This window comes from Globicephala melas, chromosome 3 (genome assembly GCF_963455315.2).
Source record: "Globicephala melas chromosome 3, mGloMel1.2, whole genome shotgun sequence".
Taxonomy (NCBI): Eukaryota; Metazoa; Chordata; class Mammalia; order Artiodactyla; family Delphinidae; genus Globicephala; species Globicephala melas.
Genome location: NC_083316.1, coordinates 159,227,717 through 159,366,221, shown reverse-complemented (window position 1 = coordinate 159,366,221; position 138,505 = coordinate 159,227,717). Strand labels below are relative to the sequence as shown.

The following is a 138,505-nucleotide window of genomic DNA, read 5'->3' as shown; positions in this document are numbered from 1 at the left end:
GACCTCAGGCAATTGCTCTACCCACGACCTCCTGCCTCAGTTTCCTCATCTGTAAGTCAAGGGCCATGGCAACCTTGGCCTCATCACATGTTGAAAGATTTGATGGGAAATTAACTGCTTGTGAAGGGAACAGCATAAGGCACAGAGTAGACACTTGGGACATGAGAGAGGGTCATTATGGTTAATGTCATCATTTCATGATGGACCATGGTCCCATCTCCTCCTTGATAGCCTTCAGGGAGTCTGAAATGCCCCTCCCCTACTCCCTCCCATGGCTTCCCACCACCTCCCAGATCCTCCTGTGAGCTGAGCTCTTTCCTGCCTCTGGACCTTTGCACAGGCTGTCTCTACTTTTCCACTCTCACCCGCAGAGACTCATCCAGAGGTTCACAGTGGGGGTGGGTAGATAGAAGTGGCCTAGGAGCCTGGACCAGACTCACCTGGTCTGGGGCAGAGATACGCCCTGCCAGGAGAGGGTCACAGTCAAGGTAGAACGTGAACATGATGATGCCACAGAAAGCAGCACTGGACACGATCAGGAACAGGCCCAGTTGGTTGACGAGCACGGCCCTGGGGGGAGAGGTGGTCTCAGAAGGGGAGGGGAGCAGCACGTCCCCGAAGTATATCCACTTTGCCCCTCCCAAATACTCACAGCTTGGCCTGTTTCTCCGTGCGACAGGCCATGTAGCGCTGCACCTGTGCTTGGTTCACACCATACATTGAAAGCCATACCAATGTGCCACCGACAACAAAAGTCCAGAATGTGTAGCGGCTCCTTGGGTCCAGGTCAAAGCTGGATGAGGGCAGGGACAGTCAGCCATGTGGGGATGCCACACTGACTTCACCCTCCCAAAGTGCCCCAGATAGTCATTCTGCACCTTATGGGCCTTAAAGGGATATTTGGGGTAGGTTCTGAAGTGTGACTAGGAGTTTGAATCATCCACGTATGCATTCAGAAAACATTTTGTCTATGTTCAGCTGGGAGCTCAGAGAGCCTGCAGTCCCCAGTCTGGGCTAGGGGGTGGGGTGGTGCAGAAGTCTGGGCCAGATGGAGGGATGGGGGCTGTGGGAGTACAGAGAGGGGGAGCCAGGGTTCTGTCCGTGGGGAGTCTCGGGAGGGGAGCAAGGAGGGCTTCCTGGAGCAGGAGGCGTTGGCTGGCTTCTCTCAGGGCAGACAGATGTCAGCTCCATCGTTTGGCAGTATCCCCCTTTATGTTTTCACTTACTCCATCAGGTTGATCCTGGAGTGGTTCTTGGCAAGCTCAAGTACTTGCCCAGGTCCACCCACGAGCATAGTTCCGCGAGCCAGGACAACCCAGAAACCACTCAGCATCACTAAGACCTGAAACACGTCGGTCCAGATCACAGCCTTCATGCCGCCCTGCAAGATGTGACAGAGAGGGAGACAGGGTGTCAGACGGGAATCTGTCTGGGGCCTACAGGACAGGGCAGAGGTAGGAGGGAGAAGGAGTCAGGTGGCGGACCTGGCTGGGGCCAACCTGGCCTGGCCTCCAGCAGTGGCTGGGACCAATACCCCTCTCTGCCTCGGTTTCCTTATCTGTAAAATGGGGGTAATAACAGTACCTTCCTCAGGGTATCATTGTGAGGACTAAATTAGTTACTATAAGAAAAATATTTGGAAGAGCATCGGGCACATACGAGTGTTCAGTGAGTGATGGCTGCCACCTTTATTATCATTATTAGTACTACTGTTATTATTAGCTGTTGTTTTTACCCATCCAGCCTTCATGTTTTTGGCATGTTCTCCATGTTTTTGTCTCGGCAGCCCCTGGATTTTCCTTTGGAGAAGCCCCTTCCCCCACCCAGGTCACTTGGGTGAAGCTAACCCTGCTCCCAGCTCCAGGAATAGCCAATCAGAACATCCTAGCTACCCGAACATCTGTGAATGGCTCATCCTTCACAGAATACCAGAGCCAGCCAAACAGAGCCCTTCGGGGACTTCAGCCAGCCCATTCTGAAATTGGAACTCACTTGCTGCTGGAAGGAAGCCAAAAGGGATGGAAGCCTGGAGCTAATGAGGTCCCTAGAGATGGGAGAGGGACCCAGAGGACTCTGTTGTAGCCCCTGGATCCACCCATGCCTGAAGCTAGATTGTCCTTGGACTTTCAGCAATAAACCTTTCAAATCACCTTTCATAATAAAGATGAGGAAGTAGGCCCAGTTGGGACACAGGCTTCCTCCGGAGGAAGGGAAGGTAGGGAGTGGATGGGCCTGCCCACAGTATCTCCCACTCAGTGGACATGGAGCCCCACGTCGGGTGGGGGTAGGGGGACATTCACCACAGTAGTGTAGAAGGTGCAGATGACTCCGGTAGACAGGAGCGATGCCCAGATGTCCAGCCCTGTCACTGCAAGGAGACCCTCCCATTAGGCCGCTGTGCAGGGTGTAAACTTGGCCTCCACTCTCTTGGGCCCTCTTCTCTCCAGGAGGATACTTCCCTGCCAAGTCTCTCCTAGGGCTGCCCCTTCCTTCCCCTGGTCCAGTCTCTAAGCTTTTGTCCCCTCCTCGTCACCCTCCCCCGCGTCAAACCTTGGTTCAGGATGAGCGCGGGGGCGTAGATCACGATTCCGGTGTACAGCATCTGCAGGTAGAGGGCAGGGGCAGGTGAGTAGGGGCGGGGGGATTGGGGGGCTCCTGGGTTAAGAAGGCATTAGGAGATAGGGGGAGAAGGGTGGTTGGGGTACGTGACTGGGGGCAGATGGGCAGGGCCATGTAGGGTCGCGGCGGGCTCGGGTAGCGCGTATGCGAGAGGCCTGTGGGCCAAAGTTGTATTATAGATGAAGCCTCTTGGGGGCGGGGTCAGAAGGATTGTGGGCGGGGCCTAGGCAAGGCTTTGCGGGGTGGGGGCGGGACCCACGGGGCGGGGTCGTGAGGGAAGCAATAGGGCTCTGGGCGGGACCGACCAAGATTTGACCCGAGCTGGAACCTGGGGGCGAGGGCGGGGCCGAGGCCACTCACTGTAGCTACCAGGTACTGCAGGGTCCCGCAGAGCCGCACAGCGCGGCTGAAGCGCAGCTCCAGATACTGCAAGGAGGAGCCGAGGGCTCATGGTCACTTGGACTGGCCTTACCCAGGGGTCCGACGCGTCTGGGGTCCTTCACTCGCCCTCTTGGCTTCTGCCCGCCCTCGGGAGGGCAACTGCGCTCTCCTCACTCTTGCCCACGGGGGTCCCGCCCAGAGCACACACTCCGACCTACCTGCACACACCTGCGCACACGCGCCATCCCCGCGCCTGTCCACATGGCGCGTGCCCAGGAGGACTGAGCCATCGAGTGTGTACACATCAGCCCCACCCACTCCCATTCATGTCTGATCGTCCCCCGGGGCTGCCGCCTCTCTGAGTCAACTTTGGCAAGATACAGACAGTGCCTGTAGCAGGCTGCCTACCGTACACTGGTCAAGATTTTAATCACTTTGCTCACTGCCCTGGAGCGAGGTCCTGTAATTAGCCCAGTTTGACGTTTGGGAAACCCGAGCAGATAGGCAATCCCTTGCCGAAGGTAGGAGGAGGCGGGGATGTCGGATTTCGAATCCTGAGCCCGCCGCCCGGCGAGCACTCGGGTGTACGCAAGCCCAGGCATGTGGGTTGCAAGTGTGTGCCTGTGCGCACGTGAGTGCGCTCCTGGCCGAGCCTGGCCACGCCCTGACCGGGTTTCCACCAAAGGGAATCCGGACGCCGGCTCGTCTACCTCCTTCCTGCCCCTGGCCCCAGTGCCTGGGGCTTCTTCCCAGAGCCCTCGCCACCTGTCCGCCCGGGGGCCCCCACATTAAAGCACTAAGGAGCCCGCCTGCGGCCCCCTGCGGCCCCCTGCACAGCAGTTCAAATCCTCAGGATCTCCCCCGCCGCGACCCTGCGTTCCCAGCCAGGCAGGTCCTGACGCTGCCGGGCCTCTGCCTGGTACCTGGTAGGTGCTGGTGAGGCCCAGGCGGTAGAAGACCGGCAGGAAGAGCAGGGCAGTGAGCAGAGAGTTGAGCAGCTGTCCCAGGCACATCCAGAGGAACTTGAGGCCGTAGCGGTAGGCCTCGGCCGGCACGCCCAGCACCTGTACCGCCGACATGAAGCTGGCGGCCAGCGAGAGGCCAACGGGCAAGGCAGTCAGGCGCCGGCCCCCGGTGAAGAAATCCTCGGCGCTGCGCTGCCCGCCCCGGGCTAGCCCGACCCATAGCCCGATGCCGGTGGACACCAGCAGCATGAGAGCGAAGACCCCGTAGTCCCAGGCTCCGAACGTGGCCCGCGCCCCTGCCTCGACGGCGGCCATGAGGTGTGGGTGAGGGGACCAGGCGTGTCCTCCGCCCTTCCAGCCACCCCGCGTGTCTCGGGTCAGGGAAGTTGGCAGTGGCAGAGGAGGCAGGACTGCGCAGAGGTGGGAGGATGCTCGGCCTCGGCAGCTGCACGGCAAGCCTGTCCCCTTTGGTCCCCCGCGGGCCGGGGCTCCCTGGGCAAGGAATCTGTGGCTCCTTGCTGCGGTCGCCTGTCTCCCTGTTCCTCCTCTTCGTCTTCGTGTCTGTCTCCACCGTCTGTCTGTCCGTCCACCTGGCCTCCCACTCGGTCCGATTGCCCGGTGCAGCTGTGCGTCCACCACCCAGACGTCCGTCCGTCTCCCTGGGAGCTGTGCTCAGCGCTGACTGCAGGAGGTCTCGGTGGGGCTCAAAGGGGCAGCTCGCGGTGGCGGGCTGTGGATTTATTGGGCTCCCGGGTCAGCAAAACTCCGCCCCCAGACGTGGGGGCGGGCAGGACCCGCACCCTTTCCTCCCTGGATTCGATCGGATAAGCCGGGACAGGACACGTAGGTGGCTGCTGGGGGGAGTGGGGTGGCGGAGCTGGGGAGGCTCCCAAATGCCCCCCGCTTGCTTCGTGTGGCACTTTCCGCTGACCATAAGCTGTTAATGCCTCCCTTTGACAGGTGGGGAAACTGAGGTTCTGAGATGGCATGTCACTCACCCAAGGCCACACAGCCTGGAGCAGTGGCTGCACCATTCAAATCCCCACTGTGCTTTTTGCACCTTGAGCTACGGGGAGCTCACTCACCCACAGGAGTGGGGTTTACTTTCAAGGTTGCAGGGTCCCATAAGGAAAGTTTGCTCTGCTTGAAACACCGCCCCCAACTGGCACCGTGACCCACTCCCTTTCTCTAGAACCAAACCCCACTCTCAGGCTAAGTTGAGTGGGAGGCATTCAAGTCCTGAATGCATACATATTTGAGGAAGCCTTTGCTTCTCTCTGGGCCTCAGTTTCCCCAACTGTAAATGGGGGTAAAATAGCCCTTGCCTCAGAGGAGTAAATTGAACCTGCATAACAAAAGCCTGGCACAGAGTAAGTACCTCATTCATTCATTTCTTTGTCCATTCATTGGTTCCTTCACCAAACATGCACTGAGTGTCTACGCTGTGCCAGACATTAAGTGTATAATGGAGGTCACGGGGGACGGATTGTCTGTGGCCATGAACCTGAATAAATGGAGACAGGACTACCTGGGGAAGTAGTGTCTGTCATGTCCCTATCGCACAAATGAGGAGACCAGAGGTACAGGGGAAGGGGAAGTCCCTTGTCTAGGGTCATGTCATCAAGAAACTCAGACACTGTCATCTGGAGGCTCTGACCTCTGGGTTCATGTCCTAGTTCGACCTCCAAAAGCTGGGTTCCCTCCTCCATAAGCGAGAGGGATCTAAGAATTTGCCCGGTTTCATGCTAGCGCACTGGAACCCTCCCCAGCCTCTGCCGCCCCCTGGTGGCCTCTTCTGGCCTACACACGTCACCCAAGCTGGGTCCAGCGTCCCCCAGGCATCCTCATGTTTCGCCCAGGACCGTCTTCTCACTCTCTCCGCGCAAGGGTGCAGAGCCAGCCTGCTCTTCCCTGCATCTGCTGCCTGCTGGTGTGCACCTTTCACCTGTGCCAGGAGGATGGGGAGGACACCGAATTCCTCCTCCTTCTACTCCCCCGCTGCATCCTCCTGGAAAACCTGGTGGGGAAGGGGAAATCCAGGATTCCCACAGGGCCAAGCAAGCGAATGCAAATATATGCAAATTGATGCAAACTCAGGCAAAACCTGTCGTATCTCCCCAGGGAGGTTCTAGGAACAGGACACTGGGGACACAACAGGATCCAGGTGGACCCACCCCGCTCACGGCCTCATGGCTCTGACCAAGCCAGCAGATGAATACCCATTTCAGAAGCTAATAGATGACAAGAGTGAAGCAAGGTCAAAGATGGAGACAGCCTGGGGGGCCACTTAATGTGAGGTCTCAGGGAGGGGCCCTGCAGGCAGAGAATGAGCCAGGCTTCGAGAGAGCTGGGGGGAGGGCCCTGAGGTGGGAAGGAGCAGGACAGGGAGGGACGCAGTGGACCTTGAGCCTTGGCGAGGGTTCTGGGTTTTATTCTGAGGGCGCTGGTCAGTGGGGGCGGACCGCCATTAAAGAGTCTGGAGCAAATGAGGGACCTAACAAGAGTTCTAGGTTCTGAAAAGCCCACCATGTCCAAGGCGGCGATTGAGGGGTGGGGAGAAATGGGTGGGTTCAGGACATGTTCTGGACTTCCTGCACGGGAGGCCCAGAGTTGGAGGCCCTACAGGGGGCGTGGTAGAGGAGAAAGTATGGAGGAGGGCAGGGATTAGGGAGGGGAAGCAGTCACACCTTCCCCGACTGTGTGATTCCTCATGGAATGGGAGGAGGGCAGGCAGGACCCCAGGACCCCCTGTCGATGGGGGGAGAGGAGCAGGGCGATCCCTGAAGGCCCAGCAGCAGCAGTCTAAGCAAAAGGGGCAGGAATGTCGGGGTGCTGGGTGCGTGTCTGCTGCCCCCACTCCTGCCTGCTGCCTGGGTTCCAGCGTTCCCACGTCTCCCTGGTGACAGGGCAAGGGGCGGAGACGAGAGGTCACGAGCTACTCTAGCCCTAGCTTGACCTGCTGGGTATCTGTCCTTGAACATCTAACCCTGCGCTCAGTAAAAGCAAACCTTTATTACCACTGGTGGCTGTCATGGTCATTGTCATTGTGAGATTCTCTGATTCCAAGTCCTAAGGATTCTGATCCTACGATTCTCAGAGTCTCTGGGTGTCAGGATCTACTACAGGTCTCCTGCCACCCCCCCCCACCCTCACCGTCTTGCCCTGGCACCTGCCCTTGGTCCTGACACAGGAGTGAGGTGCAGGGTGGGTCAGGGATGGGCGGCTCTTCCCCAGGGCTCCCAGCTCTGACCAGTCTGTGACAGCCAGCACCTTGACAAGCCCTGGGAGTGTCTCAGCACCTGAGGAGTGAGGGGTCCACCAGGCCTCTCGGGTTCCAGATTCTTGCCCATCCTTGGGCTGGCCGGGTGAGTCCGGGCAAGGACCTGTTCCTGGGCCCCAGCTGACCACTGAGAGGAGTCAGTGATCCAAGTGGCCAGTCCTGCCTCACAGACCACACATGGATGGGCCCACTTCCTCCTAGCTCTGGGCCTTTGCGCTGGTTGGTCCTGGCATCTCAACTCCCACTGGAGATTGAGGGTTCAGCTCAGCGGTCCTCACCTCCAGCCAGCTTTGGAAAGCCTACCAAGTGTTTACTTCTCATGTTCTAGTCATGCAGACCCAGGGTAAAAACAGCTGCTGGAGTACCAGCCTTTGTGCCTATATTCTAGCCAGATGGTAGTTCCTGGAAATGGCACACCTCACTACTGCTAGTGTCACATGCCCATCCCTAGGTTAAAAGGAGGCTGCGAAACTTCTGGGTACCATCTAGATATGGAGATTCCTCTTACTGAGGAAGGAGAGAAGGAATATTTAGGAATTTCTGCCAGAAAGCACAGGGTTAATGAAATCAACTAGGGAAACATAAAGAAAAACTTGGCCTGGCCCCCCAAAATACACCTTAAACATCAGAAAGTACCCTGAGGAAAAAAGTATTTGCAATATATGTAGATTTTTTTCAGGCTTTTGCCCCACATACCTGAGCTTTTTTTTCGGGGGGTGGGGTGGGTGCACACCACATGGCTTGCAGCATCTTAGCTCCGCGACCAGGGATTGAACCCGGGTCCCAGAGGTGAAAGTGCGGAGTCCTAACCACCTGACTGCCAGGGAATAACGATGCCAGAGCTTTTAAAAAGTGGTTCAACTTCGTAAGATTTTTTTCTTTCATATAAACGACTTTTGTATCAGGGCAGAAGGCTTTCGCATAAGGAAAAGCAAATTCAAATCCTAAGATGTGGTTTTTTTCAGCCACCGGCTTGCTAACCCAAGTTGTGGGCAAGGCTGGAGGAAAACATGACCCCTTCTTATTAAGTGCTGTTGAGAATGAACTGGTACATCCGTGGAAGACATTTTGGCAGAGTTAACATCAAAAATTTGACCCAGCATTGCCAGACCCAGGACTTTACCCCACGTGGTGCAGATACAGGTCATCACCACTCTTCTCAGACTTACTTAACTCCTCCTGGTGACGCAGTGACACACATGGTCCCTGCCCTCTCAGACTCAGTCTGGTGGGGGACAGAAACCCAATGGTTTACAGTCTTCAGTGAGGCAGTGATGATCTGTGGAGAGTAGTCTAGGCACAGCGCTCAGCAAGTGCAAAGGCCCGGGAGGTGGGAAAGAAGCACCGGTGTCGGAACAGGAAAAGCAGCCAGCAAGGACCCAGGGCCTGTCTTTCCCATGAGAATGGCTGGCTGTGCCTGAGCCCTGCCTCGGGCACCTCTCCAAGAACAGGTGGGGTCTGAAGTGAGCTGGTTTTCTGGAAACCACCCAGGATCATCCTGCCAACTAGCCCCACCGCCACAGGTGGGGAAGGGGAGACTGTGCCCCTATCCAGGACCACCCTCCAGGACTGGTTGCTCTCCCCGCCCCCTCAACTACCCCTCTGTGCCTCAGCTTCTTCCCAATCGACGGCTCTCTGGAACACAAGGCAGGTCCTCGTTGACCTGTGTATCCACCACCTGCAGAGTAGTGACTCCCTAAGGCCTGTCAACTGAGCAGATCGGGTCAGTGTCCAGACCTTCTGAAGAGGACACTCAAGGTTCAAAGGGCCAGGGTTGCCCAGGGTGACACACCAAGGACAGATGTTCCCAACATCTGAGCGCTTAGCTGTGCCTCAGCCTCCTGGCTGAGGAGCTCAGGCCAGGGTGGGATTAGCTTCATGCCTGGAATTCCAGGAGACAGATGCCCACTGTGAAACCTTGACCTCCTTGGGCAGGATTAGGACAGCTTCATTCAAGGGGCCTCCAGCTGGCGAAGGGGAAACAAGCTAGCACAGCAGGCTCATGACCCTCTTGGACGCCCCCTTGTGCCTGCTGTGAGGATCCTGACCAGGGTTGTAGGCTGGGTGGGGAAGGCCACACACAGAATGAAACCAACCCCATCAACCTGATCTCCCCCAGGGTGCAGCTGTCATCTCACCACCACAGAAATGGGGGGCGGCGGGGGGAGGCACAGAGCTGAGAACTGTGTCTAACAAGGCAGGTAAGAAAGATCTGGGGGCCAAACCTGTGGCCATACAGCATACCCCGAAGCTCACAGCACAGAGCTGCCTGCTGGCACCGAGAGCTGAGGGGGGCAGGGGCTGGCCATTCCTAGAGCTCCCCTTCTGGAGAACCCAATGTCAGGGTCCTACTCGAGGAGAGGACTCCTCCCAGAGCACTCACAGCTTGGCTGCACCCTTTTGAGTTCTGCAGGGTGTGCAAAGAAAACAACTGTATCTGAGCGCCCGGTTTTCCCAGCGAGTTTTATTTGGGCAGACCTGGGGACAGGGAGGTCCTGCATCTAAAAGAAGGTGTTGGGCCTCTTGGTGGTGAAGCGTGGCTTGTGCTGGCGACGGAGGACCCGGTGGGGCAGTGGGAATTTGATCTTGGAGTCCTGTAATAAGAAAAGGCAGGCAAGGGGGTTGTGGGGAGGCTCTTAACCTTGTCTCCCAGGGACCACTGAGGTGTGGCCACCCCCACTGGGCTCCTGCGTCAAACCCGGTGCTTTACTGCATCTCCCAAGTCTGGAGGAGCTGCCTGCCCAGCAGGGCCCCGAGGGCACTCACGTGGAACTGCTTGACTGCTGGCCGGCGGCACTTGCTGGCTGCGATCTCCTCTACCTTCATGATCTGGATCGAGTGGGCCCGGGCACGGTGCCGGGCGCCCATGTCTCGGTCTACAAGGATCAGGAATGGGGGCACTTGGGGAACAAGTGGCCACAGCACCTGGTCCCAGCAGGTACTGGCTACCGAGTGTGTAGAACCTCCAAATTCACTTTGAGGGGCATGGCTGCAGGCCCCCAAAGGCGACAAGATCCACTTGCTGTTAGCACCTCTGTTTAAACTGCTGTTACAAGAAACAGCAGTTCTTGGGTTTAGGTGCTTGGTCTCTGGTCCTGGTAGGTGACCCACCCTGGGAGCACCTGGGTCTGCGAATGGCAGGTCCCAACACTGGACAGGGGCTGGATTAGGTTCTGAGCGGCAGTTGCCTCTACACAAGGGGCTGACCTCAAACCTCAAGGAGGTTCCAGATGCAGTTGGTGGTGGGCGACTGAACCAGCTCAGGAACGACTCGAGTACCCTCCCTCCAATCTCCTAAGTCCCCTTGCTGCCAAGGTTCCAGAAAAAGGTGTGCTTGGGGCATCCTCTCCACTCCTCCTGCCCCCAAAGCAACACCTCCTGTGCCTCCCGTCACCATCCCTGGGACTCCCACCTGCCCCCAAGGAAGCTCTTGCGTTTGTCCTGCCTCAGTCTGGCAGGAAGGATGCCAGACTGAGCCGCAAGTGCCTGCCCTGTGAGCCTAAAGGAGGGACCCGGTGGCTTACAGCACTGGGTGACAGCGCCGGCTGTGGTCAGGTCCCGGTACTCCCGGTACATGTTGTGGGTGCCACTGCGGGAGTCATAGCGCAGCCAGATGCCGAAGTTCTTCACCCGCAGGGGAGATTTTTCGAACACCTGCCAAACAGAGGAGACCAGCTGAGGCGAGAGCAGCAAGTGAGCTTCAATCAGACCCCCTCCATCCCCGAACCTCTGCTCCCGCCCCGCCCTGCCGCTCCAAAGGACAGCCCAGCCCCCAGGCCTCTCTTGCCTGTTTCCCAGTCCCTGCACCTTCAGACATCTGAGGGGAAACGTGCTGTGCAAGGGGAGTTCCCATGGCAACAGCACGGGTGCAGAGCAGTCCAGGCTGAGATGCTTCCCCCATGGGGACCAACACAGCTCTAGACCACCCCTCAACACAACTCTCCTGGGACCATCTGGCCAAAAACCATCTGCTGCCCAACGCAGCCTCACAGTGCAGAGTCCAGCATCTCCCCCACCCCTTTCCAGATGAGGCCCAGCCTCAACCAAGGGGTCCCAGCAGGCCTTCCCTGGGCCTTGGGCTTTCTCATTAGGAAAAGGGCACCGAGCCACCTATTCCATCCCAACCTAGGGCCTGAAGAGCACAAGGGAACAGGCCAGAGTTTGTAAAGTCTGCTAACTCTGTGGGGTGACAGATGCCCCATGGGAGGATGTAAATCCTCTCCGGATCCCACCCAGCCTCAAACACCCCATACCTGTCCACAGTAGACAATTTCCCCTAAAGACTTCTTCATCTTCTTCAGCTGAGATACAAAGTACCAGAAGCGGGACTTGGCAACAACATGGTTAGGCGCAAAGATCCGCATGCGATAGAGGGGTGGCGTGCGGCACTTGGGGGTCGGCAGGCAGCGCCCCACCACCTTGTATTCTCGAAGCTGAAAGAGAAACGGGGGTGAGGTGGGGCCGGCACCCAAAGCCCAGAGGTAACTGTGGAGACTCACTCTGCTCCCCTTCCCAAGCCCGTTGACAACTGGATCAGGGGACGGAGAAGGGCAAGTCCCACCCCAGGGCCTCCGTGCGAAATCTGGCTGACTGTGGGTCATGCCACTGTCTGAACCTTCCACATAAAAGGGAGTGAGAGTGGGGAGGATTAACCAAGGTGCCTGTGTGCCCTTGGCCCTGGCTCAGGAAAGCTGGGTGAGCGTCGCAACCGCTCCCTTCCTCTCCCTTTCTATGGGCTGGCCTGGAACAGTCAAGCTGTCTCCTTCCTCCAGAGCATCTCGGCAGCTCACAATTAACTTGCCAAGATCCTCTTTCATTCCAGACCCCAGAGACAGTAACCAGCCTGGGATCTCACAGCCAACTCCAGGCAGAACCAGGACAAGAATCCAGTTCCCTGACCAGCTCTGGGCTCCCTGCTCTGCTGTCATGACTTGCAGCTGCCTCAGTTTTCCCAGCTGCTGTCCAAGGGGTTTGGACTCCCAAGTGTAAGCTCCCTGTTTACACAGATGCAAAAGGTGAAGATGGCTGCCAGGTCCAAATCCTGTGCTATACTAGAAAGGAACCATCTCCATAAGATGACCCGTCACCATTTTACTAATATCAATAGAAAATAACTCCAAACCTCACAAACTCGGTTCCTATTTCTGTCAACCTGACTCATCGGCCTCGCGGACCACCCATTCAGGAAGGGATACCGATGCGGTCGGTCCCTTTTCCAGTGTGGAAACTGGGGCTGGAAAGCTGAAAATGACCCACCCATACTGTTTCTCCCCAGGGCCTACTCTTCCATCTCTGTGCTATTAACACTCTCTGATTTTGCCCAGTACTCTCCACAGCGATAAGGCTCGCACTCTCCATGTCAGCTCGAACTTATAATAAATTTCTTCTATTTCTCTCACAGCCATGCCAGGAGAAACAGAATTCTATTGCCCTCCCCCCCACCCCGCCCTCCCACCACCCTGTCCACTTTGCTGACGAGGAAACTGAGGCTCGGAAGCTCGATGAGGTCCCGCGGCGCGTGTTTCCACGCCGTGCAACTTGTCCCTTCCCCTGGAAAGGAGACTCGGCCTCCCCGATCCCCGAGCCGGCCAGGGCCATGCGCCGGCCTCCCCACGCGGCTCCCGCAGTGGCCGCCATGTTGGCTGCAACTGGGGACGGCGGCGCGCGGGACCTAGCCGGAACAAGCACTTCCCGCGTGCCCCATGCCTCCTCCCGTGGCCCACGATTCGGTCCGCTTCGCGTTTCCCAACTCCCTGCCCCACCGCGATTGTCTTACCGTGCCCGAGGCCTTCATTGCGCCCTATACACGCTCGCCGCCACCCTCGAAAAGGAAGTGACCGGCCTCGCGCAGCCGCTCATCTCGACTTCGTGGACGGAAGTCCCCCCCATTCGATGCCGCGAACCCATTGGCTCGTCGGCCCCGCGCTCAATAAGATCTGCTTCTTCATTGGCTCCAGATCCACCAAACTCTCTCAGCCCGGCCTCCGTTTGCGGCGAGACTACAACTCCCAAGACCGGGGGAGATTAGCACTCCTGTTCAAACGCGACGTAAGGGAGCGTCGGCGCGCGCGCATGCCGGGCGTTGTAGATACGCCGGGAGGTCTCGGTGGCCAGTTCCGGGTTCCACTTATCGGGGAGCCTTATGTAGGTAGAAGCGGACCTAGGGTGGTCCAGGGGCTATGATGAGGTCGCGGCGCTTCTTCCCACTCCGGGTCTCTTTTCTCCCGGAGGTGTGTTAACGGAGTTCTCGAGTTCTCTTCTGTTAAATGGGAATAATACTGGTGTTTTTCCTCCTAGAAATGTTACAATAATGAGATAAAATAGGGCTTCTCTGGTGGCGCAGTGTTTAAGAATCCACCTGCCAATGCAGGAGACACGGGTTCAAGCCCTGGTCCGGGAAGATCCCACATGCCGCGGAGCATCTAAGCCCGTGCACCACAACTACTGAGCCTGCGCTCTAGAGCCTGCGAGCCACGACTACTGAACCCGCGTGCCACAACTACTGAAGCCCGTGTACCTAGAGCCCGTGCTCCGCAACAAGAGACGCCACCGCAATTAGAAGGCTGCGCACCTCAATGAAGAGTAGCCCCTGCTCGCCACAACTAGAGAAAGCCCGCGCGCAGCAATGAAGATCCAACACAACCAAAAATAAACTAAAAAAAAAAAAAAAGAAAAATTAGATAAACTAAAAAAAAAGTAAAACGCCAGGGACAGAGCGATTAACAATCGCTAACGTTCATTAAGAGATGGAGTGGTAGTTATTATTATTATGGAGGGGTGTCTGATTTGTGTTTCATAGTAGCAGATATTCAAACCCCATCTGCTTGCTTCCAGTACAGATCCTGGGGCAGCGGGGGACGGGGGGGTGGGGCGGGGCGGGGGGAGGCGCTAGAACTGATCAAGGTGCAGCCCCACCTTTGAGGGGCTCCTGGCTTAGCAATTTGTTGGGGCAAAAAGAGGCTCTCCTGGAGGGGAAACGGAGAATGGAAAAGGAAAGAACTCACCATGTCAGGCTGTGAAGAAAAGCAAAGAGGAAAGAGGGTAAATTGGAGGGTTTATTTTAGGAGGGAGGGCTCTTGGAGGAGGTGACAAATGAGCCCAATTAGAATTTTTTTTTATTAAGTAAAAAATTAATAATGGCTTAATTAAGATATAGTTCACATGCCATACAATTCACACATTTAAATTGTACAATTCAATGGTTTTTTAAATTGCATTTACAGATATATATGTGTGTATGTATATATATATATACATATACACATATGGATACATATGGATACATATGGATATATATATATATATATACACACGCACACAGTTGTGCAACATCACCGTAAAATTTAGAACATTTCCATAATCCCCCAAAGAAGCCCCTTACCCTTAGCAGTCACTTTCCATTCTCTCCCCCTTCCCCAGCCCAGGGGTACTAAGAATCTACTTTCTATCTCTATGGATTTCCCTATTCTAGACATTTTACATAATTGGAATCATACAAAGTGAGATCTTTTGTGATTGGCTTCTTTCACTTAGCATATATTTTCAAGGTTCATTCACATTATACCATGGATCAGTACTTCATTTCTTTTTATGGCTGAATAATATTCTATTGTGTAGATATATTTTGTTCATCCATTCTTCAGTTGATGGACATTTTCGTGGTTTCCACTTTTTGGCTATTGTAAATAATGACAGTTGCGTGCAAATCTTTGTGTCAATGTATGTTTTAATTTCTCTTAGGTATTGCTAGAGGTGGAATTGCTGGGTCACATGGTAATTCTATGTTTAACTGCCAGAGTATTTTATAAAATTCCTGCATCATTTTACATTCCCATCAGTAATGTGTGAGGGCTCCAAGTTCACTTCCTCACTGACGCTTTTAATTATTTGTCTTTTATTATAACCATCCTAGTGGGTGTGAAGTGGTATCTCATTGTATTTTTTATTTGCTTTTCCCTGATGACTAATGATATTGGGCATCTTTTCCTGTGCTTATTGGCCATATGTATATCTTCTTCGGAGAAATGTCTATTCAAATTCTTTGCCCATTTTTAAATTGAGTGGTTTTTTAAAAAAATAATTGAGTTTTAAGTGTTGTTCATATATTCTAGAGATTCATAGTTTCTTATCAGATATATGATTTGCAAATTTTTTTTCATTCTGTGGGTTAACGTTTCACTGTCTTGATGGAGTCCTTTGAAGCACAAAAGTTTTTAATTTTGAAGTCCAACTTATCTATTTTTTCTTTTGCTGCTTGTGCTTGTGATGTTATGTCTAAGAAACTACTGCCTAATACAGAGTTATGTTTATTTCTATGTTTTCTTCTAATACTTTTATAATTTTAGCTCTTATATTTAGGCTTTTGATCCATTTTGAGTTAATTTTATGTGTGATATGAAACAACGGTCCAACTTCATTCTTTCACATGTGGATATTCAGTTGTTCCAGCACCATTTGTTGAAAAGATTATTCTTTCCCCTTTGAATTGTCTTGTCAAAGATAAATGTGTTTATTTCTGGATTCTTAATTTTATTCCATTGATCTATATATCCACCTTTATGCCGGTACCACATTGTTTTGATTGCTGTAGCTTTGTAGTAAGTTTTGAACTGGGAAGTGTGAATTCTACAGTTTTGATCTTGTTTTTCAAGATCAAAAAAGCTATTTGGGGTCCCTTAGATTTTCATATGAAGTTTAGGATTAACTTATCAATTTCTGCAAAGAAGCCAGCTGGGATTTTGACAGGGATTGTTTTGAATCTGTAGATCAATTGGGGGAGTGTTGTCACCTTAACAATAGTACATCTGCCATTTTACTTTTTGTTTTTCTATGTGTCCTACGTCTTTTTTGTCTTTCCTCTATTCTTCCTTTACTGCTTTCCTTCTTTTTTTCCCCAGTTTTATTGAGATATAGTTGACACATAACACTGTATTAGTTTCAGGTGTACAGTATAAGGATTTGATATACGTATATATTGTGAAATGATCACTACAATAAGTTTCGTTAACACATCCATTACCTGACATAGTTACAGTTTTTTTCCCTTGTGTTGAGAACTTTTAAGATCTATTCTCTCAGCAAATTTCAAATATACAATACAGTATTGTTAACTATAGTCATCATGCTGTACGTTACATCCCCAGAACTTATTTATCTTGTCACTGGAAGTTTGTACCTTTTGACTCCCTTCACCCATCTCCCCTACCCCACCCCCACCTCTGGCAACCACCAATCTATTCTGTTTCTATGAGTTCATTTTTTTTAGATTCCACATATAAATGGAACCTATGTGTGGTATCTACACGTAAGTGGGGATCATACAGTATTTGTTTTTCTCTGTGTGACTTATTTCACTAAGCATAATACCCTCAAGGTCCATCCATGTTGTTGGAAATAGCAGGATTTCCTTCTTTTCAATGGCTAATAGTCCCTTGTATACATATTCCACATTTTGTTTATACAGTCATCTGTTGATGAACACATAGGTTGCTTCCATGTCCTAGCTATTGTAAATAATGCTGCAATGAAATGGGAGTGCAAATATCTTTTTGAGTGAGTGTTATTGTTTTCCGTCAGTTAAATATACAGAGGTGGAATTGCTGGATCATATGGTAGTTCTAATTTTAATTTTTTTTAGGAACCTCCATACTGTTTTCCATAGTGACTTCATCAATTTACATTTCTACCAACAGTGCAAGAGGGTTCCTTTTTCTCCATATTCTCACCTCCAATTGTTATCTCTTGTCTTCTTTTTTTTGGGGGGGCGCACAGCAGGCATGTGCTATCTTAGTTCCCTGACCATGGATCGAACCCACACCCCCTGCAGTGGAAGCACGGAGTTTTAACCGCTAGACTGCCAGAGAAGTCCCACTCTTGTCTTTTTGATGCTAGCCATTTTAACAGGTGTGAAGTGGTATTTCACTTTTTTTAAATAATTAATTAATTAATTTGGCTGCGTTGGGTCTTCGTTGCTAAGCGTGGGCTTTCTCTAGTTGCGGTGAGCGGGGGCTACTCTTCGTTGAGGTGAGTGGGCTTCTCATTGTGGTGGCTTCTCTTGTTGCAGAGCACGGGCTCTAGGTGCGTGGGCTTCAGTAGTTGTGGCACACGGGCTCAGTAGTTGTGGCTTGCGGGCTCTAGAGCGCAGGCTCAGTAGTTGTGGCGCACAGGCTTAGTTGCTCCACGCATGTGGGATCTTCCAGGACCTGAGCTCGAACCCGTGTCCCCTGCATTGGCAGGTGGATTCTTAACCACTGTGCCACCAGGGAAGCTCTAGCTTGCCTCTTTATTGGCTTTTGAGCAGCGAGCAGCCAGACTGCAATTTCAGTAACATTACTACCTGGTGTCATTTCCTGACTTCAATACAGCTTTGTTCCTCTCATCTCCTTTGCGCTATTACTGACAAATATATTACATTTCTACATGTTATAGGCCCACAAATAAAATTAATATATATTTTTATACACCCGCTTTTTAAAATCAGATGAGAGAAAAGGAGAAGAAATATGCCTGTATGCTGTGTTTTATAATTACAGAATTACCTTTATCTGTGCTCTTTAATTTTTTTGTATATATTCCAATTAATGCTTTCCCCCCCCCCGCATTTTGGGGTCTTTCTGTGCTGAAGAAGTCGTGAGCCCAACATGGGAAGGAGATTAGTTAGTCCATGTCTTCCAGGTGGATACTTAGGTTGTGAAAACTGGGAAACTTGGCCGGAGAACATGATGGAGGAAGGGCGGTCAGGGCATCAGTCCTACACCCTCCTGGCTCTGGCCCCTTGCTTGGGCCGTCCGACAGGCGAGAGGCGACTCCACCCGAACAGCGCTGCCGCAAGTGTCCACCAGGTGGCAGCAGAGCCTTTGCCCGTCTTTGCCGGGTCGCGGCCCATAGCCGGGGACATCTGTGTGGAATAGGCACAGGTTCGAATCCCACCCAATATGTCCTGGCACATCACTGCTCTGGGCCTCAGTTTCCCTATCCGTAAGGTGAGGTTAATAATAGTCCCGAGCTCTTAGGATTGTTAGGAGTTTTAAATGGCATATAATTGTTTGGACTGGGGTGGCAGGGGCTCTGCCTTTGCTGGCTGTGCCCTTCCCACTGTGCCTGAACTCTAGGCCTCGGTTTCCCCAGGCTGTGGGGAGGGAACAGGCGGTGGAAAGAGGTCCTGGAGCCTGAGGCACAAATCAAGTCCTGGGAGGGCAGGAGAGGGTCCAGAGAAAGGGAAGTAAGAAGGACAGGGGAGGAGAAGGGAAAGGGGAGGAGGATGAAGTAGAGAGGGAGGGTCACAGGCAGAGCCCTGGTCTTGGGACCTGGCGCTTCTATCTCCAAAGCCTGGGTCAGGGTGACCCCTGCAGCTAGGAGGAGGAACGAACGTGTGGGGTGTGTGTGTGTGTTCTGCCTAAAAAGCTTTTTTTTGGGGGGGGGGCATTTTGGTCCTGCCTGGCAAGTTTTGCCATGGTCTCCGCCGCGCCCCGACCCACCCTTTTGCGCCTGCGCACCCCTCCCGGCTCCCCCACCTCGCGCCACGCAGGAACCCGAGCCGGATAAGCTGGTGCTGGACCGAGGATCTCAAGCCAGGCGTCCCTCTGTTTCTGTCATCACCATTCAATTAGGTGCAGCCAGGTTCCTGGTTCGAGAGGCGGCCCCTGAGCACCTGGGAGCAGTTTGTTAATCCAGGCTTCTGGGGTGCACCGCGGCTTGCATCACCAAGTAGCCCCTCCTATCTTGACGGTCACCTTCGGAGCTCCCCTATCTTGCCCACCCACTTCTCCATCTCGGCTACTGGCACCTCCATCCTTCCAGAGCCCGGCTGGCAGGAGTTCTGCTCCTTTCTTTTTGTCCCCAAAACGTCCCCAAGCCATCCACTCCCTTGTACCCCAGGTGCCACCCCATCCTGGCCCTAGCCTCCTGCCCCCTCCTCTCCTGTCCCCAATTGTCCCTGCTCCCAACTTCCTAAGGCTCCTCCGCCAAATTCATTCATTCATTCATTCATTCATTCACCAGTGCTTACTGTGTATCGGGAGCTGGGACACAGCCCTGACAAGGTTAACCAAAAACTCCAGCCCTGGGGGAGCTGACACACTAATGGGGGAAATGGACAAAAACAAGATAAATAAGAAAAATGCATGCCACAGCAGAGCATGGTGTGTGCTAGGGAGAAAAATTAAGTGAGGAAGGTGCTCTATGTGGGCTCCGTGCAGCTAACACCCCCAACCCACGCCCAGGGACCAAACCCGCATTTCTCTTTCTCAGCCTAATTTGGGGTGGGGGAGTCCTAGGGCGTTGTGAGGTGGGGAAGCAAAGCAAGCTGGAGGCTCCACTTCCCCCAGCTTCAATTTTCCCATCTGTAAATGGGAATCACAGTGCACACCTCTGAGGTTGTTTTGAGGATTAAAGGAATTATTATGTGTCAAAAGCCTCAGTGGGGGGCTTCCCTAGTGGCACAGTGGTTAAGAATCTGCTTGCCAATGCAGGGGACGTGGGTTCAATCCCTGGTCCGGGAAGATCCCACATGCTTGGAGCAAGTGAGCCTGTGCACCACAACTACTGAAGCACGCGCGCCTAGAGCCCGTGCTCCGCAACAAGAGAAGCCACCACAATGAGAAGCCCGCGCACCATGGGAACAAGTTGTTTATGTTTCCCTGCAAAGAGAGTCTTCACCAATACGAGGAAATCTTCATTGTCTCTTCTCTTTCTATACAAACTGAAGCTTCCTGCCCAGACTTCCTGCACCTTGCTTTTTCCCTCACAGAATATCTGGGAGGTCTTCCCACACTGTCAGCATTGGGGCTACCTTATTCTTTTGCATATCTGCATAATATTTCATGCTGAGAATGGCCATTCTCTATTCAGTGAATCCCCTGTGGCTGGACATCTAGGTTGTTTCCAACTGATTGCTGTTATAAGAGTGCTTTGATGAATAAATAACACTGCATAGGTATCATTCCTGGAAGGCTTATTTGCTAGAAGGAGAATTGCTGGGTTTCAGGGCGATTTCTTCAGCTTCGTCTGGTCCCTTCCATTGGGCTGGGTCATTTCCATTTTTTTTTTTTGGCTGTGCTACACGGCTTGTAGGATCTTAGTTCCCCAACCAGGGATCAAACCCACAGCAGTGGAAACGAGGAGTCCTAACCACTGGACCACCAGGGAATTCCCTCATTTCCACTCTTGACAGAGCAAACGAGAATTTGTTCCTGCAGACCCTCAAGAATACACCAAGTTCTCACACTTTTCATCTGTGATGGTCTGACAGGTGGGAAACGGCCCCTTGGTATTCCTTCCTCCCTACCACCCATCTTTTCGGCTTGACTGAAGTATAATTGGAGTCCACAAAATTGCATTTATTTAAAATGCACACTTTACATAGTTTTGACAAGTGTGTAAATCTATGAAATCATGACTTCGATCAAGATCATGAACACCGGGCTTCCCAGGTGGTGCAGTGGTTGAGAATCGGCCTGCCAATGCAGGGGACACGGGTTCGAGCCCTGGTCCAGGAAGATCCCACATGTGCGGAGCAACTAAGCCCGTGTACCACAACTACTGAGCCTGTGCTCTAGAGCCTGCAAGCCACAACTACTGAACCCACGTGCCACAACTACTGAAGCCCGCGCGCCTAGAGCCCGTGCTCCACAACGAGAAGCCACTGCAATGAGAAGCCCGCACCCTGCAACGAAGAGTAGCCCCCGCTCGCTGCAACTAGAGAAAGCCCGCATGCAGCAACGAAGACCCAACAACGAAGACCCAATGCAGCCAAAATAAATTTATTAAAAAAAAAAAATCATGAACGCCATCCCCCACAGTGTCCTGCACCCCTTTGCTGTGCTTTTTCTCCACTTTCATCCCCAGGCAACCCTGATCTACTTTCTGTCACTGAGATGAGTTTGCACAGTCCAAAATTTTATATGGAAGCTTCGTGCTTGTCTTCTCTCACACAGCATCACGATTCAGAGATTGTTCCATGTCATTGTTTGTATCAATAGTTCATTCCCTTTTTTCGCTGTGTTGTATTGCACTGGATGGCTGGACCACAGCTTGTTCATTCACTCACCTGCTGATGAACTTTTAGGTTGTTTTCCGTTTAAGACCATTACAAATAAAGCTTCGATGAATGGTGGAATACAAGGCCTTGCACGGACATCCATTTTATTTTCTCTAAATACCTAGGAGTGGAATGACTGGGTCAGAGTGTAATTCTATGTTCAGCTTTAAGAAACCGCCAAACTCTTTTCCACAGTGGCTGCATCATTTTGCGTTCCCACCAGCAATGCATTGTCAACACTTGTTATTGTCTGTCTTTTAAAATTTTTCCCATTCTAGTGGGTGTGAGGTGGTATCTTCATGTGGTTTTGATTTGCGTTTCCCTGATGGCTAGCAATGTTGAGCATCTTTTCATGTGCTTGTTGGCCATTCATACGTCCTCTTTGGTGAAGTGTCTGTTCAAATCTGTTGCCCAATTTCTTATTGAGTTGTTTGTCTTTTATTATTGAGTTGTTAGAGTTATTGATATATTCTGGATACAGGTATTTTGTTTATTTAATATATGCATTGCAAATATTTTCTCCTGATCTATGTCTTGCCTTTCTGTTTTCTCAGTGGTGTCTTTTAAAAAGATTTTTTTTTCTTTTTAAGATTTTTTTTTGATGTGGACCATTTTTAAAGTCTTTATTAAATTTGTTACAATATTGCTTCTGTTTTATGTTTTGGTGTTTTGGCCATGAGGCATGTGGGATCTTAGCTCCCTGACCAGGGATTGAACCCACACCCCCTGCATTGGAAGGCGAAGTCTTAACCACTGGACCACCAGGGAAGTCCCTCTGTGTGTCTTTTGAAGAGCAAAATTATGAATTCTAACTTATCAATGTTTTCTAGCTGAGACAACTTTGCCTACCACAGTTTGCAAAAATTTTTCTTCTGTGTTTTTTTCTAGATGTCTTATACCTTTAGGTTATACATTCAGGTCTGTGATCCATTTTGAGTTAATTTTATGTATGGTGTGAGGTAAGCGTTGATGTTAATTGTTTCCCATATGATGTCTAGTTGTTCCAGTACTGTTTGTTGAAAAAACTTTCCTTTCCTCCATTTAGTTGCCTTAGTATCTGTGTCAACAATCAACTGGTTATATTTATATGAGTCCATTAGTGTAATCTATTCTGTTTTATTGATCTACCTCTCTATCTTTTCACCAATACCAAATTGTCTTGATTACTCTAGCTCTATAATAAGCCTAGAAGTCAGGTAGAATAAGTCCTCTGATTTTATCTTCTTCTTAAAAGTCACCTTGGCCCTTTGCAATTCTATATGAATTTTAAAGTCAGTGCCAGTTTCTATAAAAAAAAAATTCTGCTGAATTTAGATTGGAATTACATTGACTCTGTAGACCATTTTGGGGACAACAGATGTTTTAGTAACATTGAGTCTTCCAACCCATGAACACGGTATTTCTTTCCATTTATTTATGTATTCATGAATTTCTCTCAGCAATATCTGTAGCTTTTAGTATAACAATCTTAGACTTCTTTTGTTAGATTTATTCCTAGGTATTTTATCTTTTTGGTGTTGCTGCAAATGGCATTTAAGATTGTTTTCATTTTCAGTTGTTTCCTGCTAGTATATAAAAATTCAACTGAACTTTACACATTAATTTTTTAACTTGTGAACTTGCTAAATTCATTTATTAGTTCTAGTAGTTGTCATAGATTCCCTTGGATTTTTATATAAACAATCATATCATCTGCAAACAGGGACAAATTTACCTCCTCCTTTCCAACCTTTAAACCTTTTATTTATTTTTCTTGCCTCATTGCAATGGTTATGACCTCCAGAACAATGTTGAATAGAAGAGGTGAGAATGGGCATCCTTGTCTTTTTCCCAATCTCAGGAGGACACAATTCAGTCTTTTACATTAAGTATAATATTACCTGTAGATTTTTTTGGTAGGTATTCCTTACCAGATTGAGGAAGTTCCCATTTGCACGTGGTTTGCTAAGACTTTTTATCATGAATAGGTGTTGAATTTTATCATTTCCTGCATCCATTAAAATAATCATATGGTTTCACTATACAGTTGACCCTTGAACAACTTGGGGGGTGAGGGGTGCTGACCCCATGCATTCAAAAATCCATGCATAACTTTATATTCAGCCCTCCCTATCTGAGGGCCCACTGATTTAACCAACTGCAGAATGTGTAGTACTGTAGTACATATTTATTGAAAAAAATTTGTGTATCAGTGGACCCTCACAGTGCAACCCCATGTTATTCAAGGGTCAATCCTGCTTTTAATTTGCATTTCTCTTATTATGAGTGAGGCTGAGCATCTTTTTCTGGGTTTAACAGCCATTTGTATTTCATTTTCTGTGATTTCTGGATTCATATCCTGCTAAGTCATTGGCATTTTCTTATTGTCTTCTAGGAGTTGCTTATATTATGAAGATATTTTATCCATGACATGAGCTTACCTTTGTTTCCAGTTCCATTTGTTTATCCTTTGTATTTATGGCTTTTTGCCTCGAGAAAATTTGGGATATTTGCATCACTGAAGTTTCCAAGTTATTCTTTTTTTTAAATTTTATTTATTTATTTTTGGCTGTGTTGGGTCTTCGTTTCTGTGCGAGGGCTTTCTCTAGTTGCGGCAAGCGGGGTCCACTCTTCATCGCAGTGTGCGGGCCTCTCACTATCGCGGCCTCTTTTGTTGCAGAGCACAGGCTCCAGACGCGCAGGCTCAGTAGTTGTGGCCCACGGGCCTAGTTGCTCCGCGGCATGTGGGATCTTCCCAGACCAGGGCTCGAACCCGTGTCCTCTGCATTGGCAGGCAGATTCTCAACCACTGCGCCACCAGGGAAGCCCTCCAGTTTATTCTTGGGCAAATTCTGGGCTCTGCTTCCTGGAATCTCCTCATGGAGACGTCACATGCTCCTATCTGGGACTGGTGGTGCCACCTTTGTCCTGACTCTGTTCCCCTCCTGCTCATTCTCAACATACCACAGTGACCATAGAGTTGTCAGGGGCCTAGAGACTCACTGTTCTTCCTGGAGGGCAGGAACCTCCCTCTCAGGGCCAGGGATGGGAGTACACGTTTGCATTCTTCTCTGCTGAAGCCACCCAGGAAACGAAAGAAAAATACTATGGCTAAGCTCCCATGTAGCACTTCCTGCCACAAGCCTGCTCTGGCTCCCACTGTGCTGAGGACACACCTCATACCTCTTCCCTCCACCCACAAGGCCCCACTGATGCCTCCAAACGTCTCAGCACACCTTTTCCCTGCCACCCTGTCCTTCTCAGGAACACTGTGACCTTGCCCAGCTTCTCAGCCTTTGCCTGGGCTGTTCCTCTGCCAGAACTCCCCACGCCTCCAGATCACTCTCTGGTTAATTCTACTTGTCCTTGGATTTCAGTATCAAAGTCACTTCCTCCACGCATCCCTCCCAGACTCAGCGTTTCTCCTAGCAGCCTGGCACCGAGGGCCACTGAAACACTGATTCGATAATAGTTTATTTATTGTCATCTCCCCCACTAGACTGTTGGCTCCACCAGGCAGAGACTGGGTCTGCTCCCTCCCCTGCTGTGTCCCCAATGCCCTGCACACAGGAAGTGCCCAAGAAATGTCTGTGGGTGACTGAATTAAAGTCAACAAAATCGTACCAAAGCCATTTTTGTGCCAGGGCTTGTGACGGGATTACAGAGATGCAAGTGTCCTCTTAAATCTATCCCCAAAGCTCTACCTTCTGGGGTGTGTATCCTACTAAGGACACTGGCCTGGGTCTGACCTGGACACTGCCCCACTCCTCCACTCATGACAGCCTCAGGGGTGTTAAAAAGCATCCATCAGACTCCGCTGTGATCTGACCCCAGCTGACTGCCCGCCATCCCCCTCCCTCCTCACTGCACCCAGCCATGCCCTTGGGGCCATAAACAGCTTTTATTTTATGTTTATAAACAGCTTTTATGTTTATAAAACATAAAACAGCTTTTATGTTTATGTTTATAAACAGCTTTCATGTTTATAAAACCTCATCAACAGAGGACTCACTCCCACCTCTGGGCCTTTGCGCTTGTCGTGTTCTCTGCCAGGAGCCCTCTTCATCCCGCTTCAGATTCCTGCTTGATCCATCCTGGCCTCTACACAGAGCCTCCGACCCCTGCACCGGAGCCCCAGCCTGTGCCTGTCCTGTCACCTTGGTTTTCTTTGTTATCCATAATGATTAATTGCCTCCCTGCCAGACCAGATAGTGAAGTGAGCCTGAGGGCAGGTCCGGGTCTGTCTGGTTTTCACAGTTTCTAGGGCTGGGCTTAGGGCACAGAGCACAATAGTGGGCTATTATCCCTCCCAGGGTCTCATGGGAGAAATACCGTGAAGGAGAACTTGACTTTTGTCTGGGGCAACTTCCCTGCCTCCTTCCTGGACAGATCCAGCCCAGTTCCCTTCCTTAGGTGCGAAATTAGTTAATCTAGGTGCCCAACCTACACATGACACAGATGGGTAAACTGAGGCTGGAGAAGCGGAGGGTGTTGTCAGGGCCCCACAGAGAGTGAGTCCTGGAGCCTGCTGAGGTCCCCCTGTGTGACCTGGGCCCTTCTCTGTGCTGTCACCCCTTCCCTTAGGTCTGGGGTCTCCAGCAGCCTGTCTGAGCAGGACTGCTGCTGCAGAGGCTTCCGGAACTTTCTGCCCCTCCCCGCACCCCCCCAACCCGTCGCCCACATGACCATGACTTTCGGTAAGTGACAGCAGCTCAGGAAGCTGAGGGGCCCACACAGGAAGGAGCGAGTGGGACTTTCCTCCCGCTGTTGCTCGCCTCTGCCGTCCCGTAGCTGGCCCAGAGGTCCTCACCTCCAGGTAAGAGCTGGTGGTGTCACAGGGCTCTGGTCGGGGATGGGCGTGGGAGGAGACTGTGTGGATGGTCGCAGCTGGGGACAAAGGCAAGTTTGCCTTTCAGGCCTCTGAGGACAGCTGCCAGATGTGAGCTGGGACAGCTGGGTGTGTGGCCTCTGGCAAAGCGCTCCCCTCTCTGGGCCTCAGTTTCGTTCTGCATAGGAGGCCTCGAATTCCCAGCTTCCTGGACCTGAAAGAATCATTACGCATGCGCCCAGGGCTCCCGGTCCCTGAGGGGACAGTTCGATGCCCCTAAAATCCCAGGTCCCAGGCCAGAACACTGGGGGACCAGCCAACCTTCCCGGCATGCGGGACTTTTGGTGTTAAAACAGGGGCATTTTTCTGGGCTCCAGACAGACTTTCTTTTTTTACTTTCGATATTTTAAAAATCATGTTTTTGTTTTTTTTTATATAAATTTATTTATTTATTTTTGGTTGCGTTGGGTCTTCATTGCTGTGAGGAGGCTTTTCTGTGGTTGTGGCGAGTGGGGGCTACTCTTCGTTGCTGTGCGTGGGCTTCTCCTTGCGGTGGCTTCTCTCACTGTGGGGCACAGGCTCTAGGCGCGTGGGCTTCAGTAGTTGTGGCATGTGGACTCAGCAGTTGTGGCTCACGGGCTCAGCAGTTGCGTCTTGCGGGCCCAGTTGCTCCGCGACATGTGGGATCCTCCTGGACCAGGGCTCGAACCCGTGTCCCCTGCATTGGCAGGTGGATTCCTAACCACTGTGCCACCAGGGAAGCCCTAAAAATCATGTTTCTTTAAGATTTATTTTAAACACAAGACACACTGTGTGATTCCATTTACATAAAGGTGCAAATTTGGGCAAGATCAGGACGACTGTTAGAAATAAGACTGTGGGCACCTCTGTGGGGAGTGACAAGATGGGGTGGTGGCGGGGAGGGTCAGAGCTCACGGGACGGGAACGTTCCAATTCCTGGTCTGGGAGCTGGTGACAATGGACTGTCCCTTGGGGAAAGTTCTCTCTCCCCCACGCCCTGCCTCCCTGATGGTAACCCCTTAACCACTGTGCTAAGGGACCTTCCTGTCTGGTTCATCTGGCATTTGTCAAGGGCTTGCTGGGCATGTCACCAAGGATTTGTGCCACTTAGCGTGGATTAAACGTGTTGACAGCTCAGGCTGGGTTCAGCAAGCTACCTCACTGAAGCAGGTGGGAATCAGCACATTTCACAGCCGAGAAAGCTGCGTCCCAGCAGTGGAAGCCCTGCTGGGGTCATGAAACCAGAATACGGTGGGGCTGGGATTTGAACCCAGAGCCTGGGGTTTTTACCTATCCCCAGTCCCAGGCTTATATTCTGGGTGTGTTAAACTCTAATTAATGCTATCAGCCCCCGTCCTGCTATTATTTTGGAACATAGTTTTTATCCAACATTCTCTTTTTGTATCTTCTTCATTTGGGTCAATTTACGTGGATCTTCTCTGTCTCCCCCCTTTTCCTCATTGGGTTTGAAACCCTACTCCTCCCTCTACCCAGCCAGGGGTCCTGAGCTCTGGGTCCCCCAGGGCGACAGAGATCTGGAAGTTGGCTGGTGTAGAACGCCTGAGAATAAGATGGACGGTTTCCTCCTGGGCCTATCCCAGGGAGGGCTTCCTACTATGGGGACCTAATGGTGGGAGTGATGAAAGGAACTGAGTTGTAGGGAGCAGGGGAGACAGACACAGAGATCTCTGTTGACTGAGTCATCAGTCTGGATCTGCCCCCAAGGCATGCACCACACCAGCTGCAAAAGCTTCTAGCCCCAGCCTCAGAAGTGCTTGAATCCTCCAGCTTCACAGGGAGGGATGGCCACTTCTATCCCCACCCATGTGCACAGGCCAGTATCTATCTGCTTTCCGGTTTGCAAATCCCTATATCTGTGATTGATTGGTCATGACTGTCTGGAGGAGGGTTGGAGAAGTGGTATGTGTGGAGGCTGGAGTTCGACTAGAGATGTCTGTCCTGGGCACCAAGAGTCTGGAGTGTGAGTTCACACAAAGTTGTGTGAACGTCTTGCAGCCTCCCAGCACAGCCCTCACCTGGGGGGTTATGGCTCCTCACCCACCTTGCACACTCAGCTCCCCCTCTCTGTCTCTGTCCATCTCTGAGTTTCTTTCTGTCCCTGTCTCCTCCCTCTTTCTCCGGCTTCATCCCTACCTCATCCATCAGCATCTCTGCCCCCACCCCCACCCCAGAAGCTTTGTAGCCTTGTCCCCTGATCACAGCTGAGGGGCTGCCTCTTTTTGTGTCCAGGCAGGCTGCACTCATGGCACCTCCAAGTGAGGAGACGCCCCTGATCCCTCAGCGCTCCTGCAGCCTCTCCTCTTCAGAGGCTGGTGCCCTGCACGTGCTGCTGCCCCCGCGGGGCCCTGGACCCCCACAGTGCCTATCCTTCTCCTTTGGGGACCACTCAGCTGAAGAGCTATGTGTTTGGGCTGCTAAGGCCAGTGGTGAGTGGGTCCCTAGAATGTTTGGCCAGAGGGAGGGGTAGGACTGTGCGGAACACAGATTGGGAGCTGGAAGAACTGCCAAGTGGAGTCAGCATTGGAGCTGGGGTTAGAGGGATGAGTAGGGGTGTGGTAAGGGAGGAGGGTGCACAGGAAATGGCATGGCAAAGACTCAGAGGCGTGATGGTATACTAGGGGAAACAGCTAGTCATCCCTCGAGGTAAACTGTACATGGAAAGAGATGCTCTGGGTAGAGGGGCAGGGAGCCCTGAGAAGCAGATTGAGCACATGGCTTCTCTCCTAAGGGCAATGGGGAGCCCTAGAATGGGTGCGAGCAGGGGTGGGACATGGTGTCAGAGCTGAAGGTGAGAAAAAGCCTGTGGGGCTGCATGGGGATAACATGGCAGCCCTGCAGGGGACAGATGGGGAGACTTGGAGGGAACTGATGGGGGCGTCCCCTCAGGCATCCTGCCCGTGTACCACTCCCTCTTTGCTCTGGCCTTGGAGGACCTGTCCTGTTGGTTCCCCCCGAGCCACATCTTCTCCGTGGAGGACGCGGGCACCCAGGTCCTTGTCTACAGGCTCCGGTAGGAAGTATCCCCTGCCCCCACCCCCGCCACAGGTATGGGTTAAATGATACCGAGAGGGCATGCCTTTGGCTGAGGGCTTTGGAAATGGGAGTTTAAAACAACAGTGACCCCTCAATCATCATCTCCACGTACCTCCTGGTGGATGCCCCAGGGAGGGCATGATCACTGCTTATTTCACAGGTGAGGAAACTAATGCCAGAGAGGGTGGGTCACTTGTCCAAGGTCACACAGCAAGTCAGTGGCATAACCTGGGCTCTTTGAGGTCCTGGCACAGTCCCTCCATCGTATCCCCACTCCAGCGTTCTCCCCTCTCGCACAGCTTTTACTTCCCCAACTGGTTTGGGCTAGAGAAGGTCCACCGCTTTGGGCTACGAAAGGACGTAGCCAGTGCCATCCTTGACCTGCCAGTCCTGGAGCACCTCTTTGCCCAGGTAGGGGTCTGCCTGGGGCTCAGCCCAGGGGTGGGGTCCCTGGGGCAAAATCAGGGCTTGTGGTTGGGCAGCCTCGGCTGACCCTCCCTGTGGCAGTCCAGGGGTGGAGGTCAGCCCAGGTGTGGGGGTCTACAGAACAGCATCAGGGCTCATGGTTGGGCTGTGACTGGCCTGCAGCACCGCAATGACCTGGTCAGCGGCCGCCTCCCGATGGGCCTCAGCCTCAAGGAGCAGGGTGAGTGTCTCAGCTTGGCTGTGCTGGACCTGGCCCAGATGGCCCTCGAGCAGGGTCAGCGGCCCGAGGAGCTGCTGAAGACCATCAGGTGAGGGCTTCCAGGCTGTGGCGCCCAGCCTCTACCTGGGAGTGAGCCAGCATGGCTCCACCAGAGCACTGCCAGAGTCCAGGCCCACCTTGGGGCTGCCCACCTACAAGCCACCAGTGTGTTCATGTGACCCAGCCCACACCCCTCCTTTCAACACAGTCCCGCTGAGACTCCATTGTCGGGCTTCAGGCAGCTAAAAGGACTATGTGTGTCCCTGTCTGTCTTATGGGCCCCAATGGCCCTTCCTATAGAGGCCCTACGCCCATGCCTGTCCCTGAGTGTGTCTCTGTGCCCCCCTAGTGAGGCGACACTCCAGCCCCTCAACTAAAGTCTGGGTTGATGTACGTCCCTGCCCTCCCTGCGGAGGCCCCTCTCCACATTGAGGGTCCCACTCCCCCCGCTCGCAGCTACAAGGTCTGCCTGCCCCCGGGCCTGCGCGACCTGATCCAGGGCCTGAACTTCGTGACGCGGAGGCGTATCCGAAGGACAGTGCGCCGGGCCTTGCGCCGCTTGGCCGCCTGCCAGGCTGATAAGCACTCGCTCATGGCCAAGTACATCATGGATCTCGAGCGGCTGGACCCAGACAGGGCCACCGAGACCTTCCGCGTGGCCCTCCCCGGAGCTGCTGGTGGTCAGGATGCGCCGGGGCAGCTCCGCGTGGCTGGCGGCAGTGGCATCGCCTGGAGCCCGGGAGAACACGAGGTGCGAGGTCGGGTGGGTTGGGGCTCTGGGCAGGGCCAACGGCGGGGGCGGGGCCAAGGGGCGGGGCAAGGAAGTGGGCGGGGCTTGAGGGGCGGGGCCGAAGAGAGGAGGGACTGTGAGAGGGCTTGTGGGGGAGGGCACCCTGCTGAGTGAGGTGTAGGGCTGAGCGAGGAGGCGGGAATGAAATGGGCGGGGCGTAGAAGGAGGGGCTAGTTGGGTGGGCGGGGTTCAGAGTGGGGCTAACTGCAAGTTGAGGGAAGAGGCAGGACTGAGGGTGGGTGGGGCTCCCGACTGTACTAAGAGACACCGCGAGATAAAGTGGAGCTAAGTGAGGGAGGGCCTCGGGGTGAGGTGGGCTGGGGGACCTGCCGAGAGAAGGAGGCGGGGTTTGGCAGTGGTGGGGTGGGAGAGGGATGTGACTGGGTGAGGCTGAGAGAGGCGGGTCTCATGAGTATGGGTTGTATGGTTGGTGGGGTCCAGGCTTCCAAAAGGGACTGGGGGCTCGGAGTGGGAGGGATCCCCAGCTTCAGTCCTCCCCCTTCTTCCCAGGTCCTCCAGCCCTTCTGCGACTTTCCAGAAATCGTGGATATCAGCATCAAGCAGGCCCCACGCTTTGGCCCCGCCGGGGAGCACCGCCTGGTCACCATCACCAGGACAGACAACCAGATCCTGGTGGGTGCTGGACCCCGTTCCCCTCCTGCCTTACCCGAGGGCAGGGATGCGGGACTGTCACCCTCGGGCCGCAGCGTGCGCTGACGCGGATCCTCACAGGAGGCCGAGTTCCCGGGGCTGCCCGCAGCGTTGTCCTTCGTGGCGCTCGTGGATGGCTACTTCCGGCTGACCACTGACTCCGGGCACTACTTCTGCAAGGAGGTGGCGCCGCCGCGGCTGCTGGAGCAGGTGGCTGAGCAGTGCCATGGCCCCATCACGTAAGGACCCGCCCCCATGTGGCCAGACTCACCGGGACCGAATCTCGGTCACTCCCCTTCTTGGAGCCTCTGTGTCCTCGCCTTTCAGGAGCCCTGGACAAGGGATCAAGTGCTTGAACAGCGCCAGGTGCATAGTTGGCGCTGAACGAGTCTGGGGTCTCCTTTCTGCTGCCAGGGCAGCCGCTTCCCTCCTCGAGGCCCCAGAGCCATTTTCTGGGGATGCTCGCAGTGCCCGGCTTCACCTGCAGCCTCCTCTTTAATCCCTGAGGCAGAAGCCCAACTTCTGGCTCAATTTATAAATCGGAGGGAGTGAGGGAATGTTGCCTGGTGACCTTCCCAGGGCTTCAGAGAAACCAGAATTAGAACTCAGGTTTAGTTTGGTTTCTGTGCCTCTATCTCTCTGTTTCTCTCCATCTTCGAATCTCAGTTCCCTCCCACCTTTCCCCACAGCTTGGATTTTGCCATCAACAAACTCAAGACTGGGGGTTCACTTCCCGGCTCCTACGTTCTCCGCCGCAGTCCCCAGGATTTCGACAGCTACCTCCTAACTGTCTGTGTCCCGGTCAGTCTACCATAGGGGCCAGGAGGGCAAGGAGGGCTTCCTGGAGGAGATGATATTTGAGCTGAGAACTGAAAGATGAGTCAGCATTACTTCCTGAAGAAGGGGAGGGAAAAGGCATTCCCAGTGGAGGGAACAGCATAGGCAAAGGTTTGGAGATTTGAGGGGGAGGGTGCCGCCCACTCCCACTCAGGGACCACTCCTCTTTGCAGACCCCCCTGGGCCCTGATTACAAGGGCTGCCTCATCCGGTGCGACCCCACAGGAACCTTCTCCCTGGCTGGCCTTGGCCAGCCCCACAGCAGTCTTCGAGAGCTCCTGGCAGCCTATTGGGGTGGTGGGTTGCACGTGGATGGGGTTGAGCTGAACCTCACCTTCTGCTGCACCCCCAGACCCAAAGGTGAGCCTGCTTTCTCCCCTGAGCTGAGTGATCAGTCTGGGTCCCTGCCTTTCTGTGTCTGTTCCAGCTCTTGTATGGCAAGTGGCAGAGACTGCAGATCAAGGTAGTTTAGGAGGGAAAAAACGGTGATTCGGGACTCGTGGGATAGAGGGTGCTTTCAGGCATGGTTAGATCCGGGCACAGCTGGATCTGAGTGATGTCACTAGCACTTAGCCTCTGTCCATCTCTTGCCTCTTCCTCTGGGTGAATTTTGCTCTCAGACAAACCCCTTCGATGGGACAGCTTTGAGGTGTGAGTTCTCCAGAGTCTCCCAGAATCCCTAGCAGGACTGAGACCAGGCTGCCCACAGCATCACCTGCTCATTTGCACCCACTGCAGGGTTCCTTCCATCTCTGTCTCACTCTCCCACCCCTCACTGGGACTTCCTGGAGTCTCCTTTCAAATAAATTATGTGCCCTCGAGTCCTCCTCTTAGTATTGGCTTCTGAAGAAGACCCCACACTGAGACAGGGAGTGAGCAAACCTTTGAGGACCTTTCACCTCTGACCTCTGGTTTTCTTCCTCCATCCACTCCCCATAGAAAAGTCCAATCTGATTGTGGTCCGGAGAGATTGCAACCCACCCACATCATCCCCTGTTCAGCCCCAATCCCAATGCCAGCTGAGTCAGATGACATTTCACAAGATCCCTGCTGACAGCCTGGAGTGGGTAAGGGGCCCCAGGAAATGGGGGGGATGCCTCAGTTGAGATCCAGAGAGACCAGATCTACATCCATCTCTTCTGTGTGGCCTCAGGCATGTGATGTAACCTCCCTATGCCTCTGTTTCATCATCTGTAAAATGAGTCCTGTGCCTTGCTTGGACCAGGGCTAGGGGACTGGATCCATGGGAGCCCCCTTACTGGCCTCTCATGTTGCCCCCTCACTCTCCAGCATGAGAACCTGGGTCACGGGTCCTTTACCAAGATTTACCGGGGCTGTCGCCATGAGGTTGTGGATGGGGAGGCCCGAGAGACAGAGGTGCTGCTCAAAGTGATGGATGCCAAGCACAAGAACTGCATGGAGGTGAGCAGGGTGGGACCAGGCCTCCTGGGTCAGGGCCTGGGTGGAGAGAGAGTCATGGATTCAGAGAAATTTGAAACACACAGCGTCTTAAAACAACAGAAATGTAGCCACAGCATCTCCATGAAATATAGAAGGGTCGGGGAAGTTAGATGCAAACAGAAAGAGTACACCAGGCAGAGGGAATAGCCAGTGCAAAGGTCCTGAGGCAGGGCCAAGCCTGGCATGTTTAAGGAACAGCAAGGAGGCCAGTGGGTCAGAGAGAAACGAGCAAAGTAGAAGAGAGGAATGATGCGGATGGAGGCATCAGCAGGGGCTGGGCAACACAGAGGAAGGTTTGAGCCCTTCTCAAACCCCAGATCTCCCACTTGTGTGAGAGATTCAAGGTAGAATACAGTGGGGACTTCCTGCCTCCATCAGAAAATCATGATACAGAGTGCTGTGTGCACTAATGGCGGACTCCAGGGCCAAAGGATGCTGGCGGCCAGGTCTCCTAAGCAGGTGTGAGAGCAGCAAGTTTGGGGTCCTTGGTCTGACCCTGAAGCGGAAGAAACCCATGCATCTTCTCTCCCTTCTTTCCTCCCCAGTCATTCCTGGAAGCAGCGTCCTTGATGAGCCAAGTGTCGTACCAGCATCTCGTGTTGCTCCATGGCGTGTGCATGGCTGGAGACAGTGAGAGACATTCCCCGCCCCACCCCTGCCCTGCCTCATTGAGCCCATCTACAGCAGCAATAGCCGTACACATCCAGAGCCTGCCCTGGCTGGGGCTCCGTTCCACCAGGGTCTATCACCCTCCCCCTCAAATCTCCAAGCCTATACCCATCTCCCTGAATCATCACTCCTTGGGCAAGCAACTCCAGGCTCCCACCAATACCAGCCCCCCAAAATTATCTCAAATCAGGCAGACCTGGGTTCCAATCTCACTCTGTTGCAGCTTTCCAAGGTCCACGCTACCTCTCCAAGCCTCGGTTCCATCAGTTCAGCTCATCAGCTATTTATTGGGAGCCCAGTCTGTGCCAGGAGCTGGGCGCCTAGCGTAGAACACGATAAGCTGATCAGGATGATAAATGATTTTGTGTGATGGGGGCAGCGCAGGTCATTGTGGGTGATCAGAGGCTGCTAACCCAGCTTGGAGGTCAAGCAATGATTCTGGGTAGGCAAGGATAAGTCCTAAGCTGGAAAGGCAAGGATAAATAGGCATTAGGGAAGTGAAGGAAGAGGGATATTCCAGGCAGAAACACAGAACATGCAAAGGGCTGGAAGTGAGTCATGGAGAGAGCTTGGCACCTTCCAGGCATTTCAGACAAATGGTTCTGAGATGGGAAATGGGGAGGAAGAGAGGTGAGTAGGGTAAGGATGGAGGAATAGGGGAGGGAGAAGTCAGAGCTGAGAGTTCAAGGGACCCTTGAAGGTGGAGCTGGGGCACAGCCTGTTGAACACAAGTGCAGTCCTACCTCCCAACCGTGCCCCTCCCTACTGCCACCAGGCATAATGGTGCAGGAATTTGTATACCTGGGAGCGCTGGACACATATCTGCGCAAGTGTGGCCAGCTGGTGCCGGCCAGCTGGAAACTACAGGTGATCAAACAGCTGGCTTATGCCCTCAACTATCTGGTGAGTGCTCCCCTGCTGCTCCACCCTCCATTCACAGAGTGTACGGGGCTTTGAGAGTGGGCTCTGTCGTGTGGACAGGAGTTTGGCAAGGGTGCAAGGGGAGGGCATTTTAGACTGAGGGAACAGCATATAAACAGGTTCAGAGGTGTAAGAGCAGAAGGGAACAGCTTGTAATTCATGGAAATTGAGGAGAGTAGTGAGCAATGAGGCTGGCCAGGGCAGGGGGCTTTCCAGAAGAAAGAACATTAGAGTTGGGACCTTGAAGATTAAGTAGAAGTTCATTAAGAGGAGAAAGGAAGGAGGGCATGTCAGGCTGAGGGAACAGCCTGGGCAAAGGCTGCAGCTTGGAAGGTGTGTTGTCTGTCCTGGGGTGCACCAGGCAGGTTGCCTGGCAGGAGAACAGGGTGGAGATGTGGGAGAGAGAAGCTCATGGGAAGAATGAACAAGAGCTGGATCTCAAAGGGCCTTGAGTGCGGGGCTGAGGACCTTTGACTTTATCCTGAAGGGAGTGGGGAGCCATGGGATGGGGGAGCAGTGTTTGAGAAGAGGGTGGGACATGGGGGGTGGACTGCCAATAGTCTAGGGAACATGCTGAAGTACGGCATGAGCAGTACCAGGTGGGCTTTGAAGGATGTGCAGGAGTTCGCCAGCCAGAATATTCATTCATCATTCTTGGCATTTTCCTATGCTTGGTCCACTTAGGAAGACAAAGGTCTCCCTCACGGCAATGTCTCAGCCCGGAAGGTGCTCCTGGCTCGGGAGGGGGCTGACGGGAACCTGCCTTTCATCAAGCTGAGTGACCCCGGTGTCAGCCCCACTGTGCTAAGCCTGGAGAGTGAGTGCTGAGGGGTAGAGGAGGGAGGGGCCTAGTGAGGCAAGGAAGCAGATCTCTGATCCCATCCTTGCCCCTCCACCAGTGCTCACTGACAGGATCCCCTGGGTGGCCCCTGAGTGTCTCCAGGAGGCCCGAACACTTGGCTTGGAAGCTGACAAGTGGGGATTTGGTGCCACAGTCTGGGAGGTGTTCAGCGGTGTCACAATGCCCATCAGCACCCTGGATCCTGCCAAGGTCAGAGCACGCATATTGGCCTCTAGAGCTCTCTTTGGACAGAAGGGTAGACTGAAGTCCAGCTTGGGGAGGATGGGGGTGTCTGGGGGTGCCTTCTGAGGTACACTGGGGGTGACCAGCCCCTCCTCCTGCCCTCAGAAGCTCCAGTTTTACCAGGAACGGCAGCAACTGCCTGCACCCAAGTGGATGGAGCTGGCCCTGCTGATCCAACAGTGCATGGCCTACGAGCCAGGCCAGAGGCCCTCTTTCCGCGCTGTCATCCGTGACCTGAACAGCCTCATCACTTCAGGTGCCCACTGGGCCAGGCAGGGTGGGCAGGGCCGGCATGTCATATTGGGCCCAGTAGGAGAGCGAAGTTTGCCTGTAGAGCCTGCCCTGTGTGCCTCGCAAGGTTGGAATGGTTGGTGACTGTGACAGTCAGCACGAGTTTCAACAGCTGCTGTAACAAACAGGTCCCTCAATTCAAGGTTGAACATGATGGATGTTTAGTTCTCATTCAACGAGGGTGTCCAGGTCAACAAGAAACTCTCCCTTTGTGGTTCCCCCCATCCCATGGCCTCAGGCCCCTGCTGGATCCTCTGCAAAAAAGAGAGAGTGTAGAAGGTCCCACCTAGGTTTCCATGGGCCGGGCCTAAGGGGGCATTCAGCATGTCTCTGTCCCCTATCAGCCTGAGCTCAGTCATTTGACCATACCCCATGGCAGTGGAGTCTGAGAAATGCCCTTCGGTCTGTGTACAGCATGTGCACTGCATAAGAGGGCTGCCTTTGCCCAGGAGCACCTTTTTCCAGCCCCACAAAGTACTTCTTGGCTTGCAGAGGCCCTGCCATAATGCACAGAGAAGCTAAGCCTTCAGATGGAGGTCACACAGCAAGTCAGTTAGGAGTGGGGGCTTAGGGCCCAATGCACTGCTCACTCACTGCCTGTGCCCCCCAGATTATGAGCTCCTCTCAGACCCCACACCTGGTGCCCTGGCTCCCCATGATGGGCTTTGGAATAGCGCCCAGCTCTATGCCTGCCAGGACCCTACCATCTTTGAGGAGAGACACCTCAAGTACATCTCACAGCTGGGCAAGGTGAGGAGGGTTAGGCTGGGGTGGGTGGGGTAGCACCCATGCATGTGGACACCAGCCCTGCCATCCCCCAGGGCAACTTTGGCAGCGTGGAACTGTGCCGCTATGACCCGCTGGGCGACAACACAGGCGCCCTGGTGGCCGTGAAGCAGTTGCAGCACAGCGGGCCAGAACAGCAGAAGGACTTCCAGCGGGAGATCCAGATCCTCAAAGCCCTGCACAGTGACTTCATTGTCAAGTACCGGGGTGTCAGCTATGGCCCAGGTGAGCCACCTCCCAAGTGGATGCTCTTCAAATCACACATCCTCATCCTTCTACAGTACCATTTTAGGGTGGCCTGAGAACGCCAGTGCGGGTGCTACTGACTGGTCTTTTTTTTTTCTTTTAATTAATTTTTATCGGAGTAGAGTTGCTTTACAATGTTGTGTTAGTTTCTGCTGTACAGCAAAGTGAATCAGTTATACACATACATATATCCCCCTGACTGGTCTTGTTTACTGATCTAGACTGCCTTGGGATCGACAATTTCCTCACCGGAAAAAATGGGTCATTATGAGGTTTAAAAGAATCCATGAATATTGTTGAAAGTACTCAAAAAGACATTAGCGATAAGCGTCACTGTTGCCGTTCCCATTTTACAGAAAGCAATATTGAGGCCAGGAGGGACACTAGGTCCTACTCTGAACCGGGAAGGAGAATGGGGAGGGGGAGTAGACAAAGTTAGGCCCTGTGGTGACTCCTCCCTGCCTCCCCCGCCTCCCCTAGGCCGCCTGAGCCTGCGGCTGGTCATGGAGTACCTGCCCAGCGGCTGCCTGCGCGACTTCCTGCAGCGGCACCGCGCGCGCCTTGACGCTGGCCGCCTGCTCCTCTACGCCTCGCAAATCTGCAAGGTGCGGGTCGGAAGAGGGCGAGGCTCCCGTCAGACCTGCGGGAACTGACCTGGCTCGACCGGGGCAAGGTCTGCGTGGATTCGCCAGGAAGGCTGAGGGTTGAAGTTTGGGATCCAGGTCAGGCTGGAAGTGGGGTTGAGTTAGGGCTAAGGTCAGGACTGGAGTGCAGGATGGGTCAGAGGTAGGGTTAGGCTCGGGGTCTGGGTTGGGGCTGGTGTTGGATTCCATGTCAGACTGGGGCCCCTGCGGAGTCATCCTGGGGTCCATATTCCATGCCCTCCCGCAGGGCATGGAGTACCTGGGCTCCCGCCGCTGCGTGCACCGCGACCTGGCAGCCCGTAACATCCTGGTGGAGAGCGAGACGCATGTCAAAATCGCTGACTTCGGCCTCGCCAAGCTGCTGCCGCTCGACAAAGACTACTACGTGGTCCGCGAGCCAGGCCAGAGCCCCATCTTCTGGTAGAGACCTCGCCCCTGCCCCACCCTTCCTCGCCACTACCCAGGCCCCTCCCCTGCTCCCACCATCCTGGCCCCGCCCCCCCCCCAGGGTCTGGGACCCGCCCTGGCCGCGCCCCCACGGCCCCGGCCCCTTCCGAACCACGCTCCTTTTCTTGTTCTGGCTCCGCCCTGACCCCGCCCAGGCCCCGCCCTGGGGCGCCACAGGGTTGGAGACTTTCTCGTAACTCCCACCTACCGTGACCAGCTACCCCAGTCCGAGGCTGCGTCCTTTCCCGTCCTGTGCCTTACTGTCGTCCCCCAAGGCCTCCCTGTTCCCCTCCAGGTACGCCCCAGAGTCCCTCTCGGACAACATCTTCTCGCGCCAGTCGGATGTCTGGAGCTTCGGGGTCGTCCTGTACGAGCTCTTCACCTACAGTGACAAGAGCTGTAGCCCCTCAGCCGTGAGTCGGCACCCCTGGACCCCCAAGACCCTCCTCCCCACCAACCCCTTCCTGGCCAACACCCGTCCTGTTTATGCCCGCGTCCCTCTCTTGCTCAGGGTCCCCTGGTCCCAGCATTAGAGGCTCCAGTAAGACCCCTTTTCACTATGCCAGACCCCCACCTCCCACACCACCACAGGCAGCCCCTCCCCCATGCATCACAGACAATTCCTCCTCCTCCATTAAGGAGGGCCCCTTCCCCCACCACGGGTGGGTGATTCCCTTCTTCCCTTCACTGTGGCTGACCCCCACATCACGGCGGCCACTCCCCCTTCCCTCATGGATGGCTCCTCCCCCACCTCGGGCCCTCCCCCTTGGCTCCAGGAGTTCCTGCGGATGATGGGATGTGAGAGAGATGTGCCAGCCCTCTGCCGCCTCCTGGAGCTGCTGGCCGACGGCCAGAGGCTGCCCGCACCTCCTGCCTGTCCTGGTGAGGTGAGCACTGGAGGGCCTGCCTCAGTTTCCCACTTTGTAGGTTCACCAGGGGGCCTGGGCAAGCCTGCTGGTCCCTCTGGGTCTCTCCACCACAGACATCTCTTGATTGAGAGCAGGGACCAGAGCATGAGGCTGAAGGGGATTTCTGGCCTCTACTTTGCTGCTCTCTCACTGTATGGCAAGTCACAAACACTTTCAGAGCCTCAGTTTACCTGTCTCCAAAATGGGAATTAGAATGCCTTATAGGGTGGGAGAGGATCAGATTAGCTAACATCTCTCCATTGCTCAGCTCTGAGCCTGGCATACAGTCGGTGCTCAATAAATGATGGTGACTCTTACAGTTTCTCATCACAGCTTTTGTGGAAGTGTCTGACATGTGGTTGGTCATTCACAAATTAATCTGTTCAGGCCACAAACATTTATTGAGCGCTGACTGTGTGCCGGCTCTGTGCTGGGTGCTGGGGACCCAGCAGGGGACAGAAGAGATACTACCCCTCCTCCCTGTAACCAGCAGAAGCTAACAAGAACATTCTGGTGGTGATCAATGTCTGGAAAGAGATGGGGGTGTGTGGTCAGGGATGGCCTCTTAGAGGGGGTGAAGGAGGAAGAGGACCTTACCCATGGGGAAAGCTGGGAGAGGGCATTCTCAGCGGAGCACACAGCAGGTGCAAAGGCCCTGAGGTGGGAATGAGTTTGGTGTATTTACAAAATGAGATGGGGGCAGATGTGGCTGCATGGAACAAGAGAGGAGGTGATGGAGGTGATGGTAGAGGGAGGGAGGCAGGGGAGGTGATGAAATTTTGTTCTAAGATCCATAGGGAGCCATGGGAGGCTTTGGAGCAAGGGAGGGATGGAGTCTAATTTCCATTTTAAAACTGTGAACAGGAGTCATGTCCTTCCTACCACTCACATGTGACCCTGTTGTCTCTTCCCACTCCCTCAGGTTCATGAGCTCATGAAGCTGTGCTGGGCCCCTAGCCCACAAGACCGGCCACCATTCAGCGCCCTGGGCCCCCAGCTGGATGCACTGTGGAGTGGAAGCCAGGGATAGTGTCCAGAGGCATGAGACCCTCACCTGCTTGTCTAGAGGGAGAACCCCATTCTCTGTCTTTTTTATATCTCCTGCACACAGACCTCTGGGTTCTGGTCTCCATGGACTGGCTGTGTGACCTTGATCAGGGACCTACCCCTCTCTGGGCCTCCCGCTTCAGAGACCCCCTCATGGGGCAAATGACATTGCACTTGGGGGAGCACCCCTGGCTTGTAGAGCAGCAGCAGCCTCGTAGCATTGGGAACTTGTAAAGATTCAAGACAGATGCAATGGTGGGGTCTACTGAGCCCCCATCCCCAGAATTGAGGGACCAGAGTTCTTCCCAACCTCTCAGGGCCTGGCCTGGAGCTTCCTGTCTCATTTCCAGAGGAGACATTATATAGCTTTAAATATGTGATCTCAGGCTTCTATTCCCCCCTCCCTCTTTAGCTGGAGGAAGCCAAGGACAAGAGAGCTGCCCTGGCTGAAAATTCACTTTTTGTGGGGAGCCTGTGTGACTGTTTAGAATTGTGTAAGAGACCAGGAGAAGCTGATGTCCCACTGCACCCTAACTGAACCTGAGTGTCCCAGGGCTTCAGTTTTCCTCCCTGTACGCTGGGGCCCTTTCTGTCTGGACCAGAGGATCACACAACTGATGACAATGGAGCCTAACAGGAGTTTTTCAGCGGGTGAAGGAAGGAAAGGCACTCTTGGCAGAGGGAACAGCATGGTGAAAGGAGGAGGCTCAGAGTACAGAGGTTAAGAGCGCAGGTGTTGGAGCCCATGGTTCTGCCACTTATTTGCTGTGTGATGGTGGGAGAGTTGCTTCCTCTCTCTGGGCCTCAGTTCCATCCTCTGTATAATGGGCAATAGTGTTGGCCCTTTGGCTATACAGAATCAACTTCTGGAGGCTTGTGAGAAGGCATCTTGTGCAGGTTAAGCTTACCCCACCACTCCTTCACACCAGTCTGCAAGGTTTTACTGCCACTTTTTGCCTCCCTGGAAAACTCCTATTCATCTCTCAGAACCCCAGCTATCACCTCCTTGCAACGTTCCCTAGCGAACGTTCTCCCACCACTCCCAGTCAGCCCTGTACTTCTGACCCTAGGGCTGGGGTGGTGTCTGCGTCCAGCTCCATCTCTTCTGACGTGGAGGCTCCTTGGGGTCTGGGCTGGGCACAGAGGGGACTCTGTGAGTGTTTGTTGAAAGAATAAAGAAGTTCAGTGAAAAGGATGGTTTGTTGCTGGACTTGGGCAATGGGGATCCTTGTGGGGGTGTGAGCTGGGGAGGAATGTGCTTAGGGCTGGGGGATAAAGACCCCTGGGGGCCACAATGGGAGCCTCAGGGCAGGCTGGGGGAGGAGGGACAGGAGGATGGGGCCCTCGAGGACAGAAGCCCTCCCCCCAGCCCCAGCTGCTGGCCTTGGCACTGTCCTGTGGAACTGATTACAGGCTCTTGGTGGGTGGAGGGAACAGGCTGCTCTAGTGGGGGCCAGAGAGCAAGGCCTGGTTGGGAGGGTTAGGCTGTGGGGAGGGGTCCAACATTAGTGGGGGCCAAACCAGTCCCTCGTTTGCTCAGCACTGCTGGAAAGATTTGGAGAGTGACAGAGACAGAGAGAGAAAGGCCAAGAGAGACTCAAGAGAGAGACAGAGGGAGCAGGGGAGAGACAGAGACAGAGATCTCTGTGCCTACTGTCGTAGCCTGCTTTGGTGAAAAGGGGGAGGGGCTGCAAGGCAGGGTTTTCAGCTCAGGGTCTCACCCGCGTTGGGTTGAGTAACCTCCCTCTCTGCCAGTTTCCCTCCTTGGTAAAACTGGCATCCAGACTGGCACCTGGTAGAGGCCTTCCATCCCCTGCCCAACCCAAGGAGACCCTGGTGTGGGAGAGGCAGAAACGACCAAGACTCGCAGTCCCAGGGCCCATCCTCTTGTGACCTTGGGCAAGTGTGGGGGTCCCCTCTCTGAGCCTCAGTTTCCTTATTTGTCCACTAATAAGGACAACAAGGTTCTGAATGGCCCTGGTCTCAGTTGGTTGGATGCCCACTGCCACCATCCCATGGAATTATTATTTCTCAGTTTATCTATTTCTCCTCTTTAAAATGGTTAAAAAATAAAGACTCCTCAACCAGTGGTCCCCCTGGGAGAGATACGCCCAAGGCCCTGGCCCAGGGAGAGAGACCATGGCTGTTTTGTATGGATCTCGGCCTATCAATAATCAATGTTGGGCTTCCCTGGTGGCACAGTGGTTAAGAATCCACCGGCCAGTGCAGGGGACACGGGTTCGAGCCCTGGTCCGGGAAGATCCCACATGCCGCGGAGCAACTAAGCCCGTGCACCACAACTACTGAGCCTGCGCTCTAGAGCCCGCACGCCACAACTACTGAGCCCGTGCGCCACAGCTACTGAGCCTGCCCTCTACAGCTCGCGAGCCACAACTACTGAGTCCATGCGCCACAACTACTGAAGCCCGCGCGCCTAGAGCCCGTGTTCTGCAACAAGAGAAGCCACTGCAGTGAGAAGCTCGCGCACCGCAATGAAGAGAAAGCTGCCGCTCACCGCAACTAGAGAAAGCCCGCGCGCAGCAATGGAGACCCAATGCAGCCAAAAAATAAAATTAAATTTAAAAATTAATTAATTAAAAAAAAATCAATGTTGTGGCTGGACCGGCCCTTGAGTTCTTATTATGACTGAAAGATGCCATTCAGCAACAACCATCAGGAAACTTTGAGAAAATAAAGGTTTATTACTTATAAATTACACAGCACACCTGGAAATTACACAGCACTCCCGGGGCCACAGAACAAGGTCCTGGGTAGAGAGAGCAGTGTGGATCTGGGGTCCTGCTTTCCCTGGGGTCAAGGGTGGGAGCCTAAGAGTTCGTGGGCTCACTCTTTATTGGCGAATTTAACATAGGTTGGAATTTAAAGCATAAGAAGAGAAAACAAAACAAGCAACCAAGTGGCCCAAGTGGTCAGTGACTGCAATCAGCTGAGATGTGTAAAACAAAGGTGCCTCAGCGGGAGGAGGTGGCCTGGCCCTTTACCTAGTCACATTTATTGGGGAGCCATCTATGAAACCAATGCCTCCGCAATCAAACGTTGTCAGGCACTCATATCATAAAAAAAAGGAAACCCAACTATCAGGGGCTCCAGTATGCTTGCCCTGACCCTGCCCTTGACCTTCTCCCTGGACCATCCTGCAGGAATGCTCTTTCCCCCTCCAAGGCTCCCAGCTGGGGCGGGCCAGCGCCTATAAGGGGGATCCCCGCTGGGGCCCGGTGCCTCCCGCAGCCATGGACCCCCGTCGGCTCACCTGGGCGCTGGTGCTGCTGGGCCCGGCCTTGGCGCTCGCCCTAGGCCCTGCCCTCGCCCAGGAATCACCCGAGAAGCTGTGCGGCCACCACATCGTGCGCGCGCTGGTGCGGCTGTGCGGGGGCCCGCGCTGGTCCTCCGAGGATGGGCGACCTGTAGCCGGCGGCGACCGTGAGCAGGGGCGGGCGAGGACTGTGCTGTGAGGTCTCTGGGGCCGGGCGTGGGGCAGGTGCATGCAGACGGGTTTGCATGCATGTTCTGGGGTCCACCTGCCGGCTGCGCGGGTGTGTGCAAGTCCACGGGGGATGCGCCCCCGCCAGGAGCGGGAATCAGTGCGCGGCGAGCGACATGAGCGAGTCTGAACAAGTGCGTAGCCAGATCAGATCCTGTCTTTATTTACAGTTTCAATATTTTGATCTTCAGGAATTTCTGCATGCCTTTTAATTTTAAAATATTCCGTGACAGTATGTTTGATCTTGGTTGTTGAGGGTTTTGGGCGCCCCCTTAAAATCGTGGGCTCCAGGCCCCAGCCTGGCTCTCTTCGCCCTAGTCCCGGCCCTGGTGCAGGGAGTATCAAACAGCTTTGTGTACAACGTCTGTCACATGCGTGTGTGTCCTGTGTGTGTGACACGGGTACAGATGGGTGTGCAGAGGTGCGCAGGGAAGTGGGAGGGGCTAGGAGGCTGTGCGCCTGCATCTGTGTGTACATGTATACGTCGTATGTCACCCCTTCTGTCATCTGCTCTGTGAAGTGTCTGTGCCTTCTTACCATAGGTGACACGTGGGAGTGCGCATAGCTGGGGACTTAGGCGTGGTGTGGGTCGAGACTGCACACATCCGGATGGGGGATTCAATCTGTGCCTGGTATACACTGGGCACTCGATAAATGTTCACTTTCTGTTTCTGTGCATGATGAGTGGAGGCTGTGTGTGCAGTGTGAGTGGGGTCCTCTGGGGTCCCCCCTCTATGCTGAATTCCTCCCTGTCCCCAGGTGAGCTGCTACAGTGGCTGGAAGGACAACATCTCCTCCATGGGCTGATGGCTAGTGAGGACCCCGTGCTGGTACTCGCCCCACAGCCCCTGCCCCAGGCCTCTCGCCATCACCACCACCGCCGCCACCGGGCAGCTGCCACCAACCCTGTCCGTCACTGCTGCCTCAGTGGCTGCACCCGGCAAGACCTGCTGACCCTCTGTCCCCACTGAACCCTCCTGGGGTGTGGCCTTGGGGAAGCCCGAGACCCACAGGGGTCCAGTCTGGTGAACTCCTAATGCCACACAGCACCATGAAGCCCCATGTCTGGGGGGGACTTTGTTGATTACCTCCTAGGACAAGGCGCTCACCACCGCACCGAGGCCACCTGTCCTCTGGGGGGCCAACTGAGGAAAACACCAGATCCCAAACTTGGCTTGGAGGATCCTTGGTTTCGTGGAGATGCCAGACACCTGTTCTCAAATGTTCTCACCTCAGAGGAGCCCCAGTTACCCCGCTCCCTGCATTTGACACCCCTCTTGCTGTCTTATCAATAGTAAATAAATAAGATGCCTACAGAATCTGAAGAAACTTTTTGCATTTTCTCAAGAAAAAGGCACAAGCCTGGGTCAGCCTTTGTGTGGAATTGTCCTCTGGCAGCCATGGACCCACCAACACTTCCAGAAACTTAATAACAATTGGAGAATCATCACAATAAAAAGCGAGGAAACTGAGGCCAAGGGAGCTGGCTGTTTGCCAAGGTCAGACAGGGAGGGAATGGTCAAGTTCAGGATTCGAATCCAGGTCTCTGTCATGGCTCATGGGGGGCCTTAACCTCACTGAACGTCCAACACAACACGTGAATGGCTGAATGAGTCACAGTGGATTTTTTTTTTTTTTTTTTTTTGGTGGTGCTGTGGGGCTTGTGGAACCGTAGTTCCCCGACCGGGGATTGAACCCGTGCCACCTGCAATGGAAGCGTGGAGTCCTAACCACTGGACTGCCGGGGAATTCCCCTCACAGTGGCTATTTAGTGATCCAACTCTCACCATTCTTTTCACTTGCATCCTCCTTTCATCCTGAGATAGGAACTGTATTTGACCCTCTTGAAAAAAATGCTCGGGCATTTGACTATGTGATCTGTTCACATGTGTGTTAGTTTCCTAAGGCTGCTGGAACAGCCACAGACTGGGTGACTTAAAACAGTAGAAACTTATTCCCTCCCAGTTTTAGAGGTCAGAAGTCAGAAATCAAGGTGTTGGCAGGGTTGATTCTTTTTGAAGGGCTCTGAGGAAGATTCTGTCCCCCTGCCTCTCTCAACTCGAGGGGCTACTGGCAATTCTTGGCTTGTAGGTGCGTCACTCCAAGCTCTGCCCCCATTTTCACATCGTCTCCTTTTCCATGTCTTTCTGTGTGTTCATTTCTGTCTCTTCTAAAAGCACTCTCATTGGATTCAGAGCCCACCCTAATCCAGGATGATCCTAGCTTCATCCTTACCTTAATTACATCTGCAAAGACTCTATTTCCAAATAAGGCCATATTCTGAAGTGCCAGGTGGATGGGAACTTTTGTGAGATGCTATTCAACCCGGTGCAGCAGGGGAGTAGCACTCTTTCCTGAGGGCAATGGGGAGACATAGAAGGTGTTAGAGCAGGGGCAGGATGAGATCACATCTACCTGGTAGAAACCCCTGCAGCCCCTGCTTCATCCAGGCCTGCCTCCTCTGGCTTGGAGGCTGCCTCAGCCTCCACCTTCCCTTTCAACAGTCTCCATGGCAGCTGCAGGGTTTCTTAAAACTTAAAAATCAATCATGTCGGGGCTCCCCTGGTGGCTCAGTGGTTAAGAATCCGCCTGCCAATGCAGGGGACATGGGTTTGAGCCCTGGTCCGGGAAGATCCCACATGCTGTGGAGCAACAAAGCCGGTGCACCACACCTACTGAGCTCGCGTGCCACAACTACTGAAGCCCGTGCGCCTAGAGCCCATGCTCTGCAGCAAGAGAAGCCACCACTATGAGAAGTCCGTGCACCACAACCAAGAGTAGCCCCTGCTCACCGCAACTAAAGAAAGCCCGTGTGCAGCAAAGAAGACCCAACGCAGCCATAAATAAATAAATAAATAAAATTAATCATGTCATTTCCTTGCTCCAAAGATGCCGTAACCCTCAAAACAACACCCTCTCTCCTCACCCAAACCCACAAGTCCCCATGTGACTAGTCCCTGTGATCTCCTGTCCCCTCTCCCTCCATCTCCTCCTTACCCACCTCCAGTCACAGCTTCCTGGCTGCAATTTAAATGCTCTCAGATCGGCTCACCTCAGGGCCTTTGCATACGCTGTATCCTCTGCCTGGAACATCCTCCTCCCAATTCTTCCCAAGGCCATAACCTCCTCCTTCAGGCCCCATCTCTGCAGTCCCAACCCCGACTTCCTTCCTGGCTAGCGCCCGTCCCCAACACCGTGTGTCCAATTACCTCATTTTAATTCTCCTCAAAGTTCTTACCACTTCTGGTAACTTCCTGTTTCACTGTTCACAGGTTTGTGTCCTCACTATCAGGTGGGTCAGTGCCCACTGACCTTTCCCATGGGGCTGGGAGGAGGAGTACAGGGCAAGGTGTGTAGCACACAGTAGGTGCACAATAAATACTTAAAGAGGGGACACAAGGGTGGGACAGAGGACAGTAGATCTGTAGTCCCAGTGAGAGGAGGTGAGCCCGGGGAAGAGAGGGGAGGCTGTGTGGTGGCGGGGCGGGATTCAGAAGGAGCCTTGCCAGAAGCAGGTGGGTCCAGCATCCCATGCAGCTAGGAGCAGTATCACCGCTGTGCCTCTCTCTCCGGAGCCTGCCATCAAGCTGGCAGTGAGAATCAGTCTGCAGGGGGGAATGTAAACTGAGGGCAATAGGGAGCCATGGAGGGTGTGGGGGGGGGGCAGGGGAGGATGATGTGAGATCTGCCTGAGAGAAGCTTCCATAGCCTCTACTTCATCCTTGCCCTGTTTTACTGGTGTATATTTTCTTCTGGAAGTGAGATTTTAAGGATGAATGCAGACTGATCTGAGTTAAAACTTGTAAATCACTTAAAAAAACAAAAAAAAAGACCTCTAAGTCTTTGCAAAACATTTTATTCCCTGAGGACCTGGTCTCCAGTCCTCACTCTGCTGTGTGAAGCCCCCTTTGCCACTGCCCCAATCCCTGTGAAGCCTGTCTCAGACACCTGTCCGAGGGTGGCAGGGCTGGGGGGGGTCACCAGTTCACTTGGATCTCCCCAGTCTGAGAGACACACAGGGGCGGGGGCCAGTCCTGGGTCCCGAGAACTTAGGGTTTCCCAAGGACCTGAATATCGCCCTTCTCTGGGCACTAAGGTGTGTGTGCTGGCCTTGGGCCCAGGGAAGACCCCTCTTGCCCCAATACTCTCTCCTGTATTGTTGGGGAGCACCAGTGTGGGGCTGGGTCCTGTCAGGGACTCCAGAAACTCTGAGCTCCCATAGCCTGAGACAGATAGCTCCCTCCCTCCTCTGCCCAATGTTTCCACCATTAGAGCGCTTGAAGCCACGAGCAGGGAGGGGGCGGTCCCATTCCCAGGCTCTCTGGCCCCTCCCACCATCTGAGGGGTCCAAGATCCAGGGAGGGGTGGAGAAAAGAAACCCTCTTCCCAGCTGAAAAATCCTTCTTGCTTCGGCTGCATGTGGACCCAGGTGTCCTCAATTGGCCTTGAACCATTGCAGGAATTCACCCACCGTCGCAGGTTCACAACCAAGGAGAGGCTGGTCACTGCTTAGGCTTCAGCCCATGATCAAGGTCAGGGCTAGGAAGTGGGACATGGAAAAGGGATGGATGCAGCAGCAGCAGCTGGGGCCCTAGCAGAAGTGCTTCTGCCATTAGCTGATATGGAAAGAGATGGTCCTTCCAGCTGAGAGTCTAGGGAGGATGATGGAACACGGTCTAGGCAGTACTAGGTGAGTTTTGAAGGATGTGTAGGAATTCACCAGCCAGACTCATCCAACCTCCCTGGTACTCTCCTAGGTCCTTCCCACTTAGGAGGACAAAGGTCTCAGCTTCCGGGGAGGAAGCTGCTGACCTTTCTATGGGGATGGAGACAGTAGCCTCGAGGCTGGGGGCCCTGACTCCACCTCTGTGTAGATCTGTGTCCACTTGTCACAGGTGAGGTTGGGCTGGTTCAGCACGTCCCACATGAGCAGCATCTCGTAGGGCAGGAAGCGGTGCACCAGCGGCAGCTCTCGGTAGAAGCAGGGGTCGAAGGAGGACAGGTGGCTGGAGGGGGCCTGAATACCGGCCGTGAGGATACCACTGTGTGAGGCCCTCCTGCTTTTGGCACATGCCCAGGAAGACATCATCAATGGGGAAGAAGTCCAGGGCGGGGGTGTGTGGCACAGGGTGGTGGCTGTGAAGCGGGACAGTAGGAAGCCACCACCCCTGCAGTAGGGCGGGTAGTGTTCTTCCTCTGTCACCACCTTCGGCACATAGTACTTGCTCCAGGGAAGGCGGACGGGGCACACACTGTGAGTCAACTGCCCCACAGAGAGGTGGTGGTCAGGGTTGTTGCCCTGAAGGTAGGTGACCACGTTGTCTGGGTGGGCAAAGACGTCATCATCTCAGTTGAGCATAAAACTGGCATGTGCACCTTGTCTTCTGCCACTGTAGGAAGAGCACCTGCAAGGGGGGGGTCGACAGGGCACACGGGCTTGATGCCTGGGGCCATCAGCTTTGGGTCCCTGTCGGCCACCCCAGCCCAGTGAGGCCAGGCAAGGATGTATTTTCCAGTCAGGCTATTCTGGGTTAAAGGACTCACTCTGTGGTCCTTTGCAACCAACTACCCCTCTCTGTGCCTCAGTTTCCAACTTTCCAGATAGGACACATCATGGGAACTGCCTCCAGGAGTGTTGGGGATCTACAGAGATGATGCTCCATAAAGCACCAAGAAGTGCTTGAAAATTGTCACATTTACATTTATTGCTATTCCTTCTGACTCTGCCTTGCCAAGCACTACCATTAAATAATTACTTGTATGATTGTTATATAACATCTACCTCCCCCACCAGACTCTGGGGTCCCCCTGGGTGGGAGCTGTGTCTCTCCTATGTGCCATCTCTTCGGCACCCATTATGGGGTCAATACTTTGTAGGCACTGGATTCATGTTTGTCAGGTTGATGTTTATCACATGCTTTTGTGCTCTGCATTAAGAATGTGGCATGTGGGCTTCCCTGGTGGCACCGTGGTTGAGAGTCCGCCTGCCGATTCAGGGGACACAGGTTCGTGCCCCGGTCTGGGAAGATCCCACATGCCACTGAGCGGCTGGGCCCGTGAGCCATGGCTGCTGAGCCTGCGCGTCCGGAGCCTGTGCTCTGCAACGGGAGAGGCCACAACAGTGAGAGGCGTATGGCAAAAAAAACCAAAACAAAACCAAAAAAACCCAAAGAACGTGGCATGTTAAGAGGTTCTGGGCCCTCTACCCACCTCGGCTTCAGTTACCTCCATAACTTTGGCTGCATGCTAGGCACTGTACTCAGTGCCTGCTCTACCTTGAATCCTTCATACAGTTTTAAGAGGCAGGTGTGGTCTTCAGTCCCATTTACAGATGAGGAAATAGAGGCTCTCCAGAGAAAGTGCCTTGAGCAAGGTCATACAACAGAGAAGGTCTGTTGTTCAAAGTCTTGAACCCAGACCTGTCTGTACTTACTATGAGCAGGAACCTGCACTGGGCCCCTTTCAACTTGTGTCTCTACTCAGCTTACTCCATCCCCACTCTCCACATCCTGGGTAGGTCCTTGGAGCCTTCAATTCCTCCTCTGAGCATGGGCAGGTTTCTGTCTACCTCTCATGGTTTCTTTTCCATCAGAAAGGTCTTTGTTGAGTATCTTCCACACAGACCTGGGCCTCATGGGGAGACAGAACCAGAACAAAGAAATAAGATGTGTTCTGTCCAGCTCTCCCCATGCACCATTGCCAGTGTTATCTGAGCACCTGGCACTGGTCCAGGTGCCTTATGAATATCATCTCATGTAATCCTCACAGCAGCCCTCAGAGGTGGGTGAGTTCACTTAATATCCCGTTTCCCTGATGAGCAAACTGACGCCCAGAGAGGTGAATGATCATCCATGGCAAACAGCAGATAAGCAGCAGAGTCTGGATTTGAGCCCAGGTCATCAAGGCTTGGAAAGCCAGGCTTGTAAGTCCTTCCTCCCTGCCTCCCTTGGACAAAGAAGACTTCGGATCACCATGAGGACAGGGGCGAGGTTGGGGCGAGGTTGATGGGAGTTTCTGGTCCCCAGAGCTCCTCAGAGGAGGTGGTAGCAACTTTGGACAGGAAGGAGAGGTGGCCCCAATCACGTGACACCCTCCCTCCCCCAGCCCACCTGTTTGAGCGTGAGGTTGAAGAATGAGTCGTAGAAATCCCACTGCAGGATGTCACCGTGCATCCGCGCCTCCATGGCCTACAGCCGGTTGACCTTGCGCGTCTCCGGCGGGTTGGGGTCCGTGCCCACGAGGAAGAGGCGGCGCAGCTGGACGCCGTGCACCTGGTGCTCACGGCCCCACCTGAGCCACACCAGCTCCCGGTGCTCGTAATTGCTGGGCGAGGACTTGATCACCAGCAGCAGAAAGACTGGCTGCACGCACTTGTCAGGCGGCACGTCCTGGAGCAGCACGACATCGCGGCAGTGTTTGTACAGCAGGAAGTTGCGGATATGCTGCGGCTGCCTGGCGAAGTCCGGCAGGGCGGCCATGGAGGAGTTGGCCAGGCAGGGGGTGGGCAGTGGGCGGGAGGGTGGCGAGGGCCAGACCAGAGCCACGGGGGTGCCCGGTGGCTCCTTCAGGCCTGGGCAGGTGGGTGGTGACCTGCAGATTGAAGAGAAGGAGGAGGGTGAAGGTGCCCAGAGCCACAGCCAGGCCCAACTCTGTCCGCAGGTGCCGAGAACACCTCATTCTGGTCCGCCTGAGTTTGGGATTGGTCCGAAGAGACCCCTGGGCAGCTCCTGCAGACAATAACACTCACTGAAGATGCCTGAAGATGCCAGATGGGCCAAGCACTTTTCCAGAGCTACCTGTGGACCTCAACACCTGGTTGCAGCCCTACGGTTGCTCAAGTTGGAAAAATACTGAAATTCACCCCCAGAGATTCCCCCGGCTCCCACCTCCTCCAGTACCCCATGTTGGCTCTGACTGTTGCCCAGGTCCCACCGGGGATCAATAGTTACAGAGAAAACAGGCATGGAGATGCCAAGGTGAGCCTCCCAGATTCAGTGTGCCCAGAATCCCACCCCCCCATCCAAGCTGGTCCTCTTTATGTCCCTCTCTCAGAGATGGCCCAGGAGCCTCCCCGAGAGAGGCAGAGAACTCCCTTTTTAGCAGTTGAGAGCTGCTGGGATCCTTCCTGCTTCCCTTTTCACTTGCTCCTCCAGGAAGCTCTGAGCTTCTGGGATTCTGATATAACCGTCACTCATTCGTCTTGACTATTTTTAATGGTCCTGTGAGCTGAGCGTGGGCCCTGGCTCTTCACAGAACCCTCAGGCCCAGCATGTCTCAAACAAAGCTATCTTCCTTGGCAAACTCCTCTTCCTCCTTTAAAATCCATCTCAAATGATCCATTCTCTGGGTAGTCCTCTTGGACCTCTCAGGAAGAGTCCTGGTCTCCTATTTAGCCCTGTCTCCCTCTCTGGCTAAGTCATTGAAACAGCAGGGAAGGGGGCAGGGCACAACCTTTGAAAGAATGACATAGCCCGCAGACATGACATAAACTGACTAGAACCAGATGGCTCCAGGATGGCAGACAAGTCAACTTCCACTAGACCTTGAGCCTCAGTATACACTCACTGTTAACACATCAGCAAGCTAAATGACACTATAGGCACCGTGACAGTTCCAAGACCTACCATAAGGATCAAAAAGTGGGCGGTGGCCCAATTCTTGGAAATCCCCGCCCTTTCCTCTAATAGCTGAATAATACTCCCACTCATTAGCCTATAAAATTACCCACCCCTATAAAAACTGATAACCCCATACCCTGGTGCCTTTCTCACCTGATATGGTGTGTGATCTCAGTAGGAAGACTGTGGGTTTTGGCCGGGTTCGAGTCCAAGTGTCAGTCTGGGTTTAGACTGGGTTCGAGTCCCAGCACGTGGTTTCAAGTCCCAATCTGAGGTGTACGGTTTCATCATGATCTCTAACTTTTTCGTCCCAAGACCGGGGGCTTCTTGAGGGTCCTGGCATTGCCCAGCATGAGGCAAACACATGGGGGAAGCAGAGAGTGTCTGAATGAATGAATTTATGAATAAAAGTAAATTCATTAAGTTTCTCTCTGGCACACTTGTTTTGGGTGGGGGGGGGGTGTGAAGTAGAAAAGAAGAGCTTTATTGCTTTGCCAGGGAAAAGGGGGAAGCAGCAGGCTCGTGCCCCTCAAAACTGTGTGTCCCAACCCAGGAGGGTTTGGCAATGGTTCAAGGGCAGGGTTGCTGATAAGGATTAATCCTCCTTTAATCTGGTCTCAGGTGGTCTTTTCTGGAGTGAAGAATGCTAACATTTTCCATTTGTTGGGGGTTTTAGTTCTGGTCTCAGGATTTAACAAAGCTCAGGTTCTTGATGTCTCGTCACAAAGAATTCAGTGAGAGACAAAGTGATAGGTAAGAAGTGGATTTATTTAGAGAGAAACACACTCGACAGAGTGTGGGCCATCTCAGAAGGTGAGAGCAGCCTGGCACACTCTAATTTATCCATCAACCCCACCCCCCACCCCGCCTGAAGATTTCCTTTCCCATATGTAGGCAGAGCCTTTGGTCTCCTGTCCAGATCCCTTTCCCAGGCTTCCCTGGACTCCCTCAATGTCATTTTGTCTGGAAAGGTGGTATCTGTGCTGTGTTCCAGCCCTGAATTTGAAGATCTATCTTCCAGCGCAGCATGAAAATGCCAGATTAGACCCAAGGCAGAACTTACCAATTCAGTAAACACTTATTGTCTCACCTCAGAGAGGCGCCCTCTGGAGTCCAACTCCTGGGTTTAAATCCCAACTCCATCACTCCCTGGCTGTGTGCCCTCCATACCTAAGGTCTCAGTTTCCTCAGTTATAAAGGGGGCATCTGAGCAACTCACTAGGTTGTGCAGGTGTGAAGGGAGTTCTCGGCACCTGGTACCTAGTGGGTATTCAACAAGTATTTGTTGAATGAATATGTGAACCCCAGCACTTACCTAAGATTGCCTCAGGATGTCTGTGCTCATCTGGGGTCTCCTCGCTCTCCCCTCTGGCACCTGAAACACTGTGGGGTAGTCAGTGGATTCTATTAGGCCCCTCGAGCTCCAAGCAACCCCACCCAGCAATTGCCTGGGAGCAAGAAGAGAGTAGTTTCCCATTTTATCTAGAGTCACAAATGGGTGCTGGTGCTGGGGACAGAGGCTCCTTCCCTGATCCATGAGGCCATTTCCCCAACGTGCCCATCACTGTCTTTGCACACTGCCTGGCCAAGGTCTCTCCAGCCAGATGTCTCCCCAAAATGGGGCTCAGATCCCACTCCACAGGTTCTGCTGTGTGACCTTGGGAAAGAAGCTTGACCTCTCTGAGCTTCAAAGTAAAATGGGAATTAACCCTATGTAAAAGTGTGGTTGGGATTTTAACCTCAAACATGCTGAGCACGGTCCTGCCTCAGGACCTTTGCACAGGTTGTTTCCTCTGCCTGATTCTCCAGATTTCTACACAACTCCCTCCTCCCCCCCTTCTTGTCTTTGCTCAAATGTCCCCTTCTCAGGAACACCTCCTCAGGACACACCATCGCACTGGCAGCCCTGATCCCCCACCCTAGCCTACTTTTTCTTTCTTCCACAGCACTTTTCACCTCCTAAAATAAAAACTTAAAAACTGGGGCTTCCCTGGTGGCGCAGTGGTTAGGAACCCACCTGCCCGTGCAGGGGACACGGGTTCGAGCCTTGGTCTGGGGAGATCCCACATGCCGCGGAACAACTAAGCCCGTGTGCCACAACCACTGAGCCTGCGCTCTAGAGCCCACGAGCCACAAGTACTGAGCCTGTGTGCCACAACTACTGAAGCCCGCGCGCCTAGAGCCCGTGCTCCACAATAAGAGAAGCCACCGCAGTGAGAAGTCGGCACACCGCAGCAAAGAGTAGCCCCCGCTCGCCGCAACTAGAGAAAGCCCGCGCGCAGCAACGAAGACTCAACGCAGCCAAAAATAAATAAATAAATAAATTTAAAAAACCTTAAAAAATGTACTGCTTCTCATCTACCTTCCTCACCAGAAATACAGGCTCCATGCAATAAGTCTTATTCATCATTTTATCCCCAGCCCCTAGAACTGTGCTTGGTGCGGAGTAGGCGCTCAGTATATGTGTGTTGAATGAATGAATGAACAAACGAATGCTGGGATGCCACAGCATCTGAAAAAATATTGACTCTTGGGACTTCCCTGGAGGTCTGGTGGTTAGGACTCCGTGCTTCCATTGCAGGGGGCACGGGTTCGATCTCTGGTCGGGGAACTAAGATCCCGGAAGTTGCATGGCGTGGCCAAAATATATATATATTGACTCGCAGAATGAATTTATACATTCATTCATTCGAGCCAATATTTACTGTGCTTCTCCTGTGTGCCAGGCACCTCCCGGGAGCGGGGACACAGTGGTGAACAGGCACGGGATACCTCAATGTCTCTGCCACTCTGGGACCCACATGCTTGAGGGGGAACAAACACTAAATAAAAACCTCGGTGAAGAGATACAAGGGGATGAATGCCACGGGAGGAAATGAGGTTGGGTGGCGGGTATGGATTTTGAGGTCTGGATGACACTTAAGCTGGGATGTGAATGGCACAGAGGAGCCATCATGGCTGAGCTTGTGAGGGAAAGATCCCCAGGGAGGGAACAGCAGGTGCAAAAACCCTGAGGTGGGAATGAGCTGGTGGAGTCCGAGCAGCTGGGGACCCTGTCTGCGGGTGGCACAGAGCCTATCTTGTTTCCATGGCGTCCCTGGGTTAGCTGCCAGCCTCAGCAGGTGGTTCACCATCTGGAGGGTTTTTGGAGACCCAAAAAGGCAAATCATCATCTTGAGAGGAGACTGTGAACTGAAAAATGATACAAGAATGAACAGAATCCTAGAAGGCCATTTTCCTGAGCTGAAGAGGGGCCCGAGTCCAGAGTGGACCACAAGAAAGGAGCGTTCCCAGGTGAACCTGGCAGATCCCTGAGCTCCGAGGACAGGAAAAAACTCAAGAGCTGCGGTAGAAAGCCCAAGTCACCAAAAATAAGACCAGGGATGTCACAACATTCTCTTCGGTGACACTGGTGGCCAGAGACCCACAGATGCTGGAAGACAAGGGTGTGCCTGGGACCCTAACTTCTGGCTAAGAGACACGCTCATTCAGAATCCCATGAAAATTTAGAGGGTGATTCACCCCCTACCCCATCTGCAGTTTAGAGTCTAAATCAGTTTTCAATCAGGGGTTATTCTGCTCCCACGGGATACTTACTGGGCAATGTCTAGAGACATTTCTGGTTATCATGATTGGGGCAGGGTGGAGATATGGGACTGCTAATGGCATCGAGCAGGTGGAGGCCAGAGCTGCTGCTTAAATTAACATCCTATAGGGCACAGGACGGCCCCATGACAGAAGATGATCCAGCATTTTCAAGACTGAGAAATCCTGGTCTAAATAAACACAGAAACCAGAAAAGAGAACTCAAAAGGAGGAAGGATCCAGAGAGGAGAATGAGGGACTGAACAAAGAAGCCTGATATAGGTTTAGTTAAGTTCATTAGACGGAGTGTTTATTACAATTTAAATAGAAAATCAAACCTAAATGGCCAAGGATCTGTTGGCTGGGAATGTGTTTACTGCCAAACAAGAGCTCCAAAACAAAGAAAGATACCTCAACAAATAGGAATATTTACAACTCAGCCAAACCTGGACATTGGGGAGGGGGAAGGTGTGAGAAGCGGTAAAATGACTAAATGGGTCATATCACTGGGATCAGGGTATCTGGGCGAAATAGAAGCTCTTGGGAGTGGCCATTTGGTTTTAATTAAATCCATTAACGCCTGTTCTTTTCCTTGCATTTTCTTTCTTGTTTATTTGTAAGATCCCTTTGCATATGAAACACTTAATCTTTGTTGGCTACCTGCATTCCCAACTTTTTCTTGCCAGGTCTCTGGTTTCTTTAAATGGAGGGATCTTACAGCGACTTCACCCTCCCAACCCCCATAAGGCTCCTGACTGGGGTCTGAGAGCTCAAGTTGGGGGTGGAGGGGATGGAGGCTCACGTCCCCTTCCCCTTACACTAGACCTCTATTAATGCATCCCAGATCCCCTTCCCTTTTCCAGCCACCAAGGCTACCTCCACCCCTAACTCATGGCCCCTTAGAACTTCAAGCGGCAAATGTTTCCAAACTCACAACATCCCACATCCAGACTGGCATAAAAAAGAAACTCCAGGCCCCGCTTTCAGCCAGGCTGAAAGTGCTGGGGATTTACTGGTCCAGGATACCTTGCTGGGTGTCTCAGTGGGCTGTATCCCAGGTAGTCCCCAGCCTCTCCTCACAGGCCTTACTTTCTAAATGGGCTGGGACCTCACACCTACCGTGGGAAAAGCTGAGGCTTACGGGCTCCACTTAGCCAAGGAAGTGGGAAGCCTCTTGGTATTACTTCCTCCTAAGCGACTGTGCGGCAGCTCTGGGGACTTTGCTGGTGGGGCTGTATGGCTGGTGAGAAGTTCCTCTCAGGTCTGCTTTCGATTCCCTGACCCCACACAAGACTCTCCTGTCTACCCTCTCCAGTTCTGGAAGGATTGGGCTTGTGGAAGCCCAAATAGCTGCTCACTCTGAAGTTTGTGGGGTCTGAATAACTCTGGAGGAATCCCCACCCCCATTTCATAGCTGGAGAAATGAAGCTCAGAGAGTCGTCTCAAGGTGGCCCAGTGGGTGACTCACCTTACCACAGAAATCCACATTATCTCCAAGTCCTTCAGCTCTGAGAAGGGTCTCAGTGGCTCTTATCTCAAAACACATATATGAAAACTATTCATTCGTTCAACAAATAGGTTCTGGAGGAATTGAGAAGCCTCAACCCTGGGCCTGGCCCCCAGAAGCCCTCAATCTGGGGGAGACAAGTCCAGACACCTGTGGGATCAGGGATGGGCCAGAAGAATGGATCAGGATATTGAAGCTGAGGTTTTGAAGGATGCATATGAGTTCACCAAGGGGAGTTCAGGTAGCAAAGAGAGCAAATGCAAAAGCAAGGAAGGGAAAGAAAACAAAGCCTATTGAAGGAATCATGTGTAGTTTATTTTGCTGAAAAGCAGAATTTGGAGAGGGGTTGATTTCTGAGGCTAAGAGGTGGGGCCAGACCCTGTAAAGACCTTGACTTGGGAGTCTATTTCCTCATTAGCACATGGAAGTGCTGAGAATACTCCCTGCCCCACAGACACACAATGGGTCACTCTGTATTGAGTATTAAAGGGCTTGGCATACGTTGACTATGCGATGACAACCTCAGTGACCTTGGTTCATTGTCCTGGCTCCTTTAAGTGCCCCCACTTACAGATGGGGATACTGAGGCTCAGCATAAAGCAGGAGTGTCTATGAACATGTACGAATCCAACCGTTTTACTTGTTGCACTGACTTGTGGGCCATAGAGTATTTACTAAGCACCTACTGTATGCAGGGTGCAGGGGATATAGCCATGGCCAAGCCAGCCCTTCTTTTATGATATTAATACATGAGGAAGTGATTTGTTTAGTCGCAGCTGCGATAAATGCTGTTGAAGAAGGAGGGATCCCTGGCAGGGGAGGGACCTTACCAGCCTGGGGACATCCTGAAGGATGAAGGGAAATCACCTGGGCAGAGCCCCAGGGGACAGGCATTCTAGGCAGAGGGCACAGCAAGTGCAAAGGCCCTGAGGTGGGCACAAATTTAGGTTATCAAAGGGAGAGAGAGGAGGCGGTGTGGTTGGAGAAGTGGAGGAGGAGGGAGATACAGGCAGGGTTGCCAGATGATGGTGGGGGAGGAACAGGAAATGGGGCAGACCACAAAGCAGCTGTTATGTTGCAGGTGAGGCGCAATGGGGAGCCATGGACGGTGTGTGAGCAGGGGAAGGACAAGATTGAGTTATGCTTTGAAGAAGTCCCCCGCGGGGCCACTGAAGGGGAAAACGCGATCAGGGCAGGAGTTAGAGGCCAGGGCAGCAACCAAGAAGAAGAATTTGGGGACCTGGATAGGGGCTGGCTGGCGGGGTACAGGGACGTGGGTGAGTTCAGCAAATAAGATGAAGGGAGTCATCAATATTTAGAGCCTGGGACTTCCCTGGCGGTCCAGTGGTTAAGACTCCGCACTTCCACTGCAGGCAGCACGGGTTCGACCCCTGGTTGGGGAACTAAGATCCCATATGCAGTGTGGCGTGGCCAAAACAAAAGAAAAAACATTTAGAGCCCGGATGTGGGGGACAGAGAAGGATGGCCCAGGGAGGACAAAATGTGAGAAGTCTCTGAGCCTTTCACGAGGGGACGTTATGGGGCAGCAGGCGACCCAGGCGTGGTGTCTGGGCGAGAGCCTTCGGGACACGATGCCATGGAAACCAGGAAGGTCCATCAGGCATGTGACGGATGAACACATCCATATATTGCTTGCATGTGGCAGGGCCCCCTCCATGCTCCTCCCTACAGACAGTAGTGCCACGGCGTACAGAGTCACAGCAGTGATGTCCGGGCTGACTCTCAGGGCCCATCACCCAGTCCCCCCACTGCAATACCGGCCAATCCTGCTCGGGGCTGTTTGCCCTCCATGCACTGTTGCAACTTCACCATCACTCAGAGCCTGCTTCCTGCAGCGCACACAGCAAAACCACTTGTTTTCGTTGGCTGCAACCCCAAAGCCTCCCCCTGGGGTGCTCTCAATCTCCTTCTCCTCCCGCCCCATGTCCACTGCCCCCTTTCCTCCACTCTTGCCACCCCAGCCTCTTCACAGCTCCTTCAGACACCCGGGCTCAGCCCTGCCACAGGACCTTTGCACCTGCCTTTCCTTCCACCTCGGACGCCCCTCTCTCCCGCTCTACCCCCTGGTTCTCCTTGATCTTCAGGTTTCCGCCCAACATCATCTCCTTAGAGACGCCCCAATCTCCCAGCTAAAACACCCCACCCCGGCTCTGCTTTCCTCTGCTGCTCTCACCACCCTTAGACAAAACTGCTCACTTCCCTCCTGTCCATCTCCCCAGCCTGCCTGGAGCTCCGGAGGTGGGGCCCAGCATCTTGGCCCTCACAGCTCTGTCCCCAGTTGGTGCTCACTGCTGTTCGTTGCATGAGGAAAAATGCTAACGATGACTCACATATTGGCTACTTCCTTGAGCCTCACTTCAGGCTAACCCCGTTCTAGGCAGGAGCTGCCGCCGTCCCCTACCCGGGACCTTGGGGATGCAGGTGATTCAGTCCTGAGAAGTCAGCAAGCACATCCTCGGAGCCAAGGGGGCAGGACCAAGAGGCACTGAATATTCCTGACTCCGAACAGTCCTAATGTGCTAAAAGGGCCAGATATTCACGGCACTAAAATATTCAGGATGCATTTAATGAGCAAGAAGCACTGAATATTAGTGAAGTGCTGAATATTAATGATCTGTTAAATATGCAGGAGGCACCCAGCATTTATAATATATGAAATACTTATAAGGCAACAATGAATAGTGGCAAGGCACGTTTGTGACGCATGAATGAATATGCATATTATCACAATGAATATGATATGAATGAGGCACTAAACAGCCCTGAAGAGACACCGTCACTGAATAGTCATGATTCGTTGCATATACATACACACAGTACTAAATATTAATAACCCGCTGAATATTAATGAGACACTAGATGTACGGAAGGGGCTGACCCCTTGGCAGAATTAATTAGGGACCCCCGCTGGTGACAGGGCTCTAGTCCCCCAGCCTCTGCCTACACCCCCAAGTGACAGTCAAGGTCTGTCAAGGACCCAGGCACGTATGGCTCCGGGCACCTCTGTCCCCCTCACCTCCCCTGAGGAGGCCAGGAAGGCAGAGAAGCTGAGACACATGGGGAAGTGAGAATGTCACACAATCCAGGTGGCGAGGCCCTACCCGTTAGCACCCTTGGGGGGCCTGGACCAGCCCCCCCCCCCTTCCCCACCCTGCATTATTTCACGGACAGTGGGGGCTTGCCTGACACTGACTTGGAGGCCTCCATCACATCAAGGCGATTCCCCACACGATGCTCCCAATTTCCAGATGAGGAAACTGAGGCTTGGAGAGGGTGAATCTTGGGTCCCTCTCCAGGCCTGTCAGACACACACCCATGCGACCCCCTCCTTACCCCAGCTCCGGGGACCCCCCAGGCCTGGGTGCTCCCAAACAGCCCAGTCACTGGGGCTCAGTTCTTGAAGCAGGAACGTGAGGGCGGCTCGTTCCCCGCCCTCACCCAGCAGCCGTGAGGACCAAGAGAGCCGATGCTCCTAAGACAGCCACCGTGGCCCCCGGGGAAGGAAGGCCCGACCCGGCTACTGGTCATCTGTGGACTCGGGGCAAGCAGCTGCCCCCCGCCCGCTCCAGGCCTCAGCAGCCTCATCTGCGAGGCTGCCTGGCATCAGCTGCCCACTCACAGTTCACCCCCAGCAGCTGCTAAATAAATACGAGCTCCACCGGGGCTTAAGGTGCTCCTTCGCTCCCCACTGACGCTCCGCTGGGATCTGGATAGGGATGGGGGCCTGGAACATTCTGGGGCTGCCACAAGGAGACGTGAGGGGTGGGGGGCGGTGACAGGAGAACCCCATTTGTGTGTCTAACCCCCTGAGTCCTGGGAAAGGCTAGAGGACTCAGCGGTCACCTTTTCTCCAAGTCACACATATACGAAGTGACAACAACGACCATATCAGTATCGGCGGCAGCAGCTACCGCTATCACTTGCACACTGGTCACTGCTCTGAGCTGAACACCCTGGTCTAGGTTCTGGGCACCCAACCAAGTTGATGGAGACAAACCACCATGTGTGGGGAGCCAATGGGCTAATGGGGAACAGAGGCAGCGAAGGAGACAATTTTCCAGAAAAGGGTAAGTCCCAGGAATGAAGACCCAAGGACGGGAGCCAGGGGTGCTTGCAGGAGAGGGTGCGAACCACTGGCCTGTGGATGGGCCCCCGTGGCTCTCACTGAGCCTCCCAAGGAGGTCCCCTGTTCCAGTTCCCAAGGGGGGCAAGGTAGGCACAGAGAAGGCACCCACCTACCAGAGACCAGGCTGCTGGAATTTGAACACTGACGAGCTGGACCTGTGGGCGATCCCTCTCCGGTTCATACCAGTTTGGCCTTCCAGTAATGACGGGCTGGTCCCTTTTTACAAGGACCATGAGTTGCTTTTGTAAACAGGATGAAAAAAGAAGAGAAAGCCCAGTAAAGATAATTCGTAAGAAAGCCTCATTATGGGCCAACTCTGCTTTCCATGTGTATAAGTGGGTTTTATGCAAATATACATCCAACATTCACTCTGGTGAACCCCTGGGGGTGGAAGAAAGGGTGGGAGGGGGCAGGGTGACGCACACACACTTTAGACCCTTGAGTCCTCTGTTTCCAGGTCCCAGGGCTCCTAATGGATGACTCATTGGATAAGCCTGCCCTCCCCCACTGCAGGAACTGCCCGGGGTACCTAGGATAGGAAGGATTCTGAGGCTGGACATAGGCCCCTGATTAAATGCCAGCCCTGCCCCCAGCTGAGCCTCAAACGGCATCTCTGGGCTCATTTCCTAGATGGGGAAACTGAGGCTAGGGAGGCAGGCTGTGCATCGCAGTTCAACCTCAGAATCTTCCCATGATCCAGGGCTGATGTGCAAATTGAACCTCTGGGAACCTTCTGGAGGACCTCCACACCTGGTCAGGGCCCTCATCCAGGCTTTGTCGGACACAATTTCTTTCATGCAAAGATAAATATCACCAATGAGCCACACAATCAGGGTTAGAGTTAACATGCGATATCCTGCATGCAGCCTTTCCACCATCAGCTCATCGACACTCCACACTTGCGCTGGGAGGTAGGGCTATGTTAGCCTTATTTTTATTGATGGGGAAACGGAGACACAGAGAGGTCAAGGAACCCATTCAAGGGAGGTCAAGTGGTAGCCCAATCCCTGCCTTTAACCACCACCCGGTGGGACCTCCTGTAGTCTGCTATCTTGGTAGTGAGCTCCCCTATCACGGGGGGCAATCAAGCTGAGCCAGACTCCCATCAGGTGGAGGGACCACAATGGGCATCCTCCCTGGCTCATGGGGGGTGGGGGGCAAGTTATTGCCCCACTCTGGGCCTCAGAGGCTGTTGGCAGGAAGAGAAGACGCTCAGTGATGTCTTATCTCCTCCTCCTGGGCTAACCCAGCCCAGCCCCAGGGTCCCTGGGCCAACAGGCTTGTCTGGATTCCCCAAGCTCTGGCCTGGAGCAGAGAAGCTCTAAGGCCCCTTCTCAGTTCCCCCACACCCAGAGTACCTGGCAGGAATCACTCTCTGCACCCTGGGGGCGAGGGAGAGGGGAAGGGAGGGTGTCCAGGCTGGGCTGGGCAAACGTGAACTGCTCACCTAGGCTGCTAAGAGGTGGGGGCCCAGTGACCTGACGCAGGGGCCACACCTCTTCCTCTGGACTCTTCAGCCCTGTCTGGCATGGTGGCCACCTTGGGAACTGAAAGGGCAGTGGGAGAAAGTGGTAGCCCCAGGGCCAGCCCCAAATCCAGCAAACTTCCTCTGGGCCCTGAATTCCAGATCTGGACAACAGAGAGGCCCTGGCCCCAGGGGGTGGGAGGCGAGGGGAGGGGGGGAGGGAGAGGGGGGAGGGGAGGGCTGGCATAGAGGGTTTGAGGGGAGGAGGATGGGTCCTCAGTTTCCCCATCTGAAAAGTGGCCATGATAAAAAAATCTGACCCAGAGGGAAAGTTGGTCGTGAACCTGGAAAGGTGGCTAATGACGTAACTGTAATATACTTACGGTGATGGCTGACATTCTGTGGGCCCCACTGAGTGGCCATTGCACTTACTGACTTATTTCAGCTTCACCACAGTTCCGTATCATGAGCCCCAGCTGACACATGGCAAAACTGAGGCTCAGAGACCTACAATCACTCACTTGGGGTCTTTCAGTGACCAGAAGCGCCCCCACCATAAGAGCTTCCACTGCCTAACACCTCAGGCATCCTCATGGAAGCCAGGTCATTTTGCTACCTTCCAGAGGGGACACTGAGGTGCATTCAGAGACCAGGAGCAACCAAAAGCAAACAACACAGCCAGGCACTGGCTGAGCAGGGACCGGAATGGATTCCAGAGGAAACTGTGAACTGGGGTGCCCAGGCTGGAACCTGGTCCGGCGCCTGGCAGCGCTGGGGTTCAACAGTGGTTCCCTCAAGCAACAATAATAAACCCAACCTGGGACCCCGGGTGCTGCTCCTGCCTATACGCTCTCAATCAGTATGCTAACAACCTCAACAATAACGATAACAGTAACAGTAACAGTAACGGCCAGCGCATACAAAGTACCCTCCACTCCTGGGTTCGGATCCCACCCTCTCCTAGGAGGAAGATGGGAGGTGGGGGTCCAGGGTTGCTTCACTGTGTCCACGACTGCGACGGGACATTGTCCAGGATCAGGGATGCCACAGCTCCACATGGCTTCGGTCTCCCCCCATTCCCCAGGCGTGGGTAAGGCTTCCTTCCCGGCCAAGACTGAGCCGGCCTTGGGCCGCAGGAGAATACTATTACCGATGGGTGAAGGCAACAGGGTTCTTGAGACCCGGGGCTCCAGGATCTCCCCGCCTCTTCAGGGTAAACGCGGCAGATACCCGACCCCAGGGACCTGCAGGGGCTTCCCTAGAGCCCCAACTCCGCCCCCCACCAGGGTTCCGTTAGATCCTCCGGGGCCCCCAATACTCACCCCCAGACAGCCGTTCAGCCTCCGACCCCTATCCCTGCAACTCTTGGCTCGTCCTCGCCCTTCCCGGCTTCGCTGCTTCCTGCCTGCCTTCCGCCGGAGCCCCCACTCCCAGCTGGGCCGTTTCTGCAGGGCCCAGTACAAGTTCTCCTGCCGGCCCCTCCCTTCTTCCCTCCCCGGCCCCGCCCCTTCCCCTCCACTGACCGCAGGGCACCACCCAGGCCGCTTCTAGCCTCCCCCGCGCCTATTCCGGCTCATGACCCCACTTGAGTCCCGCCCACAGTCAGGAAGTGAGCTCCCCGCGGCTGGAGGTGTGCAAACAGCGCCTTTTTCGGCACAGGGCCCCGGGCAGGGTTGGTCCAACGTGTGTTGGATGAAGAAATGATTAAAAGAGGGGCAGGAAAAAAAAAAGACGGGCAGGGAGGCAAGTTGAACCCAGTGGCTCTTCAAGAGGTTAGAATGTTTCAGAACCCGATAAGCTATCCTGAGACCCCAGACGTCTGGATGCCGCGAACTGGCATTTTCAGAAGTCGGATTGGAAGATTCTTGGGATTGGGGCTGGTGAAGATTCGAACCCTGCTGTGTGCTGCGTGAGTCTCTAGAAGTTTCTGGTGTTGACACGTTAGAGTTGGGAGCTCTGGGGAGGGGGAAGATCCAGGTCCACAGGTGTGAGCCAGGTGATGGTTCAAGTCATCCCGTTTCCTCTCCCATCGCGATTTCTTCCCGTGGAGGAAAAGGGGCAGGTTCTGGCTGTGCCTCAGTTTCCTCGTCTGTAAAGTGGAGGAACTAAACCCCGGTTCCTCTAGCTGGGACAGGTCTGGGGGACAAGGTCAGCACAGAGCAACTACATGATGTACACTACAGCGGTTGAAGGGCGATTACATTAAATGTCTGCATCAAATGGGGGCATTCAGGCCTCAGAGGCTCTGGCTCATACACTTTCTTGCGGCGGCAAACCCTTGAACTTTGGAGCCCATTGACGTTTCCTGGGCTTAAGGTCTTCTCCTATCCTACGGGGTCCCCTTGGGTTTCCTGCGTTCATGAGCCCCATAAAAGAGCCGCAGTCAAACACCGGATCTGGTGGGCGTCGCTCCGCCCATCTACCTCCACATCAGGCAAGGGCCCCTTCCTGTGTCATCTCCCGGGGAACGTGAGGGCCCTGGGAGCTGGGTCACACCCAGCCCTGCTTGCAACGTGGAAACTGAGATCTGCCCGGTCAGAAGTTTGAGTCTGCTATACTGCCAGAGTGGCTTCAAAAGCGTCAGGAGGGCTTCCCTGGTGGCGCAGTGGTTGAGAGTCCGCCTGCCGATGCAGGGGACGCGGGTTCGTGCCCCAGTCCGGGAAGATCCCACATGCCACCCGTGAGCCGTGGCCGCTGAGCCTGCGCGTCCGGAGCCTGTGCTCCGCAACGGGAGAGACCACAGCAGTGAGAGGCCCGCGGGCTGGAGGGAGATGGGGAATGGGGAGTGACAGCTAATGAGAATGGGTTTCCTTTTGGGGTGATGGGAATGTTCTGGAACTAGATAGAGGGGATGGTTGACAACATTGTGATTGGGCCACTGAATTGTTTACTTCAAATAATTAATCTTCTATTATGTGAATGTCACCTCAATTAAAAAATTATCTCAATTAGGCCATTCACCCACTGGGGGTGGCCTCTGGCTGGTCACCTAATTTCTTTGTGCCCCAAATCGAAGTTTTGGGGCATCCCAGGTGTAGGAGACCAGGGCGTTGTAAACCACCAAATGACAACCCACCTGCCTGGGGTTGGCCAGTTAAATGGGGATACCACCTTCCCTCCTGGGACTCACCCTCCCAGGTAGGCACATGTCACACCAGCTCTGAATGTCCGGGCACATAAGAGGCCTCACCCAGAAAGGCCTTCTGTGTTTTAAAGGTTGCCCAGCCTCGCTGGTGACCCAAAGGAAGCAAATGAAAGCCACCAGGAGGTGCCATTTTCCCGTCTCTTATCAGATGGGCCAGAACCCAAACCCAGGTCATGCTCAGAGGCGTGGCAAAGTGTCTCCTCACTCAGTGGCCCACAGCATGGATACGGCACCCTAGCCACTCAGCCTCAGGACCAGCAAAGGGACCGTCTTAGAGGGCTCAAAGCCACTGCGCGTGCACGCACTCATGCACCCGTGTGTGCAAAGACCTGGATGGAGGGGGCAATCCCACAGGCTCAGATGTTTGATTCTAGCTGCTTTATGGGGCCCACGAGCTCAGGGAACCGCAGAGCCCCATAGGGCGAGCGTGGACTATGAACTTGCAGCTGAGGAGCTGAGGGCCGGAAAGGGAAAGGCCCCACCTCCAGTGGCTCCAAAGTCCTAGCTGTTGGAGGCAGTGAAGTGTGTGTGCTGGTGACATCACTGCCTGAAATGCCCCCATTTGCTGCAGAGACCAGTGTAATTGCCCTTCATACAGACGGTGTTGATCGTGTACTTGCTCTGAATGGAGGATGCTCCCCAGACCTCTCCCAACTAGAGAATTTCCCCCCATTTTGCAGAGGAGGAAACTGAGGTACAGCCGGGCCCCTCCCCCACACACACACCCTGACTTTGGAGGACAGGGTGGGAGGATCAGAGCACACAGGCCAAATCCTGCTTTCTGCTTCCTGAGCTCCATCTGGCCCTGGCTTGGTCCCTGGAATCTGCATGGTCTTCAGGGTCAGGCACCCAGCATACCCACATGTCCACTGGGACCCAGGACTTTCCATCAAGTTCAGACCTGCTCTCCACCACAGCATGCGGATTACCACACCTGTCCTGGGCCCACCTCGGGCTACCCCTTGCACACCTGCACTTAGGACCACCCTCCACCCCAGGACCCCCAATAAATAAAAGAATACCAGCACTTCTGGGGTGCTTATTCTGTACCAGGTACTCTTCAAAGTATGTGAGCTCTTCACAACCACCCAGTGAGGTGGATTACAAATGAGGCCTGGGGAGGTCAAGTCACTGATTCAGACACGCAGCCACTGGGGGCCAGGCAGGCTCTACACCCACACCTTTTGACTTTGCAGCCTCACGGCTTCTAAGAGCTTTCTCCTGCTCATAGCTGTGTCTCTACAGCCTGGCATACAGTAGGTGCTCAATCAGTGTTTGTGGACTAATTGCTTTCTCACAGAACTCACAACTCACCATCCTTCTGCCTGGCATGCCCATACCCAGCCTGCAAACTCCTACTCAAACTTCAAAGCCCCATTTATAATGCCTTCTGCTTAGGAAGTCTTTCTGGCATCCCCCTCTAGGTTCCTCTGGCCCTCGTTCTCTTCCACCAGCCCACGGGACTGGAGGGGTCCATGGGGCTGGGGGTGTTCACGTCTGGCTTTTTCTCCCCCAGTATCGCCCCGCACGGGCTAGGTTGGGGGTGGAGGGGCAGGGCTAAGGATTATTAAGGAGATTAGATTTCTCCCACCCATCCGTCTTTTCTTCCTCTCCTCTCTGGCGATGTGAAGGAAACTTCCTGGAGCAGGAAAAGGCTTGTTATTTATTTTATTAGAAAATAGAGTGTTTATTTAAAGAACATTAAAAGGCCAAGGACCTGCATGAGAGTTGGCATGAGCAGGAGTGGATCTCAGGCTCAGCCAGTCTGAGTGTTGGGATCCTCTCCATGGAGTCAGGGCCTCAGGGGAGGCCAGGGTGGGGGACCCTCGGGTCTAGCAGGAGGGCCAGGGAGCAGTCAGCGAGCACCAGGACGCAGGGCAGAGCTGGGGCCAGTGGTGCTGGTCGGCCTCTGCAGGCTCAGCAGCTCACCAAGTACATCCCTGTGGAGGCAGGGTTGTGAGGGGTGCGGGGGGGGCCCTTGCCCCTACCCTGGGATCCCCCAATCCTCTTCAAAACACCCCCCTGTAACTCACTGTTCCCACTGCCCCATGGACCCCAGCAGCCCCTTGTGGGGACGGGAGAATGGGGGTGGGGATGGGTGCACCAGAGGGGCTGCTGGCTCCCTGCCTTGGGTTCTTGCAAGGATGCCGGCCAGGGGACACTTCTTCTTTTATTGGCTGCACCCGCGGCATATGGGAACTTAGCTCCCCGACCAGGGATCGAACCCGTGCCCCCTGCAGTGGAAGCTCGGAGTCTTAACCACTGGACCGCCAGGGAAGTCCTGTAGGGGACACTTCTTGATCCCTGTCATTGGGGCCCTGACCACCCCTCTCCACCTGTGCCCCCCATCTTGGGTCTCCAGGCCCCAACACCCACCTATCCTTTCCAAACACCCCAAATGCCTCCCCCAGCCCCGCACCCTGGCAGAAGCAGGGAGTGGGGCTCAGAGCCCGGCCTGGTCTTGGCTCCGGAGATGCGCAGCGGCAGGGCGAGGGCGTACCTGTGGCGAACCTTCTCTTTACCAGTGACATGCGGTAGCCACTCCCCACCAGCTCCAGGTCCACGCCGGACAGAGTGGCCCCCTCGCTGGTGAACTGAGCAGCCACAGGGCTGGGTGTGCTGGGCCCCGAGCGTGGCTCCCAGCTGGCAGACAGGCGGCCAGAGCCTGGGGAGGTCTGAGGTCAGCTGTGTCCTGTTCCCCGACCCCAGTCCTGCTGTGACCTGGGCTCCTCCTCAGCCCTGCACCCGAGCCCTTTGATCTGTGGCTCTGTCTGTTCTGTTTGACTTCCTCTTGTGTCCTGCACCCTTTTCCTTTGGCCCCACGGGGCTGTGTGTGGTTTGCAAAGGAATCCTGCCTCAGGGCCTTTGCACCTCTTGTGCCCACCCCTTGGGATGCCCTCTCCTCCAGCTTCGTCAAAGCCCTTTCAAGCTTTCCTTGATGCCTACACTGCCCTGCTCTAGCACATCCCCAATCCTCCCCTAGTTCGTTTTTAAAATCTTTTTAGCTGTGTCGCGCAGCTTGCGGGACCTTAGTTAACCGACCGGGGATCGAACCTGCGCCCTCAGCAGTGAAAGTGGAGTCCTAACCACTGGATTGCCAGGGAATTCCCTCTCCCCTAGCTGAAATAAGCCTCTCCCATTTGAGACCCCCAAGACCTTAAGCACAATCATAACTCACCCCCTGTCTCGGACACATCCGGAAGCTTCCATAGGAGCCTCTTCTCCTCCAGGTTCCTGGCATCAAGAGAAGCTTGGTCCGGTCTCCACCAGAAAGGACATGGGGAGCCCAGGGTCCCAGCTCAGTTGCCCCTTGGCTACATGACCCGAGAAAGCCGGGTCTCCTTCCTGGCCTCAGTTTTCCCATGTGTGAAATGGGGGTGGGGTGTGGAGCAGCTGGTTCCTGAAGGCTCTACAGCCTTGCAGCACTTTTAGATGATGCGTTTGGCCCTATAAATTTGGCTTCTTGGTGGCAGGTTCTACCTTTTGTACAAAACAAAGGCAACATTGTGCAGTGACTGAAAGCCAGGGACCACCAGTGGGTGGCTGGGTTGAAATCCTGGTGGAACCTAGGTAAGTGACTTAGTCTCTGTGTGCCTCAGCTCCCCCTCCATAAGTGGGGATGATGGTGGCCAACCCCTTGAGGGATTGCTAAAAGCCCCAAGCCTGTCAGTGTGTGCAGAAAACAGGGAACAAGCCTGACATGTAGGAAGCTCTCGGTGTCAGACATTGTTATTGCTAGTAACATCACCCTTAGCTCCAAGCAAGGTGAGCCCACAGGGAATGGTCAGGCCTAGGGTGGACCCTTCAGTTGGTGTATCAAAGGGAGCTCTGCTAGGTTCTGGGGGCACTGCTGAGCTTCCCCAGGCCTCCCACATGCCCTCACCAGGTGGCAGCCGGCTGCAGGCGGACGTTGGTCACAGGCTCCCCTATGGGCAGCAGGATCTGGACATTGGTGAGTGGCGTGGACACGGCTGTGACACCAGGCCGGTAGCAGTACTCCACCGAGACCTGAGTGAGGGTCGCCCCGCACTGCCAGTGGGTGCTCAGCTGCAGAGGAACGGACTGGGGACCGGGGCGGGAGAACTAGGGGAAGGGAGAACAGGAGAGAAGACACGGCTTGAGCCGTCCTGTCCTGCCACACCGCATACTATTCAGCCACACTGCCCCTGCCATGCCACCCGCCATTCAACTGACCTGACTGCACTGCCTAGGACACCCCAGGGGCTCTTTGTTGATGAGAGGCTGTGTTACAACACGTCTCCAGCAGAGGGCAGACGAGTGCCCCATTCTAACAAAGTCTTGGGGACAGGTGCCAGCTGCCAGGTCCCGGGATCGGACCTCTTCTAATCTGCACGATGGGGCCATCTGCACTAGTGGAGGCCAGGCCCCCCTACACTGCCCACCCCGCCTACAGCTCACGCCACGGTCATTGCTATCAGCCTCCATTTCTGCTGCCTGCTCACCCTGTCCCCATCCACCATCCCCTCCCTGCCCCCTCTGCCCCCCGCCATCCACCTGGCCCACCTGGTACCGCAGCAGCACTACGTTGTAGTAGGAGGCAGCTGGATTCTGTTCTGCCTGACGCTGCAGGGCCTCAGTCAGAGCCGCCATGTTGAGCCAGAAGTCTTTGGTCTCAGGGTCGCTCTGGGAGGGGTCACTGCAGAGACCGGGAATAATCACCCCAACCCTCGGGAGATGCCGTCCCAAGGGCCTCCAGCATCCAACCTACACCAAGGGCTTCCTAAAGATGCAGATTCCCAGGCTAACCTTGGGACCAATAAAGCATAACTCCCAGGGAAGGGCAAGGGTGGGAAGCAAAAGACAGAAGGAGAGTGAGTTTCAGAGAGGGAGAGCAGCTTGCCCAGGGTCACACAGCAAATCCCGGGAGGGAGAACAGGAATTCAGAGCCGGGGTGCTCCTGGCCCCCACCAGTCCCTGGAACCCCCTAACTTTTCTCCCTTTCCTCAACAGTACCTGAAGAGCAGGTCAGCATTGGGGTGGAAGTGCTCAATGGGGGCCGTGTGCACGAGGCGGAAGCTGAGGACCGGTGGGGGTGGGGTTCCGCTGAACACGCGCACGATACCAGCAGGGAAGGTCATGGTCAGCTCCCCAGTTACTCGAGCCAGGCAGCTGGTGGGGGCGGGTGGTGAAGGCACTGGGCGTTGGCTCAGGGCTGTGCCTGGCACCTCACGCTCCCCTCTCTCCTAGTTTCACTATAGCCTGTGGTTCACCAGGTCCCTCAGAATCAGCAAGGCTCTGACCATGGCCAGCCTCCCAGCCCCAGCCTCCACCTCTTGTGTCCCTGCCTGGACAGCAATCCAGACACCAGGAAGAATCCACACTGGGCTGAAGGAGACAGGAACACCCCCTTCTCCAGTTCTCTTTTCCCCAGGCCACCAGGAAGCTCAAAGCAAAACATTCAGTTTTGTAACTGTCCTCAGCTTAGGTTTCCGGTCCAATACTCTCCTCCTCTTTGTGGCTTGATCTTAAGGTCTTTTCGGCTGGGCACCGCCCCCAGATTATCCCTGGTCCCTCAACTCACCCTTAACCTGCCCCCTCCACGGGCCTGGCCTCTGGTCTTGCTCCCTTCAGTTTGACGCCCACAGCAGCCTCAGAGGAGTTCCTCTAAACCGTGGCTACATCAATGCCTAGCCCTGCTCAAATGCCTTCCATGGTTCCTACAGCCCTCAGGATGGGTCTGGTTGTTTAGCTCAGTGTTCCACGGTAAAGCAGATCATGAAACCCATCTGAAAGCTGTCCCTGCCGGAACCTAGATGCACAGCCCCCAGGGAGCCCTACGTTTGCCTGTCACCATCTGCACTGTGCCCCACCACTGTGTACCTGGGGTTGTGGCCACGGAAGTAGGCGTGGACATACTCAGTGAAGGCAGTGGCCACGGGCAGGGCATCCTGGGAGCCCAGGACCACAGGGCTTGGGCCCCGGGAGACTCCTGGGGGTGGCAGGGAGGGAACGAGGGACAGGCAGAGTGAGCACAGGTCCCAGGCTCCGGAACCCGCCCTCTGCCGACACGGCCTCCATTGTATCACTAAGCCACACACCCGGATCAGAGAAGGTGAAACTGAGGCCCAGAGAGGACCCACGTACCATGTCCTGTCTGGGATGAGAAGCTGGGCCGTTCTGGGATGGTGCTGGGGGCTGAAGAGCCCAGTGGGGAGGGGCTCAGGGAACGAGACTGGAAGGGAAGAAGATAGGCCAGCCTGTGAACACCCTAGCAGCAGTGCCCCGATGCTGACCCTGGAGGCGACCCCCAGCCCGGCTCCTGCCACCCCCCCTCACCCTACCAGGTCCCCATTGCTGCGCATGAGGGGACAGGATGCTTTCCTGGAGCGAGGTCTCCGGGGTGGGGCTGCCAGGCCCTCCCTGGCTGCAAGGTCAGCAGGTACAGGCATCAAGTCTGGGGAATGAGCATAAGAACAGACATGGCTGAGCTGCTGCCTGGGCCTCTCCAACCTCCCCAGGGGAGGAACTCAGCCCCAAACTGGGAGTTGGGCTTATAGGAGGAGACCCCCTGATGGTTGGGAGTCCTAGGGCTACAGAGAAGGTGCTGGACAGGACTGTAGACACCATCTGCAACCCTGAGTCTCCCAGACACTACACTGGTGGCTCAATAAGGGGTGAGCTCCCCATCACTGGGGGTATGCAAGCAAGGGCTGGATGCTCAGGAGGTAGGCACTCTACGGGGGGGGGGCGGTGAGGATTTGGCAGAGGCATTTTACCCAACATTTGGCAGTTCCAAGGGTAGTCTCCCACCCTGGCTTGCGTCTGAGTCACACCCTTCTAAATTAACTAATCATGGTGTAACACCTAGGTTCCCCTCGCTCTCTTGCTTCACTAGTGTCCCTGCTTTGCTCCATCTACAAACGCTTACTCGCCCATCTCCCCTCCTACCTACACCCCAGGCTGTGCCAAGGTTCTCAACAGGGTTGGATCCTTCATGATGCTGGGGCCGCCCTGCATACTGTAGGGTGTTAACAGCCTCCCTGGCCTCCACCCCTCAGACGTCAGGTATACCCCGCCCCCAAGTGGTGACAATCAAGTAACAGTGGTGACATTGCCAAGTGTCCCCTGAGGGGCACAACTGGCCCAGTTGAGAACCTTAGTTCTACAGTAAAGCGCAGACAACTGTATCTGTCTACACTCACGGTCTACACTCACTCCCCTGAGCCCTCCCTTGAACCAGCTCCAACCAGGCTCTTTCTTTAACCAAGGATGGTACCAAGCCCCCCACCCCACCCCCCGCCACCCCGTCACCACTGCTGGGGACCTCATGTGGTCACAGCCCACAGTCTCTCTGACTCAGGCCCCCAGGAGCCAACCAGTAGCCAATCCCCTCCTTCCTCCCCCCCTCTAGCCCTGCCCCTGCTCCAGCCTGGGCGCTCTCCTACCCTCTCCCTGGGCAGCCTTCCATCCCACTTCAGCTTGCTGATGTCTTCATACAGCTGTCCACAGGGTGCTCCAGCCTGGCCTCCCCCATCCACCTGCCGTCTAAAGGCCCAGCCTTGACACGCCCCCACCCCAGCTTCTTCCGCCCCATCTTCCCTGCTCTTTCGGCCCTTCCCTCTCCCTTCAGCTGCCCTCAGGCCCTCTGCCCTGATTCCTCTGTTCTCCGGGTCCCGTGACTGTCTTCTGGCCTTCTCCCCACTGTTACCCCATCACCACTTACCTGGACTCACCTCCCTCGTCTCTGGCTCTCATCCTTGCCTACCAAGCGGTCAGAGAGAGCCTTCAATCCGAGCAGGTCCCACCCCTTCTTTGCTCACGGCCCTCCCTCCTGTGGCTCTGACCCTGCTAGGGGTAAAACTCACATTCCTCCCTGGGACCACCAGCCCCCACCTGATCCCATCTCCCTGCCGACATCTCCCCCTCCACTCCCTCCTTCTCCCTTCATCACTCTGCTCCACCTGCACTGGCCTCCTAACTGTTCCTCAAAGGGTCTTGCCTGCTTCCACCCCAGGACCTTTGCACAGGCTGCACCCTCTGCTGGGAATGCCCTTCCCCCGCCATGTCCATATGGCTGCGTCCTCACCTCCATCAAATCCCAGCTCAGATGTTCCCTCCTCAGGGAGGCCCTACCCTTCTGAGTCCTCACCAGGCACCTGCCACCTCCTGCCTTGTTAAATATCCGTATCACTATTGTCCCTGCAAGAGTGAGGGTTTCTGCCTGCCTGGGTCCCGGCTGTGTCCCCAGCATCCTGTTCAGACCCTGGCCACATTAGGTGCTCAATCCTCCCCCAGGACTCAGATAACTCTCAGACTAGGGGTGGAGGAACTCACCTCCTCCAGCCACAGCCTCCACCCCCCAGGGACCCGGGGATGGTGCGAGGGGCTGTGGTGAGTCTGATGGCAGCAGGGGCTGCGTCCCCCTCGACTCTGGGGGCGGCACCCTACAGGTAGGTGGGCTCTGTGGGGTGCCTGGGCGGGGAACCCAGGAATCCGGGGAGGGGCCGGGTGCCACGTGGGACGGTGAGTCCAGGCCAGAGTCCTCCACGTTCTCGGGCGACGAGGAAGAGAAAGGCGAGGGGCTGGAGGTGAAGCCGAGACTGCTAGAGCCTGGGGGAGGGAAGGGGGCAGCCAGCTCCAGACCCCACTCACACGGAGTCCCGTCCATCCTCCCGCAGGCCACGCCCATGTCGAGGAAGGTCCGCCCCCATTCGATGTCTCCCCCACCCCCCCTCCACCCCAGGCCATGCTGTCTGGCTACTTTCACCTCCACTGATGCCTGCCTATCCACTCATTGTCATCCTCACTCCCACGAAGGCCACACCTTCTCGCCGGCTCCGCCCATTCGTGCCATGGCCCCGCCCACCCTCACTTTGACCCACAAAGGACCCCAAAAGTCCTCCGTCCGGCCTGGCCCACGGTCCTGAGCCTCCTATCCTTGCAGTGGCCCCACCCTTCCTCCTGCTGGCCGCCCGTGTCCCTGAAGCCCCACCCCCATCACCTGTAAAATCTTCATGGTCAAAGGCGGACTCTAGGGGAGGCCCAAAGAGGTTCTTGGAAACCTGCTCGTCCGATTGCAGCTTCTCTGCACAGCTGGGGACAGGGAATGGACAAGAGGGGCGTTTCCATGCCTCCTCCCACTTCGGGACCTTTGTACTTGCTGTTCTTGGTCTTGAGCTCTGTCCCCCACGATCTCCCTGCGGCCACCTCCTGCTCCTTTTCAGGGCTCAGCTCAGAGTCCTCGCACCTCCCCTGCTACCCCTCCACCACGGCCCCAACTAAAGCCACCCACTCCTGTTTTCCATCACATTGCCTGCTTCAGTTTCTTCACAGCACTTGGAAGCATCGAATATGCTCTAACTTATTTAGTATTTAAAAAATCTGAGCCTCTAGAGTGGGACTCTGAGGAGCACCTGTCTTGGTCATTTATCTCCAGAACCCAGCATAGCACAAGTACACATAAGGTGCTCAATAAATGTTCATCGAGTGAATGACTGAGTGGTCCCTCAAAGACGGCACGCCCTTAACTCCCTGCCAGGATAAGAGAAGGGGAGTCGGAGACATGGGGAGGCAGCAGGGGAGGAGGAGAGAGGCAGGGATGGCCCTCACCTGCCCACTCACGTGGGCCCAGTGCCCCATCTCCCATGGAACCCACCTGCCAGCCCTTGGGGCAGATCGAGGCCTCTGTAGTTTCCCAGCAGTGTCCCCTGCAAGAGATGCACCTCCTTGAGCCTTTCTGTCGCCAGGCCTGCACTGCTTCCCACTCCACACACCAAGGAGACCAAGGTTTGGAGCTGTCTAGTCAGCTGCGCAAGGTGACCAGCAAATCAGGCAGAGAGGGGTTCGAACCTGAGCCCACTTGTCTCCAGTTTCTGGCTTCTTTCCCAGCCCCAGCGATCCCTTTTGGCTCTCATTTAATTCTCACAATGACCCCATTTTATAAGAGGAGATCAGAGTGGGTAAGCAGCCTGCCCCAAGTTACACAGCAGAGCTGGAATTCAAACCCACACCCACACTCCAGGCCCAGTCTCCCTTCCACGTGCTCCTCGTCAAACTGAAGACCCCTTAACAGGCTACTCACGTGAAGAATGGCGTTTCATGGTGCCCTGTGGACAAAGGGGTGGCATCAGGTCGGTGGCATCCAGCCAGCCCCACCTGCCCCACACACAGCACCTCCCCACGCCTCACCCCTGGGCCAGGAGGGAGGATGAGGCTGCCAGCTGTGGCCCTAAGCTGTGCTGCGGCTGCCTCGGGGCTGCAGGTTGGGGCCCGGGCCGGGGCGGGCTTGATGTGCACGTAGAATTTGCGGGGCTCGTCATCATCGAAATCGGAGTCGCTGGATGAGAAGCGGGAGGGCTCCGCTGTGCGTGCACTGCAGTCAAGGGGCCAAGCGGATTCTAACACGGGGTTTCCCTCCAGTCAGCCCTCAGATCCATCTCTTCCTGCTCACATCCCTTCGAGGCACTGCACAATTCCATCTCTCACCACTTGCCACCCTTGCCTTGACACCATGTATTTGCCATTCTCCTCCCCCCACAAGCCTTCATACAAGCATGCCCTGTCCTAACTAGTAAACTCCTATTCAGCTGCTAAACCCCAACACCGGTGACCCCCTCCTCCAGGAAGTCCCCTTGGCTCCCCCTCTGGGGTAACCAAGCTCCCCTCTCTCCCTCTTGTTCAGCCCTGACCCCGCAGGGGCGAGTGTCTGCATTTGAATCTGCTTGGTTCACAGCTGGAGGCTCCCCTCAGGATGTACACAGAGAGGGTTGCTAATGGTGGGCGGATCACTGTGGACAGAGCTCTGTCCTTGCTGTGCCAACAACTGCCCCCAGAAGGCGCCAGGAGGATATTGTTCTGGGTCACATCAGGCCGGACAGTGAAACCTTCTTCATCCACCTCTGGACATGTCTGGGGGGACAAGTGGTGAGTTAGTCTCTCTGGCACCAAACCTCCCATCTCACCCTGCCATGCCCCCCTCCACCTGTGGGCCCTGACTCAGACCGAGAAACAACCCCAATGGCAATAACGATCTTCTCGCAGTTCGTGGGCAGGTTCTTGGAGGAACAGAACATGCCGCAACCTGTCCTGAGGGGCAAATCGAGGCTAAGAGGGGACATTGGTCCCTCCCACGTGGTCCATGGGAGTTTGCAGCCACGGTGGAATTTGAACCTGGTCCCTAAGCTGTGCTACCTCTTGCCCCTTGAGCTCCAGGCTTGGCTTCCAGGTCTGGGCAGGGGGGCCAAGGTGGGATGGACCCCTCCCACTTGCAGCCCGGCCTGGCCCCTCCCATGGCACTCACCCCTGAATCGGGCTCCAGGGAATCTCTGGGAATGCAGAAGGAGGTGTCAGTGTCAGCTCCCCCACCTCCTCTGGCCCTCCCCTCCGCCCCCAACACCAGACACGGAACCTGGGGCCAGCCCCTGGGCTGCTATGTTGTCCTGAACTAGCCCTGCAGGTGGTGGGAACTTGGGGCTTGCTTGGGGCCGGGGCAGTGAATCTGGAGTTAGCTGAGCACGGGGTGTTCTCAGTCAGCTTGGAAGCGGAGGAACCCTGGAGTTAGTCTGAATGTAGGGCTCACCTTGGCAGGGAAATAATGGGGCTAGCCTTGGCAAAGAATCCTGGGCTAGCCTGGGCAAGGGTAATCCTGGGCTAGCCAGGGAAACCATGGGCATAGGGAGGAATGTGATACCCGTCTGGGCAGGGAGACTCTTGGGCTCATCTTAACAGAGCAAGAATTGCCAGGCTAGATTAGGTGGGGAAACAGTAAGCCTAGCCTTGACAGAGGGAGAAATCCTGGGCCAGCCGGGAAGGGGGAACAGGCAGGCCCTGGTCTAGTCTTGGCAAAAGGAGGATCCTGGACTAGCTTGGGCAGTGGTAATATTGAGCCAGTCTGGGACAGAGGAGCTCCTGGCCTAGCCTGGGTAGAGGGACTCCTGGGCTAGCTTGGAATACGATTCTCCTGGGCTACCCTAAGCAGGGGCCTTCTGGGATACCCTGGGCAGGGGGAGGGATCTTGGGTTAGCCTGGGCCAGGGCTGGGTTGGGGTGCTTCCTCACACAGCTGCAGGTGGCTCCCGCTCCCGCCGGCTCAGTCCTGGGAGACGAAAGGCCTTGGCTCCCCGCAAACGTTTCATTGCTGAGGACAGATGAGGGGGATGCAGCTGAGCCCTGGGGGGTTCCCTTCCCATTCAGCTCTGTCTCCCTCATCCCTGTCGTCCAGCCTGGGCATCCAGGCCCAGACGTACTTGCCTTCCTGCAGGGCAGCTGCACTGTACGCCTCAAAGTCCAAAGGCCCTGAGACAGAAAAGATTGAGAAACTCAGCTGGGCGCGGAGACTGGGCCTGGCAAGGGTAGCAGTATACCTCTGGCCACACAATGGCACCTGGATTTGAGCTCAAGACCAGTCAGGGTCCAGGGCCTGAGCCAAGATGCTGAACCAGCCTCAGAGATGGTCATGAGTGGGATGGGCCAAGTGTTCTGGTCCTGCCTTGGATGGTTGCCACCTTGGGATGGACCGGAGGGGGCACTGCCTGAGTTACTTCTTCTACCTCCAGCATTTCTGCGTTGGGTGGTTCAGGGGATGGACCATAAGTCTATGAGATGGGCTGAGCCTCAGGTGCCAGGATGATGACCTGGGACTCCCTCTCAAGGGTGCTGGGGAGCCATAGAGGGTATGTAAGCAGGAGCAGGGCATGACAAACCTGGAGCCAGTGAAGGGCAAGAGTGGGGGCCCACACAAGGAGAGGTGACCTGAGCTGGTGCTGGGCTATAGAGACAGGAGGGAGAAAAGACAGACCCTAGTGGTTGACTAGAGCTAGGGACGCAAACTGTGTACCGGCATCTACTGAGTGCCTACTATGTGCCAGGTACACGTTTTGCCCTTTATCTGCATCAAATTACTGAACATTCACAACACCATTAGGTGGCGGTTATTATCATCCCCACTTTACAGGTGAGGAAACTGAGACTCAGAGAAGGCAAGACAGACGTCCAAGGTCACACAATGAGCGACAAAGAAAAGACACAAACCCAGATGTGACCCCAAAACTTTTGCTCTCAATTCCTCCTCAACTCTGTATCTGGACATTTTCAAATTGGTCTTTTGCTCAACAACCCTCAATGGCTCCCTTGGGCCCTCAGGGAAAAATCTGAAAGGCTGAGCTTGGCATTCAAGGTCCCTGTGGTATCCAGTTGTAAGAGATTTACACATAAGATCAGGCAGCAGATTCTCTTCCTCTGCGGGCTGCTGAGTTAGATTTGTCATCAGCCCATTTTTCTGATGAGGAAAACGAAGCCCAGAGAGGTTCATTCTCTTCCCTCTTGAGTCCTGTTCCTTCCCTACAGCTCCACAGCCCAACCCCCACAGATACCCAGACTCACCAGGCTTCTCCTGGCCTGTGCCCTTGCTCTCTGCAAACTTCCTCAGCAGCATCTCCACGCTGATGTTTTCTATGTTCTGCTTAAACTCCTCATGTACCTGGGCCAGGCGGACGAAGTGTGTAATCAGGCAGGGCCAAGGCCCTCTTTCCCAGAACCCCAGCTTCATTCCCCACCCCTGGCCCCACTCACCTGCCCAATCTGCACATGGGTGTCCTCCACTGAGTGAGCATAAGAGCCCAGCAGGGCCTTCATTTGCCGCAGGTGGGTCTCCTCCATGGCTTGGAAGCGCTGAGGCAGGAGGGGAGGGGCAAATGGGAAGGTGGGGCCACAAGGAGTGGCTATGTGACCCAGCCTGACCAATAAGGATGTTCCAATCCCCTGGCCTCAGTGATTGGTTTGGGGAAGAGCTCTGGGACTTCTGCTGGAACCATGGAAGAAAACACTTTCATACCCTAAGTCAATGTGTTGGTGGATGCATGTGGGGGCTGCTGGTGGCTACTCTGCAACACACACACACACACACACACACACACACACACACACACACATCCGGGAGGGTATGTCTGCCTGGGAGTAAAGCCCTCAGGGAGAAAAACAGACTTGAGAAGCAGAGAGGCACAACTTCCTGTCAATGCCATTGGAGCACCTGGATCCAGCCGTACCTGAAGCTCTGCCCCCTGAACTTTTCAGTTCCCTGAGCCTATACGTCTCCTTGTCAGTTTGAATGAAGATTTCTATCACTTGCAACTTTCTATCACTGCAAAATGAGAAAAAAAAATCTGATTCTTAATCCTGAGATCCCAATCTGCTTTTCAAACATTTGGGTAGACAGAGACCCAGAGAGGTGCAGTGCCTTGCCAAAGGTGGCAGAGCTGGGGAGAGATGGAGGCTGGACCAGGAATCCAGGCTTTTCAGCTACCATGACATGTCAGGAGACTCTTGGCTTCTAAACTCTGCACTGTCTTCTTCAAAAACCTCATCAGTGATAATAAAAATAATAATACTAATACTTCATAGAGTGGTTTCTATGCACCTGGTACTGTCTGAAAACTTCACATATGGTGACTCATTTAATCTTCACAACAATTCTATGAGGCAGGTACTATTACTGCCCCGATTTTACAGGTGGGGAAACTAAGGCACAAAACTGACTTGGTTTTTGAAATAATAATAACAGTAACAATAGCTAAGTGGCTCTAGAATTCTACGGCTTTAAGCCTGTGATTCTAAGGCTTCTGGAGTCGAGGGTTTGGAAGGTTCTGGACTTCTAGGGCCAGAGCATCCTGGGCCCAGGAATGTGTAGGTCTCTAAGGTACAGATGCCTGGTTCTTACCAGAGCTGAGTCCAGCATCTTCTGCTCGAAGTCGGCACGGGCTGAGTTGTACTTCTCCACTGAACGCCGCAGGCTCTCTGCTGCCTTCTTGGTCTTGGTCTCTGCCTAGGAGGCACAGGGAGGGGACAGAGTTGAGAGGGTGACACTCAGGGCACTTCCCCCGGCCCCATCCCCCAGCAGGTAGACTCCTTGGGGTGCCCAGCATGTATGTGGTTCATGCAGGTTCAATGACCATCGCTCTGTGATATGTTTTCACTCTCCCAGCAGGCAGCTCCGTCACCCCCGGCAAATTCCTCTGACCTGTGTGGGCCAGCGGTGGCTGGGGACCTGCAGCTGTGTGCCCACCTTGTCCATCTCCTTCTGGCTGGTGCTCTCCCTCCGCAGCCGCTCCTGGTCCATGCAACGGTTCAGGTAGTTCTCGCGGGACTTGGGCAGGAGCTGGCTGACGCCTGCAAGGACCTGCACAGCGTCCAGGGTGCCCACTGCTTCCTCTTTGCACTGTGGGAGCGGAGAAGAGCATGCGGGGCTTCCACCTGAAGCCCCTGCTGGGGTACAGGACCTGAGCAGACCCCAGGTGTATGCCATGAAATTCCCAGCTTCCCAAACTCTGTGGGATTCCAGGTCCTAGAGAATACTTTTTCTGAGTATTCTATGAATTTCAAAAATGTTAACTCTTTAAATAGGTAATATTTACACATAATTCACATTTCAGAAAGTTTTAAGGGATGAGTTCAGGTAAAAAACTCCCATTATTACCATGATACTTCTCCAGAAGTAACTGGCACATGGACCATCAAATGTGCCCATTTTTTATGACAAATGGCAACAGTCCGTACTGTTAAACTCAGTTTTTTCCACTTAATAATTCATTCCCAAGATTGTTCCATATCAGCCTGTAGAAAACTTCCTTGTTCCTCAATTTTTTAAAAACTGTGGTAAAATACATATACAATAAAAGCGGCCATCTTAACCATTTTTAACTGTACAGTATGAAGTACTGCCAACTCCCTTTTTTTTTTTTTTTTTTTGCGGTACGCAGGCCTCTCCCTGTTGTGGCCTCTCCCGTTGCGGAGCACAGGCTCCGGACGCGCAGGCTCAGCGGCCATGGCTCACGGGCCCAGCCGCTCCGCGGCATGTGGGATCTTCCCGGACCGGGGCACGAACCCATGTCCCATGCATCGGAAGGCGGACTCTCAACCACTGCGCCACCAGGGAAGCCCCCAACTCCCTTTTTCAACGGGGGTTAAAAACCACAGACTCAAGACTTCCCTGGCGGTCCAGCGGTCAAGACTCTGCACTTCCACTGCAGGGAGCGCAGGTTCGATCCCTGGTCAGGGAACTAGGATTCCCGAATGCCGCACGGTACGGCCAGAAAACGAAACAAAACAAAACAACAAAAAAAACCCCTGCAGATTCTAGGGATCTGTAAATGCAAAGCCTTTATGACTCTAGAATTCTAAGCTTCAAATATTTTGGGATCCTGAGAGTCTAAGGTCTGGCTCTTCCAGAGTCTAGAAACGTCAAATAACAAGATCTGTAGCCCCTGATGCTCTAGATCAGGGGTCATTTTCACACATCACAAAATATTCTTCTTTTGGTTTTTTTTTCAACCACTTAAAAATGGAAAAACTATGCTTAGCTCGAGGGCTGCACGAAAACAGGTGGTGGGCTGGATGTGGCCCGTGGGCCGTAGTTTGCAGATCCCTGCTCTTGAATTTTGAGACTGAAATTCACCAATGCTCAGGTCTGTGAGATTCTGAGTTTGATGTCGTGGAATTAACAGAATTCTCAGAGGCACACACCAGGGGCTGGTGGTTCCAAGGCCCCAGAAGTCCTGGGATCCTGGGAGCCGCTGGCATCCCCCATCCACCAGCCTTGTGGTACCCACAGCACACACCTTCTTGTGTGCCTTAAGCTGTTCCTCGCCGTAGCGGAGCACGTCCTTGATGAGGTCCTGCAGCTTCCGTGTCAGCTCCAGGTGGCAGAGCGCCAGCTTGTCTGAGGAGACTCGGAAGACCTCCCAGAGTGGGGCGAAGGTCCTGGAAACAGGTGGGGTCACACATCCCGGGCCCAGCAGGCCCCGCCCCCCAGGGACCCCTCATACAGCATGGCTGGCATTGGCTCAGGCATCTAATGTGTGCCGGGCCCTGCTAAGCATGAACACATATGAATTCATTTAATCCCCACTGCAGTTGTGTGAGGTGGGCCTGTGGCAGATGGGGAAACTGAGGCATGGGAGGCTCCATAACTCACCCAAGGGCCCTCAGCAAATGAATATCAGAGCTGGAATTTAAACCCAGGCCGAGGCCCCGCAGTCCTCTGTCTGGACTCCAGGCCCCGCCTGATACTCACAGGCAGCTGAGACTCAACCTGCCCAAATCAAGTTTGAGGGGCTTTCCCACCTCGACAGAAGACCCCTCTGGCCTCCCCCCTGCCTTTGCTCTCTGCTGCCGCCATTTCGGCCCCCGACAGAACCTTTGCCCCACGGGAGCCGCAGGGAACTTTGCAATGCCAATGGAACCACATCACATCCTGGTTTAAAAGTCACCTGTGCGTTGGGGCCCTGTGGCCCCTTCCCTCTATTTCTCCCCTACTTCATCTCCACTTTGTCCAGGCCCTGCAGCCATGCCAGCCTCTTTGCTCTTCCTTGAACATGTACGGTGCGTTGCTGCCTCAGGGCCTTTGCACTAGCTGAGCCACCTGCCCGGGTCTCTGTCCTGCAGACACCCCCATGGCTGATTCCTTCGCATTACTGAGGTCTCGGCTCCAGAGATAGCGGCCAGCCTCTACTGCTCCTGTTCTCTTCCTAGCACTTTTCTCCCTGGGAAAGGACTTTGTTCATGCTTGTGGTTAACAACCATCTCGTCACACATCCCAGATGTACACCTATGAACAGGGCATGAAGGTGACTGGAGGCTTTATCTGTCTTGATTGCCCCGGGCCCCCTGGTGCCTTGAACAATGCCTGGCACACAGTAGGTGCTCAGTCAATATCCAGTGAATGAATGAATGAACTAGTGAATGAATGAACTATATTCCTCTGTCCAATCAGCCCCGTAAGCAGGGGGATGACTCCCTGTTCCACATATCACAAGCGTGAAGAGATGTCCACCCAAGGGCAGGCTCCTGTTGCCCCCCCCAGCGCACCACACCCTTGGCCACTCCTGCCCCACCCAGAGCCCACTCACCCCACCGAGGTCCCGTTGCTGGCCAGCTTGGAAAGTTTTGCCATTGCCTTCGAGTAGGTCTCTTCGATGGTGGCCCTGGGTAGGAGGACAAGGTAAGGATGGGGAAGGTTCTGAGCACACTTGGGAAAGGCCCCACACCCCTGGGCCTCAGTTTCCCCATCTCAAGCATCTAAGCAGTGTCTCTCCAGGAGAATGATACAGTCCCCTGACAGGGGGAGGTGTTCTGGAAATTCATGGGAGAGGTTTTAATCCTTAAGTAAAAACATCAGTAGTAGTAGCAGCAGTAGCAACAGAAGATAAACAAATTTTTAAGCACATAATATAAATGTTTTATATGCTTTGTCTCCTTTAATTGCAGAAGACAAACTCGTATTTCCTCTTTCCCTCTAGACACTGCTAAATGCCTACCTCATATCCACTCACATTTTCATCCTAATAGAACCTCAGTTTTGTTTGGGGTAGCAGTGTGCCCAGTTAAAACCAGTTACCCATTGGGGTATTTTCTGAGAGAGGCACCCGTGGGGTAGCATAAGCAACAGTGGATGGATCCAGGGTCTGAAGGCCCATAAAATAAAGAGTGGCCCCTGTCCTGTATGGCTGCGACAGGTCCCACGTGACAGCCACAAAGAGAAAAACCTGGTTAATAATCCTCTGGACTTTCTGCCCAGATTTAACGGGCGTTCAGCTGCTGAGAAGCTGGGGAGCAGAGGCTGCCTTGCCATTTGAGTTTATTATGTTTTCTCAGACGTCGGAGCATTGACATGCTGAGATGCAGATTATTTCATTATACATGATTTTTCTTTTATCATACTCAGGGCCCCGAGACTGAGTTTTCAAAATTCTCCTTGTAAGTAGGTCATATTAGCGTCCCTTCAGGGGGAGGCGTTAGAACCTGGTGATCGTCATTTAAGATGGGGCATGGGGCTGATAGTGTTGAGAACCATTGGTTCGGAGGGTCTTCAAGCCCATTTGCTTCCTGGAGACCCCAGGGGCCTGGATCCTTTCTGGCAGGGTGTGGTGTGGTGGAAGGATGGAATGGGCAAGGGAAAAGGGGGGCACCAGGGTTGGGGCACAAGATGAGCATGGCTGTGTGGACTGTGGGACATGGCCATGGGGTGGGTGGGGCTTGGGGACCTCACCTCTCCCGGATGAAGTCAGCCAGCTCCTTGGTGGAGATGGGCCCCTGCTTCACGCTGTGGTACAGGACCTCAAAGCCATGGTTCTTCTCTCCCTGCAGGGAATGGGGGTGGAGATTGAGAAAGGGGATGGAGAGGACATCAAGGTTACCTAGCAACAGGGGCTGGGCTGAGGAGCTAACCAGAAGAAGTCCATCCTCTTGGTTGTAGGGATTGGTTCAGGCCTGAGCCAGTCAACCTGTTGCATTTCCCCCTCATCACAAGGATTGGTTCATGGGCCTTAATTTGGTCCAATCAGAAAGAAGCCTGGGAGAATTCCCTGGTGGTCCAGTGGTTAGGACTCTGCGCTTCCACGTCAGGGGGCCCGGGTTCCAACCCTGGTCAAGGAACTAAGATCCCACAAGCCACGAGGCGTGACAAATAAATACATAAATAACAAAATTTAAAAATAAATAAAATAAAAATTCAAAAAAAGAAAGAATCCTGGGATTTTTCTCCCATAGTTGAGGGAGAGACATTCTCACTCGCTGGTTGTCTCTCTCTGTCACTATCTTTCTGTCTTTGTGTGTGTGTGTACCTCTGCCTCTGTTTGTTCCTTTCTCTAACAGTCTCTTCCCCTGTTTTTCTCTCTCTCTTTCCATAAATGATTGTGTGGTCACAGGAGATACTGGAAACCAAGTGGAAACCATGAACTTTGGAAAGAAGCTGAACCTGAGAGGGTCTGAATAAAAAGTGTGTTGAGTAGAGTTGCTGGATCAAACCAACCCTGAAAGCCACACTACTGCACAACTTTTCCATTTTATGAACTAATATGACCCCTGTTGCTTAAGTCACTGTAGTTGTGTTTTCTGTTCCCTTCAACATGAAAACTCCCTCTCTGAGAACCCCACAAAGCAGGATGCAGGTCTGACACCTCTCTCAGGACCCAGCAATATCCAGTACAGGGTGGGGCACAGAAAGGGCATTTCAGTTTGTCGAATAGATGGACAAAGTTATTTTGCTCTTACCTGGGACTGGTGGGAACAGAGCCTCTACCCTGGTGCCTGCTGATGCCTTGCACCAAACCTCTTTCCTCCTAGTTCTGGGGTCACCATGGTGGGAGAGGCCAGGCCTGTGCTGTGTGATCCAGATCAGTCACTGTCTCTCTCTGAACCTGTAGTGGCTCCTCATTAAGATGGGGGCAGGGAGTCACCTACCTCTCATATGGGGATGAAGTAAATACCAAGATGATCCACATCACGGTCCCCTAAAGCCCCAAAGGCAACCCTAGTTTCTGCTGATTCATGGTATTACTTAGTTATCATTGCTTTAAGGTGGCTCTTGTTTCTTCTCCAAATATATTGATTTAAAAGGGCAACGCTTACCACTATTCTCTTTTTTCTTTTTTTAAAAAATTGTTTTCTTATGTTTAGGCCACACCACACGACATGTGGGATCTTAGCTCCCCGACCAGGGATCGAATCCATGCCCCCTGCAGTGGAAGTGTGGAGTCTTAACCACTGGACTGTCAGGGAAGTCCCTACCACTATTCTAAGTGGAAAGCCAGGACCCCTTGCCATAATGAAGGGGACGGGAAAAAATAAGGCAACGACTATGTTTTAATGCCAGCCCGATCCTGTCACACGTGAAAGGCAACATGTCTGAACACTGAGCTGTCAGTTAAAAAGGGTGATCAGCTGTGGTCGGAGGGAAGTCGAGATATTTTAGCACCAAGTGGGGCCTTGTAATTAGACTGAAAGAGGAAGCTCATGGAGGGATCCAATGTTATTTAATTCCCGACACAAATCTCTAAAGTGATCCCTCTGGGAGCACTTCACAGACCCTCTGGAAATGATGGTTTCCTCCATCCTCCTCCAACCTGAGGGGTTCACCCTCCCAGTTACCTGGAAGCTTGAAGGATAAAGCCAGAAGTCACCACCAGATGATCCCTCTTGCTGTGCAAATGGAAAAATGGAGGCCAAGACTGGGGAAGACCCAGGACAGCCTCTTGGCCTCGCCAGCAAATAGCAAATGGTGCAGACATGCTGCTCTTTCCCACCACGGTATCCTTGCTGGGGCTGTTACTGTCACCTGGCTCACTAGCCTGCAACTTTCTCAACCCATCCAAATTCTTCCACCTCTCAAGGATCACTGCCGGGCCCTCCTCCTTCAGGAACATTCTCAGACCCTCCTCAGACCCCCACTTCCCAACATGCATTGTTGATCCCTCCAGCTCCCCAGGAATACATTTTCTCTTATACTTCTTTTTTTTTTTAATTTAATTTTATCTTTGGCCTCGGCTTACGGGATCTTAGTTCCCTGACCAGGGATTGAACCTGCACCCTCAGCAGTGAAAGCACACAGTCCTAACCACTGGACGGCCAGGGAATTCCCTAGAAACATACTTTCAAGGCCCAAGTGTCAAATCCTCCTCTTATGCACTGGGTCACTCTGAGCCAGTGACTTCGCCTCTCTGGGTCTCAGTTTCCTCATCTGACAAATGGGGACAATGACAGCACTCACCTCCCAAAGGTCTTGGTGAGCTGAGGCTGGTACAAGACACAGGGCCTCCTGCACAGTGCTGAGGGCTCAGCAAACAGCCCCAGCAGGCCTCCGCCCACCCTGCCCAGGGGATCCTCGGGTGAGGCTGCACCAGGCACCGCCGCCCAGGCCAGCATCTGGAGCTGACTCAGAGCCAACTGCTGGCCCGTTTCCCAGACCTGGCAAAGCCCCCAGCAGTGTCTGGCTCCCCCAGGCTGGGCTGGCAGCCGAGGGTCCTGGGAGGGGCTGTCTCGGGCCTGTGTCTTCTTTCACAACTTCTGGACTCCAATCTTGCTCCCACGCCAGCCCCAGAGAGATCTTTCTAATACAGCTTGATCATGTCCCTCTCCTGCTCACACTTCTCCCGTGGCTCCCCAGTGCCGTCCATGCCTCTAGACCTGACTTGGTCCAACAAGACTGGGGCATCCCTGTGTGGCTTGATTTCCCCTGACTGGAGCCCCCTTCAGGCCAGTCAGGGCCCCAGCGTCACCCAGCAAAGAGTCACCAATACAAACAATAGATTAAAAAAGAAACAGACATTCCAGGGGTACTATCTTAGTCCTGGGGAAGCAGGAGTTTCATCCCTCTTTCCCAGATGCAGAACCTGAGGCTTTGAGATGCAAAGCCACCTGCCCAAGGGCTCCCAGAAGAGCCCAATTCAAATCCCAAAGTCAAAGCTCTTATCCACTGTGTACCAGGCTATCTTTGGAAGGAGGAGTTGGGGGTGGCTTCTATTTTCTCTTTGCTGGTCTGAATTTTCTGCAGCGAACTTGCATGCCTCATACAATGAAAAAGAATTTAAAAGAAATGTAGGTGCCGCATGCCATTAAGAGAAATTTAAAATAAATGTAGGTGCCGCTGTCAGAGCTCCAATACTTGGGCGACCACCGATCCTCAAAACGGTCAACCCCCACCCCTTACACAGATCACCACCAGGGCCTCTGAGAGTGGCAGCATTTTGATGGGGTCACACAGCCATTCAGAGGCAAATCCAGGGACTCTGACCCTTGGGAAGGAGATGGAGGTCCGTTCCCCCGCCACCACTCCGCAATTGGCAAGGGGATGCAGCCCCTTTAAGAAAGCAAGTGCTAGTAAGAGGAGCCCCAGCTGGGGAGGGAGAAAGGCCTGTTGCCATGGGCAACGGGTTGCCTAGCAACTGAGCTTCCTCTGCAAGCTCTGGGCTTGCAACTGAGGAAGGGGCTTTCTGCCCTGGTCCTTGCCTGATTCTCCTGTTCACACATCCTCTGTGGCTCCCCATTAGCCTAGCTCTGCGGGAGGAGTCCTTGTGCCCTCAACTGGCCACCCAGTGTCACATCTCTGGATTTCTGCCCAGGCTGTTCCCCCTGCCCAGAATGCCTTTCTGACATCCTGGAAAATCAGCCTTCAAAGCCCATGGCAAACACAGCTCTGTGTCCTTGCTCCTCCTGTGGGCATACCCAAGGCTGGGTTCAGCTCTGACCCTACAGGGCTGGGTGTATCTTACTGGCTCTGTGTCCCCCAGACTGGAGGCTTCTCAGTGTCAGGGCTTGGATGGAATCTCTTGGGAGCTCCAGCATCTCCCAGAGTTGGCTGGGTGTGGGGTAGTGGTGACAGGGAGGGAGGGAGGGAGTGAATGAATAAAAACAAGTCTGTCTCACTTGGCTCCTTGAGTCACAGTATGTGGTCCCCAGCTTGGAGGGCAGACAGGTGAGCGGGTCCCTAGGGGTCAAGTGAAGAAAACCCCCCAACTCTCCAGGATGGGGAAGATGTGGAAATTCCCTGGCTGGAATGATCCTGGATCCTGAAAGTTCAGTCTGGCCCTGGGTTTGAGCCCTGACTCTGCACTTTCTCACTGGGCAACTTCGGGTGAGAGATTCCTACTCTGGGCCTCAGTCTCCCTGTTCAACCTGTGACTTGCCCAAGATCACAAGGCCTATGACATCTGGGGGTATAGATTCAAACCCAGCCTGACTTTTCCCACTTTAATTTCTATCCCTTGCAGATCCTCCATCTGCCCAAGACTCTGCCCACAAGCCCCCAGGTCCCTCCATCTCCATAAAAGCCCCCACAGCCCTTCCAGGAGCCCCCACCAAAGTAACAGCGGATCTTACTTACCCAAAAATACTCCCCAAAATACGACATTCTGATGGCCTCTATGGAGACCCTCGAAGGCTCCCGTCTGGTGCCTGTGGTCTGAAGAGAGAGGCAAGTTTGAGCTGTAGTCATAGCCAGCTCGGGCCTGAGGAAGGGAAATTCCAACTGCTCTCCTTGTGGAGGAGGGAGAAAGAGGATGGAGAAGGAACCAAAAACCCCAAGGCTGGGAGTGTGCCAGGGCCCCTGAAATGATACAGCTCTGGGCATGGTCCTCAAGTAGCCCCCAGCCTGGGAGGACAGAGCTGAATACAGATGCCCAAGCCCTGTTGGGTCAGACTAAATGAAGAGATACGGGCTAGGGGAGCCTAGACTAGAGGAAGGGGCATAGGGGTTGGGGTTTTAAAGCATGAATAGGAGTTCATGGTCAGGGATGGGTGGAAAAGCTCTAGGCCATTTCACATATGGAAAAACTGAGCCCTGCCCAGAGGGGAAGCTACTTGCCAAGGTCACACAGCCAGGAAATGACAGTGGATTTGCACTCGTGCCAGCTGAGTCCCAACCTGAGCACTCAGCCCCACGCTGGGCAGCTCCTGTGGGAAGAGGGTCTGGTGAGAGGTGGACACTGGGACTGTGATCGGCCACATGGCAGTCGGGGTCCTTGAAGTGCCCCTAAGGTTCCCTCGGGGTCTCCTGAATCCCTCTACAACAGTCTCCATGTCATGCACACTCCTGTAATGGACAGCTCATCCCTCGCCATGGTGACCCAGCTGACACTGGTGCCCCTATGAGTCCCAACCTTACCCCCTGGAAGCCAATATGTTCACCTGGTATCTGAGTCACTGTCCAGCTCCGTGCCTCAGTTTCCCCATCTGCAAAACAAGAGGGAATGCCTAGAAGGGGTCTTGCTGGAGGACCCCAGGCCTCCCTGCAGAGGGGGCAGGGCCAAGCCACCAGAAGAGGGAGGGACACTTGGTGTCCTTGGCATGTACTTGAGGTTGGGCTTGTCACTGGAGCCCGCAAGCCTCATCCATAATTCATGACCCCGCAGGCAGCTCAGCAGCAGCTGGGAGCCCAGGAGGCACAGTAGCAGCAGGGACGGGGCTGGTGACTGCAGGATGGGAAAGCTCCCTGGGCCTCACCAGGAAAGGACTGAGCAAGGACCTTGGACAAGGCTGCCCCTTTCTGAGCCTCAGTTTTCTAATCTTGAAAGTGAGTTTAATTCGACCCATTATCAGCTAGCCCCTGGTCACTTGACTTCTGTAAGTCACTCAGCACCCACCATGTGCCTACCTGGCCAGGACAATACCAGGGTCCATGAGATGATTCAGCCCTGGGCCTGCTTCCTGAGGAGCCCTCAGTCTAGGAAAACAGAGCTGAACACAGATACCCCAGTCCTGCAGGGTCAAAGCTGAACCAAATGGAGGAACAAGGACTGGGGGACCTGGACTAAAGGAGGGGGCGTGGAAGTTGGGGTTTTAAAGCATGAATAGGTGTTCACCAGGCAAACAATTATTTGATTCAACAAACATTCCCAACCACCACCCTGTGCTGAGTGATGCTGGGGCCCCTGAGAAACTCTAGCTCCTAGTGTAGCCCCTGAGGAAACCCAGTCCAGCTGGGGATATGCTAAGCTGACATCCCAAGGGGGAAAAGCCCTAAATTCCCATCTCATTTCTTAGTTCCTGGCCATGACCTAGACCCTGAGCATCTCCAAATCCCTTAGAGTTAGGCTAACTGATAAGGGAACCATTAGTCCCATGTGGCAACTTAATTTTAAACTAAATAAAATTATATACAGTTAAACCCCTAGTTCCTCAGTTGTGCCAGTCTTGTTCCCAGGGCTCAGGAGCCACATGGGGCTGGTGGCCACCCAACTGGAAAGCACAGATAAAGTCCTGCTAGACAGTGCTGCTCTGGAGGATCCTAGGAGCCACCGGGCCCAAGTTCCCCAGAAACCAAGCATCTTGCTACTGTTTTTACAACTCCCATTAGATTGCCCCTCCCCCAACATACACTGAGCACGAGTGTGTGTGTGGCGCTGTGCCCAGCTCTTCACAGGTACCACACATTCATTCAGCCTTCACAACCACACCGCAAGGCTCAATCCCAACTTTACAGATGAGGAAATTGAGCCACAGAGAGGTCACTCACTGGCCCCGGGTCACTATGATTTTGTCCCTGACCTGTCTGCAAAAGAACTCCTGTTCGAAACTTCCACACGTGGCTCTGGATCTCCATCTTCCCCCGACCACCCTGCCATCCCTCCCGCCACTCAAGGGCCGTAATGGGGGTCGGGGTGGCCCTGCGCAGGCCCCAGCCCGGCCCAGGAAGTGACACCTACTGTTTCTCCTGAAACCCGGGCCAGGTAGAAGGGTCTCCCTTCTGCTCCTGAGCGGGGCAAGGAGGGGCAATGGGGGCCTCCTGGCCTGGGCTCAAACTCACCAGACAGTGAATGGGGCCAGAGCCCCTGTCAGCTGGGGCAGGCACCAGGAGAGAGCCACGTGGCCCCTGCCACTTCCGTTAGCACCAAGCAGAGGCCCCTGTGCCTGGGGGACAGGAAGCTCACCCTGCCCCGCCCACGGCCCAACAGCCACCTCCCCTCCCCCTCCAGACAGCACCCATGGGACCTCCCTGGCACCGTGCAGGTCCTGGGCGGATAAACTGAGGCCCCTAGCCGGGGCTATTATTACCAAGCAAATAATCTTGACAACAATTGTGAAATAACAGTACCCACAAATTGAGCACCAACCCTGGGCTAAACATTCCACACCTCACCATTCTGAGGGGGACCAATGATGCCTGCTTCACTGGGGGAGAACCCAAGACTCAGAGAGGGGAGTCCACCTGCCCAAGGTTGCACAGCCCATGAATGGGAGCACCAAAACTCGAACCCAGGGCCGCCTGAGGACGCTCATAGGCCAGAGGCACTTTTGCTTTCATGGGCCCCTTCCTCCAATAAAAAAAGAGAATTTAAACTATATTTTACAATTACATTTGGCATAGAGACGAATATATTAATACCATATATTAAATGTTTGCTTTGACCCCAAAGCTTGTTTTTTTTTTCCCCTTCTGATTTTAAAAGAAGTTAAAACACCTTTACAGACCCCTAAAATATTGTGCCTGAGACACGGTGGTCACTGTGTCTGATGAAGTCAGCCCTGCGTGAACCCAGGTCTCCCAGCCTCCAGAGAGCCAGGGCAAAGTCCAGAGATGGACAGGGACTTGCCCAAGGTCACACAGCAGGTTGTCAGTGGACCTGGATGTCCCCATCCTCTGGCTGCTGGAAGTGGGGAAGAGTCCTTCCGGGAGGTGGCTGACACAGGCTCTGGGTGCTGCCCAGAGATCTACCCTCCCCAGCACCAATTCCCAAAACCTTGGGGCTTCTTGCCGGTTCAGAATTAGAGCAGGTCTCGGAGCAGATAAAACAAGACAGGAACCAAGTCAGCAAAGAAGGCAGGGCTCCGGTTCCTGATGGGTTGTCTAGAGCTCCTGACCTCTCACTTGGTGGCCCTGGGCTGTCCCTGACCTCTCTGGGCCTCTAAGGTTCTGCGAAGCAGGATATCATTTTGTTCCCCCTTGGACTCTTATTTGCTCACAGTAGGGCCAGTTTGGGGTTTTTCTCTTCCTTTCCTGTGATTGGCCGCTTGGCTATGCTGTTTCAAGGACCAGCTCTGTCATGTGCTTCCTCCCCTCTAAGGCTGACCACCAGGGCTGTGCCCATTTACACAATCTGGCTTGATTCTCACAATGGCACTTGGAAGCAGTGTCTCATCTCAGCCATTACCCCAATGAGACAACTGAGGCACCGGCCCCATGTCACACAGACTGGGCTGTGAACGGCATCTGAGCTTATGCTCAGGAATTTTTCAGTCCTCCCGCCCTGGTCTCCTCCCTCTCCATCACTTCACTTGGAAAACACTTATTGAGCACCAACTGTGTACCTGACTACCGAGCTCTGGAGACACAGCAGGCAATACCCTTGCAGACTTCCCTCTCTCCTACCCCTGCCCCAACCCGAGTCAGCTGTTGACCCCATTTATGCTCACTAATATTGTAATTAGTATTATAATTACAATATTATAATAATTATAATATTGTATGATAATGATTGTAGTATTATAATGATCATGTCTGCACTTGCAGCACTCCCATTCTCACAGTCTGCTCTGATCTTCCAAGGGCGATTCAGCCCATTTCACAGAAGAACACAGCAAGGTGCAGAGGGGCAAAGCCATGCACAGGAGAGCTGGGTTTGAACCTGGGAGCGTTGGACTCCCAGCCCCACCACAGGGAAAGAGCCCCAAGGGATAGGGGTTAGACTGGCCTAGTGCCTCCCACCTCCTCCTGCCCAGGATCCTGCCCAGGTACCGGCTTTGCCCCTGGTGTGGGTGAAGGTATGTGGGTCAGGCTGTGCCCCGGGCAGTCCAGTGGGTGCGACCAGGGTGGAGGAGCCCCTGTTCTGATGATGGCAGCTTGGCAATATGTTTTACTGTCTGGCAGAGCAACCCTTCCAGCAATGCCAGAATGTGACATCAACCCATTTTGCAGTGTAGTAAACTGAGGCTCAGAGGCCAGCAAGGCATATGGGGAGATCTCCAAACCTATTGCTCTCTCTCCTCCAACCACCAACATCTTTAGCAAAAGGGTGGAGTTACATTTGGCAAAAGATGGGGTGGGTGGGTTTCAGAATCTGTAGAATACAGGCTCCAAAGCCCACTTTCAAAAAAAAAAAAAAAATCAAGGCTCAGGGAGGTCTGTCACCTGCCCAAGGTCACCAGTGAGTCAGGTCCATCCAAAGCCACCTCCAGGTCCCCACTGCGGCTGGGGCAGGCGAATTCTGGGATCTGAGGCAGATGGAGGGGCCACCCACCCCCCAACACTCCTCCGCACTTCACTTGCAGCCAGCCTCCAGCAAGATCCTAATTTACGATTTATTTTAATCCCTGGGAACAGATGCTCGCTGCCCAACCCCACTGAAGCAGGGACCACCACCAAGTCCATGCTCCAAGTCTCTCTAAGCCTGGCCCGGCAGGCAAGGGACCCCACACTGACCCCTCGCTAGAATTCCAAACTTGGGGTCCCTGCAGGGGACGCCAGTGAAAGGCCCCTCCACCGCCCATCCTTGTGCTCGGGGGGGCTGGAAAAGGACACTCTAGAGGAGGGACCAGGGGACCCCCAGCTCCTCGGCCAGGCCTAGATCGGGGTTCATAGCAGAGAAAAGGGGTTCCTCATCTTGGTCCCCAGGGGTCTACAGGCCAGAGCTGGGAAAAGGGAAACTGGGACCCGTTTCGGCTGTCCTGGGTCCCAGGCTGGAGGGAGAGTGGCGTCCCCATCTCTGCCCCGGAACCTAGACCCAGATCCAGGCTTAGAATAAAGGGATCTGGGGAGGGGTCTCGCTTCATAGCTGCCCCGCTGCACGCTCCAGTTCTAGGCCAGGAGATGGAGGATTTGGGAGGGGTCTCTAGCTCCCTCCGCGGATCCCCGATTATCACGAGGGAGCGGGGGGAAGGACGGGGAGCCCACTGCGCAGCCCCCCCACCCCCTGTTCTCCATCCCTCACACCCCGCCGCGCCTTTGACCCCCGGGACCGCCGGGCTGCCAGGCGCGGTGCGCATGGGGGCTGCGCGGGCCAGGGGGTTTCGGGGGTGTCTCGGTGGACAGCACTTACCTCCCGAGCTCGGGCCGAGCCCCGCGCCCGCCGCCACCTGCGGCTCGGTCGCTGACACGCGAGCCCGCCCCGCCCCTCCCCTCCCCTCCCCTCCCTCCCCTCCCCTCCCTCCGCGGTGCGGCGCGGCCGCCAGCTGGCTCCGCCTTTGGGGCGTGGCCTGGAGAGTCCCCACCTCCGCGGCGGCCTGGAGGCAGAGGCGGGCTCTGAGAGCGCGCGGCCAGCCATTGGACCATTTAGGAGGCCAGCTCCGCCAGCCCAGCGCGCTGATTGGCTGAGTCGGAGAAGCGGCTCCTTTTTTTAAAAATCTCCATAATTTAAAGCGACAGGTCCCTCTCCTTTCACCTGAGATTGGGTGGGAAGGGTGACTATAGTTATTGAGCTCCCAATGTGTGCCAAGCATTGAGAAGGACTCATTTGATTCCCTCTACAAGCCTGTGAGCGGGACATTATTGATCCTCATTTTACAGATGGGGAAACTGAGGCTCAGAGAAGGCTCCTGCAGGCCACAGAGCAAGTCCACAGCCTTATAAGGGCAGCCTCAGGATCTGGTCCCAGAGGTGGGGAGAACCATCCTTAAGAATGTTGTCATGTCACAAGTCTGAAAGGGTCCGGTCGCCCTCAAGTGAGTCCTCATAAAATGAGATTTATACAGCACCTGCCGGTCCTCCATTCAAACCTCCACTCCTGGTTGATCTGCCTGCCCACAGGCCTGCTCCTCCACCAGCCTCCCCAGCTTAGAAAGGCCGCTCAGGAGGCTGGCCAGAGGCCTGGGAGATCCTGAGAGCCTTCTCTTCCCTTCATCATCCACACTGGTCCTGCTGGCCCTGTGTCTCTGAAACACCCCCAATTTGCTAACTTTCCTGTACCCTGCAGTGGCCTGGGCCCAGTCATCTCCAGCCTGGTTGCTGCCTGGGCTTCTACTTGGGCCTCTTGTTGCCTCCACCTCTTCCCCCGACAATCCCTGTTCCCCATGGCAACTATAGGGTTTTTTTCTTAATAAACTTTAAATTTTAGAGCAGTTTTTGATTTACAGAATTATTGTGAAGCTAATACAGAGAGTTCCTGTGTGTCCTACACCCAATTTTCCCTGTTATTAACATCTTACATTAATATGGTACATTTTTCACAGTTAGTGAACCCATATTGAGACATTATTATTAACTAAAATACATACATTATTCAGATTTCCTCAGTTTCCCCTAACGTCCTTTTTCTGTCCCAGGATCCTGTTAGGGATCATCATGTCATCATGTCTCTCAGGCTCCTCTGGGCTAAGTAGTTTCTCAGAATTTCTTGATATTGATGACCTTGACAGTTTTGAGAACTAGTCAGGTGTTTTGTAGGATGCCCCTCAATCAGGATTTAAAAAAAATTTTTTAAGTTGAACTATATTTGACATATAACATTGTGTAAACTTCATGTGTACAACATATGGATTTGATACATTTATATGCCATAATATGCTTGCCACAATTGGTATTTGTCTGATGTTTTTCTCTGGGTTAGACTGGGGGGATGGGTTTGGAGAGGATCACAGAGGTGAAACTTCCAGGGCACATGCCATCAACGTGAATTTTCACTCTGATGTTGAGATCACCTGGCTGAGGTAGCATCTGTCAGGTGTCTCCACTGTCAAGTTAGTCTCTTCCCCCTTTCCCTGCTGTACCCTTTGGAAGGAAGTCACTATTTACAGCCCACACCTAAGGGATAAGGATTCACTCTCCCCCACCTCGAGGGCAAAAATTATTTGGAATTCCTCTGATGGGAAATATGTCTCTTCTCCCCATTTATTTATCTATTCAATCATTCATATCAGTACGGACTCATGGATATTTATTCTACATTTTGGGTTATAATCCAAAACTACTTTATTGATTTTCCTACTCAAATTGTTTCAGCTTTGGCCCCCGGAAGCTCATTCAGTTGGCTCTCATGTCCCTTCGACATGCCCCCATCCATCGCATCCTTGGTTTGTTTGTTTTTTAGCACTTCCCTTATGTTGTCACTACAAAATGCTCCAAGCTCATCTGGTATATTTCCTGCCCCAGTCCTAGAATCAGCCTTTCTCCAAGGAGCAGCCCTGGTGCCTTTCATTGGAGAATACTCTTAGAAACCAAGATCTGGGTAGTAGGTTTGCTCATCACTACTGGGGTGTAGTTGCTTCTAGGTGGCTGACAGAGCAAGGACATATATGTTTGTATACTAACCTGTGTATATACACAGATCTGTAAATATTTCCATATGTAACTGTATCTATATTAAGTTAAACATGAGTTCATACAGATATGTCTACACCTAATCCATTACCAAATGGATCCTCCTAGCCTCCTCCCTTGCCTGTCTGTAACCTCCCACTCCAGTGGTGAGAAACCTAGCTCCCACCAACCGCTCTCCATTCGCTTAATTATTCCATTCAGGGGCACAGGTATAGTGGCTTCAGGATGTTAACTTGTACCCACAGAGGGGTTTTCAAACAGAAACTGATCACCTGCCTCTCCAGCTCCAAACCCTGCCTGAGTGCCCAGCACCCTCAGTAAAGACCCCCGCCCCCCCCTCCGCCCCCGCACCAAGCCCTCCAGGCCAGCCCAGTCTGGCCACACGTCCCTTGCGGCAGTCCCACCACCATCAGTCCCACTTCAGGGCCTTTGCACCTGCTGCTCCCTCCAGCTGTTCCCTCCAGCTGGCGTGCTCTCTTCCCAGTTCCCCATCTGACTGGTAACTTAGCTCTCAGTTCCTGCATGGAAGCTCTGGTCTGGCTTCCTTTCAGCCCAGTGATAACCCCCAGGGCTGGGGCATTGTGTTAGGCTTGGCGCCCTCCGTGCCAGAAGCTGGGAGATCCATGGAGGCCCGGCACCATCCACACCAGCCAGGTGGGGGCTGAACTGCATTCATACCCCCATACAAGCCTCTCTCAAGCCTGGGCCAGGGGCAAGGTTGGGAAGGGGGCTTTGATTCTTGTTTTACAGGTGAAGGGACCAAGGCTGGTGGACAAGAGACTACTCTCTGAAGTCAGAGAGTGAAGACATGTCAGAGGCAGGGCTTGACCCAGGTGCCCTGATGCCTAAGCTCTCACCTGTCCTGACCCTGGATCCCAAAAGACGCTGTGAGGATGGGGAAGGCAGGATGCAGAACAGGCCTGTCTGGGGTTGGGGAAGGAAACTCAGGTGTCCAGTCACCTCCAATACAGCTCCTGGAGGTTCAGGCCAATTTTCTGAGATTGTGTGTGGGGTGGGGGGTCGGTGGGGTCCAGAGAGGTTAAGTAACGTTTCCAAGGTCACATTCCCAGTGATGCCAAGCTGGGACACAACCAACATTTCCTGAGCACCTACTATGTGCCAGGGAGGGGAACGGCACATACTGTGTAGGTGGGTGCCGACCTTGTCCTGTCCCAGCAGCAACACAGCTTACAGACAAGAAGGTAGCACAAGAGGGTGACTCACTGGTGGATAGGGTGGCATTTTAAAGGGAGTGGGTCAGGAAGAGCCAGAGAAGGGCCTGGGCTGGAGGTGGGGACCAGAAGAAGAACAGGGAGGGCTTCCTGGAGAAGGGCCCCTAGCAGGTGGGGTTTGGAAGATATAGAGGTTTTGCGTTGCTCTTTCAGAGAAAGCCTACCCCTTCCTCCTCCGTCGTGGCCTTCAAAGAGTCCACATCTTTCCAGAAAAGTGCCCTGGCCACGCCCCACAAGGGACCCGGTCCCCCCAGCCCCATCTCTGTCCCCTTGGGGGGGAACTACCAACTCCAAGTGCCAACCCTGGCATGCTCACAGCTCCCCAGCTTGGACCCCTCTCTCCCTGACTCCCAGTCCTTTGAAGGGGAAGTCCCAACTGCTCGGTGGGGTGTCCACGCAGCTGTAGGGCCGGCACTGCCCCCGGCCTGCCAGTGTTCCGGGAGCTTCAATTTTCTGTCTCCTCTCGGTTCCTCTAAAAGACCAAGCCTCTGCCTCTGCGGGTCCCTCCGCCAGCCATGCTCTCTGTCATTCCCTAACATTGGCTTAATCCTTTGTATCCTCAGGAAGCTTTCCCCGACCCCCAGGCCTGGGGGGCTCCTCTGGAGCCCCGTGCCACCCACCACACCCGTCATTGTGGGTTGTTGTCCCCACCTATGTGTCTGACTCCCCTACTTGACACTGTTTGCCCCGCGAGGGCAGCATCCAGTATGTGCTGACTGATGAATGGCTGGATGGTGGCATTCCAGGGAGTGGACACCGCGGGTGCAAAGGCCTGGAGGCAGGATGTGGATGTTGAAGCAACACAGAGAAATCAGGGGGCGGTTGCGGATCGGGCTCTGGGTGAGTATCGGGGAGGGGCTGCCGACGAGCAGGCAGCGCAGAGAGTGGGTGCCTAGGTCAAGATCGCACATCTGGCTCCTGCCGCATGCTCCAGGGTCCCCAGGTGTTTCGGCTACTGACGGGATATTTTTAGCGCATGCTCCGCAGAGGCTGGGCCAGACAGCTGTCAGGAGGGACTGGGAGAGGAAGAAGAGAGGCACAGAGAGGAAAGAGAAAGAGAGAAGAGAATGAGGGGGAGGGGAACTCCAGGCCCCAAATTGTTCTAGGAGGCAGATGGGAAAGAGTCAGAGTTAATGCCCTAGACCAGGAGTTGGCTAACCACAGCCCATAAGCCAAATCCAGCCCACTGGGTTCTTTCCGTAAACAAGGTTTTATTGGAATTCAGCCATTTACTTCCATTTGTTCAGCTATAACAGCAGAGTTGACGTCTGGACAGACTCTATGGCCCACAACACCAAAAAAAAAATCATCTGTGTTTTTTTTTTTTTTTTAACAGAATGAGTTTGCCAACCTCCTGCCAGGACAAAACTATCTCTTTGGGGGGACGTGTCAGTGGTTATTCATTGATTTTCACCACTATTTCTGATTCTCCTCCTTCCACGTACAAGGGAGGAGTATACCTTTCATCTTCTGAATTAGGCAGAGTCATGTCACTTGCTTTGGTCAATGAAAGGAGAGTGGAAGTGGCATGGTGGAAACCCTTAGGAGCTGGTGCCTGATTTGCCAGGTCCCTTTCCCGTCTTGCCACCTGATGTCCTAGATGGTGGAAGTTCCATCATGCTGGGCTGCTAAATGAGGGTGATGAGAAACACAGCACCAGCAGAAATCTGAAGGGCAGGAAAAGGTCCACCAAGTGTTGAGTGCAAAAGTCCAGACCCCCCTCTCCCCACAACACATACACAACTTATTAAAATAAAAATCAGAGTGGAGCTCTTTCTAGGAATGTAAGGATGGATCAATGTCAGAAAACCTATTAATAGATTTTTTTTTTTTTAAGATAAACTTATTCCCTCCAGTGGTTCTTCACTTTATTTTGAGGCCCTGTTATCACGTGCATACAAGTTTGGAACTGTTACATCTTCTTGGTGAATTAAAAGTTTCGATTTGATAGTCCTTATTTCTAGTACTATACCAAACATATAACTTTATTAGTATGGGTATATTAGCTTTAATTTTTTCTTTAGTATTTGCCAGGTTTATTTTTTCCATCCTTTAGTTTCAAAGTTTCAGCACCTTCATGTTTATTTATTTATTATTTATTTATTTTTCACATCTTTATTGGAGTATAAATGCTTTACAATGTTGTGTTAGTTTCTACTGTACAACAAAGTGAATCAGCTATACGTATACATATATCCCCATATACCCTCCCTCTTGAGCCTCCCGCCCCCCCATCCCATCCCTCTAGGTCGTACAAAGCACCAAGCTGATCTCCCTGTGCTATGCAGCAGCTTCCCACTAGCCATCCATTTTACATTTGGTAGTGTATATATGTCCGTGCTACTCGCTCACTTCATCCCAGCTTCCCCTTCCCCCACTGTGCCCTCAAGTTCATTCTTTATGTCTGCGTCTTTATTCCTGCCCTGCCACTAGGTTCATCAGTACCGCTTTTTAAAATCCCATATATATGCGTTAGCATACGGTATTTGTTTTTCTCTTTCTGACTTACTTCACTCTGTATGACAGATTCTAGGTCTATCCATCTCACTACAAATAACTCAACTTTGTTCCTTTTATGGCTGAGTAATATTCCGCTGTACATATGTGTCACATCTTCTTTATCCATTCGTCTGTTGATGGACATTTAGGTTGCTTCCATGTCCTGGTTATTGTAAATAGTCAGCACCTTCATGTTGAGACGTTTCTTGTAAATAGCATAAAACGAATTTTAAAAAAATACAGTCTAAAAAATCTTGTCTTTTAACTGGAGGTTTTTGTCCATTTGCATTTATTTTAATTACTGGAAAATGTTTATGTATTTCCATTATCTTATTTTGTGCTATTTGTACCTCCTTCCCTATGGAAGGCTTGTTTTGGATTATTTCTTCTTCATTCTAATTTTTCCCCCCTCTACTAATTTGGAAGTTATAGACTAGTTCTATTCTCCTAGTATTTACTGTAACTATTAATATTTGGTACTCTGCTCAGCTAAGCAATATGTTACTCTCCCCTCAAACAATACAAAGATTTTAAAACCTTACTCCAATCAGCTCTTATTAGTGGCCATTTTTGCCTAAATTTCATTTAGGTTTTCATCCTACATATTGGACATTCTAATTCTTGTTAATGATGGTGATGTTTCTTTAGCTGCACCAGTGTTTTTCCTGCTTTTTTGCTGTTTCCTTCTGCAAGTCAGCATTTCCACCTGGATCATTTTCTTTCTGCCTGAAAAAATATTCCCTCAGAATTTCTTTCAATGAGGGTATTCATTTCTCTCACCCAAAGATGTTTCTGTTGCGTGAGAACTTCTTGCTATTTTCTATTAGCAATTTAGATGGTGCCCCACTGTGTCCTGAGTTTCACGTTGTGGGGCTGAGGAGCTGGCTCTTGGTCTGTTTTCTTGTTGACTTTGGTATCCTGCACTGTCATTTGTCTTTTTATATATCCTGCTTGGGATTTTGTTGGCTTTCTGAATACGGGTGAATTGATACTTTTCATCAGTTCTAGACAATTCTCCACCATTATCCCCTTCACAGTTTGCCTCTGCTCTCTCTCCTCTGTCTCCTAATCTTTTTCTCTTCCCATGTTTGGGAAATTCATTCAGTTCCATCTTCTAGTTCACCAATTTTCTCTTCAGCTATCTCAAATCCACGGTTGACCCGATTATTTGCTTTTTAATTTCTCTTAGTTCTATTTGGTTCTTCTACAGATATTACTCTCTCTTGCTCTTTGTTCACTTTTTAAGATTAAACAGAGCAAAGACACCAGGATTAAAGATACCAGGTCTTTGCTGCTGGCATTGATAGGGTGTGAGTTTTGATTCTGGCTCTAATTTCCTGGGATGTGACTGGGGTGATTCTTTAAGACTGGGGTTGAAGTTTCTGCCAGTAGACCCCCAGGGTCACCACCATCCTGGACTACTTTTTTTTTTAATGTGTTCAATAAGTATTTATTTAAAATCTATAAATCTTAAGACATTTTTTTTAAGCATCTTTACCAGAGTATAATTGCTTTACAATGTGGTGCTAGTTTCTGCTGTATAACAAAGTGAATCAGCTATATTTATACATATATCCCCATATCCCCTCTCTCTTGTGTCTCCCTCCCACCCTCCCTATCCCACTCCTCTAGGTGGTCACAAAGCACCGAGCTGATCTCCCTGTGCTATGTGGCTGCTTCCCACTAGCTATCTATTTTACGTTTGGTAGTGTATATATGTCAATGCCACTCTCTCACTTTGTCTCAGCTTACCCTTCCCCCTCCCCGTGTCCTCAAGTCCATTTTCTACGTCTGCGTCTTTATTCCTGTCCTGCCCCTAGGTTCTTCAGAACCCCCCCTTTTCTTTTAGATTCCACATATATGTTAGTATATGGTATTTATTTTTCTCTGACTTACTTCACTCTGTATGACAGACTCTAGGTCCATCCACCTCACTACCAATAACTCAATTTTGTTTCTTTTTATGGCTGAGTAATATTCCATTGTATATATGTGCCACATCTCCTTCATCCATTCATCTGTCGATGGACACTTAGGTTGCTTCCATGTCCTGGCTATTGTAAATAGTGCTGCAGTGAACATTGTGGTACATGTCTCCCTTTTTAAAATTTTATTTGTTTTTTATACAGCAGGTTCTTATTAGTTATCTATTTTATACATATTAATGTATGTATGTCAATCACAACCTCCCAGTTCATCCCACCACCACCCCCTCCCACTTTACCCCCTTGGTGTCCATATGTTTGTTCTCTACATCTGTGTCTCTGTTTCTGCCTTGCAAAGTTGTTCATCTGTACTGTTTTAATAGATTCCACATATATGCGTTAATATACGATATTTGTTTTTCCCTTTCTGACTTACTTCACTGTGTATGACAGTCTCTATGTCCACCCACGTCTCTACAAATGACCCAATTTCATTCCTTTTTACAGCTGAGTAATATTCCATTGTATGTATGTCCCACATCTTGTTTATCCATTCAGCTGTCGATGGGCATTTAGGTTGCTTCCATGTCCCGGCTATTGTAAATAGTGCTGCAATGAACATTGGGGTGCATGTATCTTTCTGAATTATGGTTTTCTCTGGGTATATGACCAGGAGTGGGATTGCTGGGTCACATGGTAGCTCTATTTTTAGTGTCTTAAGGAAACTCCATACTGTTCTCCATAGTGGCTGTATCAACTTACATTCCCACCAACAGTGCAAGAGGGTTCCCTTTTCTCCACACTCTCTCCAGCATTTGTTGTTTGTAGATTTTCTGATGATGCCCATTCTAACCTGTGTGAGATGATACCTCATTTAGCTTTGATTTCATTTCTCTAATAATTAGTGATGTTGAGCAGCTTTTCATGTGCCTCTTGGCCATCTGTATGTCTTCTTTGGAGAAATGTCTATTTAGGTCTTCTCCCCTTTTTTTGATTGTGTTTGTTTTTTTAATATTGAGCTGCATGAGCTGTTTATATATTTTGGAGATGAATCCTTTGTCCGTTGATTCATTTGCAAATATTTTCTCCCATTCTGAGGGTTGTCTTTCCATTTTGTTTATAGTCTCCTTTGCTGTGCAAACATTTTTGGTTTCATTAGGTCCCATTTGTTTATTTTTGGTTTTATTTCCATTACTCCAGGAGGTGGGTGAAAAAGGATCTTGCTGTGATTTATGTCAGTTTTCTTCCTATGTTTTCCTCTAAGAGTTTTATAGTGTCTGGTCTTACACTTAGGTCTTTAATCCATTTTGAGTTTATTTTTGTGCATGGTGTTAGGGAGTGTTCTAATTTCATTCTTTTACATGTAGCTGTCCAGTTTTCCCAGCACCACTTATTGAAGAGACTGTCTTTTCTCCATTGTATATCCTTGCCTCCTTTGTCATAGATTAGTTGACCATAGGTGCATGGGTTTATCTCTGGGCTTTCTGTCCTGTTCCATTGATCTATATTTCTGTTTTTGTGCCAGTACCATATTGTCTTGATGACTGTAACTTTGTAGTATAGTCTGAAGTCGGGGAGTCTGATTCCTCCAGCTCCGTTTTTTCCCCTCAAGACTGCTTTGGCTACTCGGGGTCCTTAATGTCTCCATACAAATTTTAAGAACTTTTGTTCTAGTTCTGTAAAAAAATGCCATTGGTAATTTGATAGGGATTGCATTGAATCTGTAGATTGCTTTGGGTAGTATAGTCATTTTCACAATATTGATTCTTCCAATCCAAGAACGTGGTATATCTTTCCATCTGTTTGTGTCATCTGTGATTTCTTTCATCAGTATCTTATAGTTTTCTGAGTACGGATCTTTTATGTACCATTGTCAAGTGATAGTATCATAGTCACTAAATAAGAAATCAACATTTTATTCTATGAAAATGGTTTTCAGTTGCAAATTATCACTGTAAAAAAGAAGAGTGAAATTTTTTTCCTGTATTTGAAACTAGTAAGAGTTGTGTAATAGTAGTTGTGGGATAAGTGTTACCTTCTTGCCGTCAGGATGTGTAGTAGGGCTGGACATTCTTACCAACACATTTAAAACTAAACTCTTTGGGAGATCCTCAGCACAAATGCAATCATAAATACGGAGCCCTCCTCTGATCTGTTTGTCAGTGCAGTTTTTCAGCCTGTCTCCTCAACAGACAATAAGTGTATCAGATAATTTGAAATATGCTAGTATTAACTTTTAAATTAGCATCTAATTAAAAACTAAAAATTCTCCTACAGAACTCAAAAATGCTGAAGAATGTGTTGTGTGGCTCTCAGTTTAAGAAGCACTGGCCTAGGGACTTCCCTGGTGGTCCAGTGGCTAAGACTCCATGCTCCAATGCAGGGGGCCCAGGTTCAATCCCTAGTCAGGGAACTAGGTCCCACATGCCGCAACTAAAGATCCTGTGTGCCGCAACTAAGGTCTGGCGCAGCCAAATAAATAAAATGTTTTAAAAAGAAGCACTGGCCATAATCATTACACATTTCACCTGACAGTGTTCTGCAGTTTCATCAGCATTTCATGTCTCTTTTTGAATTATGGTTTCCTCAGGGTATACGCCCAGTAGTGGATTTGCTGGGTCGTATGGTAGTTCTATTTTTAGTTTTTTAAGGAACCTCCATACTGTTCTCCACAGTGGCTGTATCAATTTATATTCCCACCAACAGTGCAAGAGGGTTCCCTTTTCTTCACACCCACTCATCCTGGACTACTTTAAACCACGTCATCTGCCCAAGTTTGCTTTCCATTCTTGGGAAGATCTTATTTTGATTTCTACTTCATGCTTTGAGGTCTTTACTTATCAGACACACCATCTTGAAGGTCCATGAAAACGGAAGACCAAACCTGCCTTGTCTAACACAAAAGCCGCTTCCCTCCTGGGGTTTCTGTCTGCACTGGTCTGGCCTCTGACTGTTACTTATTTTCTGGTTGCTCACTGAGCAACCAGAAATTAAGACTTAACTCTTACATTATGTTAATCAAGACGTAACTTATTTTTACCCAGCAATTTTAGATGTTTTTATTGGGACTCTAGCCCGATATCTGGTCAGAAGCAGAAGTTGACAGCGCTTCTTACGCATGTGTTTGGGTCCCCTCCGTGGAGATTCTAGAACTCTAAGAAGAATCAGAATGTAAAAACAATTTTTTGTGAAGGAAAAAAGTAAAATTAGGGAGAAAGAACCTGCCTGGTGAGCTATTAAGGCACACAAAGCTATACCAACGAAAACAAGGAGATGGCCAGAAAAGTTGGCGATGGATTAGAACAGAATTAGAAACAAACGACGACACACATGGGATGTTTTTCAGGGAGGAAGGAGTGTTTCAAATCTGTACATAGCATTGAACAATCGAATTGCCCAGGTTGGGGCAATCCTTACCTCTCTCTTCATCCCCAAATTAAGTCCTAGGTGGGTAAAAATAAACAGAAATAAAAAACCCTGGGAGAATTTGTGTCAACTGTGGAAGGGCCTCTAAAAGCACAAAAGAGAGACATTTAAAGAACTGTGGTTTGAAAATCATAAAAATAAAATGTTTACAGCAAAACTACTCATAAACAAAACTGAAAGGTAAATTTGGAAAAAAATGTACAATGCAAAAGTTTATTAATTGTTAAGATGGTAAATTTTATGTTATGCATGTTTTTTTTATTATTATTTTCTTGAGGATTTAAAAAAAAGATTTATTATTTATTTATTTAATTTATTTTTGGCCGCATCAGGTCTTAGTTGTGGCACGCGGGATCTTTTGTTGCGGTGCACGGGTTTCTCTCCAGTTGTGGCAGCAGGTTTTCTCTTCTTTAGTTGTGATGCGTGGGCTCCAGAGCGCATGGGCTCTGTAGTTTGTGGTACCAGGCTTTCTAGTTGAGGCGTGTGAGCTCAGTAGTTGTGGCGCACAGGCTTAGTTGCCCCACGGCATGTGGAATCTTAGTTCCTTGAAAAGGGATTGAACCTGCGTCCCCTGCATTGTAAGGCAGATTCTTTACCACCTGGACCACCAGGGAAGTCCCTATGTTACGTGTTTTTGTTTACAATTAAAATTTTTAACAAGTTTGTTGTCCCTATTAAAAAAAAAAGGAATTATGATATATGAATGAGAAAAAGACAAATGTCTAATAAAAAAAAAGTGAACCAGCTAATTAAAAATAAATATAAGAAAATCTCCCTGGAAAGAAATGAAATGAGAACAAGGAGGCAGCACCTGTATGTACTCAACAGTTTGGCCAAGATGAAAAATCAGGGTGATACGACCTCATGTATAAACAGTAACCTATCTTGAGACCTGGACTAAGAAGTCTCTCCTCATGGGAAAAGGGGGGTAGGTACTGAGGGGTTAGGACTTGGTCATAAGTTTTTTAAGGTCACCATTCAACCCAGTGCAGATGGCATCTTATTGAAAACACTATCTAGGTGTTTCTGTATGTGCAGAATAGAGAGATCAGGGAGGGGCTTCATCAGGAGATTGATGTTTTGTAGCTTTTAAGTTTCAGATTGCTTTTTTTTTTTTTTTTTTGGCCAAGCCAAGTGGCTTGTGGGATCTTAGTTTCCTGACCAGGGATTGAACCCAGGCTACATCGGTGACAGCACTGAGTCCTAACCACCGGACCACCAGAGAATTCCCTCAGATTTCCTTTTAAGACCTTGCTGTAGAGTGAGACTTTCCTGCCATGAGTGCCAATTATCCCTAGGAACAGAGGGCAACTTTTATTTAATGGCTTTGGAGCACAGAGACTGGGGTTCAGATCTCTGCTAGGCCACTAAATGGTTTGTGTGGCCGGGGTCTGGCAGCTGCCTTTCCCGTCTATAGAACGGGGCCCTCACGGCCGCTGGGATGGGCTGGAGGGCCATGGTCAGCAGCGAGCTCCACTGGCCAGGGGTCATCACCTGAGAGGCACTGTCGCCCTTGGGCCTGGGTTTTCCCATCTGTGACACGGAAGCCAGAGCATGCCTGACCTGGAGGCTACTGGGAACTCCACAGAAGCTGTCTCCCCCCAGAACTGGGGACCCACATGGCAGCAATGACCGCGCGGAGTGCTGCCAAGTCTCCTGCCGGCAGAAGGAACTGAGGCCACAGCCGCGCGGAGTACCTGTTTTATTTCTGACACAGGTGCACCTCAGGACGGCGGCGGACTTGGGGCGGGGGGTGGTGCTGGGGGCGGGGCTAGAACTCCACCTTGCAGGCGGGGAAGGCCTCGTCCTGCATGGACACAGTGCTGTTACTGCCCAGCACCGTGATGCCCAGCGCCTGGTGCCGGGCGTGCGTCTCCTCATACCACTCGTGCATCGCCACCGAATCGAAGGTGGGGATCAGGGTCACCTGTGGGTGCGACAGATGGACCAACGGTGAGGGGGAGCGCCCTCTGCCCTCCTGGCCCAGCCCCAAGGCATCTGAGGCCCCTCTTCTCCGAACGCGTTTGTCTCCGCCTCCATTACCTCTTGCCTGGATGTCTGCAGCCGGCGGCCAGCCTGTCCCCGAAGTCCCTTCTCCCTCCCATGGCATCCAAAGGACCCTTCCACAAACCGGACCACTCTTCTGCGAATTCTTCTCCATGCTTCCCGCCCACACCCACTGCTGCCATCTCCCCCTGTTCTCTTGCCCAGGCCTCCCTCCAGCTCCCTGAATACACTAAGCTTGCTCCCGCCACTGGCCTTCGCCCACGCTGTGCCGTCTGCCCTGGACGCTCCCTCGCAGCTGCTCCATAAGCTGCGTACAAGGCTGGGTGTCAGCCCACTCACAGGCTGAGTGGGCGGCCAGGTACCTGGAGGCTCCTTCTATCCAAATTCGCCTCACCCTTCAAGGTTCTATTTCAAGGCTTCCCATGAGGACAACCCCAGCCCTCAGGGTCAATTCTCAACGTTCTTAGCTGTGTAGATACCACACATCTCACCTATTCCTCCTGGCTGATTCTCATAACATTACGGAGGTTCAGTGCCAGGGGTCAGGCGAGGTGATCAAACCAGCCCCACCCTGCAACCTCACCCAGGTTTGCTGCAGACAAGGAAGTGGATGTAACAGGAACAGAGTCCCGAGAGCTGGGTGGCACTCCTGCCTTTGACCTCACTGCCGCATGGCCCTGGGGACATGGCTTAGTCTCTCTGAGCCCCACTCCCTCCTTGGATGCGGGTGAGGGTCACACCAACCCCACAGGACAGTGTGGGCTCAGCAGGAAGACACCGGGAAGCGCTGACCCTGCCCAGTGGCAAGAGCTTGGGCAATGTCCCAGTGACATTTGCTGTCATCGGGACTGTCTCACACCCGGGTCGTCACGCACCTGGAGGTCACGGTCCCACTGCTGCTTGCCAGCCAGAAGCGCATCCAGGACAGCCCGCATGCCCTCTTCCTTGTGCTGGTCCTGGCCACTGATGACGTAGCAGAGCGCACGCACCCTCCGGAAGAACTCCTTGTCCACCAGGCGGGCACTGCCCCCGCTGGGCAAGTAGGCCAGGTCGAGGTAGACGGGGGAGCTCGGCGGGGCCAGTGACCCTCCTGGCCGACTGCCAGCTGACCCTGTGGGTAAGAGGGATGGGGTCAGTTGTGAGCTCTGGGGACAGGGAGGGGCTGAGACCCAGGGCCCAGGACAAGGCTCCCAGCTCCACCTGCACCTCTCTGAGCGGCTCCCTCCCTGGCAGGAAGCCTGATCTCCATTTTATGGTTGACAAGCTCTCCCTGGCTTGTCCTGCAAACACCCCAGCCAACCCCTCAGTGCCTGGACACTCCCTGGCCAGTCCCTGGACACAGACATCCCCAGGGCCTGAGGGAGGGGGCAGCCAGGGAGGGCTCCCTGGAAGAGGGGGTTTTAGAGCTTGAGTTCCTACAGCAGCAGTACCTGGAATTCTCAGCAGCATCCACCGGTTTAGTTATTCAAGGGGAGCCAATCGGGCATTTATCAAACTCTCCTGGGCACCGCACCCTGGGGACACGGCAGTGACCAAAACAAACAAAAATCCCTGCCCTCAAGGTTGACAGGGAGCCAGAGTGGGTGTAGGAAGGAGAGCTGAGAGAGGGTGACGCAGGCTGGGCAGCCTGGATGGAGCTGGGGCAGCTGCTCTCAGGCCCTTGTCCATGCCCTGAACCCAAAGCCTGTGCAAGGGGGACAAGGCCACCATTCCTGGGCCAGTGAACTCACCAAGTGATTGAGGACATAGCCAGGTCTTGGCCACAGGAAGCCTGCCAGGTGTTCAGTGTCTTAAGATCATAAACGTTGCCCAGTGCAGGGTGTGGGCCCAGAAGGCTGCTGGGGCATTTGCAGAATGAATGAAATCCCCAGCTTTGGGCAAGTAGCGCCCCTCACTCATAACTGGGGACAGTGGTGTCGAGGACCCTGAGTGGTGCCCCAGGAAGGGAAAGCCACCGTGGCTGTGGAAGGCGAGAGGGGGACAGGAGCAGCAGAGGCAGAACAGCAAAGCGAAGACAAAGGGAATGTGGACGGAAGCCATGGGGCAGGAGGACAGGGGTAGAGCAGGGACTGGCAAGCTATGGCCTGTGGGCCAAATATGGCAACTGCCTGCTTCTGGAAATACAGTTTTACTAGAACACCCACTGAGTACTTACTGAGCTGTTTTTGTGCTACGACACCTAGCTGAGTGAGTAGCTAGCTGAGGAGCTGAGAGAGAGACCATCTGTCCTACAAAGCTGAAAATGTTTTCCCTCTGGCCCTTTAAGACAGGCTTTGCTGATACTAATGTAGATGGTTGGTTTATCAGAAGCAGTGGGAGCAGGAGACCCTGAGTGGCCAAGACTGTGGCCTTTGGAAAGAGGTCAAATGCCCAGGAAGAGAAGGTCTCAGATGATCCCCAGCCTCCGGGTGCCAGCCTTGCCCATGGGCCCTAGGGGCCACCCACTCTCCCTCCCTGCCACTGTGCTGGGAGCCCCTGACCTGCCAAAGGTCACAAGGGCCCATCAGATGCCTCTCTTGGAATCTGCCCAGGAAAGACAAGAAGTGGGGGCTCAGGGGGGCGCTGAGGCTAGAAGACAATCAAGAGACCAGGGTGGCCAGGAGCTGAGGACAAGCCACACGGGGAGAGAAGCTGGAGATGCCTGTCGGCTCCCGGAGGGCAGGACCACCCCAGGCTACTAGAATAGGGCTCAGTCCAGAGCAAGCGCTCAGTGAACATGACCTGGAGTTATTATGACTGCCATCGTTGTCGCTGCTTTCTCACCAGCCCCCTCTTGGTAATTCTAGACCTGCTCTGACTGATGCAGTGGCCACCAAGCACTGGAACGTGGTGTGAGACAAGACACGCTGGGAGTGCAAAACACGCACCAGGCTCCCAAGATGTAGTGTGGAAAGAGAAAAGGGAACTATCTAGTAATATTTTATATTGATTACATGCTGAAATATCCTTTTGATATAGTAGTATGCAGGAAAGAATGAACACAGCAGGATTCTGGGACGATGGTACAGTAGGAAGCTCCAAGAATCTGCTCCCCGTCTAGATAGTCGTGCTGGCAGCCCCTCAGCGTAAGTCTGAAGCAACTTACATGGGACTTAAAGGACTGAAAATTTTTTCTTCTTCTTTTCTTCCCCCTTCATTTTTTTTCTTTTTCCCTTTTCGGGAGCCAAACATTTAAGCACTAGGACACTCAAAAGCAACTACTATGCAGGGGAATTTAGAAAGCAACCACAGATGCCCAGCAAAAGGTACAGGGTCAGAAAAGACATGAGAACACCCTAAGTTTACACCACAGACTGATCCCCAGCACAGAGACAGCCCACAATAATCAAACAAAGGAAGGAGCCACAGCAAACCCTGGGGAAGGGGAAATTTCGGATCTCAAGTTATCACATTATTAGATTCAAATGTACAGTTTTCAATAAAAAAAAAATCACAAGGTACATAAACAGGAAAGTATGGCCCAGTGAAAGGAAAAAAATTTAACAGAAACTGTCCTTAAGGGAGAGCAAATGGTGGACTCACCAGGCAAAGACTTAAAAAACTGTCCTAAAGATACTCAAAGAACTAAAGGAAGATGTGGAAAAAGCCAAGAAAACAATGTATGGAAAAAAAATACAAATATCAATAAGGAGATAGAAAACATAAGAGTAAATGAAAAGAAATTCTAGAGCTGGAAAGTATAGTAACTGAAATGAAAAATTCACTAGAAAGATTCCACTCAAGGTTTGAACAAGCAGAAGAATCAGTGGTCTTGATGACAGGGCAATGGAAATTCTTGAGTCTGAGGAACAGAAAGAGAAATAATTGAAGAAAGTGAACAGAGCCTAAGGGACCTATGGGATACTATCAAGAGGACCAACATACACATTATGGGAGTCTCAGAAGAAAAAAGAGAGAGAAAGGGGCAGAAAGATTATTTCAAGAAATAATGGCCAAAATCTTCTTGTATTTAATGAAAGACATGAACATAAACATCTAAGAAACTCCATGAACCCCAAATAGGATAAATTCAAAGAGAACCAGACTGAGACACATGATAATCAAACTGTTCAAAGATAAAGACAATCTTTTTGTGCGAAAGAACTGATAAAGGGGATGTTTATAGCTATAAACACTTTTATTAATATCTCAGATCAACAGCCTAACTTTACAACTTAAGGAACTGAAAAAAGAACAAAAGTAAATCCAAAGCTAGCAGAAGGAAGGAAATAATAAAGATTAGAGCAAAGATTTTAAGAATAGAGAGTAGAAAAACGACACAGAAGAAGATCAGCAAACCCAAAAGTTGATTCTTTGAAAAGATTAACAAAATTGACAAATCTTTAGTTAGATTGACTAAGAAAGAAAAAGAGAAAGAGCGAGAGAAGGGGCAAGGGAACTGGGAGTGGCTGGCGGGCGGGAGGCGGCGGCAGGTGCCCATCGTCCGGCGGGAGCTGCACGGAAGCCCCGCACCTCCCCGCGCCCTTCACCTACTCCAGGGGTGCGTGGCCCAATGGGCCAGTGCGGACGGGGGTCTTCTGGAGGCCGTGCGCCCGGAACCGCCCGCGGGGCTTGGGCGCAGCGCGGGGTCGCCCTCCCCGGCTCCTTCCACTCCCGCTGGGAGCTGGCTGCGGGCGGGGGTGCTGGGGCGCGCGGGGGGCGGGGAGGGGGGCCGGAGGCAGCAGGGGAGGGGCTCGGGCCACCATGGACGACAAGGCGTTCACCAAGGAGCTGGACCAGTGGGTCAAGCAGCTGAACGAGTGTAAACAACTTAACGAGAACCAGGCTAAGGAAATTTTAACAAAATAATCAAATGTGCAAGAGGCCCGCTGTCCTGTTACCGTCTGTGGAGATGTGCATGGTCAATTCCATGATCTTATGGAACTCTATAGAATCGGTGGGAAATCACCAGATACAAACTATTCACGGGTGACTATGTAGACAGAGGTTATTATCCTGTGGAGACTCTGACTCTTCTTGTGGCATTAAAGGTGCGTTATCCAGAACATATCACAATAGAGAGGAAACCACGAAAGCCGACAAACTGCCCAAGTACATGGCTTTGATGATGAATGTCTGTGAAAGCACGGAAATGCCAATGTGTGGAAATACTTGACAGACCTGTTTGATCATCTGCCACTTCCAGCCTTAGCAGATGGACAGATACTCTGCCTCCACGGTGGCCCTTCCCCATCCATAGATACACTGGATCACAGGAGAGCCTTGGACTGTTTACAAGAAGTTCCACACGAGGGCCCAACGTGTGATCCGTCATGGTCAGATCCAGGGGACCGTGGTGGGTGCGGTATTTCACCACGCGGCGCTGGCTACACATCTGGGCGAGATATTTCTGAAACATTTAACCATGCCAGTGGTCTCACACTGGTTTCTCCTGCTCACCAACTTGTAATGGAGGGATACAACTGGTGTCACGATCGGAACGTGGTTACCATTGTCAGCGTACCCGACGATAATTAAGTTATCGTTGTGGGAACCAGGCTGCTATCATGGAATTAGATGACACTCTGAAGTATTCCTTCCTTCAGTTTGACCCAGCACCTCGTCGTGGAGAGCCTCATGTGACCCAGTGCACCCCCGACTACTTTCTGTAAATTCCTCCTGGGAAAATCTGCGTTTGTATGTGGAAGTATACCTGGCTTTTTAAAAATATATATTTAAAAACAAAACAAAAAAAAGCAACAGTAATCTATGTGTTTCTGTAACAAACTGGGATCTGTTTTGGCATTAAACGATATCATGGACCAAACTGTGCCATACTAATGATGAGCATTCAGCACAACTTGAGACTGAGATTAGGTCAACGCTATGTTCTAGATCGGTCGGTCTTAACAGTTTGCCTGCTGTGTTTGTAGTAACCGCTTTCCTTGGGGCTGTTCAAGCAAAAAAGGTAACTAACTCCATCTCCGTTTGCACTTACTTGGAGATCTTAGTTAGAGTGTTTAACTGGCATGGATTAATAGGGTTGGATTTTTATTTTTAAGAAAAATTCATAAAGCTAACTTCCACTTAATTCATTACCGTTTATTTTACTGAAATGTATAATTAACTGAAAAATTCTTGGGCGTACGTTGTCATAACATTTAAAGAGATTTCCCTTCATTTACACTAAATTACTATTTTATGTTGATCTGCATATTTCTGTATATTTGTCATGACAGTGCTTGCATTCTATTTGGTGTACTGAGCGAATAAACTTTCAATTTTAAACAAACAAACAAAACAAAATGAAAAAGAGAAGCCTCAAATTAGTTAAGATCAGAAAGTGGAGATGTTACTACCAATCTACAGAAATAAAAAGCATTATGAGAGTACTATGAACAATTATGCACCAACAAACTGGATCACTTAGAAGAGATGTACAAATTCCTAGAAACACAAAACCTACCAAGACTGACTCACAAAGAAATAGAAAATCTGCATAGACTTATAAATAGTAAGGAGATTGGATCAGTAATCAAAACCTCTGGGGCTTCACTGGGTTTCTACTAAACATTTAAAGAAGAATCATTAGAAAGGAAAAAGTAAAGTTATCTCTGTTCACAGATGATATAATGTTATGTGTAGAAAATCCTAAAGATTCCACACACACAAAAGAAAGCTGTTAGAACTAACAGATGAATTCAGAAAATAGCTGGATACAATATTAACACACACAAAAAACAACTGCATTTCTATACGCTAACAGTGAACAATTCAACAAGGAAATTAAGAAAACAATTCCATTTACAATAGCATAAAAAGAATGAGATACTTAGGAATCAATTTAAAAAGGAGGTAAAATATTTGTACACGAAAACTACAAAACACTACTGAAAGAAACTAAAGAGAACATAAATTAATGGAAAGCTATCCCATGTTCATGGATTGGAAGACTGAATATTGTTATGCCACCACTACCCAAAGCGATCTACAGATTCAATGCAGTTCCTATCAAAATCCCAGTGTTTTTTTTTTTTGCAGACATAGAAAAAATACATTCTGAAATTCATATGGAAGCTCACTGGGATCCCAAGTAGCCAAGGAAAACTTGAAAAAGAAGAACAAAGTAGGAGGACTCACATTCCCTGATTTCTACAATTACTACAAAGCTATAGTAATCAAGGCAACGTGGTACTAGTATCAAGACAGACATATAGATCAATGGAATAGAATAGAGAGCCCAGAAATAAACTGTCACACATATGGTCAAATGATTTGTGACAAGGGTGCCAAGAACATTCAATGGGGAAAGGACAGTCTTTTCAGCAAATGGCCCCTGGGAAACTGGATATCAACATGCAAAAGAATGAAGTTCAATGCTTATTTAGCACCATATCCAACAATTAACTCAAATTTAACTCAAAAAGCAAAATATAAGAGTTAAAACTATAAAATTCTTAAAAGAAAACATAAGGCAAAAGCTTCATGACACTGGATTTCGCAATGACACCAAAAGCACAGGCAACAAAAGAAAGAATAGACACACTCAACTTTTTGAAAATCAAAAAATTTTGTGCATCAAAGGACATTATCAACAGAGTAACAAGGCAAGCCACAGAATGGGAGAAAATATTTACAAATCATTATCTGATAAGGGATCAATATCCAGAATATATAGAGAACTATCACAACCTAACCACAAAAAGACGAACAACCTAACTCAAAAATGGACAAAGGACATTTCTAAAAAGATATACAAATGTCCAACAAGCACATGAAAAGGTGCTCAACATCACTATTCATTAGTGAAATGCAAATCAAAACCACAGTGAGATACCACCTCACACCCATTAGGATGGCTACTATCAAAAAGCCATAAAATAGGGCTTCCCTGGTGGCGCAGTGGTTTAGAGTCTGCCTGCCGATGCAGGGGACACAGGTTCGTGCCCCGGTCCGGGAAGATCCCACATGCCGTGGAGCGGCTGGGCCCGTGAGCCATGGCCGCTGAGCCTGCGTGTCCAGAAAAAAAAAAAATCCATAAAATAACAAGTGATGGCAAGGATGTGGAGAAGGTGGAACCCTTGTGCACTGTTGGTGGAACGTAAAATGGTACGGCCACTGTGGCAAACAGTATGGCAGTTCCTCGAGAAACTAAGAATAGAATCACCATAAGATCCAGCAATCCCACTTCTGAGTATATACACCAAATTTGAAAGCAAGGGTCTCAAAAAGGTATTTGTACATCCAGGTTCATAGCAGCATTATTCACAATAGCCAAAAGGTGGAAGCAACTCAAGTATCCAACAATGGATGAATGGATAAACAGTATGTGGCCCATCCATATGATGGAATACTGTTCAGTCTTAAAAAAGGAAGTTTTGACACATGCTACAACATGAATAAAGCAAGAGGACAATACGCCAAGTGGAAGAAGTCAGTTACAAAAAACCCCAAATACTATATGATTCCCCTTATATGATGTCCCTAGAGTAGTAAATTCAGAGACACAAAGTAGAATGATAGTTGCCATGGGCTGGGGACAGGGAGGAATGGAGAGTTAGTGTTTAAAGGGGACAGAGTTTCAGTTCCACAAGATCAAAGTTCTGGAGATGGATGGTGGTGATAGTTGTACGACAATATGAATGTACTTAATGCTATTGAACTGTGCACTTAAAAATGGCTTAAGGTAGTCAATTTTTTTTTTTTTTTTTTTTTTGCGGTACGCGGGCCTCTCACTGTTGTGGCCTCTCCCGTTGCGGAGCACAGGCTCCAGACGCGCAGGCTCAGCGGCCATGGCTCACAGGCCCAGCCGCTCCGCGGCATGTGGGATCTTCCCGGACCGGGGCACAAACCCGTGTCCCCTGCCTTGGCAGGCGGACTCTCAACCACTGCGCCACCAGGGGAGCCCAAGGTAGTCAATTTTATGTTACATTAATTTTAGCACAATTTTTAAAAATTGAAAAAAAAAAACCCAAAGCACAGCAAGCCCAAGACTGCTACCCTTAGAAAGCAGACATGTTGGCCCTTGGCTGCCTTCTGGGAACTTGGATTTCAGAAGGGTTCCCACCATTTCCAAAATTCCAGACTCCCCAGGAAGGGGTGAGCAAGTGTACAGCATAAACTGCATTGCTGTACAAGCAGTGTAGGCATGGTGAGCCACTCTTCTTATCATTTGGGAAATGGTGGGAACCCTTCCAAATATATATATAAAATCTGATCATTCTCAGATGTATTTGGTCTTTATCCACAGTTCCCGCCTCACACCTCCTAAAACCCTTGGAATTTTCTCCTGGCTGGCTGCCAGGAGAACCAATCATATGATTAAGAGGTTGAAACTTTCAGTCTTGCCCTTTGATTTTGGGGGAGGGGAGAGGGGCTTGAGGTTGAATCAATGGCCATTGGCCAATAATTTAGTCAATCACAACTATGTAATGAAGCCTCCATAAAAGCCCCAAAGGACAGCTTTTTGGCCCTTTTTCAGAGAGCTTCCACATCAGGGAACCAGAGTGCTTCTACGTGCCACTGTGTGGGGCCCCAAGCTCCCTGAGGACATCAGTCAGAGCCCTCATTTGGGACCTCGTCCTATGTATGTCTTCAACTGATTGTTGATTTGTATCCTTTAACAGAGTTTTATACGTAATAAATGAGTAATCTAGGGAGTAAATGGGTTCTTCCTGAGTTCTGTAAGCTGCACTAGCAAATTAACCAAACCCAAGGAGGGGGTCATGGGAACCTCTGATTTATAGCTAGTCAGTGAGAAGCACAGGTAACAAACTAGACTTGCGATTGGCATCCTGAGTTGCAGGAGGTCACCAGAACCCCTGGTTTGCAGCCAGTTGGTCAGAAGCACAGGTAGAAACCTGGGCTTGTGACTGGCATCTGACGTGGAGGGTGGTCTTGTGGGACTGAGCCCTTTACCTGTGGTATGTGATTCTATCTCTGGGTAGAGAGTTTCAGAATTGATTTGAATTCCTGGACGCCCTGCTGGCACCCAAGAATTGCTTGTTGGTGTGGGGAAACCTACACACAGACACACACACAGTGGAACTGGGTCCAGGAACCCTTTTTGGTTGGTGTCAGGAGTGGGATTTGCTAGAATGACCCTGGCTTACATAAACATGTGGTTTTTTTTTTTTTTTTTTGGGGTGTGTGTGTGTGTGTGTGTGTGTGTGGGGTACGTGGGCCTCTCACTGTTGTGGCCTCTCCCGTTGCGGAGCACAGGCTCCGGACGCGCAGGCTCAGTGGCCATGGCTCACGGGCCCAGCCGCTCCACGGCATGTGGGATCTTCCCAGACCAGGTCACGAACCCGCGTCCCCTGCATCGGCAGGCGGACTCTCAACCACTGCGCCACCAGGGAAGCCCCGAAACATGTGTTTTTTAAAGAGAAAGGATAAAAGGGTGGGGAATGAGCAAACGCTGATCCCCAGATAGCTACCCAGTCACCCACAGTATGAAACTGCAGCTGCACTGCAATCAGTTACTAAAGGTAAAAGTTACCAACGGAATGTAGTAATGGTAGTAGACCCAACACCCAAGGAGTTGGCTCACTGGATATATAAGGAAATGCAAAATAATAAGCAGTATGCTGAATACACAGTTTCCTGGTTATTGTTATCTCTAGTAGCCAAAATGAAAGTTAAAAAATGTGCTCACTCGGGTCTTGATGTTGAACCAAGTTCAGATTTGGGTAGATCTGAGGTTTGGTCATTAGCCTCAAAGCCGCCCAGAGAGGGAAAAATTATGCAGGGGCATCAGGAAAGACCTCTAAGGTCTCTGGTCACCAAGAAGGTAGTTAATGTAGGGGGAGGGCAAAACCAAGAAACAACTAAAACCAGGAGATAGAGTGTAAAGAAACGGACTCACTTTGTGGACTGGTATCATCAGTTTCCTGAAGAACCTTTACCAAAACGGATCGTGAGAGTAACCAATTTGGGGGCTGTGTCTTTGGTTTTGAAGGCTGCAGAGTAGAAGAGCACATCTGGGTTGATGCAGGACCCGAAGCTCACTACTGAACAATCACAGATTGTTCCAGACACACAGGAGGTTATTCCCAAAGGAATAACCAGCCTGGCCGACTGGATAAACGCCACTGAAAAGTGTGTTTATCCTGGGAAGGGGGGACTGCCCAACTCACCCCATAAATGCCAAGTGGGACACCCCAGATGAAGCAGCTGAAATGCTTCCTATGCAAGCCATGTGGGATTTATAACTGGGACATTCACCCACTGAATATGCCTGTTACCCAGGTTTTGGTAAATGCTGTGATTAACGGGACCCTTGCTGCATGGGCACCCCATGGAACTTTACTGCTACAAAACTGAACAACAGTTCTAGAAGCCTTATCAGATCTGCTATCTCAGCTTCTCTGATGACACCAAGAACATTAGAGTAATTAAGAAAACGGGGAGAGACAAAGGGGAGAGTCAAGGGACTTGACCGAGTGGAGTGGTAATCTTCAGATGGCTGTTGAAACGTAGAATGAATAAAGCAGACACTGATAGAGTTGAAACTGAGCAGGACCCTGTGGGGCTCCTGGACATGGAGGCCTTTCTGTGTACCCCGTTCCTTGTTTGTAGGGGCAGACTCCAGCCTCCATGACCTTCCCGGAGTCCCAAAGGGCAGATTCAAACAGTTGCTAATCACGGAAGGGAGGGGATGCAGAGACAAGGGAAGGGCAGCCAAGAAACAATAGGGCAGCCTTGGGGCAGGGGCCTTGTTCCACCTCAAGGGATACATATTAACAATACCTTTGAGCTCTTTACAGAACTAAAACCCCCAACAAATGGAAGATGTCAGCATTATTCATCCCAGAGAACAGCATCTGAGGCCAGATGAAAGGAACCAGAGAAGCTCATCAAGAGATTACCTGAGACCGGATTAAAGGAGTACAGGTGTCCCCCCCCACACACACCTTAATCTTATCAACAACCCGCCCTTGAACCACTGCTATTGAACTCCTCACCAAATCCCCCCTGGGTTGGGGGACACAGTTTTTCAGGGGCATGAGCCCACTGTGCCCCACTCTGCCTGGCAAAGCAATGAGGTTCTTTTTTTTTAAAGCTATTCTTTTCTAATTCACCCAAAACTCTCCCTGCAAGATTCGATGTGGCACTGGCTCACAGAAGCCTAGTTTCGGCAACAGATGCAGCACTAGCAGAGATTGGATGGACCAGTGCGGCCCCCAACGTTTTGTTAAAGGGCCCCAAACAAGTCCACTATTTACTCTAGTTTGGAGGGATTTCGAAAGCCAGGAGGCAAAGATTACAGTGAGAAACCTGACCAGGAATCCCCTGCGGGTGAGGATTAGGAAGATTAATGAAGATAAAGACTGAAGCGGAGGCCAGGATCTTCTGGCTCCACCCCGGGGTGGGGGGGGGGGGACCCAAGGCCATCTGCACAGGCGTGGAGAAAACAGCCAGGAGAGGAAGACCTTCTTAGGGTTCCTAGATACAGGAGCCCAAAGCACTGTGATTCCAACACCAGTTGGTGAAGTCTTAGCGGGGGCTAAGGTTAGAGTGGGAGGAACTGGAGATGCAAACGTTGATGGGATGAAGGTGCACATTGGGATGAAAACTGGGGTGAGTGGACAGATTTGGTGTGAGGTGGTCACATCTCCTTTACCTGACTGTATTACTGGGATGGAGCCTGGCTGACTGGGGATTGCCTCCCCTACTTACTATTGTAAAGCAGAGGCCTGTAAGTCCGCCCTCCGGCCAGTTTTAATTGGGGACGCCAGATGGGAGCCACTAGAACTGCCTGAGCACACACAGGTGGCTAACATAGAGTGATCTAGAACGCCTGGTGGACAAAAAGAGACGACCACTTTAATTCATGATATGCTAGAAGCTGGAGTGTGGGTACCCACGAATTCACTGTACCATAGCCTTGTGCGGCCTGGGGAGAAGACGGATGGTTCATGGAGACTAAATGTAGACTATCGAGACTTAAACCAAGTTGTACCACCCATCGGCTCAGCCGTTCCAGACACACAGAAAATGCAAGGAGGCTGCTACTCAGCGAGTTACCTCGTAAATGCTTTCTTCCCTGTTTTGATCTCAGAAAAGAGCCAGCAGCAGTTGGCCTTCACATGGGAAGGATCCCAATTTACCTTTCCTGTGCTGCAACAGAGGTATCTGAACTCACTGGCTTACTGTTGTGATTTGGTCAGAAGGGACGTGGACTTGATGCGGGTCGCCAGTGTAATCATACACTATACTGACGGTGTTACGGTGATAGCGGAAACCAAAGAGCAGGCTAGGACTGATCTGAGTGCAACAGGGACGCACATGACCAACTGGGGTGGGTTAATAAATCCAGCACTGGTTTCCAGGCCTGCCCGAACAGTCAAATTCTTAGGAAGAACCTGGGCAGGGGCCACCTGGAATATTCCACAAGAGACTAAAAATAAACCGCTGTCACTGTCCTCCCCAGGACCAAACAAGAAGCCCAGCGTTTGGTTGGTTGACTTGGATTTTCATCTGGGAATGCTGCTTCCATCTGGAAGACTACCCGGAAGAAAGCTCTGAGTTAGGGACCCGAACGAGAGCGGGTTCTGTCTGAATTACAAACGGTGGCAGCCCTCTCAACTTGGCCGTTGGGCCCTGCCGACCCCCCACTCAGGTATGATTTGGGAAGTGTCGGCCATACTCTGTACACTCTGCAGACTGGAGCTTCGGGCAAAAGCCCAGGAGCACCTCCCAGCAGTGACCGCTGGGATTTTGGACCAGAAAATTCCAAGATGCTACGGCCCATACACAGTATTTGAGAGACCATTAGTAGCCTGCGATTGGGCATTAACTGAGATCACCTCGATTACTGATGGACATAAAATAATCATGAAACCTGAGATGCCCACAATGTCTTGGGTGATGCTGGAGAAACACTCCAATGAACGCAGTGCCCAGAAGTGTTCCATGATAAAAAGAGAAATGGTTCATCTGAGAGCACGCTGCCAGGGTAATGCAGGGAGGCACCCACTGGATCATGAGCACGTAGCCTTTTTTCCTCCAGGACCGACTTTGGAGCCACCTGAGGAGCTGCTGGAACTGACTGGCACGTGGCCTTGCCCTATGGACGGCTCTCAACTGAACCACAAAGCGCGCTTGCTTTATGGATGGCGGTTCCAAGATGAATGGATAATAACCTGCTTGGAAAGGGGCTGCATTAAAACCAGGGGATGGCGAGACTCTGACTGGAGGCAGCAAGAACAAATGGGCTCAGTGGGCTGAATTGCACGCTGTTTTCCGAGCAGTGGTGGAAGAATTGAGCAACGGTAAAAGCCCCTATGTTTGGGTTTTTACTCCTGGGCCCATGGCGTGGCTGTGTGGTCGGGCAGACGGGCAATGGAAACCTGGACTATTAAAGGGATGCCTGCATGGGGCGCGGCCTTATGGAAATCACTCTGGGAATTTAAGGGGCGTGTGAAAGTAGGACATGTCAATGCCCACCAGAAGAACCCCTTCCAGGTTTGGAAGGTCACTGAACCACCAAGTGACCGTTTTGGGAGGGCGGTCCATGAATGAGTCGGCATGGGGAGAGGGCTGCAGCAATGCAGAGCCCCACAGGTAGCCGGCAAGTGGATTACATTGGACCAAAGCCAGGAGCCCTGGGGCTATAGATGAGCCCTAACAGGAAGAGACACCCTGCACTGGGTTTGCATACCTGATGGTAGATGCAAATGCTCAAAATAAGACTGGATCAGAAAATACTGTAACAATTTGAGCCACTGAGTTACATTTCTTCGCACCAAGGGGTGCACTTTACAGCCCACACTGTCCAACAGTGGCAAGAGATCTCACACCAGATGTGTCGCGTATCATCCTCAGAGTAATGGTTTAATAGAACATTGGAATGGGCGGCTGAAGCATTTGCTGTCTAAAACCAGGGGAGACACAGGCTTGAGAGGCTGGCTTACACACCGTCACGAGCATGTGCTCACACGCAACATGAGCGGGGCTGAGGGCGGGTCCCCACTGGATAGATTCCTCCGCTTTTCTGGGGGTGTGGGCAAGTCGGGGTGGGGGAGGATGCTGATGCGACTGTGTAACTCTTCCCCGCATCACAGCAACTTTTTTTTTTTCTTCTCCTACTCGATGCAGTGGTCCCAGAACCAGGGATGCAACTGTGGGGGCCAGAAGCAGGGATGATTCCTCAACAAGAAACTGGTAACTGTATCTTAAACCTTTATGTCAGAATTCCTAAGGGGCTAATGGGCCCGGAATGTGCCTTCACCCGCCTCTGGCAAAGTTGGTGCTGACAGTGAATGCTGCCGCGCTGCCTAGCAGTTGCAAGAGCCCACTGGTTCTGTACCTGTGTAACCCTACTCTAGGCGAGCGGCAGTGGACGGGGCAGGGGAGACACCTGCCAGCCTAGTTTCCTGGCAGCAATCTGGACCAGCACGGTGGCCAAACTAACGTCCCTTCCAAGAGTGGAAAAGTGTGGGTAAAGATAAATGACAAATGGAGAGGAAGAATAACAGCTGAGGGTAAAGGGATGAATAAGTGGGTTATGCAATGAGGGAAATCCAACATTTTATTAACACCTGGAGAGAGCCTCAGAGCAAGAGAATAATAGAATCTCTTAGCAGAAGCATACCAGATGCCCAGCAGGCTGAAGCTGGTCTGCTGAGATCAGCCCTGATTTGGGGACCTGATAAGATTGAACAGCAGCCTGCACAGCTGAATGGCATGGCTCTGGAAAGACATTCTGGTCCTGAGATATATTAACGACAGGACCAACTGTTAAAAGATTAAATGGAATTCTAGCGATGCGCCTGTGTCTTCTGACTCCCATTTTTCGGGCTACATCTACTACAAAGGATAACATTTGGGAACTGTTTCCTACTGGGACTTCAAACTGTGTGGTGTATAGCTCCCAGCTGACTGATCTATGTGATCACTGTGTAATTACAGATCGTGACAATCAATTGCTTAGAAAGGTCCCTGGTTATGATGGACAAAGTATAACGGCAGCGTGCCGAGCATGGGAGGGTGTGCTGTGCACGAGCACGTGTCATCCTGCTTTTGTGGATGGAAAACGATTCATCAAACTAGGAAAAAACAGTGGGTCCCCGATGGGATTAAAGCAGTGGGCATCACATGGTCGCTCAAGTTCCCCTGGGGTACAGCCCTACCAGAGACGAGGCAGGCCATGGGAAGCCTCATGGCATACTCAGACTAAATTAAATTACATCTAGGTGTGCTTACCACGCAGCTAAGCCTCGTCTGGGGGGCCCAAAATTTTGGGGTGCAAAACATGCACCCTATCTGCACCCAGGCCTTTAGTACACAACGGCAACAAGGTCTCTGGTGGATTCAACAACACTGGCCCACAAGCCAGAAAGAGCCTTAGGGTGAATAGGTGCTAGCAGGTATCCTAGGACAAGTGAAATTTGCTTTTAATGAGGAGTGGCATCCAGAGGATAAAGATTAATTAGAATAGGCAGACTAGGGGGAGTTCTCTTCCAGGTGGAAGGCGAAGGATGGGAGCCAGCCTGGAAAGAGAATGAGGTTTTAGCAAAGTGGGTCAGGCAGACTGCCAATAGTGCTGGATATGTAGAACTAGCATTGGGACCCAACAAGGCCTCCTGACTATTTAAATACATACGCAGGCTGAAGTGGCCACGGGGCAGTGGCCCTCAATCCTAGCTGCCGGGGCTCAGGGGCGCACACACCTACGGGAATGTTACAGCCCTCCAAGCTCATGGAAGTTCTCTGGGGACATTTATAATTTACACAGATGCACCCTGACTGCGCGCACCTCCAGTAAAGCTAGAAATAAAATATACCCTGCAGCACAGTTAGTTGGGATAGGAATATTCTAAATACAACTCGCGTCCTCCCCACAGAAGGGAGGTGGGCCCTGCGATACGACACACAATGGAAATCAGACTCAGTACAAGCTCGTGAACTTGTCCCTAGTTACCTTGGAATCCAGAGCTAACTGAATCGTGGCCAGTGGTCACGACCTCTGTCCTTAATACCGTCTGGTATATGGGCAAAGGCAGATTCTGTTGGGAAGGCAAAGTGAACACGTCTGTAGCTCTTACCGATTGGTTGTGTAATGAAAATGAATCGTACGGTAACCATATTTCGATATGGTGTAGCCCTGTCGCTGGTAAGATTCAACTACCTCATGTAAATGAGTCTTCTGGTAACACTGATACTGATGATCAAATGTATTGAGAGCCTGAGTTAAAGCCTCCTCTGGAGGTAATACCTGTGGAAAATGACTGGCCCGAGGAGGACCAGGATAGCTAATCACCAGCTGATTTCTGTGCTGAATAGTTCTGCACAAATTGATCGTAAGGTACAAGGAGCAAATGACGTTTCTCTAAATCGATCCCGGGACTTCCCGGGTGTCCGCCTGCCAATGCAGGGGACACAGGTTTCGAGCCCTGGTCCAGGAAGATCCCACATGCCGCGGATCAACTAAGCCCGTGCATCACAACTACTGAGCCTGCACTCCACAGCCCGCAAGCCCCAACTACTGCGCCCACGTGCCACAACTACTGAAGCCTAGAGCCCATGCTCTGCAACAAGAGAAGCCACCGCAATGAGGAGCCCACGCATCGCAATGAAGAGTAGCCCCCCCGCTCGCCGCAACTAGAGAAAGCCTGCACACAGCAACGAAGACCCAACGCAGCCAAAAATCCACCAATCCATCCATCCCTGTCCCACACAGCTTCTCCAAATGTCTGGCCTATTTATGTCGGTACTGTTGCTACATCTGTTCTAATAAATGCGACCCCAAATATAAGTGCTGTGATAGGTATGATTGCTTTGCTGTAAGGGATCTGTTCCACCAGGGGGTGGACTGCAGTACTGTGATTTACAAGAAATACATATACTTGGTCATTCTCAGATATATTTGGTCCTTCATCCGCAGTTCCTGGCTCACAGCTCCCAAAGCCCTTGGAGTTTTCTGATCAATGTGAGCAATGGGAGCATCTCTGTTATATTTGGTCTCTAGTCCTCAGCTCCAGAAAACACCTTAGGGCCAAAAGGGTGAAATGGGTGTCTTGTTATTAATAAGAAGCCCTTTTCCATCACAACCGGGTTTATGTTAATGAAGGTGACTTTGGATCCCACCCCAGGGTGGAGGCTTGTTGCCAGGAGAACCAACCTTGTGATTAGCGGGTCAGAATTTTCAGTCTTGCGTGCGGACTCCTGGGCAGGGGAGAGGGGCCTCAGGTTGAGTCACTCGCCATTGGCCAATGAGTTAGTCAATCATGACTATGTAATGAAGCCTCCATAAAAGCCTCAAAAGGCCGCTTTTTGGCCCTTTTACAGAAAGCTTCCACACCAGGGAACCAGAACGCTTTGTGCTACCATGCAGGGTCCCAAGCTTCATGAGGACATAAGATCCCTTGTTTGGGACCTCGCCCTATGCATCTCTTCATCTGGTTGTTAATTTGTACCCTTTAAGAGCCTTTTATACTAAACTGGTCATCTAGTGAGTTAAATGGGTTTTCCCGGGTTTTGTCAGCAGCTCTGGCAAATTAATCAAACCAGAGGAGGGGGGCATGGGAACCTCCGATTTACAACCAGTTGGTCAGAAGCACGGGTAACAGCCTGGACTTGTGACTGGCACCTGAAGTGGAGGGTGCTCGGGGGACGGAGCCCTTTACCTGTGGAATGTGATTCTGCCTCTGGGTAGACAGTGTCAGGATTGCGGCCAACTGCGGGACAGCCGGCTGGTGTCCGAGAATTGGATCCTGGAAACCTTTCCAGTGTACGTGTGAGGTAGAGGGTGCCTGCACGACCAGCCCCAATAGAAACCCTGTGCCCTGAGTCTCTAAGGAGCTTCCCTGATCGACGGTACTTCACACGTGTCGTCACAGCTTGGAGCTCAGGGAACCAAGCACATGATATGGGACTCCACTGCGAGGAGGCTTCCAGAAGCTTGTGCCTGGTTTCCCTGGGACTCCCCCCCATGTCTTTCGCTTTTGCTGATCCTGCTCTGTATCTTTTTGTTGTAATAAACTCATGAGTATGACCATACTCATGAGTTTATAATTTACACAGATGCACCCTGACTGCGCGCAATCATCCAACCTGGGGGCGGTCTTGAAGTTAACTTCACCTGTTTCTTTTTGCTTAGCGTGGCTACTGGAAAATTCACCACGATGGATGCTGCTCACATTACATTTCCGTTGACGGTACCGCCTGAGCACCTTGGAATTGCAAGTGCTTAAGGAGTCAGGCCAGAGCTTCCATTTTATCGGAGAAACTGAGGCCCAGAGAGGGTGGTGCGTGTGGCTGAGACCACACAGCAAGCGGGGAACAGGAGGAGGACTTGGGCAGGGAACCCACTGCAGGACTCCAGCCCCCAGGTACTTACCGGATGGACCTCGAGTGGTTGTCTTGGGGACTGAGGGCTTTCTGGCCAGGGGTGCCCGACTTCCTTTGTCATTAGGCTCGCTCCGGGCGCTGAGTGGCCGACTGGCCCGGTCCCCACTGGCCAGCCCCTTGGTCTTGGCAGCAGTCACTGGAGTGGCTTTGGGGGCAGTGGTGCCACGGCTGGGGCGGGTAAGGGGCTTCCGGGTATGGCCGAGGCCCTCTCTCAGCCGCGCCTGCTCAGGAGGCAGCATCTCAGGGTCCACCATGCAGATACTAGGTGGGGTGGGCAGTGGCGGGGGTATCTTGAGCGGGTCAGGCAGTGGGTCGCGGCGAGGGGCCCCAAAGCCCTCTGTGTCCTCATCTGAATCCGCAGTGCCAGGGGCGGCAGGCAGGGGGTCCGAGTCAGACAGGGTAGGCAGGGACTCGCTGACGGACGTGGGTGGTGTCTCCTCCACCCCTGGAGCACCCGCCCGCTCCTGGGACCGGGCACTACTGTCATTGGAACTGCCGGGGGACACAGGTGCCGGCGCCATGGGCACAGCCTTGCGGTGCTCAAACTCACAGGGTGATACCAGGCACAGGTCCACGTCGTGTGGGGAGGCCGAGCGGAGCACCCGAGGGCCACAGAGTGGGAGGCTCAACCCGGCTTCACTTGCAGCGGCAGCTGGTGGTGGGAGCACCTGCTCAAAGGACACCGACAGGGACTCGTCCACCTCTGTGGAGTGCGGGGAGCCCACCTCGGCAGGCAGCGAGGGGGTGGTCACCGTGGGGGATGCATCCGGCCCAGGCTCCCCACCCCGCAGCGGGCTCAGTGACAGTGGCCCGCTGCTCTCAGTTGGGCCCTGGGGGGCTCCGGCGGGTGAGGGTGTGCACGGCTCTGGGGTGCTGGTGGCCAACAGCAGCTCCAGGGTCTTCTCCTCCAAGCTGCCGCCCTCCTCCCCAGCTGGGCTCAGCCCCAATTCCAGGCTGCTCTCCTGGCTGGGCGTGGCCACCAGCCGGGGGGCTGGGGAGCCGCAGGCCTCCGTGGCGGGGCTGGCCTCTCTGCACCGGAAGCTAGGTGGGCTGCGGGGCCCATTCTCTGCTGGTGGGACACCCGGGCGGGGTGTGTTGGGTGCTCTGCGGGGCTTGGGAGCCACCTGGGCACCTGCTTTCTTGCCACTGACCACAGCGGAGGCCACCCGCCGTACCTCCCGGGGTTGGGTCCGAGGGGCGCTCGGCTTGGGGTCCTTCTTCACCTCCCGGGAGGGCCTGGCTTCTTTCTCAGCCTTGCGAGGGGCCTCAGCCCGCGGTGGCTCCTTCTGGGCCACCCCGGGGCGCTCCTGGGCGGGCCTGGAGGGTGCCGTCGTCCGGCCCTCTCTCCTCAAGCTGTCCCGGGAGCCCACGCTTTCCTTGCTCTCAGCTCGCCGAGGCCCCACCAGGTCCTGAGGGGTCACCACAGGCTCCCGCAAGAACCCCAAGTGCTGCAGGCGGACCAGGCCATCCAGGAGGCGGGCGGGTGGCGTGCAGCCAGGGAACAGCACGCGCACCACCTTCTCGGAGGGGCCCGCGGGGTGCCACACCAGCAGGGCACACACAGAGGCCAGCGTGTGGTCAGTGGCGGCCGAGGGCGGGTGCAGCACGTACATGTCCAGCCGGCCCACGCCCATCTTCTGGAAGAGCACGGTGGGCTCGGCCGGCAGCGGCCCACGGTTCAGAGGCAGGGGGGTGATGCCCAGCTGGGCCAGGAGGCTTAGGGCCAGCTCCGCCTCATCCTCCCCGCGTACCAGCCGCGAGGCGGCTGCACGAGCATTGAGGAACACGATGCCCAGGTTGGGGGAGATCAGCCTGCGCAGCCGGTCATCCCCAGAGCCCCCGCCAGCGGCTGCCTCATCACGCTCCGCCAGCTTGCGCCGCAGCAGACTGTTGAGGCCGGGGAGGCTGTCAGCGCCCGCGTGGGTCACCAGCACGGCGTCCACCCGGTCCAGGTGCCGCACCAGCTTCCAGAAGCTTGACTTGGGGTTGGAGCCACCATTGACCAGCACGGTGAAGCCATTGACGGCGAAGAAGGCAGCATCCCCCAGGCCACCAGGGAAGATGTAGCAGCAGGGCCGGGCGAGCCTGAGGAAGCCCACGGAGGCCGGAGGCTCGAGCAGCTCAAAGGGGGACGGCGGCTCCAGCGACTCGGCCACGTACTCCAGGAACTCACGCAGGCCCTCAGAAGCCGGCAGCTGCACTGGAGGGTTCAACCGCAGCTGGAGCACACCCTGGAGGCCGGGCACTTCGGGTGCCAGCTGGGCCCAGTCACCAAAGGTCGGGCAGGTGATGGTGAGCTTGGGTGGGTCTGCAGGCGGGGGTGTGGAGGCCAGGAGATCCCGGATCTGTAGAGGGCGGAATGGTTAAGGGGTCACCTGGAGCCAGGCAACACCCAGCCCCTTGGGAAAACTAAGGCCCTTTGCCTGCCTTTGTCACCCTCAGGACAAAAACCCAGCCTTCCCCACATCCCAGAAGGGCCCATCACCACCTGTCCACCTCTACCCTCCTCTCTCACTCTCCCTGCCCCAGGGCCTTTGCACTTGCTGTTCTCAACTCCTAAAGCACAGCATCCTCCAGAGAGACCTTCTACACTCACCCCACCACCACCCCTGTGTACTGGTTCTTATCAAACCAAACATGGTTTGCCAGGTTTTTGCTCATTTTGCCCCACCCAGACTAAGGGATTCAGAAGGGACCCCCATTCAGATGGGACCTAGAATCTGCGGTGCCACTTGAAGACTCTGAGACATCTGCTAATCTACAGGCCCACACACTGCAGTGGGTCATGGGACTGGGCCCAGGAGGAAGACACGCCACCACCATTATTCCACAGAGGAGGAAGGGACGATGCTCAGGGGGACAGCAGGTCGCTGGAGCCACTCAGCCCAGCAGGGACGAGCCAGGCTTCAGAGGCAGCATGGTGAGGGGGCGGCTTACCTCTTTGTCCCCCAGGACCTGGAGGAAGTGGCGGGGTGAGAAGCCCCCTGTCTGGAGCAGCAGCTCCCCCGTCTCCTCCAGGCAGGGCCCAGCCAGCACCAGCAGCTTGTGAGAGGCAGGGTCCAGGAGAAGGTTCCGGAGCTGAGGGAGAGGGAGAGTGTTCAAGGCCCTATTCTGTGCAGTGAGATAGTCAGCACCCCTCTTTGGGGTGGTCCGCAGCCCCTAATGTATATATAACCACCCAACTCCTGTCCCCATGACGGCCTGGCCAGTACTAAACTAGAAGCCGGGACTACAGCCTGTAGGCCTCCAGTCGGGCTCGACCCCCTATTCCTGCTCCCAACTCCTGCTCATTCTACAAAGCCCAGCTCCGGTGCCCCCTCCTCCTGGAAGCCCTGCACACCCTTTCTGGGCTCCCCGAAGCCCACCTCTCCCTCTGGCCCAGCCCCAGTGCTATGGGGAAGAGGGGCCTGTGTCTGGCTCTGTCTCCTCGAGCCCCTTCAGGGAGCATTTTTGATCAGAGGAATCAACTCGTACAAGAGTATCTAGAGCGGTGTCCCGGGGCTCTATCTTGTTCATCTTTCTCATGGGAAATTGAGAGAAGAGCACAGATGTCCACAAGCTAGAAGTATTAAGTCAGTTCAGATAATTAGCGGGGCCCAGCCCAAGGGAACGCACGGGACGCAAACATCGGTTGGGTTCTGCCCTCCCACCTCCAGCCCTTCCCTATCTCATTCCTTCCTCCCAAACTCCAGCCTTTTCTGATTCCACCCGCTCCCACCATCAGCTCTGAGGAGGGAATAAATCGAGGCTGGAGTCATCGGGGGAGGCTTCGCTGCTGCTGGGTGTCAAGAAGAGGATTTCAGGCAGCATGAAGGCAAGGACACATGAGGTGAGGCCAGGGGATGGCGCTCGTCCCAGCAGCCCGCTGCCCCCAGGAGCCTACCCTTCCCTACCTCGTCACACAGGGACTTGTCTGATGGATTCAGGAGGACCAGCGTCTCCAGGGTGTCTCCACGGTGGTGCAGGCTCCGCTGGCCTGTGGGGGAACCGGGCCCTGTGAGTTTAGGGCTGAGCCACATGTGTGGGCATCAGCCTGTGACAAGGTCAAACCCTGCCTCACTGTGTAACCCCAGGCGGCCATGAGCCCCTCCAGGACCCCGCTTCCCAGGACCCCCAGCCAGAGGGTCATCCAGGGATTAACAGGCATGTGGTAAAGCTGCAGGTCAGGATGAGGCAAGAACAGGAAACCGCCTTGGCAGGCCTCACGCTGGAAACAAGGCCTCCACTGCTGGCAGGGCCCAATTCACAGCTCTCAGCCCTGCAGGGGACGCCACTGTCACCCTCATTTTATAATCAAGGAGCCTGAGCCCAGGGAGGGCCAAGGAGGGTACACCAGGAAAAGGGCACAACATGGGCAAGGGCCCTGCGGCAGGACTGAGCTCTCTGTGTCTGAGGATCAGGAAGGGGCAGGTGGGGCTGCAGCGAGGGGCAGCAGGAGGGAGCCGAGGGCAGGGAGGCCTCATGGGCCACGGAGAGGGAAGTGGGGTTGATTCTGGGATCCGAACGCTCGTCCGTTCCCCAGAGACCAGATGTGTTTCAAATATGGAGCACCCGGCCTGGGTCTGGAGAGGCAAGGACCCTCTACTGCTGGTTACCCTTTATCAGTTTATCACGGGCTTCTTATCATGTGCGGATATTGCCCCATTCAGGTGGGGAAATTAAGGCACAGAGAGGGGAAGTGGCTGTCAAGGCCACACAGAGCGGATGGCATTTCCAGCTCCCCCAAATGGTGAGGGTCAGGAAGCCACCCAGAACCTCTGGGACAATGAGGCGACGGACACTTCCTTCCCCTCCTGCAGCGGCCTGGAGGTGACTCAACAGGCTGGCTGAGGCAGGGGAGAGCTGCAGGCAACACCCAGGCCCTGCCCAGCAGCTGCTCTGTTCACCCCGGTCACCCCAGAACCCCCAGGGAGCCACGGGACATGTGGGGCTGGCCCAGGAACCCCAACTCCCTCCTCGATCTTGTTTTCTCAGGTCCCCATCTATTGAGCATCTACTGTGTACCTGGCCCTGTGAAGGAATCACAGGCATAAACCAGACATAGTCCCTGCCACACCAGGCCTACACTCCACCCTCCAGTCCCGCTCAGCAGCCCCTCACTTTCCAAATGTCCTGTCCCTTTGACTGGGCCCTTCCCTCCACACTCCACGCCAGCCCCAGCTGCTTCTCATCCAAAAAGACCCTCCTCAGAGGTCTCCCTGTCCCCCACACCTCACTGCCTTACCTGTCAGCTGGGGACAAAAACACAAGTTCTTGCCTTGTGGGGTGCTGATGACCAAAGGAAGTGAGTGCTGGCTCAGGGCCTGCCCCTGCTCTGCACTCAGTAGATCTCAGTTGTGTTATTACTGTTGCTGCTTACAGCCATTCCCTGACCCCCATGCCTGGCATATAGCTGGCACTCAAAGAACACCTGTCCACTGAATGAGCAGAAGGGGAGAGCTGGGGCATGCAGGGTCCCCAGCCTCACCTTTCACAATGCTGGAAAAGGTGGCCGAGTGCCGTGACACGAAGACCTTGAGCTGCTCATCGAGGCTGCAGACGCCAGGGTCAATGTCCCACGACCGGATGCCTGGTGGGGAGAGGGGGGAAGGGAGGTAGGAAATCAGCTGGGCTTCCCAGCTCCCAGAATACTTCAATAACTAGCGGATGGCTGGTGAGGGCCGCCACAGGCCCCTCCCCTCAACCTGCCCCTGCACATGACGGCCTGGAAATTCAGAACCATCCAATGTGCCTTTGGAGCCCACTGCATCCACCCTCATGGAACCCAAAGTGTAAATCAGGCATTTTACAGAGAAGACTCAGGACATCAGAAAGAAAGTCCCGGCCTCCTACACAGTCATCTTGTCCCCTCCGTCATCCTCCCACCCCCACCACTGGTTTCACTGTTCCTCAGCCCTGCCAGGCACAGTTCCCATCTCTGAGCCTTCGCGTGAGCTGTTCCCACTGCCCAGAGGTCCTTCTCCCCACCCTTCAGGTCCTCTCAGCCCTTTGCATCCTCTGAACACCCCTGTAACCATCTGAGCTTAAAACTTGGTCCATCTCCTCACTCACTTTGGTACCCGCCCCCCAACCAGACCCATTAGTCCTGTGAGGGCAGGACTGAGCCTGCCCTTGGTCCCCACGCTATCCCTGATGCCCTGTGGGGTGACATTCCTTAATCCCGTGAACCGAGATGTTTGCTGCCGTCCCATTTTACTGGCTACGGACGGCAGGCCCTGCCGATCTGAGAGATGGGGGATGGATGAATGCCCTCCAATCGCGGTTCGGGGTGCACCACGCCTGCCGGTCCCACAGTGCCAAGTGGCTGCAGGTTAACCTTGCAGGTGCACCTATGACTCATATCCCCAGGTGCCAAATCCCTTGAACAGGCAGCACCCGCCCACACCCCAATTAGCAGTTCCTCATGGAGCTGCGGAAAGTAGGCCCTGGAGCTCCGGGCCCAGCCTCCCCATCCCTGCTCCTCCCTCCAAGACTTCCAGGCTGCTAAGGCCCGAGGATTCGAGGAGGGCCCGGAGGGCGGGAAGCGGAGCCGTTGCCCATGCTGCCCAATCGCGTGGGTCCCAAAGCCTGGGCCCGTATCCCCTCCCCGGTCTGCACCCCGCTCGAGGCGGAGCAGCCCAGCCCAAACCCGAACGCTGTTTCCTCTGCGGGCACGCACGGGCTCTGCCTGCGCCCTGTGCCTAACGGTAAGGGGATAGGGGCACCGGGGCCCCCGGATCCAGCCGCCCCCCGCCCCATCCCCCGGCCCTTAGGCCGAGATGCGCCGCCGCGCCCGCCTCCCCGACACCGCGTTCCCGGGCCGGCCCGACCTCGTTCAAGCTCCTCCAGCACATAGGCTAGCAGCCCGGGGCACCCGCACTCGCCGCCCACCACGAGCAGCAGTGAACTGGGCGCCTCCACCGACCCGGGCCCTGCTGCCGAAACCGCCATCTTCGCGCCGGCCAGACGCTCCGAGCGCCCGCCCTGCTGTCCCCGCCCCTTAAAGGGGCCGGACCGGAAGGGCTGAAGACCCCGCCCGGAAGCCCCTCCTCGCACGTTATCTGCCCCTTCCCGCCCATTGAGGTCGTGGGAGATGGGGGTATGGAGACCTAAAGGTTGGCCTAGCCTTGGGTCTCCACTTTGGGCACCCCTCCCAAATAACCACTGATTCATTCATTCATTCACTCATTCATTCACTCAGCAAGTTCTGACTGCATGCCTACTACATGCCAGTCGGAATCTCTGCCCTCTGGAAACTCACATCACATCACAGTGGGCCCAATCAGAACCAGGTCCCAGATGGTCCCAGTTCCCCAGGTCAGGGCTTAAACAGAGAAAAGAAGGGTACCTTTGAGGGCTTTGAGGGATGCATAGGAGTTTGCAAGGTGTGGGTGATGGGACAATGACATGGGAGGCGTAAGTTAGATCATGTGCAAAGTTTTAAAGATAGGAAAGTACATGTGAATTCGAGACACATTCCAGAGCACTCTGGGCCTGGAACAGGGCACACTTATTCTGCTATATGCTAGGCATTTTACTCCATTAGTTCACTGAATACATGCATAAACCTATGAAGTTGGCACTGTTATTACAGTCATTTCAGAAAAGGATGGAGAGGAAATAGACTTGGAGAGATGAAGTCACCAGGCCCATAAAAGGGAGAGCAGAGATTCAAACCCAGGCAAGTCTGATTCCAGATTTAGTCTGTGGCAGAGACTGACTGCCTGGCTCACATGGGTAGCCCTCCTTCCCCAGACAATTGCATTTGGCCTTTTTAACCACGGTGGCCACTACCTGGAAAATTATGTTGCAGCAAACTTTTTGACAGTTGCCCATGTCCAGGAAGGGCTGGGTTGTCTCCCTGGGGAGTGAGCTCCTCATCTTTGGAGGTATACAAAACCAATCAAGACAAATGAAAAGATCTGCCAAGAAGGATCAGCCTCCCACTGCCCTTCATTATCTGTTCAGCACAACTTCCTCCCTGGTCAGTGTGTAACAGTCACTGGCCACGTGCCATCTAATGTCCAACATTTGGGCGCTCCACTTCCTCTCTCTCATTTTGGCCCTGGCATCTTTCCTCTATCCTGGTCCCTCCCTCTTGGCTCCCTTCCCTGTTTCCTGCCTGCCTGTGATTTCTTCTATTATTTGTCTCAGCAATAATGGGAATGGAAGTATCTGTGTCAGGTTCTGTCTCCCCCAGCAGGATAGGAGATCGTTGGAGGCCAGATCAGGCTGAGGTTTCTCTGGGGTCCCTGGCTTTTTGCAGGACAAGGCTGAGCATCTGGGAAGTGCATGATAAAGGGTTGTGAAATGGGGGTGAAAAGCTAGTTCATCCACCATTCATCCATCCATTCATTCATTCATGTGTATTTATTGATTGGGTCAGGACTGGAACCAGGACCTTCTGCCTGCAGGCTATGCTCTTCCTTCTGCCCAAGGCTGTACGTTATGATTGCTAGTGTTCATTCTAGTTGGTCTTAAAGGGCCCTGAGGTGCCAAGATGTGTCTCTACCAGGAGATCTGGGAGCTGATGTTCTCAGTGTTCTGGAGTCCTGAGGTTTTCCTGTCCCAGAGTGTCCCCCAGTCAGGGGACCCTGGTCTGGGGAGTGTGGGGAGCATCTCCCAAGAGATGAAAAAGCATCTGGGAACCACTTCTGAAATCCCAGGCATCAGACTCCAGTCACTGCCCTCCTGCTTCTGTCCACACCCAGCTCCATGTCTATTTCCAAGTCATCAGTCCCCAGAGGGATAAGGTGATGACATTTGTGGTGAAAATGGAAAACCCTCAACCTTCAGGACTGTTGGATGTTCTTGTGTCCTTCCCTGGCAATTCTTTTCTCTCTCTCTCTCCCTCCCTCTTTTTTTTTTTTGGCCACACCACACGGCTTGTGGGATCCTAGTTCCCCGACCTGGGATCGAACCCATACGCCTGGCAGTGAAAGTGCGGAGTCCTAACCACTTGCCCGCCAGGAAATTCCCCTCTTTTCTCTTTTTAACATTTTTGTTGAGTTTTTTGGCCGCGACGCACAGCATGTGGGATCTTAGTTCCCTGACCAGTGATGGAGACCGTGCCTCCTGCATTGGAAGCGCAGAGTCTTAACCACTGGACTTCCAGGGAAGTCCCCATTTTTTTCTTTTTATATTGTGGTAAAATAAATATAACATATAACTTATCATTTTAACCACTGAAAGTGTATAATTCAGGGATATTTAGGACATTCATGATGTAGCATGACCCTCACTAGTATCTAGCTCCAGAATATTTAAAAGAAGACCCCATGCCCATTAGCAGTCATTCCCATCCCCCCTCCCTCCCAGCCACTGGCAACAACTCTTCTGCTTTCTGTCCCTGTGGATTTGCCTCATCTGGACAGTTCATACAATATGTGGCCAATTCTATCTGGCTTTCTTTACTCAGCATAATATTGGTTTTTTGTTTTTTTTTTTTTGCGGTACGCGGGCCTCTCACTGTTGTGGCCTCTCCCGTTGCGGAGCACAGGCTCCGGACGCGCAGGCTCAGCGGCCATGGCTCACGGGCCCAGCCGCTCCGCGGCATGTGGGATCTTCTCGGACCGGGGCACGAACCCGTGTCCCCTGCGTCGGCAGGCGGACTCTCAACCACTGCGCCACCCGGGAAGCCCACTCAGCATAATGTTTTCAAGGTGCATCCACGTTGTATCATGTGCGACCGCTTTATTCCTCCATGTGGATCTACCACGTTTTGTTCGTCCATTCATCTGTGGACGGACATTTGGGCTGTTGCCACCTTTTCGCTATTGTGAATAGTGCTGCTGGGAATATTCACATGCAAGTTTTTCCTGAGCATCGCTTTCCGTTCTTCTAGGTCTACACCTAGGAGTGGAATTGCTGGGTCATATGGTAAGTCTATATTTAGCTTTTGAAGAGCTGCCACACTGTTTTTACACAGCAGCTGTAACATTTTACATTCCCACTGGCAGTGTACAGGGGTTCCAGTATCTCAGCCTCCTTGCAAACATTTGGATATTTTCCCTTCTATCTTAACCACTGGGTGCCAATTTTTCATGATTTGTCCATTTTACCTGTTTGTGGACATTTGGGTTGCTTCC

At 52.8% G+C, this 138,505-nt stretch overlaps 7 protein-coding genes, 1 non-coding gene and 1 pseudogene across 13 annotated transcripts in view; 3 read left to right on the top strand and 6 right to left on the bottom strand.

Annotated features, from left to right (window-relative positions):
- Window positions 1-4,351, bottom strand: part of SLC5A5 (solute carrier family 5 member 5) — a 10,960-nt gene extending 6,609 nt beyond the window's left edge. The window contains exons 1-7 of the mRNA XM_030880158.3: window positions 3,924-4,351; window positions 2,980-3,045; window positions 2,551-2,602; window positions 2,301-2,368; window positions 1,227-1,381; window positions 653-793; window positions 441-570 (exon numbers count right to left, since the gene is read on the bottom strand). Coding sequence (XP_030736018.1) covers window positions 441-570; window positions 653-793; window positions 1,227-1,381; window positions 2,301-2,368; window positions 2,551-2,602; window positions 2,980-3,045; window positions 3,924-4,280 — 969 coding nt within the window. The 5' untranslated portion in view covers window positions 4,281-4,351. The remainder of the gene's footprint in view (window positions 1-440; window positions 571-652; window positions 794-1,226; window positions 1,382-2,300; window positions 2,369-2,550; window positions 2,603-2,979; window positions 3,046-3,923) is intronic.
- A 5,330-nt stretch (window positions 4,352-9,681) lies between these two features.
- Window positions 9,682-13,124, bottom strand: RPL18A (ribosomal protein L18a). The gene is made up of 5 exons (XM_030880160.3): window positions 13,022-13,124; window positions 11,499-11,678; window positions 10,770-10,899; window positions 10,012-10,121; window positions 9,682-9,839 (listed from the first exon to the last, which is right to left on the bottom strand). Exons 1-5 carry the CDS (start codon window positions 13,037-13,039, stop codon window positions 9,747-9,749), a joined length of 531 nt encoding a protein of 176 aa, XP_030736020.1. The 5' UTR covers window positions 13,040-13,124; the 3' UTR covers window positions 9,682-9,746.
- Window positions 10,198-10,330, bottom strand: LOC115865566 (small nucleolar RNA SNORA68). Its single transcript, XR_004044349.1, has one exon. It is a non-coding gene; the product is annotated as a small nucleolar RNA SNORA68 (small nucleolar RNA).
- Window positions 13,125-25,967: 12,843 nt separating the features above from the next.
- Window positions 25,968-41,804, top strand: JAK3 (Janus kinase 3). 2 transcript variants are annotated; one of them, XM_030880161.2, is made up of 24 exons: window positions 25,968-26,078; window positions 28,362-28,558; window positions 29,019-29,142; window positions 29,465-29,576; window positions 29,754-29,899; window positions 30,307-30,601; window positions 31,151-31,273; window positions 31,373-31,530; window positions 31,981-32,092; window positions 32,302-32,488; window positions 33,068-33,195; window positions 33,419-33,550; window positions 34,135-34,219; window positions 35,034-35,161; window positions 35,864-35,996; window positions 36,079-36,230; window positions 36,369-36,519; window positions 37,165-37,304; window positions 37,376-37,565; window positions 38,067-38,191; window positions 38,478-38,650; window positions 38,973-39,090; window positions 39,454-39,564; window positions 40,508-41,804. In XM_030880161.2, exons 2-24 carry the CDS (start codon window positions 28,375-28,377, stop codon window positions 40,613-40,615), a joined length of 3,315 nt encoding a protein of 1,104 aa, XP_030736021.1. In that variant the 5' UTR covers window positions 25,968-26,078; window positions 28,362-28,374; the 3' UTR covers window positions 40,616-41,804. The 2 variants fall into 2 exon arrangements, with proteins under 2 accessions (XP_030736021.1, XP_060152856.1); XM_060296873.1 differs by having other exon boundaries at window positions 26,059-26,078; window positions 28,366-28,558.
- Window positions 41,805-43,861: 2,057 nt separating this feature from the next.
- INSL3 (insulin like 3) lies at window positions 43,862-45,658 on the top strand. The gene is made up of 2 exons (XM_030880165.2): window positions 43,862-44,073; window positions 44,894-45,658. Exons 1-2 carry the CDS (start codon window positions 43,884-43,886, stop codon window positions 45,103-45,105), a joined length of 402 nt encoding a protein of 133 aa, XP_030736025.2. The 5' UTR covers window positions 43,862-43,883; the 3' UTR covers window positions 45,106-45,658.
- Window positions 45,659-47,998: 2,340 nt separating this feature from the next.
- Window positions 47,999-51,811, bottom strand: B3GNT3 (UDP-GlcNAc:betaGal beta-1,3-N-acetylglucosaminyltransferase 3). Its single transcript, XM_030880164.2, is given in 6 exon segments — window positions 47,999-49,185; window positions 49,187-49,253; window positions 49,256-49,503; window positions 49,505-49,539; window positions 51,244-51,735; window positions 51,737-51,811. Coding segments are annotated over 6 exon segments (1,152 nt in total). The 3' UTR covers window positions 47,999-48,950.
- Window positions 51,812-68,252: 16,441 nt separating this feature from the next.
- On the bottom strand, window positions 68,253-95,931 carry FCHO1 (FCH and mu domain containing endocytic adaptor 1). 5 transcript variants are annotated; one of them, XM_060296872.2, is made up of 29 exons: window positions 95,862-95,925; window positions 91,015-91,059; window positions 90,692-90,780; window positions 90,212-90,289; window positions 85,601-85,692; window positions 84,462-84,536; window positions 83,172-83,313; window positions 81,620-81,772; window positions 81,275-81,379; window positions 80,131-80,229; window positions 79,942-80,038; window positions 78,811-78,855; window positions 78,619-78,697; window positions 77,862-77,886; window positions 77,413-77,470; window positions 76,751-76,929; window positions 76,644-76,668; window positions 76,218-76,269; window positions 75,564-75,655; window positions 74,897-75,172; window positions 72,904-73,016; window positions 72,707-72,794; window positions 72,443-72,551; window positions 71,576-71,731; window positions 71,126-71,258; window positions 70,485-70,684; window positions 69,780-69,835; window positions 69,102-69,266; window positions 68,253-68,541 (listed from the first exon to the last, which is right to left on the bottom strand). In XM_060296872.2, the coding sequence occupies exons 4-29, from the start codon at window positions 90,236-90,238 to the stop codon at window positions 68,519-68,521; spliced, it is 2,664 nt and encodes an 887-aa protein (XP_060152855.1). In that variant the 5' UTR covers window positions 90,239-90,289; window positions 90,692-90,780; window positions 91,015-91,059; window positions 95,862-95,925; the 3' UTR covers window positions 68,253-68,518. The 5 variants fall into 5 exon arrangements, with proteins under 5 accessions (XP_060152855.1, XP_060152852.1, XP_060152850.1 ...); XM_060296867.1 differs by lacking the exon at window positions 68,253-68,541 and having other exon boundaries at window positions 68,562-69,266; XM_060296869.2 differs by lacking the exons at window positions 68,253-68,541; window positions 77,862-77,886 and having other exon boundaries at window positions 68,561-69,266; window positions 78,807-78,855.
- Window positions 95,932-108,844: 12,913 nt separating this feature from the next.
- On the bottom strand, window positions 108,845-135,399 carry MAP1S (microtubule associated protein 1S). Its single transcript, XM_030880166.2, has 7 exons — window positions 135,248-135,399; window positions 133,906-134,007; window positions 132,332-132,414; window positions 131,376-131,516; window positions 128,428-130,783; window positions 110,042-110,277; window positions 108,845-109,086 (listed from the first exon to the last, which is right to left on the bottom strand). Exons 1-7 carry the CDS (start codon window positions 135,366-135,368, stop codon window positions 108,931-108,933), a joined length of 3,195 nt encoding a protein of 1,064 aa, XP_030736026.1. The 5' UTR covers window positions 135,369-135,399; the 3' UTR covers window positions 108,845-108,930.
- On the top strand, window positions 113,850-115,150 carry LOC115865395 (serine/threonine-protein phosphatase 2A catalytic subunit beta isoform pseudogene; annotated as a pseudogene).
- Window positions 135,400-138,505: the final 3,106 nt, after the last annotated feature.

Bases quoted from the DNA above. Each gene is read 5' to 3' on its own strand.
- RPL18A (XM_030880160.3), bottom strand. The intron at 10,900-11,498 runs GTATGGGGTGTT...TCTGTTTGGCAG, and splicing joins AAATTGTCTACTGTGGACAG to GTGTTCGAAAAATCTCCCCT. The intron at 10,122-10,769 runs GTAAGCCACCGG...TGATCCTTGTAG, and splicing joins CGGCGCTGTCACCCAGTGCT to ACCGAGACATGGGCGCCCGG.
- JAK3 (XM_030880161.2), top strand. From the start codon at position 28,375: ATGGCACCTCCAAGTGAGGAGACGCCCCTGATCCCTCAGCGCTCCTGC. The intron at 36,231-36,368 runs GTCAGAGCACGC...TCCTGCCCTCAG, and splicing joins GCACCCTGGATCCTGCCAAG to AAGCTCCAGTTTTACCAGGA. The intron at 36,520-37,164 runs GTGCCCACTGGG...TGTGCCCCCCAG, and splicing joins GAACAGCCTCATCACTTCAG to ATTATGAGCTCCTCTCAGAC.
- INSL3 (XM_030880165.2), top strand. From the start codon at position 43,884: ATGGACCCCCGTCGGCTCACCTGGGCGCTGGTGCTGCTGGGCCCGGCC. The intron at 44,074-44,893 runs GTGAGCAGGGGC...CCCTGTCCCCAG, and splicing joins ACCTGTAGCCGGCGGCGACC to GTGAGCTGCTACAGTGGCTG.
- FCHO1 (XM_060296868.1), bottom strand. From the start codon at position 90,238: ATGTCGTATTTTGGGGAGTATTTTTGG. The intron at 77,471-77,861 runs GTGAGTGCCATG...TTGTCCCCCCAG, and splicing joins CCCTGGAGCCCGATTCAGGG to ACATGTCCAGAGGTGGATGA. The intron at 75,173-75,563 runs GTGATGGGGGTG...TCCCTCCCCCAG, and splicing joins TGACCATGAAGATTTTACAG to GCTCTAGCAGTCTCGGCTTC.
- MAP1S (XM_030880166.2), bottom strand. From the start codon at position 135,368: ATGGCGGTTTCGGCAGCAGGGCCCGGGTCGGTGGAGGCGCCCAGTTCA. The intron at 134,008-135,247 runs GTCGGGCCGGCC...TCTCCCCACCAG, and splicing joins GCTGGAGGAGCTTGAACGAG to GCATCCGGTCGTGGGACATT. The intron at 109,087-110,041 runs GTGCGTGACGAC...TCGCACCCACAG, and splicing joins AGTGGGACCGTGACCTCCAG to GTGACCCTGATCCCCACCTT.